The sequence below is a fragment of the Ranitomeya variabilis genome, chromosome 4 (assembly GCF_051348905.1).
Source record: "Ranitomeya variabilis isolate aRanVar5 chromosome 4, aRanVar5.hap1, whole genome shotgun sequence".
Taxonomy (NCBI): domain Eukaryota; kingdom Metazoa; phylum Chordata; class Amphibia; order Anura; family Dendrobatidae; genus Ranitomeya; species Ranitomeya variabilis.
In genome coordinates this window covers 368,857,466-369,001,644 of record NC_135235.1, presented here as the reverse complement: position 1 = coordinate 369,001,644, position 144,179 = coordinate 368,857,466, and the positions used below count along the sequence as shown (strand labels likewise).

The window sequence follows — 144,179 nt, the reverse complement described above, 5'->3', positions numbered from 1 at the left end:
ATAAAGATTGGCAAGTCTGCCTCTGTGCCATTGCTGTGTGTGGCATGTCTCTCATTGTGTGCCACCGAAAACCACTGTGTAATACTGGGCCATTCTTTTTTTTGGGGGGGTAAATTCTCCTTGTAAAAAAAAAAATAATAGTGGGAGTCTGGGAGATAAAGATTGGCAAGTCTTCCTCTGTGCCAGTCATGTGTGTGGCATCTGTCTCTCATTGTGTGCCATCGAAAACCACTGTGTAATACTGGGCCATTTTTTTTTGGGGGGGGGTAAATTCTCCCTGTAAAAAAAAAAATTAGTAGTGGGAGTCTGGGAGATAAAGATTGGCAAGTCTGCCTCTGTGCCATTGCTGTGTGTGGCATCTGTCTCTCATTGTGTGCCACCGAAAACCACTGTGTAATACTGGGCCATTCTTTTTTTTGGGGGGTAAATTCTCCCTGTAAAAAAAAAAATAATAGTGGGAGTCTGGGAGATAAAGATTGGCAAGTCTACCTCTGTGCCAGTCCTGTGTGTGGCATCTGTCTCTCATTGTGTGCCACCGAAAACCACTGTGTAATACTGGGCCATTTTTTTTTGGGGGGGGTAAATTCTCCCTGTAAAAAAAAAATAATAGTGGGAGTCTGGGAGATAAAGATTGGCAAGTCTGCCTCTGTGCCATTGCTGTGTGTGGCATCTGTCTCTCATTGTGTGCCACCGAAAACCACTGTGTAATACTGGGCCATTCTTTTTTTGGGGGGTAAATTCTCCCTGTAAAAAAAAAAATAATAGTGGGAGTCTGGGAGATAAAGATTGGCAAGTCTGCCTCTGTGCCAGTCCTGTGAGTGGCATCTGTCTCTCATTGTGTGCCACCAAAAACCACTGTGTAATACTGGGCCATTTTTTTTTCTAAATTCTCCCTGTAAAAAAAAAAAAAATTAGTGGGAGATAAAGATTGGCAAGTCTGCCTCTGTGCCATTGCTGTGTGTGGCATCTGTCTCATTGTGTGCCACCGAAAACCACTGTGTAATACTGGGCCATTCATTTTTTTTGGGGTAAATTCTCCCTGTAAAAAAAAAAAATAGTGGGAGTCTGGGAGATAAAAATTGGCAAGTCTGCCTCTGTGCCAGTCCTGTGTGTGGCATCTGTCTCTCATTGTGTGCCACCGAAAACCACTGTGTAATACTGGGCCATTCTTTTTTTGGGGGGGTAAATTCTCCCTGTAAAAAAAAAAATAATAGTGGGAATCTGGGAAATAAAGATTGGCAAGTCTGCCTCTGTGCCATTGCTGTGTGTGGCATCTGTCTCTCATTGTGTGCCACCGAAAACCACTGTGTAATACTGGGCCATTTTTTTTTTTGGGGGGGGTAAATTCTCCCTGTAAAAAAAAAAAATAATAGTGGGAGTCTGGGAGATAAAGATTGGCAAGTCTGCCTCTGTGCCATTGCTGTGTGTGGCATCTGTCTCTCATTGTGTGCCACCAAAAACCACTGTGTAATACTGGGCCATTCTTTTTTTGGGGGGTAAATTCTCCCTGTAAAAAAAAAATAATAATAGTGGGAGTCTGGGAGATAAAGATTGGCAAGTCTGCCTCTGTGCCAGTCCTGTGTGTGGCATCTGTCTCTCATTGTGTGCCACCGAAAACCACTGTGTAATACTAGGCCATTTTTTTTTTTCTAAATTCTCCCTGTAAAAAAAAAAAATTAGTGGGAGATAAAGATTGGCAAGTCTGCCTCTGTGCCATTGCTGTGTGTGGCATCAGTCTCATTGTGTGCCACCGAAAACCACTGTGTAATACTGGGCCATTCTTTTTTTGGGGGGGTAAATTCTCCCTGTAAAAAAAAAAAAAAAATAGTGGGAGTCTGGGAGATAAGGATTGGCAAGTCTGCCTCTGTGCCATTGCTGTGTGTGGCATCTGTCTCTCATTGTGTGCCACCGAAAACCACTGTGTAATACTGGGCCATTCTTTTTTTGGGGGGGTAAATTCTCCCTGTAAAAAAAAAAATAATAGTATGAGTCTGGGAGATAAAGATTGGCAAGTCTGCCTCTGTGCCAGTCCTGTGTGTGGCATCTGTCTCTCATTGTGTACCATCGAAAACCACTGTGTAATACTGGGCCATTTTTTTGGGGGGGGGTAAATTCTCCCTGTAAAAAAAAAAATTAATAGTGGGAGTCTGGGAGATAAAGATTGGCAAGTCTGCCTCTGTGCCATTGCTGTGTGTGGCATCTGTCTCTCATTGTGTGCCACCGAAAACCACTGTGTAATACTGGGCCATTCTTTTTTTGGGGGGTAAATTCTCCCTGTAAAAAAAAAAAAATAATAGTGGGAGTCTGGGAGATAAAGATTGGCAAGTATGCCTCTGTGCCAGTCCTGTGTGTGGCATCTGTCTCTCATTGTGTGCCACCGAAAACCACTGTGTAATACTGGGCCATTTTTTGGGGGGGGGGTTAATTCTCCCTGTAAAAAAAAAAATTAATAGTGGGAGTCTGGGAGATAAAGATTGGCAAGTCTGCCTCTGTGCCATTGCTGTGTGTGGCATCTGTCTCTCATTGTGTGCCACAGAAAACCACTGTGTAATACTGGGCCATTCTTTTTTTGGGGGGGTAAATTCTCCCTGTAAAAAAAAAAAATAATAGTGGGAGTCTGGGAGATAAAGATTGGCAAGCCTGCCTCTGTGCCAGTCCTGTGTGTGGCATCTGTCTCTCATTGTGTGCCATCGAAAACCACTGTGTAATACTGGGTCATTTTTTTTGGGGGGTAAATTCTCCCTGTAAAAAAAAAAATTAATAGTGGGAGTCTAGGAGATAAAGATTGGCAAGTCTGCCTCTGTGCCATTGCTGTGTGTGGCATCTGTCTCTCATTGTGTGCCACCGAAAACCACTGTGTAATACTGGGCCATTCTTTTTTTGGGGGGGTAAATTCTCCCTGTAAAAAAAAAATAAATAGTGGGAGTCTGGGAGATAAAGATTGGCAAGTCTGCCTCTGTGCCAGTCCTGTGTGTGGCATCTGTCTCTCATTGTGTGCCACCGAAAACCACTGTGTAATACTGGGCCATTTTTTTTTTCTAAATTCTCCCTGTAAAAAAAAAAAATAATTAGTGGGAGATAAAGATTGGGAAGTCTGCCTCTGTGCCATTGCTGTGTGTGGCATCAGTCTCATTGTGTGCCACCGAAAACCACTGTGTAATACTGGGCCATTCTTTTTTTAGGGGGGTAAATTCTCCCTGTAAAAAAAAATAATAATAGTGGGAGTCTGGGAGATAAAGATTGGCAAGTCTGCCTCTGTGCCAGTCCTGTGTGTGGCATCTGTCTCTCATTGTGTGCCACAGAAAACCACTGTGTAATACTGGGCAATTTTTTTTGGGGGGGTAAATTCTCCCTGTAAAAAAAAAATTAATAGTGGGAGTCTGGGAGATAAAGATTGGCAAGTCTGCCTCTGTGCCATTGCTGTGTGTGGCATCTGTCTCATTGTGTGCCACCGAAAACCACTGTGTAATACTGGGCCATTCTTTTTTTTGGGGGGTAAATTCTCCCTGTAAAAAAAAAAAAAATAGTGGGAGTCTGGGAGATAAAGATTGGCAAGTCTGCCTCTGTGCCAGTCCTGTGTGTGGCATCTGTCTCTCATTGTGTGCCACCGAAAACCACTGTGTAATACTAGGCCATTTTTTTTTTTCTAAATTCTCCCTGTAAAAAAAAAAAATTAGTGGGAGATAAAGATTGGCAAGTCTGCCTCTGTGCCATTGCTGTGTGTGGCATCAGTCTCATTGTGTGCCACCGAAAACCACTGTGTAATACTGGGCCATTCTTTTTTTGGGGGGTAAATTCTCCCTGTAAAAAAAAAAAATAATAGTGGGAGTCTGGGAGATAAGGATTGGCAAGTCTGCCTCTGTGCCAGTCCTGTGTGTGGCATCTGTCTCTCACTGTGTGCCACCGAAAACCACTGTGTAATACTAGGCCATTTTTTTTTTCTAAATTCTCCCTGTAAAAAAAAAAAAATTAGTGGGAGATAAAGATTGGCAAGTCTGCCTCTGTGCCATTGCTGTGTGTGGCATCAGTCTCATTGTGTGCCACCGAAAACCACTGTGTAATACTGGGCCATTCTTTTTTTGGGGGGGTAAATTCTCCCTGTAAAAAAAAAAATAATAGTGGGAGTCTGGGAGATAAGGATTGGCAAGTCTGCCTCTGTGCCATTGCTGTGTGTGGCATCTGTCTCTCATTGTGTGCCACCGAAAACCACTGTGTAATACTGGGCCATTCTTTTTTTTGGGGGGTAAATTCTCCCTGTAAAAAAAAAAATAATACTATGAGTCTGGGAGATAAAGATTGGCAAGTCTGCCTCTGTGCCAGTCCTGTGTGTGGCATCTGTCTCTCATTGTGTACCATCGAAAACCACTGTGTAATACTGGGCCATTCTTTTTTTGGGGGGTAAATTCTCCCTGTAAAAAAAAAAAATAATAGTGGGAGTCTGGGAGATAAAGATTTGCAAGTCTGCCTCTGTGCCAGTCCTGTGTGTGGCATCTGTCTCTCATTGTGTGCCACCGAAAACCACTGTGTAATACTGGGCCATTTTTTTTGGGGGGGGGGTAAATTCTCCCTGTAAAAAAAAAATTAATAGTGGGAGTCTGGGAGATAAAGATTGGCAAGTCTGCCTCTGTGCCATTGCTGTGTGTGGCATCTGTCTCTCATTGTGTGCCACCGAAAACCACTGTGTAATACTGGGCCATTCTTTTTTTGGGGGGTAAATTCTCCCTGTAAAAAAAAAAAAATAATAGTGGGAGTCTGGGAGATAAAGATTGGCAAGTCTGCCTCTGTGCCAGTCCTGTGTGTGGCATCTGTCTCTCATTTGTGTGCCATCGAAAACCACTGTGTAATACTGGGTCATTTTTTTGGGGGGGTAAATTCTCCCTCTAAAAAAAAAAATTAATAGTGGGAGTCTAGGAGATAAAGATTGGCAAGTCTGCCTCTGTGCCATTGCTGTGTGTGGCATCTATCTCTCATTGTGTGCCACCGAAAACCACTGTGTAATACTGGGCCATTCTTTTTTTGGGGGGGTAAATTCTCCCTGTAAAAAAAAAAAAAATAGTGGGAGTCTGGGAGATAAAGATTGGCAAGTCTGCCTCTGTGCCATTGCTGTGTGTGGCATCTGTCTCTCATTGTGTGCCACCGAAAACCACTGTGTAATACTGGGCCATTTTTTTTTTGGGGGGGGGGGTAAATTCTCCCTGTAAAAAAAAAATTAATAGTGGGAGTCTGGGAGATAAAGATTGGCAAGTCTGCCTCTGTGCCATTGCTGTGTGTGGCATCTGTCTCATTGTGTGCCACCAAAAACCACTGTGTAATACTGGGCCATTCTTTTTTTTGGGGGGTAAATTCTGCCTGTAAAAAAAAAAAATAATTGTGGGAGTCTGGGAGATAAAGATTGGCAAGTCTGCCTCTGTGCCATTGCTGTGTGTGGCATCTGTCTCTCATTGTGTGCCACCGAAAACCACTGTGTAATACTGGGCCATTCTTTTTTTGGGGGGGTAAATTCTCCCTGTAAAAAAAAAAAAAATAGTGGGAGTCTGGGAGATAAAGATTGGCAAGTCTGCCTCTGTGCCAGTCCTGTGTGTGGCATCTGTCTCTCATTGTGTGCCACCGAAAACCACTGTGTAATACTGGGCCATTTTTTTTGGGGGGGGGTAAATTCTCCCTGTAAAAAAAAAATTAATAGTGGGAGTCTGGGAGATAAAGATTGGCAAGTCTGCCTCTGTGCCATTGCTGTGTGTGGCATCTGTCTCATTGTGTGCCACCAAAAACCACTGTGTAATACTGGGCCATTCTTTTTTTGGGGGGGTAAATTCTGCCTGTAAAAAAAAAAAATAATTGTGGGAGTCTGGGAGATAAAGATTGGCAAGTCTGCCTCTGTGCCATTGCTGTGTGTGGCATGTCTCTCATTGTGTGCCACCGAAAACCACTGTGTAATACTGGGCCATTCTTTTTTTGGGGGGGTAAATTCTCCTTGTAAAAAAAAAAATTATAGTGGGAGTCTGGGAGATAAAGATTGGCAAGTCTTCCTCTGTGCCAGTCATGTGTGTGGCATCTGTCTCTCATTGTGTGCCATCGAAAACCACTGTGTAATACTGGGCCATTTTTTTTTGGGGGGGGGGTAAATTCTCCCTGTAAAAAAAAAAATTAGTAGTGGGAGTCTGGGAGATAAAGATTGGCAAGTCTGCCCCTGTGCCATTGCTGTGTGTGGTATCTGTCTCATTGTGTGCCCCCGAAAACCACTGTATAATACTGGGCCATTTTTTTTTTCTAAATTCTCCCTGTAAAAAAAAAAATAATTAGTGGGAGATAAAGATTGGCAAGTCTGCCTCTGTGCCATTGCTGTTTGTGGCATCTGTCTCATTGTGTGCCACCGAAAACCACTGTGTAATACTGGGCCATTTTTTTTTTCTAAATTCTCCCTGTAAAAAAAAAAAATAATTAGTGGGAGATAAAGATTGGGAAGTCTGCCTCTGTGCCATTGCTGTGTGTGGCATCAGTCTCATTGTGTGCCACCGAAAACCACTGTGTAATACTGGGCCATTCTTTTTTTAGGGGGGTAAATTCTCCCTGTAAAAAAAAATAATAATAGTGGGAGTCTGGGAGATAAAGATTGGCAAGTCTGCCTCTGTGCCAGTCCTGTGTGTGGCATCTGTCTCTCATTGTGTGCCACAGAAAACCACTGTGTAATACTGGGCAATTTTTTTTGGGGGGGTAAATTCTCCCTGTAAAAAAAAAATTAATAGTGGGAGTCTGGGAGATAAAGATTGGCAAGTCTGCCTCTGTGCCATTGCTGTGTGTGGCATCTGTCTCATTGTGTGCCACCGAAAACCACTGTGTAATACTGGGCCATTCTTTTTTTGGGGGGGTAAATTCTGCCTGTAAAAAAAAAAAATAATTGTGGGAGTCTGGGAGATAAAGATTGGCAAGTCTGCCTCTGTGCCATTGCTGTGTGTGGCATGTCTCTCATTGTGTGCCACCGAAAACCACTGTGTAATACTGGGCCATTCTTTTTTTGGGGGGGTAAATTCTCCTTGTAAAAAAAAAAATTATAGTGGGAGTCTGGGAGATAAAGATTGGCAAGTCTTCCTCTGTGCCAGTCATGTGTGTGGCATCTGTCTCTCATTGTGTGCCATCGAAAACCACTGTGTAATACTGGGCCATTTTTTTTTGGGGGGGGGGTAAATTCTCCCTGTAAAAAAAAAAATTAGTAGTGGGAGTCTGGGAGATAAAGATTGGCAAGTCTGCCCCTGTGCCATTGCTGTGTGTGGTATCTGTCTCATTGTGTGCCCCCGAAAACCACTGTGTAATACTGGGCCATTTTTTTTTTCTAAATTCTCCCTGTAAAAAAAAAAATAATTAGTGGGAGATAAAGATTGGCAAGTCTGCCTCTGTGCCATTGCTGTTTGTGGCATCTGTCTCATTGTGTGCCACCGAAAACCACTGTGTAATACTGGGCCATTTTTTTTTTCTAAATTCTCCCTGTAAAAAAAAAAAATAATTAGTGGGAGATAAAGATTGGGAAGTCTGCCTCTGTGCCATTGCTGTGTGTGGCATCAGTCTCATTGTGTGCCACCGAAAACCACTGTGTAATACTGGGCCATTCTTTTTTTAGGGGGGTAAATTCTCCCTGTAAAAAAAAATAATAATAGTGGGAGTCTGGGAGATAAAGATTGGCAAGTCTGCCTCTGTGCCAGTCCTGTGTGTGGCATCTGTCTCTCATTGTGTGCCACAGAAAACCACTGTGTAATACTGGGCAATTTTTTTTGGGGGGGTAAATTCTCCCTGTAAAAAAAAAATTAATAGTGGGAGTCTGGGAGATAAAGATTGGCAAGTCTGCCTCTGTGCCATTGCTGTGTGTGGCATCTGTCTCATTGTGTGCCACCGAAAACCACTGTGTAATACTGGGCCATTCTTTTTTTGGGGGGGTAAATTCTCCCTGTAAAAAAAAAAAAATAGTGGGAGTCTGGGAGATAAAGATTGGCAAGTCTGCCTCTGTGCCAGTCCTGTGTGTGGCATCTGTCTCTCATTGTGTGCCACCGAAAACCACTGTGTAATACTAGGCCATTTTTTTTTTCTAAATTCTCCCTGTAAAAAAAAAAAAATTAGTGGGAGATAAAGATTGGCAAGTCTGCCTCTGTGCCATTGCTGTGTGTGGCATCAGTCTCATTGTGTGCCACCGAAAACCACTGTGTAATACTGGGCCATTCTTTTTTTGGGGGGGTAAATTCTCCCTGTAAAAAAAAAAAATAATAGTGGGAGTCTGGGAGATAAGGATTGGCAAGTCTGCCTCTGTGCCATTGCTGTGTGTGGCATCTGTCTCTCATTGTGTGCCACCGAAAACCACTGTGTAATACTGGGCCATTCTTTTTTTTGGGGGGTAAATTCTCCCTGTAAAAAAAAAAATAATAGTATGAGTCTGGGAGATAAAGATTGGCAAGTCTGCCTCTGTGCCAGTCCTGTGTGTGGCATCTGTCTCTCATTGTGTACCATCGAAAACCACTGTGTAATACTGGGCCATTTTTTGGGGGGGGGGTTAATTCTCCCTGTAAAAAAAAAATTAATAGTGGGAGTCTGGGAGATAAAGATTGGCAAGTCTGCCTCTGTGCCATTGCTGTGTGTGGCATCTGTCTCTCATTGTGTGCCACCGAAAACCACTGTGTAATACTGGGCCATTCTTTTTTTGGGGGGTAAATTCTCCCTGTAAAAAAAAAAAATAATAGTGGGAGTCTGGGAGATAAAGATTTGCAAGTTTGCCTCTGTGCCAGTCCTGTGTGTGGCATCTGTCTCTCATTGTGTGCCACCGAAAACCACTGTGTAATACTGGGCCATTTTTTTTTGGGGGGGGGTAAATTCTCCCTGTAAAAAAAAAAATTAATAGTGGGAGTCTGGGAGATAAAGATTGGCAAGTCTGCCTCTGTGCCATTGCTGTGTGTGGCATCTGTCTATCATTGTGTGCCACCGAAAACCACTGTGTAATACTGGGCCATTCTTTTTTTGGGGGGTAAATTCTCCCTGTAAAAAAAAAAAAATAATAGTGGGAGTCTGGGAGATAAAGATTGGCAAGTCTGCCTCTGTGCCAGTCCTGTGTGTGGCATCTGTCTCTCATTGTGTGCCACCAAAAACCACTGTGTAATACTGGGCCATTTTTTTTGGGGGGGGTAAATTCTCCCTGTAAAAAAAAAAAATTAATAGTGGGAGTCTGGGAGATAAAGATTGGCAAGTCTGCCTCTGTGCCATTGCTGTGTGTGGCATCTGTCTCTCATTGTGTGCCACAGAAAACCACTGTGTAATACTGGGCCATTCTTTTTTTGGGGGGGTAAATTCTCCCTGTAAAAAAAAAAATAATAGTGGGAGTCTGGGAGATAAAGATTGGCAAGTCTGCCTCTGTGCCAGTCCTGTGTGTGGCATCTGTCTCTCATTGTGTGCCATCGAAAACCACTGTGTAATACTGGGTCATTTTTTTTGGGGGGTAAATTCTCCCTGTAAAAAAAAAAATTAATAGTGGGAGTCTAGGAGATAAAGATTGGCAAGTCTGCCTCTGTGCCATTGCTGTGTGTGGCATCTGTCTCTCATTGTGTGCCACCGAAAACCACTGTGTAATACTGGGCCATTCTTTTTTTTGGGGGGTAAATTCTCCCTGTAAAAAAAAAAAAAATAGTGGGAGTCTGGGAGATAAAGATTGGCAAGTCTGCCTCTGTGCCAGTCCTGTGTGTGGCATCTGTCTCTCATTGTGTGCCACCGAAAACCACTGTGTAATACTGGGCCATTTTTTTTTTGGGGGGGGTAAATTCTCCCTGTAAAAAAAAAATTAATAGTGGGAGTCTGGGAGATAAAGATTGGCAAGTCTGCCTCTGTGCCATTGCTGTGTGTGGCATCTGTCTCATTGTGTGCCACCAAAAACCACTGTGTAATACTGGGCCATTCTTTTTTTGGGGGGGTAAATTCTGCCTGTAAAAAAAAAAAATAATTGTGGGAGTCTGGGAGATAAAGATTGGCAAGTCTGCCTCTGTGCCATTGCTGTGTGTGGCATCTGTCTCTCATTGTGTGCCACCGAAAACCACTGTGTAATACTGGGCCATTCTTTTTTTGGGGGGGTAAATTCTCCCTGTAAAAAAAAAAAAAATAGTGGGAGTCTGGGAGATAAAGATTGGCAAGTCTGCCTCTGTGCCAGTCCTGTGTGTGGCATCTGTCTCTCATTGTGTGCCACCGAAAACCACTGTGTAATACTGGGCCATTTTTTTTTTGGGGGGGGGTAAATTCTCCCTGTAAAAAAAAAATTAATAGTGGGAGTCTGGGAGATAAAGATTGGCAAGTCTGCCTCTGTGCCATTGCTGTGTGTGGCATCTGTCTCATTGTGTGCCACCAAAAACCACTGTGTAATACTGGGCCATTCTTTTTTTGGGGGGGTAAATTCTCCCTGTAAAAAAAAAAAAAATAGTGGGAGTCTGGGAGATAAAGATTGGCAAGTCTGCCTCTGTGCCATTGCTGTGTGTGGCATCTGTCTCATTGTGTGCCACCAAAAACCACTGTGTAATACTGGGCCATTCTTTTTTTGGGGGGGTAAATTCTCCCTGTAAAAAAAAAAAAAATAGTGGGAGTCTGGGAGATAAAGATTGGCAAGTCTGCCTCTGTGCCATTGCTGTGTGTGGCATCTGTCTCATTGTGTGCCACCAAAAACCACTGTGTAATACTGGGCCATTCTTTTTTTGGGGGGGTAAATTCTGCCTGTAAAAAAAAAAAATAATTGTGGGAGTCTGGGAGATAAAGATTGGCAAGTCTGCCTCTGTGCCATTGCTGTGTGTGGCATGTCTCTCATTGTGTGCCACCGAAAACCACTGTGTAATACTGGGCCATTCTTTTTTTTGGGGGGGTAAATTCTCCTTGTAAAAAAAAAAATAATAGTGGGAGTCTGGGAGATAAAGATTGGCAAGTCTTCCTCTGTGCCAGTCATGTGTGTGGCATCTGTCTCTCATTGTGTGCCATCGAAAACCACTGTGTAATACTGGGCCATTTTTTTTTGGGGGGGGGTAAATTCTCCCTGTAAAAAAAAAAATTAGTAGTGGGAGTCTGGGAGATAAAGATTGGCAAGTCTGCCTCTGTGCCATTGCTGTGTGTGGCATCTGTCTCTCATTGTGTGCCACCGAAAACCACTGTGTAATACTGGGCCATTTTTTTTGGGGGGGGGTAAATTCTCCCTGTAAAAAAAAAATAATAGTGGGAGTCTGGGAGATAAAGATTGGCAAGTCTGCCTCTGTGCCATTGCTGTGTGTGGCATCTGTCTCATTGTGTGCCACCGAAAACCACTGTGTAATACTGGGCCATTCATTTTTTTGGGGGGTAAATTCTCCCTGTAAAAAAAAATAAATAGTGGGAGTCTGGGAGATAAAGATTGGCAAGTCTGCCTCTGTGCCAGTCCTGTGTGTGGCATCTGTCTCTCATTGTGTGCCACCGAAAAGCACTGTGTAATACTGGGCCATTCTTTTTTTTTGGGGGGTAAATTCTCCCTGTAAAAAAAAAAATAATAGTGAGAATCTGGGAGATAAAGATTGGCAAGTCTGCCTCTGTGCCATTGCTGTGTGTGGCATCTGTCTCTCATTGTGTGCCACCGAAAACCACTGTGTAATACTGGGCCATTCTTTTTTTGGGGGGTAAATTCTTCCTGTAGAAAAAAAAATAATAGTGGGAGTCTGTGAAATAAAGATTGGCAAGTCTGCCTCTGTGCCAGTCCTGTGTGTGGCATCTGTCTCTCTTTGTGTGCCACCGAAAACCACTGTGTAATACTGGGCCATTCTTTTTTTGTGGGGTAAATTCTCCCTGTAAAAAAAAAATAATAATAGTGGGAGTCTGGGAGATAAAGATTGGCAAGTCTGCCTCTGTGCCAGTCCTGTGTGTGGCATCTGTCTCTCATTGTGTGCCACCGAAAACCACTGTGTAATACTGGGCCATTTTTTTTTTCTAAATTCTCCCTGTAAAAAAAAAAAAAAATAGTGGGAGATAAAGATTGGCAAGTCTGCCTCTGTGCCATTGCTGTGTGTGGCATCTGTCTCATTGTGTGCCACCGAAAACCACTGTGTAATACTGGGCCATTCATTTTTTTGGGGGGTAAATTCTCCCTGTAAAAAAAAAAAAATAGTGGGAGTCTGGGAGATAAAGATTGGCAAGTCTGCCTCTGTGCCAGTCCTGTGTGTGGCATCTGTCTCTCATTGTGTGCCACCGAAAAGCACTGTGTAATACTGGGCCATTCTTTTTTTTGGGGGGGTAAATTCTCCCTGTAAAAAAAAAAATAATAGTGGGAATCTGGGAGATAAAGATTGGCAAGTCTGCCTCTGTGCCATTGCTGTGTGTGGCATCTGTCTCTCATTGTGTGCCACCGAAAACCACTGTGTAATACTGGGCCATTCTTTTTTTTGGGGGGGGGAAATTCTCCCTGTAAAAAAAAAATAATAGTGGGAATCTGGGAGACAAAGATTGGCAAGTCTGCCTCTGTGCCATTGCTGTGTGTGGCATCTGTCTCTCATTGTGTGCCACCGAAAACCACTGTGTAATACTGGGCCATTCTTTTTTTGGGGGTAAATTCTCCCTGTAAAAAAAAAAAAAATAGTGGGAGTCTGGGAGATAAAGATTGGCAAGTCTGCCTCTGTGCCAGTCCTGTGTGTGACATCTGTCTCTCATTGTGTGCCACCGAAAACCACTGTGTAATACTGGGCCATTTTATTGGGGGGGGGTAAATTCTCCCTGTAAAAAAAAAAATTAATAGTGGGAGTCTGGGAGATAAAGATTGGCAAGTCTGCCTTTGTGCCATTGCTGTGTGTGGCATCTGTCTCTCATTGTGTGCCACCGAAAACCACTGTGTAATACTGGGCCATTCTTTTTTGGGGGGTAAATTCTTCCTGTAGAAAAAAAAATAATAGTGGGAGTCTGTGAAATAAAGATTGGCAAGTCTGCCTCTGTGCCAGTCCTGTGTGTGGCATCTGTCTCTCTTTGTGTGCCACCGAAAACCACTGTGTAATACTGGGCCATTCTTTTTTTTGGGGGGTAAATTCTCCCTGTAAAAAAAAAAATAATAGTGGGAATCTGGGAGATAAAGATTGGCAAGTCTGCCTCTGTGCCATTGCTGTGTGTGGCATCTGTCTCTCATTGTGTGCCACCGAAAACCACTGTGTAATACTGGGCCATTCTTTTTTTGGGGGTAAATTCTCCCTGTAAAAAAAAAATAATAATAGTGGGAGTCTGGGAGATAAAGATTGGCAAGTCTGCCTTTGTGCCATTGCTGTGTGTGGCATCTGTCTCTCATTGTGTGCCACCGAAAACCACTGTGTAATACTGGGCCATTCTTTTTTGGGGGGTAAATTCTCCCTGTAAAAAAAAAAATAATAGTGGGAGTCTGGGAAATAAAGATTGGCAAGTCTGCCTCTGTGCCAGTCCTGTGTGTGGCATCTGTCTCTCATTGTGTGCCACTGAAAACCACTGTGTAATACTGGGCCATTCTTTTTTTTGGGGGGGAAATTCTGCCTGTAAAAAAAAAAATAAATAATAGTGGGAGTCTGGGAGATAAAGATTGGCAAGTCTGCCTCTGTGCCATTGCTGTGTGTGGCATGTCTCTCATTGTGTGCCACCAAAAACCACTGTGTAATACTGGGCCATTCTTTTTTTGGGGGGGTAAATTCTCCCTGTAAAAGAAAAAATAATAGTGGGAGTCTGGGAGATAAAGATTGGCAAGTCTGCCTCTGTGCCATTGCTGTGTGTGGCATGTCTCTCATTGTGTGCCACCGAAAACCACTGTGTAATACTGGGCCATTCTTTTTTTTGGGGGGTAAATTCTCCCTGTAAAAAAAAAAATAATAGTGGGAATCTGGGAGATAAAGATTGGCAAGTCTGCCTCTGTGCCATTGCTGTGTGTGGCATCTGTCTCTCATTGTGTGCCACCGAAAACCACTGTGTAATACTGGGCCATTCTTTTTTGGGGGGGTAAATTCTTCCTGTAGAAAAAAAAATAATAGTGGGAGTCTGTGAAATAAAGATTGGCAAGTCTGCCTCTGTGCCAGTCCTGTGTGTGGCATCTGTCTCTCTTTGTGTGCCACCGAAAACCACTGTGTAATACTGGGCCATTCTTTTTTTGTGGGGTAAATTCTCCCTGTAAAAAAAAAATAATAATAGTGGGAGTCTGGGAGATAAAGATTGGCAAGTCTGCCTCTGTGCCAGTCCTGTGTGTGGCATCTGTCTCTCATTGTGTGCCACCGAAAACCACTGTGTAATACTGGGCCATTTTTTTTTTCTAAATTCTCCCTGTAAAAAAAAAAAAAATTAGTGGGAGATAAAGATTGGCAAGTCTGCCTCTGTGCCATTGCTGTGTGTGGCATCTGTCTCATTGTGTGCCACCGAAAACCACTGTGTAATACTGGGCCATTCATTTTTTTGGGGGGTAAATTCTCCCTGTAAAAAAAAAAAAATAGTGGGAGTCTGGGAGATAAAGATTGGCAAGTCTGCCTCTGTGCCAGTCCTGTGTGTGGCATCTGTCTCTCATTGTGTGCCACCGAAAAGCACTGTGTAATACTGGGCCATTCTTTTTTTGGGGGGGGTAAATTCTCCCTGTAAAAATAAAATTAATAGTGGGAGTCTGGGAGATAAAGATTGGCAAGTCTGCCTTTGTGCCATTGCTGTGTGTGGCATCTGTCTCTCATTGTGTGCCACCGAAAACCACTGTGTAATACTGGGCCATTCTTTTTTGGGGGGTAAATTCTCCCTGTAAAAAAAAAAATAATAGTGGGAGTCTGGGAAATAAAGATTGGCAAGTCTGCCTCTGTGCCAGTCCTGTGTGTGGCATCTGTCTCTCATTGTGTGCCACTGAAAACCACTGTGTAATACTGGGCCATTCTTTTTTTTGGGGGGGAAATTCTGCCTGTAAAAAAAAAAATAAATAATAGTGGGAGTCTGGGAGATAAAGATTGGCAAGTCTGCCTCTGTGCCATTGCTGTGTGTGGCATGTCTCTCATTGTGTGCCACCAAAAACCACTGTGTAATACTGGGCCATTCTTTTTTTGGGGGGGTAAATTCTCCCTGTAAAAAAAAAAATAATAGTGGGAGTCTGGGAGATAAAGATTGGCAAGTCTGCCTCTGTGCCATTGCTGTGTGTGGCATGTCTCTCATTGTGTGCCACCGAAAACCACTGTGTAATACTGGGCCATTCTTTTTTTTGGGGGGTAAATTCTCCCTGTAAAAAAAAAAATAATAGTGGGAATCTGGGAGATAAAGATTGGCAAGTCTGCCTCTGTGCCATTGCTGTGTGTGGCATCTGTCTCTCATTGTGTGCCACCGAAAACCACTGTGTAATACTGGGCCATTCTTTTTTGGGGGGGTAAATTCTTCCTGTAGAAAAAAAAATAATAGTGGGAGTCTGTGAAATAAAGATTGGCAAGTCTGCCTCTGTGCCAGTCCTGTGTGTGGCATCTGTCTCTCTTTGTGTGCCACCGAAAACCACTGTGTAATACTGGGCCATTCTTTTTTTGTGGGGTAAATTCTCCCTGTAAAAAAAAAATAATAATAGTGGGAGTCTGGGAGATAAAGATTGGCAAGTCTGCCTCTGTGCCAGTCCTGTGTGTGGCATCTGTCTCTCATTGTGTGCCACCGAAAACCACTGTGTAATACTGGGCCATTTTTTTTTTCTAAATTCTCCCTGTAAAAAAAAAAAAAATTAGTGGGAGATAAAGATTGGCAAGTCTGCCTCTGTGCCATTGCTGTGTGTGGCATCTGTCTCATTGTGTGCCACCGAAAACCACTGTGTAATACTGGGCCATTCATTTTTTTGGGGGGTAAATTCTCCCTGTAAAAAAAAAAAAATAGTGGGAGTCTGGGAGATAAAGATTGGCAAGTCTGCCTCTGTGCCAGTCCTGTGTGTGGCATCTGTCTCTCATTGTGTGCCACCGAAAAGCACTGTGTAATACTGGGCCATTCTTTTTTTGGGGGGGGTAAATTCTCCCTGTAAAAAAAAAAATAATAGTGGGAATCTGGGAGATAAAGATTGGCAAGTCTGCCTCTGTGCCATTGCTGTGTGTGGCATCTGTCTCTCATTGTGTGCCACCGAAAACCACTGTGTAATACTGGGCCATTCTTTTTTTTTGGGGGGGAAATTCTCCCTGTAAAAAAAAAATAATACTGGGAATCTGGGAGACAAAGATTGGCAAGTCTGCCTCTGTGCCATTGCTGTGTGTGGCATCTGTCTCTCATTGTGTGCCACCGAAAACCACTGTGTAATACTGGGCCATTCTTTTTTTGGGGGTAAATTCTCCCTGTAAAAAAAAAAAAAAATAGTGGGAGTCTGGGAGATAAAGATTGGCAAGTCTGCCTCTGTGCCAGTCCTGTGTGTGACATCTGTCTCTCATTGTGTGCCACCGAAAACCACTGTGTAATACTGGGCCATTTTTTTTGGGGGGGGTAAATTCTCCCTGTAGAAAAAAAACATAATAGTGGGAGTCTGTGAAATAAAGATTGGCAAGTCTGCCTCTGTGCCAGTCCTGTGTGTGGCATCTGTCTCTCTTTGTGTGCCACCGAAAACCACTGTGTAATACTGGGCCATTCTTTTTTTGGGGGGGTAAATTCTCCCTGTAAAAAAAAAAATAATAGTGGGAGTCTGTGAAATAAAGATTGGCAAGTCTGCCTCTGTGCCAGTCCTGTGTGTGGCATCTGTCTCTCTTTGTGTGCCACCGAAAACCACTGTGTAATACTGGGCCATTCTTTTTTTTGGGGGGTAAATTCTCCCTGTAAAAAAAAAAATAATAGTGGGAATCTGGGAGATAAAGATTGGCAAGTCTGCCTCTGTGCCATTGCTGTGTGTGGCATCTGTCTCTCATTGTGTGCCACCGAAAACCACTGTGTAATACTGGGCCATTCTTTTTTTGGGGGTAAATTCTCCCTGTAAAAAAAAAATAATAATAGTGGGAGTCTGGGAGATAAAGATTGGCAAGTCTGCCTCTGTGCCAGTCCTGTGTGTGGCATCTGTCTCTCATTGTGTGCCACCGAAAACCACTGTGTAATACTGGGCCATTTTTTTTTGGGGGGGTAAATTCTCCCTGTAAAAATAAAATTAATAGTGGGAGTCTGGGAGATAAAGATTGGCAAGTCTGCCTTTGTGCCATTGCTGTGTGTGGCATCTGTCTCTCATTGTGTGCCACCGAAAACCACTGTGTAATACTGGGCCATTCTTTTTTGGGGGGTAAATTCTCCCTGTAAAAAAAAAAATAATAGTGGGAGTCTGGGAAATAAAGATTGGCAAGTCTGCCTCTGTGCCAGTCCTGTGTGTGGCATCTGTCTCTCATTGTGTGCCACTGAAAACCACTGTGTAATACTGGGCCATTCTTTTTTTTGGGGGGGAAATTCTGCCTGTAAAAAAAAAAAAAAATAATAGTGGGAGTCTGGGAGATAAAGATTGGCAAGTCTGCCTCTGTGCCATTGCTGTGTGTGGCATGTCTCTCATTGTGTGCCACCAAAAACCACTGTGTAATACTGGGCCATTCTTTTTTTTGGGGGGTAAATTCTCCCTGTAAAAAAAAAAATAATAGTGGGAGTCTGGGAGATAAAGATTGGCAAGTCTGCCTCTGTGCCATTGCTGTGTGTGGCATGTCTCTCATTGTGTGCCACCGAAAACCACTGTGTAATACTGGGCCATTCTTTTTTTTGGGGGGTAAATTCTCCCTGTAAAAAAAAAAATAATAGTGGGAGTCTGGGAGATAAAGATTGGCAAGTCTGCCTCTGTGCCAGTCCTGTGTGTGGCATCTGTCTCTCATTGTGTGCCACCAAAAACCACTGTGTAATACTGGGCCATTTTTTTTTTTGGGGGGGGGTAAATTCTCCCTGTAAAAAAAAATTAATAGTGGGAGTCTGTGAGATAAAGATTGGCAAGTCTGCCTCTGTGCCATTGCTGTGTGTGGCATCTGTCTCTCATTGTGTGCCACCGAAAACCACTGTGTAATACTGGGCCATTTTTTTTGGGGGGGTAAATTCTCCCTGTAAAAAAAAAAAATAATAGTGGGAGTCTGGGAGATAAAGATTGGCAAGTCTGCCTCTGTGCCAGTCCTGTGTGTGGCATATGTCTCTCATTGTGTGCCACCGAAAACCACTGTGTAATACTGGGCCATTTTTTTGGGGGGGGGTAAATTCTCCCTGTAAAAAAAAAAATTAATAGTGGGAGTCTGGGAGATAAAGATTGGCAAGTCTGCCTCTGTGCCATTGCTGTGTGTGGCATCTGTCTCTCATTGTGTGCCACCAAAAACCACTGTGTAATACTGGGCCATTCTTTTTTTGGGGGGTAAATTCTCCCTGTAAAAAAAATAAATAATAGTGGGAGTCTGGGAGATAAAGATTGGCAAGTCTGCCTCTGTGCCAGTCCTGTGTGTGGCATCTGTCTCTCATTGTGTGCCACAGAAAACCTAGTGTGTAATATTTTTTTTTTTTTTTTTTTTAATTCTCCCAGAAAAAAAAAAAATTTGTGGGAGATTAAGAATGGCATTTCTGCTTGAGTGCTGGTCCTGTGTGTGCCATCTGTCTCAAATTATTGGGGCACAGAAAACCTAGTGTGTAACATTGGGCCTGATTTTCCTTTCAGTGTCAGGCACCTATAAAGGTATTTATAAATCCAACAGAAGTTTGAGTTCACCTTATAAGTTGTTTTACAGTAACAAATACCGTTACTTTGGTTACGTTTTGCAAAGAATGAGGAAGTCTAGTGGAAGAGGTCGTGGCCGTGGGCGGTCATTGTCAGCTGGTAATGATGGTAGTGGTGGTGGAGCATCAGGTGGTCGTGGTAAAAGCAGTACAGCACCTAAGTCTCGAGTTGTTGAGCCAGGTTCGTTGTCTGGCTACACAAGGCCTCGAACGCTCTCTTTTCTGGGAGTAGGAAAACCACTTTTGAAGCCAGAGCAGGAGGAACAAGTATCGGCTTTCATTGCTGACTCTGCCTCTAGCTCTTTCGCCTCCTCCTCGGAAAGTGCCAAATGTCAGAGCAGTGCATCGTCAGTGGATGCTCCCGGTCAGGAACAAGTCGCTTCCTTGTGTCCTTCACCCAGAACAACAGAGAAGGATGCGTCAGTCGACACAACAGGTTACTCCATGGAGCTCTTTACACATACCGTTCCTGGGTTAGACAGTGAAACAGTTAACAGGCCATGCCCATTAGAAGTTGAATCGGACATGGAGTGCACAGATGCACAGCCACAGCCAGATTACTATGCTGTTCCTTTGACTCAGACCAGAACATTGCCCTCGCAGTGTACTGAGGCAGAATCAAACCCAGCGGAGACGTGCCCCGTCACGAACGCTATACCACCGGCTTACACGGTGACACAGACGAAGTTGCACATGACATAGAAGAGGAGGTCATAGATGACCCAGTTGTTGACCCCGATTTGCAGCCATTGGGGGAACAGGGTGCAGGTGGCAGTAGTTCTGAAGCGGAGGAGGAGGAGCCACAGCAGGCATCAACATCACAACAGGTTCCATCTGCCAGGCCCGTATCTGGCCAAAAACGCGTGGCAAAACCAAAACCAGTTGGAGGACAGCGTGGCCATCCGGTTAAAGAAGCTCAGTCTGCAATGCCTGAAAAGGTATCCAAGAGTAGAAAGAGTGCAGTCTGGCATTTTTTTAAACAACATCCAAATGATCAGCACAAAGTCATCTGTCAAAAATGTTCAACTACCTTAAGCAGAGGTCAGAATCTTAAAAGTCTATACAAGTTGCATGCATAGACATTTATCCACCATGCATTTGCAAGCCTGGACTAACTACCAAACGTCCCTAAAGGTTGCAGCACCCTCGGCCAATGAAGCTAGTCAGCAACGCTACATCCCTTCCCTCACTGTAAACCCACCATTTCCCGCATCACCTGCAGTATCTATGCAGCTTTCGTCGCCAGGCCAAAGCAGTTAGGGAATCACCAGGTTTGCAGTAGGAAACACTGCATGTAGGGCACCGGCAAGAATACCATCTCCAACCCTCTCTCACTCACCCATGTCCACCGGCACCACCGCTAGTTCCACGATCTCCAGCTCTCCAGTCCAGCTCACCCTACATGAGACGACTCTTGTTAGGAAAAGGAAGTACTCATCCTCGCATCCGCGTACACAGGGTTTGAACGCCCACATTGCGAGACAAATCTCATTAGAGATGATGCCCTACCGGTTAGTTGAAAGCGAAGCTTTCAAAGCGCTGATGGACTACGCTGTACCACGCTACGAGCTACCCAGTCGACACTTCTTTTCTAGAAAAGCCATCCCAGCCCTCCAACTGCATGTTAAAGACCACATTGTCCATGCACTCAGGCAGTCTGTGACTACAAAGGTGCACCTGACAACAGATGCATGGAGCAGTAGGCATGGCCAGGGACGTTATGTGTCCATCACGGCACACTGGGTGAATGTGGTGGATGCAGGGTCCACAGGGGACAGCAATATTGGGAAAGTTCTGCCTAGCCCACAGTCAAGGAAAGAGTTGGCTGTAGGCGTTCTCCCCCCCTCCTCCTCTTCCTCGTCCTCCTGCAGGAGCGAGAGCTCGTCCACAGACCGCAGTCGCACATCCACTCCATCCGCAGCTGCCACTGTTGCACACCAGGTGTGCCATTATGGGACAGCTAGTGGCAAGCGTCAGCAGGCTGTATTGGCAATGAAGTGTTTGGGCGACAACAGACACACCGCGGAAGTTCTGTCCGAGTTCTTGCAGAAAGAAACTCAGTCATGGCTGGGCACTGTACATCTTGAGGCAGGCAAGGTAGTGAGTGATAACGGAAGGAATTTCATGGCTGCCATAGCCCTTTCCCAACTGAAACACATTCCTTGCCTGGCTCACACTTTAAACCTGGTGGTGCAGTGCTTCCTGAAAAGTTATCCGGGGTTACCCGACCTGCTCCTCAAAGTGCGCAGACTTTGCTCGCATATCCGCCGTTCGCCCGTACACTCCAGCCGTATGCAGAACTATCAGCGGTCTTTGAGCCTTCCCCAGCATCGCCTAATCATCGATGTTGCAACAAGGTGGAACTCCACACTGCACATGCTTCAGAGTCTGTGCGAACAGAGGCATGCTGTTATGTTTTTGTGGGAGGATACACATACACGGGCAGGCAGTTGGATGGCAGACATGGAGTTGTCAGGTGTGCAGTGGTCGAAGCTACAAGACCTGTGTCAAGTCCTTCAGTGTTTTGAGGAATGCACACGGCTGGTTAGTGCAGACAACGCCATAATAAGCATGAGCATCCCCCTAATGCGTCTGCTGATGCAAAGTTTGACGCACATAAAGGAGCAGGCGTCTGCAGCCGAGGAAGAGGAAAGCCTTGATGACAGTCAGCCATTGTCTGGTCAGGGCCATGTAGAGGACGCGGTAGCGGGCGAAGAGGAGGAGGAGGACGAGGAGGATGATGGGGATGAGTACTTTTTTAATGAGGAAGCTTCTCCTGGGCCAACAGAAATTAGTGGCGTTGCAAGGCCGGGATCTGTTTTTTTAAGGGAGACAAGTGACGTAGATTTGCCTGTAACTGCCCCTCAAACCAGCACAACCGCAGATTTGACAACTGGAACTTTGGCCCACATGGCAGATTATGCCTTACGTATCCTCAAAAGGGACCCACGCATTATTAAAATGATGAGCGATGACGATTACTGGTTGGCCTGCATCCTTGACCCTCGCTATCAAGGCAAATTGCTAAATATTATGCCACATGAGAACCTCGAACAAATATTAGCAACCAAACAAGCTACTCTTGTAGACCGTTTGATTCAGGCATTCCCAGCACACAGCTCCGGTGATGGTTCTCACACGAGCTGCAGGGGGCTACAGGGCAGAGGTGTTAGAGGTGCACAGATCAGAAGTGGCGTTGGACAGAGGGGTTTTCTGACCAGGTTGTGGAGTGATTTCGCAATGACCGCAGACAGGACAGATACTGCAGCATCTATTCAAAGTGACAGGAGACAACATTTGTCCAGTATGGTTACTAACTATTTTTCATCCCTTATTGATGTTCTCCCTCAACCGTCATTCCCATTTGATTACTGGGCATCCAAATTAGACACCTGGCCTGAATTGGCAGAATATGCATTGCAGGAGCTTGCTTGCCCAGCAGCTAGTGTGCTATCAGAAAGAGTATTCAGTGCTGCTGGTTCAATATTAACCGAAAAAAGGACTCGTCTGGCTACCCAAAATGTGGATGATCTCACCTTCATTAAAATGAACCACTCCTGGATTTCAAATTATTTTGCCCCACCTTTCCCGGCTGACACCTAGCTTTCCTATAAAAAGGTCTTGCTTGTGGACTGGTCTTACTAAGTGTTCCAATCTCTTAATTTGCAGCAGCTGTTTGTCCAGCATACGACATGTTTACACCTCCCTCAATGGGAAAACTCCCCCCACGGGGCCGTGGTCTCGCAACTTGGCGCAAGCACCCGTTAGAGTGCCGTTTGTCTGAAGAGGTGGGTGTGCCCGCTTTTAGTCGACGGCACTGCCACTGGGTCCCTCATAGTACAATAAAGTGTCTCTGGCGGTGGTGGCGCGCACCCAACGTCAGACACACCGTTGTAACATGAGGGGCCCTGGGACGGTACCGCCGGCCACAAGAGAGTTCAGCTCAAACTGTGCTCTACCACGTGCAAAATTATCTCTCACAGCTCCACCAATGTTTAGTCTATGCGCTGACATCATTCAATGCCTGGCACTGACAATACCAATTTGTTGACATCTATGATGCTAGTTAAAGTAGCCTGGGTCAGTGTCCTATATTGACACCAGTAAATACTTACTGCCAAATTACTATGTCAGAAACTCAGCAGATGAGCCCACCCCTGTACCTAAGTATGCCCCCTTTTTTTTTTTTTTTTTTTTTTTTTTTTGGCGAGACATTAACATCTATTTATTTTTTGTGAGTACTAACTGTGTCAGACACTCCTTGCAATCGTCCTCCGCTGACCACACCAATGCTGCCTGTGTACCCCTGCGAGATAACTCTAAGTGCCTTGAGCCTATTTTTATTTATTTTAGGCCTAGTAAGCCTGTCTGCGGTCCCTCCTTGCAATCCTCCTCCGCTGACCACAATGCTGTCTGTGTATCCATGTAACCGATTTAAAACTGCCTTGAGCCTATTTTTATTTATTTTAGGCCTAGTAAGCCTGTCTGCGGTCCCTCCTTGCAATCCTCCTCCTCTGTTGACCACAATGCTGCCTGTGTATCCATGTAACCGATTTAAAACTGCCTTGAGCCTATTTTTTGTTATTTGAGGCCTTCGTTAGCCTGTCTGCGGTCCCTCCTTGCAATCCTCATCCACTGACCACAATGCTGCCTGTGTATCCATGTAACCGATTTAAAACTGCCTTGAGCCTATTTTTTGTTATTTTAGGCCTTCGTTAGCCTGTCTGTGGTCACTCCTTGCAATCCTCATCCACTGACCACAATGCTGCCTGTGTATCCATATAACCTATTTAAAACTGCCTTGAGCCTATTTTTTGTTATTTTAGGCCTTCGTTAGCCTGTCTGCGGTCCCACCTTGCAATCCTCATCCACTGACCACAATGCTGCCTGTGTATCCATATAACCGATTTAAAACTGCCTTGAGCCTATTTTAAGTTATTTTAGGCCTAGTACGCCTGTCTGCGGTCCCTCCTTGCAATCCTCATCCACTGACCATAATGCTGCCTGTGTATCCATGTAACCGATTTAAAACTGCCTTGAGCCTATTTTAAGTTATTTTAGGCCTAGTACGCCTGTCTGCGGTCCCTCCTTGCAATCCTCCTCCTCCGCTGACCACAATGCTGCCTGTGTATCCATGTAACCGATTTAAAACTGCCTTCAGCCTATTTTTTGTTATTTTAGGCCTTCGTTAGCCTGTCTGCGGTCCCTCCTTGCAATCCTCATCCACTGACCACAATGCTGCCTGTGTATCCATATAACCGATTTAAAACTGCCTTGAGCCTATTTTTTGTTATTTTTGTTGTGAATTCTGTTCTCGAGCTCCCTCCTGTGGTTATGAATGGTGCTTCGGTGAGTTCTGTTCATGGACTCCCTCTGGTGGCTGTGAGTGGAGCTGCTGGTTCTGAGATTCCTTCTCCAGCTGATCTCGTTCAGGCCTTGGCTGGCTGCTCTATTTAACTCCACTCAGATCTTTACTTGATGCCAGCTGTCAATGTCCTAGTACTGGTTCAGTTCTCTTGGATCTTTCAGATGACCTGTCTATTTCAGAAAAAGCTAAGTCCCTGCTAGCTTATTTGTTACCACTGTGTTTTTGTCCAGCTTGCTATTGTGATTTAATCTTGTTAGCTGGAAGCTCTGGGATGCAGAGTGGCACCACCGCGTCGTGAGTCGGTGCGGTGGTTTCTTTTGCACACTCTGCGTGGTTTTTTGTTAGTTTTTTATGCTGACCGCAAAGATACCTTTTCTATCCTCTGTCTGTTTAGTTAGTCTGGCCTCCTATGCTGAAATCTATTTCATTCCTGTGTTTGTGACTTCCATCTTAACTCACACTCAATATATGTGGGGGCTGCCTATTTCTTTGGGGAATTTCTCTGAGGCAAGGTAGGCTGTATTTTCTATCTTTAGGGGTAGTTAGCTCTTAGGCTGTGAAGAGGCGTCTAGGCAGAGTCAGGAACGCTCCTCGGCTATTTCTAGTTGTTGTGATAGGATTAGGGGTTGCGGTCAGCAGAGCTCCCACTTCCCAGAGCTCGTCCCGTATTGCTAGTTTGCTCATCTGGTCATTTCTAGTGCTCCTAACCACCAGCCAAACATAACAGTACAGCTGGCCAGCAAAGTGTTAATGCATCTCAATAGAGGGATAAGAGAAGTTCTGAGACCATTTTTTTTTCTCTGCAGTGTGTTTTGTATTTCTTTTCCCCTTAACCTCTGGGTGGTTCAGGACACAGGTGTAGATATGGACATTCAAGGTCTGTCCTCTTGTGTGGATCAACTCACTGCAAGGGTACAAAGCATTCAAGATTATGTAGTTCAGAACCCGATGTTAAAACCCAGAATTCCAATTCCTGATTTGTTTTCTGGGGATAGATCTAAGTTCCTGAATTTCAAAAATAATTGTAGACTGTTTTTTGCTTTGAAACCCCGCTCCTCTGGTGACCCCAAATCATTATTTCTTTGCTACGTGGCGACCCTCAAGACTGGGCATTTTCCCTTGCGCCAGGAGATCCTGCATTGCGTAATGTAGATGCGTTTTTTCTGGCGCTTGGATTGCTTTATGATGAACCAGATTCAGTGGATCAGGCAGAGAAAATTTTGCTGGCTTTGTGTCAGGGTCAGGATGAAGCAGAGGTATATTGTCAGAAGTTCAGAAAGTGGTCTGTGCTTACTCAGTGGAATGAGTGTGCCCTGGCGGCAATTTTCAGAAAGGGTCTTTCTGAAGCCCTTAAGGATGTTATGGTGGGATTCCCCATGCCTGCTGGTCTGAATGAGTCTATGTCCTTGGCCATTCAGATCGATTGACGCTTACGTGAGCGCAAAAATGTGCACCATTTGGCGGTGTTTTCTGAGCAGAAGCTTGAGCCTATGCAATGTGATAGGACCTTGACCAGAGCTGAACGGCAAGAATACAGACGTCAGAATGGGCTGTGTTTTTACTGTGGTGACTCCACTCATGCTATCTCTGATTGTCCTAAGCGCACTAAACGGTTCGCTAGGTCTGCCACCATTGGTACTGTACAGCCAAAATTTATTTTGTCCGTTACTCTGATTTGCTCTTTGTCGTCCTATTCTGTTATGGCATTTGTGGATTCAGGCGCTGCCCTGAATTTGATGGACTTGGAGTTTGCCAGGCGCTGTGGTTTTTTCTTGGAGCCCTTGCAGTATCCTATTCCATTGAGAGGAATTGATGCTACACCTTTGGCCAAGAATAAGCCTCAGTACTGGACTCAATTGACCATGTGCATGGCTCCTGCACATCAGGAGGATATTCGCTTTTTGGTGTTGCATAATTTGCATGATGTGGTCGTTTTGGGTTTGCCATGGCTACAGGTCCATAATCCTGTATTGGATTGGAAATCAATGTCTGTATCCAGTTTGGGTTGTCAAGGGGTACATGGGGATGTCCCATTGTTGTCTATTTCGTCTTCCCATCCTTCTGAAGTCCCTGAGTTCTTGTCAGATTACCGGGATGTATTTGATGAGCCCAAATCCAGTGCCCTACCTCCTCATAGGGATTGCGATTGTGCTATTAATTTGATTCCTGGTAGTAAGTTTCCGAAGGGCCGACTGTTCAATTTATCTGTGCCAGAACACGCTGCAATGCGGAGTTATATAAAGGAGTCCTTGGAGAAAGGGCATATTCGCCCGTCGTCGTCACCGTTGGGAGCAGGGTTCTTTTTTGTGGCCAAGAAGGATGGTTCTCTGAGACCTTGTATAGATTACCGCCTTCTTAATAAAATCACCGTCAAATTTCAGTACCCTTTGCCGCTACTGTCTGATTTGTTTGCTCGGATTAAGGGGGCTAGCTGGTTCACCAAGATAGATCTTCGAGGGGCGTATAACCTTGTGCGTATTAAACAGGGCGATGAATGGAAAACAGCATTTAATACGCCCGAGGGCCATTTTGAGTACTTGGTGATGCCATTCGGGCTTTCTAATGCTCCATCTGTGTTTCAGTCCTTTATGCATGACATCTTCCGAAAGTACCTGGATAGATTCATGATTGTATATTTGGATGGTATTTTGGTCTTTTCGGACGATTGGGAGTCTCATGTGAAGCAGGTCAGAATGGTGTTCCAGGTCCTTCGTGCTCATTCCTTGTTTGTGAAGGGGTCTAAATGTCTCTTTGGAGTTCAGAAGGTTTCATTTTTGGGCTTCATTTTTTCCCCTTCTACTATCGAGATGGACCCTGTTAAAGTTCAGGCCATTTATGATTGGACTCAGCCTACTTCTGTGAAGAGCCTTCAGAAATTTCTGGGCTTTGCTAATTTTTACCGTCGCTTCATCGCTAATTTTTCTAGTGTTGTTAAACCATTGACTGATTTGACCAAGAAAGGTGCTGATGTGGTCAATTGGTCCTCTGCGGCCATTGAGGCTTTCCAGGAGCTGAAGCGTCGTTTTTCTTCTGCTCCTGTGTTGTGTCAGCCAGATGTTTCGCTCCCGTTTCAGGTCGAGGTGGATGCTTCTGAGATTGGAGCAGGGGCTGTTTTGTCTCAAAGAGGTTTTGATGGCTCTGTGATGAAACCATGTGCTTTCTTTTCTAGAAAGTTTTCGCCTGCTGAGCACAATTATGATGTGGGTAATCGAGAGTTGTTGGCTATGAAGTGGGCGTTTGAGGAGTGGCGACATTGGCTTGAAGGAGCCAAACATCGCGTGGTGGTCTTGACGGATCACAAGAATCTGACTTATCTCGAGTCTGCCAAGCGGTTGAATCCTAGACAGGCTCGATGGTCGCTGTTTTTCTCCCACTTCAATTTTGTGGTTTCGTACCTTCCGGGTTCTAAGAATGTGAAGGCTGATGCCCTTTCAAGGAGTTTTGTGCCTGATTCTCCGGGAGTTCCTGAGCCGGCTGGTATTCTCAAAGAGGGGGTAATTTTGTCTGCCATCTCCCCTGATTTGCGGCGGGTGCTGCAGGAGTTTCAGGCTGATAGACCTGACCGTTGCCCAGCGGAGAAGCTGTTTGTCCCTGATAGATGGACTAGTAGAGTTATCTCTGAGGTTCATTGTTCGGTGTTGGCTGGTCATCCTGGAATCTTTGGTACCAGAGATTTGGTGGCTAGATCCTTTTGGTGGCCTTCCTTGTCACGAGATGTGCGTTTTTTTGTGCAGTCCTGTGGGACTTGTGCTCGAGCTAAGTCCTGCTGTTCTCGTGCCAGTGGGTTGCTTTTGCCCTTGCCGGTCCCAAAAAGGCCCTGGACCCATATTTCCATGGATTTTATTTCGGATCTCCCTGTCTCTCAGAGGATGTCAGTTATCTGGGTGGTTTGTGATCGCTTCTCTAAGATGGTCCATTTGGTACCTTTGCCTAAATTGCCTTCCTCCTCTGATTTGGTTCCATTGTTTTTCCAGCATGTGGTTCGTTTACATGGCATTCCGGAGAACATCGTGTCGGACAGAGGTTCCCAGTTTGTTTCAAGATTTTGGCGGTCCTTTTGTGCTAAGATGGGCATTGATTTGTCTTTTTCTTCAGCTTTCCATCCTCAGACAAATGGCCAAACCGAACGAACCAATCAGACTTTGGAAACATATCTGAGATGCTTTGTTTCTGCTGATCAGGATGGTTGGGTGTCCTTCTTGCCTTTGGCTGAGTTCGCCCTTAATAATCGGGCCAGCTCGGCCACTTTGGTTTCGCCTTTTTTCTGTAATTCTGGTTTCCACCCTCGTTTTTCTTCAGGGCAGGTTGAGCCTTCAGACTGTCCTGGTGTGGATTCCGTGGTGGACAGGTTGCAGCAAATTTGGACTCACGTAGTGGACAATTTGACATTGTCCCAGGAGAAGGCTCAACGTTTCGCTAACTGCCGTCGCTGTGTTGGTCCCCGACTTCGTGTTGGGGATTTGATTTGGTTGTCATCTCATTTTGTTCCTATGAAGGTTTCGTCTCCTAAGTTTAAGCCTCGTTTCATTGGTCCTTATAAGATTTCTGAAATTATTAATCCTGTGTCATTTCGTTTGGACCTTCCAGCTTCTTTCGCCATCCATAATGTGTTCCATAGGTCGTTGTTGCGGAGATATGTGGCTCCTATGGTTCCCTCCATTGATCCTCCTGCCCCGGTGTTGGTTGAGGGGGAGTTGGAGTATGTGGTGGAGAAGATTTTGGATTCTCGTATTTCGAGACGGAAACTTCAGTACCTAGTCAAGTGGAAAGGTTATGGTCAGGAGGATAATTCCTGGGTAGTTGCCTCTGATGTTCATGCTGCCGATCTTGTTCGTGCCTTTCATTTGGCTCGTCCGGAGCGGCCTGGAGGCTCTGGTGAGGGTTCGGTGACCCCTCCTCAAGGGGGGGTACTGTTGTGAATTCTGTTCTCGAGCTCCCTCCTGTGGTTATGAATGGTACTTCGGTGAGTTCTGTTCATGGACTCCCTCTGGTGGCTGTGGTTGGAGCTGTTGGTTCTGAGATTCCTTCTCTAGCTGATCTCATTCAGGCCTTGGCTGGCTGCTCTATTTAACTCCACTCAGATCTTTACTTGATGCCAGCTGTCAATGTCCTAGTACTGGTTCAGTTCTCTTGGATCTTTCAGATGACCTGTTTAGCAAAAGCTAAGTCCCTGCTAGCTTATTTGTTACCACTGTGTTTTTGTCCAGCTTGCTATTATGATTTAATCTTGTTAGCTGGAAGCTCTGGGATGCAGAGTGGCACCACCGCGTCGTGAGTCGGTGCGGTGGTTTCTTTTGCACACTCTGCGTGGTTTTTTGTTAGTTTTTTATGCTGACCGCAAAGATACCTTTTCTATCCTCTGTCTGTTTAGTTAGTCTGGCCTCCTATGCTGAAATCTATTTCATTCCTGTGTTTGTGACTTCCATCTTAACTCACACTCAATATATGTGGGGGCTGCCTATTTCTTTGGGGAATTTCTCTGAGGCAAGGTAGGCTGTATTTTCTATCTTTAGGGGTAGTTAGCTCTTAGGCTGTGAAGAGGCGTCTAGGCAGAGTCAGGAACGCTCCTCGGCTATTTCTAGTTGTTGTGATAGGATTAGGGGTTGCGGTCAGCAGAGCTCCCACTTCCCAGAGCTCGTCCCGTATTGCTAGTTTGCTCATCTGGTCATTTCTAGTGCTCCTAACCACCAGCCAAACATAACATATTTTAGGCCTTTGTTAGCCTGTCTGCAGTCCCTCCTTGCAATCCTCATCCACTGACCACAATGCTGCCTGTGTATCCATGTAACCGATTTAAAACTGCCTTGAGCCTATTTTAAGTTATTTTAGGCCTAGTACGCCTGTCTGCGGTCCCTCCTTGCAATCCTCCTCCTCCGCTGACCACAATGATGCCTTTGTATCCATATAACCGATTTAAAACTGCCTTGAGCCTATTTTTTGTTATTTGAGGCCTTCGTTAGCCTGTCTGCGGTCCCTCCTTGCAATCCTCATCCACTGACCACAATGCTGCCTGTGTATCCATGTAACCGATTTAAAACTGCCTTGAGCCTATTTTTTGTTATTTTAGGCCTTCGTTAGCCTGTCTGCGGTCCCTCCTTGCAATCCTCATCCACTGACCACAATGCTGCCTGTGTATCCATATAACCGATTTAAAACTGCCTTGAGCCTATTTTAAGTTATTTTAGGCCTAGTACGCCTGTCTGTGGTCCCTCCTTGCAATCCTCATCCACTGACCACAATGCTGCCTGTGTATCCATATAACCGATTTAAAACTGCCTTGAGCCTATTTTAAGTTATTTTAGGCCTAGTACGCCTGTCTGCGGTCCCTCCTTGCAATCCTCCTCCTCCGCTGACCACAATGCTGCCTGTGTATCCATGTAACCGATTTAAAACTGCCTTGAGCCTATTTTTATTTATTTTAGGCCTAGTAAGCCTGTCTGCGGTCCCTCCTTGCAATCCTCCTCCTCCGCTGACCACACCAATGCTGCCTGTGTACCCCTGGAACCTATATTAAAGTGCATAGAGCCTATTTCTTTATTTTATATAATATTAAAAAAGCCATGATGGACTACGCTGTCCCACGCTACGAGCTACCCAGTCGACACTTCTTTTGCAAGAAAAGCCATCCCAGCCCTCCACCAGCACCACCTCCATTGTCCATGCACTCTGGCAATCTGTGAGTACAAAGGTGCACCTGACAACAGACGCATGGACCTGTAGGCATGGCCACGGAAGGTTACGTGGCCATTACGGCGCAATGGGTTAATGTGGTGGATGCATGGTCCACAGGGGACAGCCTACTAAGTCTGTCTGCAGTCCCTAATTCAAATTTTCCTCCACTGTCTAAATCTGAGCTTCAACCTTCTGGCTTTCATTAAGTGCTTTTTTAAAAAAAATTGGTGGTTGGGGCCTAATAACTCTGTTTGCCGCTCCCTGGTGTTGTCCTCAACTGAATAAATCTGAGCTTCAACCTTCTGGCTCTCATTAAGTGCTTTTTAAAAAAAAATTGGTGGTTGGGGCCTAATAACTCTGTTTGCCGCTCCCTGGTGTTGTCCTCAACTGAATAAATCTGAGCTTCAACCTTCTGGCTCTCATTAAGTGCTGTTTTTAAAAAAAGTTGGTAGTTACGGCCTACTAACGGTGTCTGCCACTCCCTGTTGTTGTCCTCAACTGAATAAAGCTGAGCTTCAGTCTTTAGTCTTTCGGCCTATAGTATCAGATATTAAACTGCATTTGGCCTTCAACTTTGGTTACGGCCTACTAACGGTGTCTGCCGCTCCCTGGTGTTGTCCTCAACTGTATAAATCTGAGCTTCAACCTTCTGGCTCTCATTAAGTGTTTTTTTTTTTTTTTAAATGGTGGTTAGGGACTACTAACGGTGTCTGCCGCTCCCTGGTGTCGTCCTCAAGTGAATAAATCTGAGCTTCAACCTTCTGGCTCTCATTAAGTGCTTTTTTTAAAAAAAATTGGTGGTTGGGGCCTAATAACTCTGTTTGCCGCTCCCTGGTGTTGTCCTCAACTGTATAAAGCTGAGCTTCAGTCTTTAGGCTTTCGGCCTAAAGTATCAGATATTAAACTGCATTTGGCCTTCAACTTTGGTTACGGCCTACTAACGGTGTCTGCCGCTCCCTGGTGTTGTCCTCAACTGTATAAAGCTGAACTTCAACCTTCTGGCTGTCATTAAGTGCTTTTTTAAACAAAACTTGGTGGTTACGGCCTACTAACGGTGTCTGCCGCTCCCTGGTATTGTCCTCAACTGAATAAAGCTGAGCTTCAGTCTTTAGGCTTTCGGCCTATAGTATCAGATATTAAACTGCATTTGGCCTTCAACTTTGGTTATGGCCTACTAACGGTGTCTGCCGCTCCCTGGTGTTGTCCTCAACTGTATAAATCTGAGCTTCAACCTTCTGGCTCTCATTAAGTGTTTTTTTTTTTTTAAATGGTGGTTAGGGACTACTAACGGTGTCTGCCGCTCCCTGGTGTCGTCCTCAAGTGAATAAATCTGAGCTTCAACCTTCTGGCTCTCATTAAGTGCTTTTTTTAAAAAAAAATTGGTGGTTGGGGCCTAATAACTCTGTTTGCCGCTCCCTGGTGTTGTCCTCAACTGTATAAAGCTGAGCTTCAGTCTTTAGGCTTTCGGCCTAAAGTATCAGATATTAAACTGCATTTGGCCTTCAACTTTGGTTACGGCCTACTAACGGTGTCTGCCGCTCCCTGGTGTTGTCCTCAACTGTATAAAGCTGAACTTCAACCTTCTGGCTGTCATTAAGTGCTTTTTTAAACAAAAATTGGTGGTTACGGCCTACTAACGGTGTCTGCCGCTCCCTGGTGTTGTCCTCCACTGTATAAAGCTGAGCTTCAGTCTTTTGGCCTATAGTAGCAGATATTAAACTGCATTTGGCCTACTTTTGTGGTTGGGCCCTTAAAACAGTGTTTGCTGCTCCTGGGTTTGCTACTCCACTGAACAAAGCAATGCCGCCTGTTTAGTCCTGTTACCAATTTTGAACTGTATTTAGCCTACTTTATTCTTTGGCCCTATATCTGTTTCCTCCTCATCCTGCCCATTGCCCAGCCACTGCTAGATGAGTCTGCTGGTACATTGACCTAGACCACTACATTCCCCTTGCACTCTACACAGCCAGAATCTGACCCTGCTGAAAGTAAGGTTCCCCTTCCCGCATGTTATACCACCTTACACAGGGACAAAGAGGAAGGTGCAGATGAAAGTGCAGGTTCCTTCATCAGGTGGGGGGGGGGCATACACGTTGGCGACGTCACTGGCACAGGGCCCCTCAGAGTACGCAAAAGTGTCGCTGCTGGTGGGAGGCGACCCCGCCGTGCAAACACACCGCTGTACTTTGAGGGGCCCTGTGCCAATGCCAATGCCAACGAGTGGGCCCCCCCTGCTTGCTTAGGATCACAGCACTTGCAAACTTGACATACTTACCTCTCACTGCTCCACCGCCGTGATGTAGTCCACGTTTCCTGGGCCCACTAAAACCTTGAACCAGCCCTACCCCCCACAACTTTTGCCAAATGACCCCCAATTTCCAATGCCCAACTATTATTATAAAGATAATTAAGATTGACAAGCTTCAGAAACAAGAATGGATGTTTTTGGCATTAAAATGGGCACTGTAGGTGTTTTCCTGGCCTCCACTCACTGCCGACTATGCTTCCCCATTGACTTGCATTGGGTTTCGTGTTTCGGTCGATCCCCGACTTTTAGCGATAATCGGCCGAATGCACTCAACTCGACTCTGGACAAAGTCGGGTTTCACAAAACCCGACTCGATCTTAAAAAAATGAAAGTCGCTCAACCCTAGTGTATATGTATTAAAAAAAAGGAAAAATCGTGTCTGTGCTGATCTCGAATACGCTGCCTACCTTCACCTGTGTGAGTATTTTAATGCTTTCTAGCAACCAGGTGCGCTGCCTGCATTAGATAGAATCTGTTCACGGAACCCTCACGTGTCACAATTGGCCCTTGGCCATGGTCTGGAACCCTCACATGTCACAATGGGCTGGAGCCCTCACGTGTCACAAAGGGTCCTTGGCCTATAAAAAGCAGCGCGGTGGCAGTCGTCTTCAGTCTCTGTACCCGGCATCTGGAGAGCTAAGGGAAGACAGCTGCTCGCTTGTTTGTTTTTTTAATTTCCCTCTCGCACACCTCCTCCTGAGGGCACATAGGAACAAAGAGGGGTAGGAGGGTTACAATAGGTGGGGTTATGCAGATTAAAAACGAGGGGCTCACAGCTTGAACAAACAGCAGAACGGCCATTGTGAAGGCGTCCGGTTTGCTAAAATGTCCTCCTCAGGGCAATCTTTTGCTCCATCTCCCTAAAGGGTATCAGTGTTAGGCCTTGGTGCGGCACAAGTGCAAAACGAGTTCTGGTTATTGCTTCTTGGCCTTCTGGCTAGGATGAAGGATCAGTGTCAGGCCTCAAGGCGGCACAAGTACAAAACCATTTTTGGTTATCGCTTCTCGGGCCTTTTGGCTATGATCGTCGTCGTCGCCGCCGCCCAAGATCAATTGTAGTATCTGTTCTTATCAGTTTAATATCTGATACGTCTCCTAATTGGGGACCATTTATTAAATGGATTTTTAGAACAGGGAGATGGGAAAAGAACTTGCTCTGTCCACTCACGCATTGACCCGTTATTGCAGTATCTCCGGGAACAGTGCACTCCTTCTCTGATCCGGTTTCCAAAAACAGATTGAATTGAAATCAGCGCAAGTTGTGTTTTAACCCACGATGTGAATTCTTTTCAGGGTCAAAGAAGCACATTTCAGATGCCAAGTGTAGCATTTTGCTCGCTTTCGCTTGACCTTTTGCAACATTTTGTGTGTGTGCCTTGCCTTGCTTTCGCCTATGTATTTCAAGCATTATATTGCATTCAAAATGCAATCAATCAATCAACTTGTCTTTACTGGTTGCATCAGGTGTGTTAAGATGTAGGCCTGTATTAGGCCTTTGTTACCGTGTTGCATATATACTGTACCATCCATCTACAAAGTTAGGCCCCCCTGCTGTCAGTACTTGGCGTTTAAATTGAAGTATCCAATGAGTAGTTCTGCCATACATACCACATTTGTGACCGCATGAATTCTTTTGTAAAACCTTGTTTCCCTCTTGTGGACCACTGACTTTTAAATTTGGTGTATATGTATTAAAAAAAAGGAAAAATCGTGTCTGTGCTGATCTCGAATACGCTGCCTATCTCCACCTGTGTGAGTATTCTAATGCTTTCTAGCAACCAGGTGCGCTGCCTGCATTAGATAGCATCTGTTCACGGAACCCTCATGTGTCACAATTGGCCCTTGGCCATGGTCTGGAACCCTCACATGTCACAATGGGCTGGAGCCCTCACGTGTCACAAAGGGTCCTTGGCCTATAAAAAGCAGCGCGGTGGCAGTCGTCTTCAGTCGGATAACACAACAGCGCAGACTCCGGTACACAAACAAACAACGTTCAGGAGGCTGCGCCCGGCGCCAAAGGGGTATGAATGACAGCTGCGCTGCGTCTCATTAAGAAGGAATGTCCCGCCTCCGGGACGGTTTCACTGTATGAGGGGCCAAATTTTATAAGTGTTTCGTTCAGCGTGTGCAAGGAGCATAATTAAAAGAGCCACCTTTTCCTTGTGTAGCATTACTGCTGCACAAGGTGGCTCTTCTAGCTGCTAATGCCTTGGGGGGTTAAAGGTTCCATTTCAACTTGCTCCAATTAGGCCTCAGCCTACACTCTGTTTGTCATGTAATCCCTGGGCTCCAACACTGCCAGTTGCCCAGTCTGGTTCCAGCACGCCAGCTGTTTCCGGGTAGTGTCAAGGTCACTTTGCCTCCAATACGTTGTTCTGTCGTGTTGCGGTCGGGTTAGCCGACTCTATGGTGTATGCAGTTTAGGTGCTTCCTATGTGGGCTGCAGGAACTGGCAATCAAGGCTGGTTCCGTAGTGCCAATAGGACAAGCTCCCCCTGTAGGACTGTGGATTTTCAGTAACTACGGCCGGTTCGTGGCCTAGCAACTTTTGTTTTCTCTGTGGACATTCTGCTGCCTATCTGAGTTCCAGCACCATTAGCTGGTTCTTAGGAAGACAATCTTGAATAGGTCCCCCTGGTTCCAGTACCGTCAGCTGGTTCCGGGCACAGCCTTTGGCTTAGGTGCCTCCTACTGGGTATCCAAGTTCCACCAATGTCAGGTGGTTCTTGGTAGTGCTTTCTGGCACGGGTACCTCCTGCTTAGTAACCGGGTTCCAGTACCATCAGCTGGTCCTCGGTAATTCCATTGGCTCATGGACCTTCGGGTAGCCATCCGGGTTCCAGTACTGTCAGCTGGTTCTCGGCATTTCCTCAGCCTTCTTGTACCTTCTGCTACATTTCCAAGTTCAAGACCCTAAAGACGACGACCCTGAAGACCACCTCTAAGACGACGACGACCCCAGAGACGACGACCCCTGAGACGACGACCCTAGAGACAATGACCCTGAAGACCACCCCGAAGACGACGACCCCGGAGATGACAACCCTGGAGACGACGACCCTGGAGACGACGACCCTGAAGACCGAGAAGCAGAAGAACAAGAAGCTGCAGAACAAAGAGCAGAAGAACATTAAGCATAAGACTAAAAATCTGAGCAAAAGATATTACCTAAATTATAAGCAGAAGAAGACTAAGCAGTGTATGGGGGTGAGTCCGTTCCTCCTCGTGGTGCCCCTGGAAAAAGCCTGCTGCTGCAGGCCAAACTGGACGCAGCCAAATCCTGTTGTAACTCTTTTGTGACAGGCAGAACGGAAGGTGTAATCTTCAAACTTTTATAGATAACAACTGCAGGAATGCCTGTCACAAATAAGAATATGATGAAGAAGTAGAATATGAAGAAGAATAATAGTTTAATAAAAAGAATATGAAGAATGTAACAAAAAAGAATAATAGGAAGAAGGTGAAGAAGAAGATGAATAAGGTGAAGAAGTTGATGTAAAAATGCTGCTGCTGAGGATGATGAAGAAGAAAGTGTCGGAGAAGTAAAAAAGAAGGTGAAGAGCATGGAATTAGTGAAACATCAATATCTGACAAAATATAAAAAATCTTAACATAGTTAATATCTTTGTAACTCCGAACATCTTAAAAAAAAAAAAAAATTAATTCCTGCTATTCCATTTGATTGGGCTAAACCTCTATGCCTTTAATGTCTCCTTCACCTCCCTCAATACATTTTACATTATTCTTAGTTGTTTTCCTTCTTGTAGAATGAGCCCACAAGGAAAGAAAGGGTTTATTTTAATGCCGATATTTTGGTCCCATTGACTTGCATTGGTATCGGGTATCAGTATCGGCGATATCCGATATTTTTTGAATATCGGCCGATCCAATCCGATACCGATACTTTTGAATATCGGAAGGTATCGCTCAACACTACTCAGGAGGCCAAGTCTTCATACTTATTCCCACAGAGTAAGTTCTTGGCTGAATGGCAAAGTCCCTATGAGGTAGTGGCAAAGCTTGGTAAAGTGAACTACAAGGTTCATCAAAAAGGAAGATGTAAACCGTACCAAGTGTACCACGTCAATCTCATCAAACCAGGGCAAGACCAGGGCCTTTTCTAATCAAGCTAGAAGCAGATATTGAAAAAGTAACAATAGATGAGATGCTATTAAAGGCCTCAAAACAGCAATGTCTGGAATTTCTGAAGCTGATTAGGGACCTGTATTCAGATTTGCAGGGGTATACCAAGGTCACCCGCAACCAATATGTGGTAGAATTTGAAGCCCTATCGAATTCCCGAGCCCGAGAGAGAGCTGATCACCAAAGAAGTAAGGCATATGTTGAATCATCAAAGTCATTGAGGAATCCAAGAGCAGGTGGATTAGCCTGATTATCCTGGTTACAAAACCCAATAGCGAGTGGAGGTTCTGTAACAACTATAGGAAGCTGAATGAAGTCTCCCAAAGTCTGCTCATATCCAATGCTGCATTTCGATGAGCTGATAAAGAGTCTTGGACCGGCAAGGTATATAACCACCTTGGATTTAACGAAGTGATAGTGACAGACCCCCATGACAGAATAAGCCAAGGAGAAGACAACTTTATGTATGCCAGACGGATGTTTTCAATATGTACCGGATGCCGTTTGTACTACAGGAAGCTACAGCCACCTTTCAGTGGGCCATGAACTGGATCCTAGCCCCTCAGAAGAACAAGGCAGCAGCTTACCTGGAAAATATTATGATCTTCACCCCAGATTGGGGTAATAATGTGTAGCAGGTCCAAGGCACAAGTAGGCAGAAGTACTCAATGCACTGAGGAAGGTGGCGTTTACCATAGACCCAAAGAAATGTGCCATGGGAATCTCACCTTCCCTGCACTTGTAAAAGATGTGCGTCCTCTTGTGAAGCCATTAGCTGACTTCAGCATGTGACGAAAGCGCATGATGTCACTGCCATTCACCTTTGTCACATGCACACCGCAGTCAGGTGTTGGCCTCTGATTGGCCAACAGCATGGGTCTGTGCGGTGAAATACACTTCAGCTGTACGAGGACGCACATGCAGTGAAACTTCCTGCTGGCATCGGCGGGCCCTTTAGCCGCCGGTCACGGGTGCAGCCGCAACCGCAGTCATTATGCCACGGATGACTCGAATTCATGTATACCTATAGTTAGTTACAGCTACTGTATATAAGAAATATATAAGAAAAGATTAGTGTTCATGAATAGGGTTGAGCGACCTTGACCTTTTTAGGGTCAAGTCATGTTTTGCGAAACCCAACTTTTTGAAAAGTCGAGTCGGGCGAAATCGGCCGATTACTGCGAAAAGTCGAGGATCGGCCGGAACACGAAACCCTATGCACGTCAATGGGGATTTTTTTTTTTTCTCTCTCTCTCTCTCTCTCTCTCTCTCTCTCTCTAGCACAAGCGCTAAAATGATCATAGGCGTGAACGCCCCTAACCCCTATGTCATCACTCTGCCCACACTCCTTCATTGGCTGAAAAAATGGCGCTAAACGCGTCATACGAAATGCGACTTTGGCGCCAAGATCGCGTACCGCATGGCTGACCCCACACAGGGATCGGGTCGGGTTTCATGAGACGCCGACTTTGCCAAAAGTCGGCGACTTATGAAAATGAACGATCCGTTTCGCTCAACCCTATTCATGAACACATGTACTTTTTTATTTGGGTTTGTAAGCCAAAGGTTATCCGCAAAAGATTGATCTTGGGATAAGGTTTGATGCTGGATATAAAAACATACAGCCTAATCTATAATTGCTGTCACCAGGTGTATTCTTGCAAAACAGTATCTAAAGTTTAGAAAGTTTTCTGAGGGCAGAAAATTCTCATCTAAAAGATAAACCATTGTTTTTCTTGCAGTTATGTATGGATCTTGGTTTGAACATGTGAAAGGCTGGATGAAAATGAAAGATGACAGCAGATTCTTCTATGTTACATATGAGGAGTTCTTAAAGGTAGTAATACTGTAGAGGGTGGCATAAAAGTTTCAGTTGAGTTTCTGGTTAGAACTCGCTGCCCGATCGTATTTCTCTGTCATCTATACCCTGGATGACATGGGCATGGTATAATGTGGGTAGTGGCCATAGTGAGCATCATCATTGCTCCGCCACACTACAGGAAAGTGGGGATCCTGGCTGGGTGTGTGTTTCTATTTGATATAGATCACTTTATTGATTTGTGAGGACCTCACTGGCTCAGAAACATTGGTACAACTACTCACTACTACTTTCAGGATCCATTTGACGAGGGCCACACACTCCTTGCTGTGCCACTGCATCTGCAGCTCTTTACAGAGAACTTATGTGCCAGTTCAGCTACACTCTTGCCCTTCTTCTCTTCTATTGATAATGATTTGATTAAGACACAGTTTCTTTCTGCTTAGTCCTTTTTAGGCCTCCTGACCTGCTGCTCATTTGAGCAAATTTCTGTATCTTTAATTAGGCTTTATGGCTTGCTGCTTACCTCATCAATATTCTGTTACTTTAAATAGGCTGCTCCAGACCTGAGATGAGGACCACATCATCCTCTAATTCTTCACTACGCCTTCTGCCTGAGACTTGAAAACACAAAAAAGCACAGTAAAACCAAAACCACTCTGTTGCAAAAAAATCACAGTGGACAGCAAGTGCTAGTAAAAAGATGGAAAAAACAGGGTATTTGGTTGATACGTTTTTTGCAAAAAATGTATATTAAGCCGCTGTACCAATCGCCAAGGTATACCCATATCACAGCAGTCCTAACTAATGTATGTAATCCCTATCTGATGTATTTAAAACCTGGTCATATGTACAATACCTGTATGAGCAGGATTCAGAAAAGGAATGTCCATGTGGACACGTTGGACAGAACGGCTCCTGTGCGCACAGCTCAAAAAAAGAGGGGTGGAGGCCTCCCCAGTCTTGTAGAAACAAGAAAACAATTATGTAGTTCTGTCCAACGTGTCCACATGGACATTCCTTTTCTGAATCCTGCTCATACAGGTATTGTACATATGACCAGGTTTTAAATACATCAGATAGGGATTACATACAAACGAGCCAAGAAACAACGCTTTATTATCATACTGCCAAACAAAAAGTGGAATAACACGCGATTAAAAAGACGGATATAAACAACCATGGTACCGCTGAAAACGACATCTTGTCCCGCAAAAAACAAGCCACCACACAGCATCATAAGCAAAAAAATAAAAGAGTTATAGTCCTCAGAGTAAAGCGATGCCAAAATAATTATTTTTTCTATAAAATAGCTTTTATCGTATAAAAGCGCCAAAACATAAAAAAAAGATATAAATGAGGTATCGCTGTAATCGTACTGACCCGAAGAATAAAACTGCTTCATCAATTTTACCAAACGTGGAACGGTATAAACGCCACACCCAAAAGAAATTCATGAATAGCTGGTTTTTGGTCATTCTGCCTCACAATAATTGGAATAAAAAGCGATCAAAAACTGTCACGTGTCTGAAAATGTTACCAATAAAAATGTCAACTCGTCCCGCAAAAAACAAGACCTCACATGACTCTGTGGACCAAAATATGGAAAAATTATAGGTCTCAAAATGTGGAGACACAAAAACTTTTTTGCTATAAAAAGCGTCTTTTAGTGTGTGACAGCTGCCAATCATAAAAATCCGATATAAAAAAACACTATAAAAGTAAATCAAACCCCCCTTCATCACCGCCTTAGTTAGGGAAGAATAATAAATTTTAAAAAATGTATTTATTTCTATTTTCCCATTAGGGCTAGGGTTAGGGTTAGAGCTAGGGTTAGGGATAGGGCTAGGGTTGGGGCTAGGGTTGGAGGTAAAGTTAGGGTTAGGGTTAGGGCTAGGGTTAGGGCTAGGGTTAGGGTTGGGGCTAGAGTTGGAGGTAAAGTTAGGGTTAGGGTTGGGGCTAAAGATAGGGTTAGGGTTGGGGCTAAAGTTAGGGTTAGGGTTTGGATTGCATTTACGGTTGGGATTAGGGTTGGGATTAGAATTATGGGTGTGTCAGGGTTAGGGGTGTGGTTAGGGTTACTGTTGGGATTAGGGTTAGGGGTGTGTTTGGATTAGGGTTTCAGGTAGAATTGGGGAGTTTCCACTGTTCAGGCACATCAGGGGCTCTCCAAACGCGACATGGCGTCCGATCTCAATTCCAGCCAATTCTGCGTTGATAAAATAAAACAGTGCTCCTTCCCTTCCGAGCTCTCCCGTGCGCCCAAACAGGGGTTTACCCCAACATATGGGGTATCAGCGTACTCGGGACAAATTGGACAACAACTTTTGGGGTCCAAGTTCTCTTGTTATCCTTGGGAAAATAAAAATTTTGGGGGCTAAAAATCATTTTTGTGAAAAAAAAAGAATTTTTATTTTCACGGCTCTGCGTTATAAACTGTGATGAAACACTTGGGGGTTCAAAGTTCTCACAACACATCTAGATAAGTTCCTTGTGAGGTCTAGTTTCCAATATGGGGTCACTTGTGGGGGGTTTGTACTGTTTGGGTACATCAGGGGCTCTGCAAATGCAACGTGACGCCTGCAGACCAATCCATTTAAGTCTGCATTCCAAATGGCGCTCCTTCCCTTCCGAGCTCTGTCATGCACCCAAACAGTGGTTCCCCCCCACATATGGGGTATCAGCGTACTCAGGACAAGTTGGACAACAACGTTTGGGGTCCAATTTATTCTGTTACCCTTGTAAAAATACAAATCTGGGGGCTAAAAAATCATTTTTGTGAAAAAAAAAATATTTTTTATTTTCACGGCTCTGCGTTATAAACTGTAGTGAAACACTTGGGGGTTCAAAGCTCTCAAAACACATCTAGATAAGTTCCTTAGGGGGTCTACTTTCCAAAATGGTGTCACTTGTGGGGGGTTTTAATGTTTAGGCACATCAGGGGCTCTCCAAACGCAACATGGCGTCCCATCTTAATTCCAGTCAATTTTGCATTGAAAAGTAAAATAGCGCTCCTTCCCTTCCGAGCTCTGCTATGCGCCCAAACAGTGGTTTACCCCTACATATAGGGTATAGTCGCACTCAGGACAAATTGCACAACAACTTTTGTGGTCTAATTTCTTCTCTTACCCTTGGGAAAATAAAAAATTGGGGGCGAAAATATCATTTTTGTGAAAAAATATGATTTTTTATTTTTACGGCTCTGCATTATAAACTTCTGTGAAGCACTTGTTCGGTCAAAGTGCTCAACACACATCTAGATAAGTTCCTTAAGGGGTCTACTTTCCAAAATGGTGTCACTTGTGGGGGGGTTTCAATGTTTAGGCACATCAGGGGCTCTCCAAACGCAACATGGCGTCCCATCTCAATTCCAGTCAATTTTGCATTGAAAAGTCAAATGGCGCTCCTTCCCTTCCGAGCTCTGCCATGTGCCCAAACAATGGTTTACACCCACATATGGGGTATCAGCGTACTCAGGACAAATTGCACAACAATTTTTGAGGTCCAATTTCTTCTCTTACCCTTGGGAAAATAAAAAATTGGGGGCGAAAAGATAATTTTTGTGAAAAAATATGATTTTTAATTTTTACGGCTCTCCATTATAAACTTCTGTGAAGCACTCGCGGGGTCAAAGTGCTCACCACACATCTAGATAAGTTCCTTAGGGGGTCTACTTTCCAAAATGGTGTCACTTGTGGGGGGTTTCAATGTTTAGGCACATCAGGGGCTCTCCAAATGCAACATGGCGTCCCATCTCAATTCCAGTCAATTTTGCATTGAAAAGTCAAATGGCGCTCCTTTCCTTCCGAGCTCTGCCATGCGTCCAAACTGTGGTTTACCCCCACATATGGGGTATCAGCGTACTCAGGACAAATTGTACAACAACTTTTGTTGTCCATTTTCTCCTGTTACCCTTGGTAAAATAAAACAAATTGGAGCTGAAATAAATTTTGTGTGAAAAAAAGTTAAATGCTCATTTTTATTTAAACATTCCAAAAATTCCTGTGAAACACCTGAAGGGTTAATAAACTTCTTGAATGTGGTTTTAAGCACCTTAAGGGGTGCAGTTTTTAGAATGGTGTCACACTTGGGTATTTTCTATCATATAGACCCCTCAAAATGACTTCAAATGAGATGTTGTCCCTAAAAATAAATGGTGGTGTAAAAATGAGAAATTTCTGGTCAACTTTTAACCATTATAACTCCCTAACAAAAAAAAATTTTGGTTCCAAAATTGTGCTGATGTAAAGTAGACATGTGGGAAATGTTACTTATTAAGTATTTTGCGTGACATATCTCTGTGATTTAAGGGCATAAAAATTCAAAGTTGGAAAATTGCGAAATTTTCAAAATTTTCGCCAAATATCTGTTTTTTTCACAAATAAACGCAAGTTATATAGAAGAAATTTTACCATTGTCATGAAGTACCATATGTCACGAGAAAACAATGTCAGAATCGCCAAGATCCATTGAAGCGTTCCAGAGTTATAACCTCATAAAGGGACAGTGGTCAGAATTGTAAAAATTGGCCCGGTCATGAACGTGCAAACCACCCTTGGGGGTGAAGGGGTTAAGGGGGGTCAAAAAGCTTGCCAAGCAGCTCAAATAAGGGACAGACACCAGGAAAATTGACATAAATTGACCCAGAGTACAAATAGTATAATTGTGCAGCATGGATGCATGGGATAAAGACAAGTCTTAGACCAGGATTTCTAGCTGAAACATTGATCAGTAATAGGTGGTTGAGTGACATGTATAGGTCTGGTGCTCTGAGAGACCTGCGAAATTCAGACAACAATCATGAAGTAGACCCAACTTGGAGTCCAAACATTTCCAAAAATTATGGGCAGACACCAGGGAGGGTGGCATCTTTTGACCCACAGTTGAACATTTTATAATGGCACAGAAGCAGTCAGCCATTGGCCACGCATGAAGTATCAGGATCTGGCCAGCATTTACAGCTTTGAATTGAAGTTTAAATTAAGACAAAGTGGATGAGAGACTGCTGTAAGCCTACTATGCTGGGAGCCCTGATACCTCATGCAACAACTTAATCTGGATTATTGTTCAGCCACACTTAGGAGCCACAAACATCAGTTTCATAGACTACTATTGGTAGAAAAATGTGAGGATACTAACACAGGTAGTTGACTGATCAATTCACCCACAGTAGAAATGTGATAATTGCACAGCAGCAGTCAGCCACTGGACATGCATGAGGCATCAGGGTCTGCTCCAGGATTTAGAGCTTTGAATTGAAGTTTAAATTAACAAGAGATGGATGAGGGACTACTGTAAGCCTGCTTTGTTGGGAGCCCTGATACCTCATGCAACAGCTCAAACTGGATTATTGCTCAGCCACACTTAGGTGCCACAAACATCAGTTTAGTAGAATACTATTGGTAGAAAAATGTAGGATAGTAACACAAGTAGTTGACTGATGATGATCAATTCACCCACAGTAGCAATTTAATACTGGCACAGCAGCAGTCAGCCGTAGGCCATGCATAAGGCATCAGGATGTGCTCCAGCATTCAGAGTTTTTAAATCAAGTTTCAATTAAAACAAGATGGGTGAGGGACCAGTGTAAGCCTGCTTTGCTGAGAGCCCTGATACATCATGTAACAGCTTAAACTGGATTATTGCTCAGCCACACTTAGGTACCATAAATGTCAGTTTCATAGACTACTATTGGTAGAAAAATGTAAGGATAGTAACACAGGTAGTCGACTGATGATAATTTCACCCACAATAGAAATTATATGATGGCAAAGCAGAATTAAGCCCTGGGCCATGCATGAGGTATCAGGGTCTGGGCCACCATTTAGAGCTCTGAATTGAAGTTTCAATTAAGGCGAGGTGGGTGAGGGAATGGTGTAAGCCTACTTTGCTGGGAGCCATGATACTTCATGCAACAGCTGAAACTGGATTTTTGCTCAGCCACACTCAGTTGCCACAAACATCAGTTTCATAGACTATTATTGGTAGAAAAATGTAAGGATGCTAACACAGGTAGGTGACTGATGATCATTTCACCCACACTAGAAATTTTACAATGGCACAGCAGCAGTCAGACATGGGTCATGCATGAAGGGACTGTGCCAGCATTTAGAGATTTGAACGGAAGTTTAAATTAAGATACTGTGGGTTATTACCCAGTGTAAGCCTGCTTTGCTGGAAGCCCTGATACCTCATGAAACAGCCAAAACTTCCTTTTTGCACAGCAACTCTTAGGTGGCCCAAATATTAGTTGGTAGATTACTAATGTTAGAAAAATGTAAGGATAGTAACACAGGTAGTTGACTGAAAGTAAGTGCAGGCCTTCCGGTCTGGGAGCCCTACTGCTACAGGCAACACACATGAAGGAGACACAACTTGGAGTACAAACATTTCAGAGAATTAATTTCACTCACCAAAAAAGTGGCATCAATTTCCTTAGAGTACAAATAGTATAATGGGCCTCTGACACCCCTTCCACTACAGGCAACCCACCAGATGGAGACCAAAAGTTATTGTCACACACCACAAAGTGGCATCAATTTCACCAGAGTAGAAATAGCATAATTGTACTATGAGATCCCTTACACTAACAGCAACCCACCAGATGGAGACCCAACTTGGAGTCTTCACATTTCAATTTTTTTTTTTATAACAACAGGAGTAATAGCAACAGAAAGCACAGAAGCCATGACAAAGGTTTCATAGACATCAATAACACGAGATCAATGGATCACACTAAAAGCACAATCGCCTAGTCTACCCAGTCTGAGACTGAGGTAAAAGTCATTGGAGATCCATGACTTGTTCATCTTGATGAAAGTTAGGCGGTCTACAGTTTCAGGGGACAGCCGAATGTGCTCATCTGTCAGGACACCACCAGCAGCGCTGAAGACACGGTCTGAGTAGAGTTGAGTGAATTATTCCAAATTCGGTTCTGATTATGGCGGCGAATATTGTTTTTGAAATATTCGCCGAACACAGCCAAAAGTCATTACAGTCAATGGGAGTAGAACAAAATTGATTATGTTCAGCACCGATCATCAAGCATAAATTTCGGCACAAATAAGGTACCGATATGGCACAAATATGGCAAAATTCAGATTCAGCAACCGATTCCGAATATATTCTCTCAACTCTAGTTCGGAGAGAACTCTGGCTGCCGGGCAATCTAAAACCTCCAAGGCGTGACAAACGAGCTCAAACTACACTTCCATTTTTGAAGATCAAGATGCAAAAGGATCCAAATTCTCCCTGATAGCATTGATATTGAACTCGAGATACTCCTGCAATATCCTCTCCAGTTGTTCACAATGTGTCAGACTTGTATTCTGTTTTGCTGATGCACATGCTGGTTTAAAAAATGTGTGAAACGACTCACAGAAATTGCTTATGACACTTACCCTGCTGCTGCAAATGTTTTTGCATTGACGACTCAACATTCCCGAGGTTGAACGTCTATAATTGCAATGCACACTGTGTGCCTCACTGCTGTCTTGGGGAAAAGCACTATTAAGGTTGACTACATTTGTGTTTTTGGTTCATGTCCGTTGGAACCTCTATTGGTTCCTCTGTCCATGAGGGTATGAGAGAAACATGTTTCGTTTTGCTTGCACATACCGTTTGGTGGCCTAGGGTAAAGGTTTTTACCAATATTGATTATAAAATGAGGCAGCAGTACTAAATGATTTTTCAGTTTGGCTGATCAGAATCTGCGCCTCATATATGATAGAGACGGCGCGCACGTCCATGATAGAAGCGGCGATACTAATACAATGTCCGCAAACCGGATCTGACGTTACGTCATGGTGGATGAGCATCATGGTTGCCGGGGGTGATGTGCGCGTCATTGTATGGTGTACGCGCTCTAACAAACCGGAAGTCCAGGGAGGGACTTCCGGTAGCACGAGGCCGGTCACATGCTTGCGCGCCACCACAAGGTGAGCGCGCTCCGGCAGACCGGAAGTTTGACTTTCGGCGTCCGGAAGCATGTGGCTTTGAATGCCGGTTGATACCGGATATAAAGCGGATGAGATGTAGGTATGCCAGCGTTTGCTCATTTGCACAGAACACATGCCATAATCCCCTGATGAGTCTATACAGGATGAAACGTGTTGGGAGGCATTTTCTGATGAGATAGGACCAGAGAGAGAATATGCGGAGCTTGCTGAAAGCCGTGAGATGGTCCAGGTAAACTCAGCCTGCACTAAGACTGGGAAAGTAACCAGAAAGAGCAGATGAGTATAAAATGATTTAACCTATTAGTAATCCTATACAACAGCCGTTGTGAACTTATACCAGAAAGTTTTTCCTGTATGGGAAACGGTATAGGTGTATTCTAGCTGTGTAAATGGGAATCTTTGTCACTTCAGGATGTGTATATTGAAGATCCTGCATTTTTGTTGCATATAGCATATCGCTTAACTATACTGCCACCAGTTTTAAGATCTCTAATAACCACACTTCAAACAGGGAGGTTTTGTAAAGGATACCCTCCAAAATTGCGTGGTATGGTTTGAATGGTGTATGGCTCCCTCTGGTTGGAGGTAAAAGCCCCACCGCAATTTTTGTGGATACGGAGTCAACCTGTTTAACCAGTTACTTGGGGGGACCCCCTTGTTTTCTTGGGTATGGTAGACCCTTCAGGAACAATATTTGTGAATAGAGTCAACCTGTTTAACCAGTTACCTGGGGGGATCCCCGTGTTTTCTAGGGTACGGTGGACCCTTCTGGAACAATATTTTCTTGTTTTGATCTGACAAAATAGAGACCAGAATTGGCTCTGCTTTAGAAAAATTGGGGCAGTGAGTTTTTTATTGGCTATTAGTGTTGAGCATTCCGATACCGCAAGTATCGGGTATCGGCCGATACTTGCGGGTATCGGAATTCCGATACCGAGATCCGATACTTTTGTGGTATCGGGTATCGGTATCGAAACAACATTAATGTAAAAATGTGTAAAATAAAGAATTAAAATAAAAAAATAGGGATATACTCACCCTCTGACGCGCCCTGGACTTTACCGCCGTAACCGGGAGCCTTCTTTGCTTCAAATGCACGCGTTTTCTTCATTCCGTGACGTCACGGCTTGTGATTGGTCGCCTGCCGCCCATGTGGCGGCGGCGCGACCAATCACAGCAAGCCGTGACGTAATTTTAGGTCCTTCAGTATTTTAAAATTACGTTCCGGCGTTGTGATTGGTCGCGACGCGAAGCGACCAATCACAAGCCGTGACGTCACGGGAGGCAGGACAAGCGCGCATTTTAAAATGCGCGCGTGTCCAGCCTCCCGTGACGTCACGGCTTGTGATTGGTCGCATCGCGGCGCGACCAATCACAGCAAGCCGTGACGTAATTTTAGGTCCTTCAGTATTTTAAAATTACGTTCCGGCGTTGTGATTGGTCGCGACGCGAAGCGACCAATCACAAGCCGTGACGTCACGGGAGGCAGGACAAGCGCGCATTTTAAAATGCGCGCTTGTCCTGCCTCCCGTGACGTCACGGCTTGTGATTGGTCGCTTCGCGTCGCGACCAATCACAACGCCGGAACGTAATTTTAAAATACTGAAGGACCTAAAATTACGTCACGGCTTGCTGTGATTGGTCGCGCCGCGATGCGACCAATCACAAGCCGTGACGTCACGGGAGGCTGGACACGCGCGCATTTTAAAATGTGCGCTTGTCCTGCCTCCCGTGACGTCACGGCTTGTGATTGGTCGCTTCGCGTCGCGACCAATCACAACGCCGGAACGTAATTTTAAAATACTGAAGGACCTAAAATTACGTCACGGCTTGCTGTGATTGGTCGTGCCGCCGCCACATGGGCGGCAGGCGACCAATCACAAGCCGTGACGTCACGGAATGAAGAAAACGCGCGCATTTGAAGCAAAGAAGGCTCCCGGTTACGGCGGTAAAGTCCAGGGCGCGTCAGAGGGTGAGTATATCCCTATTTTTTTATTTTAATTCTTTATTTTACACATTTATATGGATCCCAGGGCCTGAAGGAGAGTTTCCTCTCCTTCAGACCCTGGGAACCATCAGGGATACCGTCCGATACATGAGTCCCATTGACTTGTATTGGTATCGGGTATCGGTATCGGATTGGATCCGATACTTTGCCGGTATCGGCCGATACTTTCCGATACCGATACTTTCAAGTATCGGACGGTATCGCTCAACACTATTGGCTATCTGTCTTTTGTGTTTCGTTAGTGTCTGCACCAGCACTTTGTTTTTGCACTATTTGTTTGCACTTTTTTTAAATTATGGTAGTAAAAGTTATGTTTTTTATATACATTGATGATCCAAAAACCTGCTATTGCATACATTGATTTATTTTGTTTTTTGACTAAAATTCTTTAAACCAGGCTGATTCAGAATAGCCCCACATGCCCACAAAATCACCAGAGTCACCTAGTGCCAAGTCAGCGAAATGTAGTGCCCTTGTTCATGTTCACTCATCCAGGTGTCAGTGGTGAAATGCACCCTAAAAGACATAGATTTTTTTCAGGGAACAGGTAATGTTATCTATGACATGCAGGCACAATTTTCTTAGAGAAGTAATGGTGACTAGGCTACTGGTACTGGGGGACTGCTATGGCCGTCAGCTTTCGGAAAGTATCTGTATTCACCAGGCGGAAAGGCAGCATTTCCATGGCCAACAGATTGGAGATGGTGGAGTTCAAGCTCTTAGCTTTGGCATGTGTAGGAGGAAACATTCTTTTACATGAAAACAACTGTAGGACCAAGGGCTGGCTGCTGTGCTGAGAGGGGGGAGTAGGGTGAACATGACAAACTGCTGGACTGTGAGTAAGGTGTAGGCGGAGACTTTATCGTGGATTGAGAAAGATGTGGTGTGCACGGCAAAACAAAAACAGCAGGCATCTAAACTTCTGTAACAACTGAAGGGCTCTTATAAGGCTGGGTTACGCTGCCATAACCCCTATTATCGGTGCCATAATGGTCATGTGCTAGCGATGTGCCGTCATTCTGTGACGGACCCTCGGATGCGGGCTGCAGCATTTCCAGGTCCGTCACCGCTAGCACAGATAGCTCCCTGATGAAGCCCTATCAGTGAGGGCGATACGCGTGTGGCTGCATTGGTCTTGGTCCATTTCACCTCTCGTCCTGGGGACTTTTATGCTGTACACTGGGTAATCTAACCTTATGGTCTCCTGGGACTCTAGCTGCTTTCATTGTTATATTATTTATCTCTTGCCATATTTGATTTTTTTTTGTGATAACAATCTAGGAAATGATTTATGTTGCCATTTCGGTTGGCTACTAAGCATGTTATCATTAGCCCCATGAGCCAATAGGTATAGAGGTTGGTGTTCAGGCATTATATCTCATATATATATATATATAGGTGTCAATATGTACAATATTGGATATGACAAGGTTTTTTGTGCTGTTTTTAAATATGTTTTAAATTGTGTGGTGTGCCACTAAAAACCTCTTTTTCCATATATGGTCTAGTGGAATATATATATTTTTGTGGTGTGCATAATTGGAGTGGTGCTGTTCTTGTGCTTGCCCGCTAGCGCAGATAGAGCATCTGCTGGCTCTATCTGCGCTAGCATTTCGTCACTTGCGTTAAAGCAGTCCGTTTAACGCATCCGTTGAATGGGCTGCCATAATGCAATGTGAACCCAGCCTTAATTACTCCTACTGTAGGGGGTAAACAAGTGGAAGTTCTTCAACCAGAGACCTGTGTGAGAAACACGGTGTTGGAGGAGGAAGAGGCAGCAGATGCGTTTGATGAGACGGACGGTGGTTGGTGAGGCCCACCAGTCTGCATTTTAGCGAAGAGAGATTCCCACACTAAGGCATGTTGATTGCTCATGTGTGAATTCAGACATTTAGTAGTCTAATTATTGCAATTTTTGTCTCCACTAAGTCATTTTTTTGCAAAGTTGGCCAAAAAGGTGAGTTGGATCAAACTTTGCGTTCTCAAAAAAGGCCTAGGTTAGGTAACTCTTGCTGCACCTGCAAACTGCAAAATCATGACCGCTGCTAGCCACAGCCAGAGTTGTGGCAGAGGATGCAGTGCTTATCGTGGTTGCATCACTCCATGTCTATGTGGCAAGCCGCAATGTCACCGCCTCGTCTTCCTCCTCCTTCACCTCCACTGCTGAGCTACTCAGCTGCGTGCCTCTGGGTTCACGAACCACAACCTCATCGCCATCTTCTGTGTTATACCACTACTTGCCCTATGAGTCACCCTTCTCCTCTTCCTGCCATGACAGTACAGTACAGTTCGCATGCGCCTCAGGTATCTGAGTCTCCTCAGGATCACCACTGCCCCCGGAAGTTAATACCTTGTGATGAGGGTCTGGATTCTGCTCGGATCCTACTTCTTCTGGCCCCGGATCCAACAGGAAAACATTTTGGGAATTGGTGCAGATGCTTTCCTCCTCTAGATGCTGTGAATCTTTGGCACATACCTCTAATGCCCATGTAATAGCATGTGTGAATAGCTGTGGAAACTCACTCATCTGTGGTTCCCCATAGTCAGTTGGGCAGTTGGAAAGCTGTGACACAAGGGGAAACAAGGGTAATTGAGGTGCCAACTTTGAGGATTGTACTGTGTGCAAGGTGGAGGAAAAGGAGGAGAGACCATTTGATGCAGCGCTTGTCATCCACTGGAGCACATGTTCTTTCTGGCCCTCATCTACAAGGCGTACCACTTTTCAGCTGCCAAACAAAGTGAGTCGAGTAGCCTATCCAATAACAGATATTGTCAGTAGTTCTTGGATAGGATGAGCCATTGTTTGTTCAGTAGAGTTTTCAGTAACATTACCACCTATCACACGTACACGTCGAACAACAGGCCTATTCCCCCTTCTACCACGATCTCACTACTTCCCACTCATGTTGGACGTACCCTTCCCCTCTTTTAACCAGCCGTTTCACAAACATAGGCCACCTGTCACTAAATCAAAAATCAGTATTTATTTTCAGAGATAGTGTGTCTGCACAACATCATTAGCCCAACGATTTTACTTATTAAATGTAGACTGGTGCCTGCTAGTGTTGAGCGATACCTTCCGACATCGGAAAGTATCGGTATCGGAAAGTATCGGCCGATACCGGCAAAATATCGGATCTCGCCGATACCGATACCCGATACCAAGGCAAGTCAATGGGATGAAAATATCGGAATTAAAATAAACCCTTTCTTTCCTTGTAGGTTCATTCTACATGAAGGAAAACAACTAAGAATAATGTAGGATGTATTGGGGGGAGGTGGCGGTGACATTAAAGGCATAGAGGTTTAGCCCAATCAAATAGAATAGCAGGAATTTTTTTTTTTTTAAGACGTTCGAGTTACAAAGATATTGACTATGTTAAGATTTTTTTTATTTTGTCAGATATTGATGTTTCACTACTTCCACGCCCTTCACCCTCTTTTTTACTTCTCCCACACTTTCTTCTTCATCATCATCAGCATCTTTGACATCAAGTTCTTCTTCACCTTATTCATCTTCTTCTTCATCTTCTACCTATAATTTTTTTTTGTTACATTGTTCATATTCTTTTTATTTAACTATTATTCTTCTTCATATTCAACTTCTTCATCATATTCTTATTTGTGACAGGCATTCCCGTAGTTGTTATCTATAAAAGTTTGAAGATTACACCTTCCGTTCTGCCTGTCACAAAAGAGTTAGATTTGTCCGCGTTCAGTTTGGCCTGCAGCATCAGGCTTTATCCAGGGGCACCACGAGGAGGAACGGACTCACCCCCATACACTGCTTAGTCTTCTTCTGCTTATAATTTAGATAATATCTTTTGCTCTGATATTTAGTGTTATGCTTAATGTTCTTCTGCTCTTTGTTCTGCAGCCTCTTGTTCTTCTGCTTCTCGGTCTCCCATGTCGTCGTCGTCTCCAGGGTCGTCGTCATCTCAGTGGTTGTCGTCTCTGGTGTCGTCGTCATCTTAGGGGTGGTCTTCCGGGTCATCGTCTTTAGGGTCTTGAACTTGGAAATGTAGCAGAAGGTACAAGAAGGCTGAGAAAATGCCGAGAAACAGCTGATGGAACTGGAACTCGGATGGCTACCCGAAGGTCCAAGAGCCAATTGAACTACCGAGGACCAGCTGACGTTACTGGAACCCGGTTACTAAGCAGGAGGTACCCATGCCTGAAAGCACTACCAAGGACCACTTGACGTTGGTGGAACTCGGATACCCAGAGGGAGGCACCTAAGCCAAAGGCTCTGCCCGGAACTAGCTGACGGTACTGGAACCAGGATGGGGAGCAGAAGGTGCAAGAGCAAAAGACACTGCCGAGAACCAGCTGACGGTACTGGAACCCGGATGGGTAGCCGAAGGTCCAAGAGCCAATGGAACTACCGAGGACCAGCTGACGTTACTGGAACCCGGTTACTAAGCAGGAGGTACCCGTGCCTGAAAGCACTACCAAGGACCACCTGATGTTGGTGGAACTCGGATACCCAGAGGGAGGCACCTAAGCCAAAGGCTGTGCCCGGAACCAGCTGACGGTACTGGAACCAGGATGGGGACCTATTCAAGCTTGTCTTCTTACAGCTCCAACTAGTGGGGTTGGAGCAAAGGGTCAGCAGGGGGAGCAGAGTGTAGGCCGAAGCCTGCACTGGAGGCATTTGGAGGTCTGTTGTGTCTGCGTGGCATTTGCAGGACACGATGCTGGCTACACAGCAGGGGAACAGCTGGCGTTGCTGAACCCCACTGACACATTGGCGGGTGTTTTTCTCTGTGCAGCTAGCACTTCCGGGCACCAACTGGCGGTGTTAGAGCCCAGGCTCTGCGGGAGGAGCAGAGTGTAGGCCGAAGCCTAATTGAACCAATTTTAAAGGTAACCTTTAACCCCCCCTCAGGTGTTGCAAACTAGAAGAGCCATGCCTTGGGCAGCAGTAATGCTGCCCAAGTCAAAGGTTTCTCTTTTAATTTTGTTCCTTGCACACGCTGAATGAAACACGTACAACATTTAGGCCCTTATACAGTCAAACTGTCTTGGAGGCGTGACTTTCCTTCTTAATGAGATGCAACACAGCTGTCAAATATGCCACCTTGGTGCTGGGCGCAGCCTCCAGAGCCTCGTTATTTGCTGTACAGGAGTCTGCGCTGTTGTGTTATCCCTTGGCCATGCGCTGTTAGCGCTGCCCGTCTTCTGACATCATTTAATGTCGGCTGGTGCGGTTCGCGATGCCCATGAATACCAGCCCCGCAGTGTCTTTTCCTTAATTCACACTGCGGGGCTGGGATTCATGGCCTTGCGCAGTCAATATGTTTGCCTCTCACACTCGTGTCCTTACACCTGCTTCAGACTGTGCGGCGTCAGCTGATCCCTTATCGCATGCCATGGCCATGAAGCCGTACAGTCTGAAGAAGGCGGAAGGAGATGAGTGACAACAGGCGAAGACATTCACTGCTCATGCCCGTCAATCACACCCTCGCAGTCTAAAGAAATTAGACACCGAGGGGCGTTGTGTCGGGCAGGGCTGCCGCAGAGGCACAGCCAGCCAAACAATGATGTGAGAAGACGGGCAGCGCTACCAACGGGGTTGCTGCGTGTCATTACAAAGGAAAGTCACACCTGAGGGACGTTTTAATGGTCTCAGGGGACACATTTTAGACGTGTTCAGTTCCACATGTGCAAGGAGAATAAGTTTATGAGCCACCTTGCACAAATTCAGCATGACTGCTGTACAAGGTGGCTGTAAGACATACAAATGCCTGGGGGGGGGACAGGTTCCCTTCAATTTCAGTTCTTGTGTCTGCGTGGCTTTTGCAGGACACGTTGCCGGCTACACAGCAGGGGAACAGCTTGCGTTACTGAACCCCACTGACACATTGGCTGGTGTTTTTCTCTGTGCAGCTAGCACTTCCGGGCGCCAACTGGCGGTGTTAGAGCCCAGGGTCAGCAGGAGGAGCAGAGGGAGCAGAGTGTAGGCCGAAGCCTGCACTGGCGGCAGCTTTGTGTCTGCGTGGCTTTTTCAGGACACGTTGCCAGCTACACAGCAGGGGAACAGCTGGCGGTGCTGAACCCCACTGACAGAGTGGTGGGTGTCTTTCTCTGTGCAGCTAGCACTTCCGGGCGCCAACTGGCGGTGTTAGAGCCCAGGGTCAGCAGGAGGAGCAGAGTGTAGGCCGAAGCCTGCACTGGAGCAAGTTGAAAGGGAACCTTTAACCCCCACCCCAGGCGTTTGTTGCTGAAAGAGCCATCTTGTACAGCACTAATGATGCAAAAGAAAAAGGTGGCTCTTTTAATTATGCTCCTTTCAAAGGCTGAACTAGACACTTATGAAATGTGTCCCCTCACACCGTTAAACCGTCCCGGAGGTGGGACTTTCCTTTGTAATGTGACGCAGCCCAGCCGTCATTCCTACCCCCTTGGCGCCGTGCGCCGCCTCCTCAGCGTTGTTTGATTCTGTCCCGGAGCCGGCGCTGTTATGTTATCCCTTGGCCAGGCACACTTAGCGCTGCCCATCTTCTGACATCATTTGGAGTCAGGCTGGCTGCGCCTGTGCGGCCGCGCTGGCCGAGATCCTGCCTCAGTGTCGTCTAATGTAATCCCACCGCGGGCCTGGGATCCGTGGCCATGCGCAGTGCATATCCTGGCCTCTCACTCCCCTTCCTCCGGCTTCTTCAGCCGTGGCATGCTATTAGGGATCAGCTGACGGCGCACAGTCTGAAGAAGGTGGAGGGAGATGAGTGAGAGGCGGAGGTGAAGATATGCACTGCGCATGCCCATGGATCCCAGGCCCGCAGTGTGATTAAATCAGAAGACACTGCAAGGCGGGATCTCGTCCAGCGCGGCTGCACAGGCGCAGCCAGCCTGACACCAAATGATGTCAGAAGACGGGCAGCGCTAAGTGTGCCTGGCCAAGGGATAACATAACAGCGCAGGCTCCGGGACAGAATCAAACAACGCTGAGGAGGCGGCGCACGGCGCCAAGGGGGTAGGAATGACGGCTGGGCCGCGTCACATTACAAAGGAAATTCCCACCTCCGGGATGGTTAAACGGTGTGAGGAGACACATTTCATAAGTGTGTAGTTCAGCCTTTGAAAGGAGCATAATTAAAAGAGCCACCTTTTCCTTCTGCAGCATTACTGCTGCACAAGGTGTCTCTTTCAGTAACAAACGCCTGGGGGGGTGGGGAGGTTCCCTTAAATTTGAGTTGTGCCAGCGTGGCGGTCGCATGACACGTTGCCGGATACACAGCAGCGGAGCAGCTGACGTTACTGAACCCCACTAACACATTGGCGAGGTGTTTGACTCTGTGCAAACAGCACTTCTAGGCACCAACTGGCGGTGTTAGAGCCCAGGGACAGCAGGAGGAGCAGATAGGTGGTATTGCAGCACACACAGCAGGGGAGCAGCTGACGTTACTGAACCCCAATAACAGAGGAGCGACTGTTGACTGTGCGGACAGCACTTCCAGGCACCAACTAGCGGTGTTAGAGCCCAGGGACAGCAGGAGGAGCAGATAGGAGGTATTGCAGCACACACAGCAGGGGAGCAGCTGACGTTACTGAAACCCAAAAACACGGCAGCAAGTGTTAACTGTGCATCCAGCACTTCCAGGCACCAACTGCGGTGTTAGAGCCCAGGGACAGCAGTAGGAGCAGATAGGAGGTATTGCAGCACACACAGCAGGGGAGCAGCTGACGTTACTGAACCCCAATAACAGAGGAGCGACTGTTGACTGTGCGGACAGCACTTCCAGGCACCAACTAGCGGTGTTAGAGCCCAGGGACAGCAGGAGGAGCAGATAGGAGGTATTGCAGCACACACAGCAGGGGAGCAGCTGACATTACTGAACGCCAATAACACGGCAGCAAGTGTTAACTGTGCATTCAGCACTTCCAGGCACCAACTGGCAGTGTTAGAGCCCAGGGACAGCAGGAGGAGCAGATAGGTGGTATTGCAGCACACACAGCAGGGGAGCAGCTGACATTACTGAACCCCAATAACAGAGGAGCGACTGTTGACTGTGCGCACAGCACTTCCAGGCACCAACTAGCGGTGTTAGAGCCCAGGGACAGCAGGAGGAGCAGATAGGAGGTATTGCAGCACACACAGCAGGGGAGCAGCTGATGTTACTGAACCCCAATAACACGGCAGCAAGTGTTAACTGTGCATCCAGCACTTCCAGGCACCAACTGGCGGTGTTAGAGCCCAGGGACAGCAGGAGGAGCAGATAGGAGGTATTGCAGCACACACAGCAGGGGAGCAGCTGATGTTACTGAACCCCAATAACAGAGGAGCGACTGTTGACTGTGCGGACAGCACTTCCAGGCACCAAATAGCGGTGTTAGAGCCCAGGGACAGCAGGAGGAGCAGATAGGAGGTATTGTAGCACACACAGCAGGGGAGCAGCTGACGTTACTGAACCCCAATAACACGAGATAAACGAGGTGGAGGGCACCATTGTCATATCACTAACTGGGATCCACCCGGAGTATGTCATATACAGAACATATCAAAAAAGAGAAAAGGAGACATACACAAAACCAGGGATCACCGAAAAAATCAATATAATTAATTACAAATTTTATTATAGTCACACAAGACACATCAAACAATTAAAAACACTTAAAAACCAAAAAATTTGGTGCATACCCCAACAAGGGGATGCCCCCCAAGACCACATAAAGGCTTATTCCACAATGTATACGCATATAAGGTACAAAGATATAATCAAATGACAGTATATAACCTATATGAACGTGGAAAATATATAGCTGCTCCAAAATGTTTATAAATATTCTCTAGGCGTATAGTCGCTATGACCATTCTAATACTGAATAGGTATAGAGGCGTATAGTCACTATCTCCTTATAGTGCTAAATGGACCAAATACACTAAAAGATGATACAAAAAATAGAACGTGTGTAGCCCAGCACCTGTAATGAGCCCAGATGCAGTACAAGATATCAAAAATACTGACACATCTGATAATGATCTAAATGCCAGAGATGCCTGGCACAGTACAAAAAGTAAATAAATAAATAAACAATATATACACCCATGAATACTCCCATCCGCAAATGTTGCAGTATAGAGGTACAAGACAATGCCTAACAACACTTTCAATGCACGAGGAAAGTATGAGTGTGTGAAAAAAAAAAAAAAAATTACCATACCAGGCCGGCCTGCGGAGACTGGCTCAGCTGAGCCATGATGCAAAGGAAAAAGGCATGAAATGTCAAAGAACGCCCTGTATGGTCTGCCTAGAGCAGGAGACAGCACCCGTGGGGTGTAAAGCCGGTCAAAGAGGGGGGCACAGGAGCCCAATAACATGGCAGCAAGTGTTAACTGTGCATCCAGCACTTCCAGGCACCAACTGGCGGTGTTAGAGCCCAGGGACAGCAGGAGGAGCAGATAGGTGGTATTGCAGCACACACAGCAGGGGAGCAGCTGACGTTACTGAACCCCAATAACAGAGGAGCGACTGTTGACTGTGCGGACAGCACTTCCAGGCACCAACTAGCGGTGTTAGAGCCCAGGGACAGCAGGAGGAGCTGATAGGTGTTATTGCAGCACACACAGCAGGAGAGCAGCTGACGTTACTGAACCCCAATAACAGAGGAGCGACTGTTGACTGTGCGGACAGCACTTCCAGGCACCAACTAGCGGTGTTGGAGCCCAGGGACAGCAGGAGGTGCAGAGGAACACCATTTAGGCCGAAGCCTGATTGGAGCAAGTCGAAAGGGAACCTTTAACCCCCCCAAAAGGCGTTTGTAGCTGAAAGAGCCAGCTTTTGCATCACAAAGGATGCCAAAGGAAAAGGTGGCTCTTTTCATTATGCTCCTTGCAAACACAGAACTAAACACTTTTAAAGTGTGTCCACTGATACCGTAAAACCATCCCGGAGGTGGGACTTTCCTTTGTAATGTGACGCAGCCCAGCCGTCATTCCTACCCCCTTGGTGCCATGCGCCGCCTCCTCAGCGTTGTTTGCTTCCGTCCCGGAGCCTGTGCTGTTATGTAATCCCTTGGCCAGGCGCACTTTGCGGTGCCAGTCTTCTGACATCATTTGGAGTCAGGCTGGCTGCACCTGTGCGGCCGCGCTGGCCGAGATCCCGCCTCGCAGTGTCGTCTAATGTAATCCCACCGCGGGCCTAGGATCCATGGCCATGCGCAGTGCATATCCTCGCCTCTCACTCCCCTCCCTCCGGCTTCTTCAGACGGTGTCACGGCCGTGGCATGCTATTAGGGATCAGCTGACGGCGCACAGTCTGAAGAAGGTGGAGGGAGATGAGTGAGAGGCGGAGGTGAAGATATGCACTGCGCATGCCCATGGATCCCAGGCCCGCAGTGTGATTAAATCAGAAGACATTGCGAGGCGGGATCTCATCCAGCGCGGCTGCACAGGCGCAGCCAGCCTGACACCAAATGATGTCAGAAGACGGGCACCGCAAAGTGTGCCTGGCCAAGGGATAACATAACAGCGCTGGCTCTGGGACAGAATTAAACAACGCGGAGGAGGCGGCGCACGTCGCCAAGGGGGTAGGAATGACGGCTGGGCCGCGTCACATTACAAAGGAAAGTCCCACCTCCGGGATGGTTAAACGGTGTGAGGAGACACATTTCATAAGTGTATAGTTCAGCCTTTGAAAGGAGCATAATTAAAAGAGCCACCTTTTCCTTTACTTTACGGTATCAGTGGACACACTTTAAAAGTCTTAAGTTCTGCGTGTGCAAGGAGCTAAACAAAAATAGTTACCTTTTCCTTGTGCAGCATAACTGCTGCACAAGGTGGCTATTTCAGTAACAAATGCCTGGGGGGGGGACAGGTTCCCTTACATTTCAGTTGTTGTGTCAGCGTGGCGGTCGCAGGACACATTGACGGCTACACAGCTGGGGATCAGCTGACGTTACTGACACTCAATAACACTGGGTCGTATGTTTTGACTGTGCAGACGGCACTTATGAGCCTCAACTGGCGGTGTTGGAGCCCAGGAATTACAGTTCAGGTGGTAGAAAGATGAACACAACAGGAGACCTGGATACTGTAGACAGTCACCCAATTATTTAATCAGGAAGAAGAGTGGCAAATTCCTGTGAGATCCAGGCCTGGTTCATTTTCAGGAAAGTAAGCCGGTCAACATTATCGGAGGATAGTCGCATGCAAGCGTTTCGATAATACACTAGCCGCAGGGCAAGCCATCACCTCCAATGCATACTGGCTTAGCTCTGGCCATGTATCCAGCTTAGAGACCCAAAGCTTGAAAGGGGAAGAGCCGTCTGGGAGTACAGCAAGAGGGCAAGACATGTAGTCTGTCACCATCTGACGGAACCGTTGCCTCCTGCTGACTGGAGCCGTCTGTGATGGTGTAGACATTTGTGGCGGGCACACAAAACTGTGCCACAGTTGGGCCATACTGGTCTTGCCTTGGGCAGAGGCACTGCTTCTGCTCCCTCTTTGTGCAGAGCCTCCTCCACTGCCTGGACGCACTGAGCTGCTTTGTAAAGCACTAGTAGCACTTCTCTCAGTTGGACTGGAGAAGATGATGGAATTCACCAGTATGTCTTGGTACTCCCGCATTTTACGCTCCCGGTTCAACAGTGTGATGAGGCTTTGTACGTTGTCCCGGTAGTGAGGATCGAGGAGGGTGAACACCCAATAATCAGACATGTTGAGAATGTGGGCTATGCGGCGGTCGTTTCTCAGGCACTGCAGCATGTAATCAACCATGTGCTGCAGACTGCCAACTGGCCACGAAACGCTGTCCCCTGCTTGAGGCGTGATCTCTGCCCGCTCGTCATCACCCCACCCTCGCTGTACACACTGACTACTGGACAATTGTGTAACTTCCTCCTCTGAATGGATGTCTTCCTCCTCCATTGACTCCTTTTCATCCTCCTCACAAAGTGTCCCCTGCCTACGCGTTTGTGAGGAACCACGTGGCGCTGACTGTCCAGAAGATGATGGAAATAGTGAATCCTCATCCTCCACCTCTTCCACAACATCATCCCTTAGCGCTTGCAGTGATTTTTCAAGCAGGCAGATAAGGGGGACAGTCATGCTGACTAGTGCATCATCTGCACTCGCCATCCGCGTGGAATAATCGAAGGGACGCAAAACCTGGCAGACGTCCTTCATAGTGGCCCACTCTGTGGTTGTGAAGTCTGAACGGCGCGGAGTGCGACTTCTTTGCGCCTGATGCAGCTGGTACTCCACTACTGCTTGCTGCTGCTCACACAACCGCTCCAACATATGTAACGTGGAATTCCACCTGGTAGGTAGGTCACATATGATGCGATGTTCCGGAAGGCGGAATCGGCGCTGCAGAGCCGCAATGCGCGATTTTGCCGTGCTGGAACGCTGCAAGTGAGCACACTCTAGGCGGACCTTGTGCAGCAGTGCATCAAGATCCGGATAGTCCCTCAAAAAACTCTGCACGACCAAATTGAGCACATGTGCCAGACATGGGATGTGAGTGAGGTTGCCGAGGCCCAGAGCTGCCACCAGATTTCGGCCATTATCACACACTACCATGCCTGGCTGGAGATTCGCTGCCACAAACCACACATCGCTCTCCTGCTTGATGGCATTCCAGAGCTTCTGTGCTGTGTGGCTTCGATTCCCCAAAGAAATTAATTTCAAGATGGCCTGTTGACGTTTGGCCACGGCTGTGCTCATGTCGGTCATAACAGGTAAACGTTCACGGGTCCATGTGGAGGTGGACTGTGACGGCTCCTGCAGCGATGATTCTGAGGAACTTGTGTAAGAGGAGGAGTCAATGCATACAGACTGGATTCCTGCAATCCTTGGAGTGGGGGGCTTTTACTTCTACACCTGTCCCAGGACCCTCTAACCCCTGCTAGCGGTAAGTGACTGCCTACTCCCTATGAAGCATTTACCCTCCCACTGCGGTGCTGGATAGGGTTTTTGTTTGGCAGGACACTTACTGTTTTGTGCCCTTATACTATGCATATGCACTTTATATAGAATGATCTGCACCGAGTCACTGCCAATTCCTCATTAACTAATTATCTTCCCACTGTGGCGTTAGGTAGGTTTTTATTTGGCAGGACATTTATTCTCTTGTGCCCTTATACGATGCATATGCACTTTATAGATGGATTGTTAGGCTTCAAGTGATTTGGGTTGTTGGAGGGCTTTCGGTGACCTTCATGTACTATCTTTGCACATGTACCATTGCACTTTATTCATGTCTAATGTTCAGTTTATGTTATGTGTACTTTGAATAAAATTTGAACCTTTTTTCACTTTACCTATACCTAGTTTAACTCTTTGTTCTCCAGTTATAGTATGTTGCTGTGAGTGGGTATATTCCTTTTGTTAGATGGGCTAACTATAGCCTTCGCTTCTGACCTAAATATGTCAGAGAGGTTTTTGTGGCTACTAATCCTTGGAGTGGGCAGGACACGTCCTGCGCCACTCGCGCGATCTGTACCCGGCTCAACAACATTAACCCAATGGGCAGTGAGGGAAAGGTATCGCCCCTGTCCATGTTGACTGGTCCCCGCATCGGTGGTGAGGTGGACCTTGCTACTGACGGCGTTCAGTAGCGCGTGTTTTATGTGTCCCTCCACATGCTTGTGCAGGGCACGGTCGGCTTGCCTGCTGAAATAAAAGAGGCTGGGCACATTGTACTGTGGGACTGCCAATGACATCAAGTCACGGAAGCTGTCAGTCTCCACCAGCCTGAATGACAGCATTTCCAGTGACAGAAGTTTGGCAATGCCTGCAGTCAGAGCCTGTGCTCGTGGGAGGTTTGCCGAGAAAGGCCGCCTTTTCTCCCATGCCTGTACTACCGATGGCTGTAGACTGGGCTGGGAGTGTGAGGATGACTGGGAACATGGTGCTACGGGTGGAATTACAGTGGGTCTCTGGACAACAGTGCCAGAGGTTCTTCCATGGCGATCCTGGGAGGAAGCCGAACCAGCTGTGTGTGAGCTGGAGGAAGAGGCAACACGAGCTGAAGAGGTGGTAGCTGCCACTGTTGGTTGGCCTAGCTCTTCAGTGTGTTTTTGTAACTCCGCCGCGTGCCTGGTCCGCACATGTTTCCACATTTTGGAGGTATTGAGGTTGCTGACATTTCTCCCTCTTTTGACTTTGTGATGACACACCTTGCATTTGACATAGCAAATGTCATCTGCAACTGTGAAAAAAGGACCAGGCACTGCAAGTCTTGGGAGCGCCCTTTTTGGCTTTTGGAAGAGACATGCTCCTAATGGGTGCCAAAGTGGAGGCTACAGGATCCGCAGTCTTCCCCCTCCCTCTCCCTCTTTGGCCCATTCAGGGAATCTCTTCCTCAGAGCTGCTCCCACCACCTTCCTGTCCCTCACGCCACGATGGGTCAAGGACCTCATCATCTACACTACCCTCTGCCACCAACTGCTCCTCCTGGGTAGTCTCAGCAGCAGAGCACGCACCAGAAAGTGGCACCTGAGTGTCATCAGAGGATGCGTTCTGCGGTGTGGTGACAGGAGGCACTGGCCCACCCGCCTCTTCAGACTCAGAGAGAAAAAGCTGTTGGGCATCACTGCACACTGCCTCTTCTTCCATTTCTCCAATGCTGCTTGGCTGGCCCCCTGTTTCCAAGCCAAGAGATTCAGAGAACAGAAGTAGGGACGGCTCCTGTCCTGGGCTCTCTGTCTGCCTGGGCAATTTGGCAGGTGGTGAAGAGACAGATGGGTGCTCTCCAGTGCTTTGTGTCTGAGAGGATGTGGCACTAATTGAAGTCGATGCGTTAGCTGCCATCCATCTGACAACGGCTTCAATTTGGTCCACGCAGCAGCGGTGTACGGCGCTCTCCGACAAAGCTGCGCATGAAGGACTGTTCCCTGCTGAAACTGGGTGATGATGAGTCACCGGTGCCCGCAGCAGACACAGAATCCCCACGTCCTCTCCCTGCTCCGCGTCCACGCCCACGTGCCTTACTCCCTGCCTTCTTCATCTTGGTTGACTGATAAAGATAAGCAGAAAAGTACTAACGGCTTAGTGTGCTTATTCCTGAACAGCTCCAGTCCTAACAGGTATAAGAAACACTAATTTTCTAAAGTGTGGACTAGACTTTAAAGTTGTGTAGGCCACATTAGCTCATATTAAAGTGGTGTGTTTGGTGAACTTTATTATTTATTTATTTTTGGGGGGCTGAACTGACAACAGGGAGAGCTGCACTCACACGGAGACCGTGCAGACAGCCGTAAACGGCGCTGCAAGGCCCCAAAAACCTCCTCTACGTTATCCTATGTAGTGTTTTTCCACAATTTAGCTGGATACGGGTGGAAAGCCACTAATAGGAATTATTTGAAAAAATGTGCAGCGGGCTGCACTATTTGCAAAAAAGGACAATGGAATGGATAGAACTGTATGAGTCAGTGAACCACCCTGAGCTGAATACAACCGGCTGTGGCTGCACACAGACTACAGGGCGAGCTGCACTTACACGGAGACCATGCAGACACCCGTAAATGGCGCTGCAAGGCCCCAAAAACCTCCTCTACGTTATCCTATGTAGTGTTTTTCCACAATTTAGCTGGATACGGGTGGAAAGCCACTAATAGGAATTATTTGAAAAAATGTGCAGCGGGCTGCACTATTTGCAAAAAAGGACAATGGAATGGATAGAACTGTATGAGTCAGTGAACCACCCTGAGCTGGATACAACCGGCTGTGGCTGCACACAGACTACAGGGTGAGCTGCACTCACATGGAGACCGTGCAGACAGCCGTAAACGGCGCTGCAAGGCCCCAAAAACCTCCTCTACGTTATCCTATGTAGTGTTTTTCCACAATTTAGCTGGATACGGGTGGAAAGCCACTAATAGGAATTATTTGAAAAAATGTGCAGCGGGCTGCACTATTTGCAAAAAGGACAATGGAATGGATAGAACTGTATGAGTCAGTGAACCACCCTGAGCTGGATACAACCGGCTGTGGCTGCACACAGACTACAGGGCGAGCTGCACTGACACGGAGACCGTGCAGACAGCCGTAAACGGCGCTGCAAGGCCCCAAAAACCTTCTCTACGTTATCCTATGTAGTGTTTTTCCACAATTTAACTGGATACGGGTGGAAAGTCACTGATAGGAATTATTTGAAAAAAATGTGCAGCAGCCTGCACTACTTGCAAAAAAGGACAATGGAATGGATAGAACAGTATGAGGCAGTGAACCACCCTGACCTGAATACAACCAGCTATGGCTGCACACAGACTAGAGAGTGGGCTGCACTCACACACACACACACACACAGAGAGACCTTGCAGATCGCTGTGAAAACAGCGCTGCAAGGCAAAACCAAGGTGAACACACAGCGGTTGCTAAATTAGCCTGGGAAAAGCACAAAGAAGCAAATCGCTATCTCAACTGGCCCTCAGTCAGAACACAGCGTCCTGTCACTAACTGAATTCACAGCAGAGTGAGCCCAAAATGGCGCCAGCGACTTTTAAACTGCAGCATGACATCATTTCAGCAGCCAATCACAGCCTTGCCAGTAGTTTCATGCCCACCATGCTGAGCAGGATGTGCCCACACTTGTAATCATTCCTCATTGGCTGAATTCGTGCTGTTTGAATTGAGAACTTCCGATTCCGGTATCCGATATGCGGCAAGTATCGGATCTCGGTATCGGAATTCCGATACCACAAATATCGGCCGATACCCGATGCTTGCGGTATCGGAATGCTCAACACTAGTGCTTGCACAACATTAGCTCAAATGATATTGGAGCGCTTTATGGGACCGTGGGGTACTCAGTACCGGGTCCGATGGCACTTAAAGGGGTGGTCACAGTGGCAGTGACCCTGTCCATGGCCCTGGACATCCAAGTTAAAGGGGAAGTCTTTAAAGGGGAAGATTTGTAGAAAAATGAAAAATGTCCGTGACTCCACCTGTGGTACACGGCAATAAAGGTGTTGGCCGACGCTGCTGTACAGCCCTCTGGGGTAGATAAGGCAGCTGAATTGTTATAGCTCTCCACAGATAGAGCTTCGTCCCCAGGGCAGTTAGTGATGTGGGTGGCAATGTTACTAGCGACAGGTGGAGGTACAGAGTGGATGATGACGGAAAGAAATACCGTATTTTTCGGACTATAAGACGCACTGGACCATAAGACGCACCCCAAATTTGCAGAAAAAAAGATTTTTTTATAAGATGGGAGTCCGTCTTATTGCCCGAATTTACAGTATCTTAACTGAGGGCTGGTGGCAGAGCAGGGTCACAGGAGGCATGTGTCAGCAGAGGTGGGGTGATGCGGTACCGTATGCACCTGAGCAGGGTCCCTTCCTGCTTAGGTGGGCGATGCCACGGCCTGGTGTCCATGGGAGGGTTGCAGCAGTGGTGTGGCGACAGCAGAGGTGCGGGGATAATGAGCGGTATGGCGTGCGCAAGGTCCATTCCACAGGTGAGGTGATGCAGCGGAGCCGGGTTAATACAGGTGTCATGGTTCCCAATGGCAAGGAAACGTAAGAAACATATAAATAACGAACGAGCTCTCGGGTGATGGAAACTCGAGTTGACCGTGAGCTAAATCTACCACACAACTAATAGTAGCCAGGGAGCATACCTACGGCTTCCTATATGCCACGCGCCAGCCGGAGGACTAACTACGCCTGGTAGATGAAGAAACAGACCTGGCTTACCTCTAGGGAAATACCCCAAAAGATGATAGCAGCCCCCCACATGTAATAACGGTGAATTAAGAGGAAAAGACATACACAGTATGAAAGTAGATTTAGCAAAGAGAGGTCCACTTACTAGATAGCAGAAGGATACAAAAGAGGACTTCATGGTCAACTGAAAACCCTTTCAAAAACCATCCTGAAATTACTTTAAGACTCCTGTGTCAACTCATGACACAGGAGTGGCAATTTCAGCCCGCAAGAGCTTCCAGCTACAGAGAATTACAAAAACTGCAAACTGGACAAAAGGTACAAAACAAAAGGACAAAGTCCACTTAGCTGATCAGCAGACTAGTAGCAGGAACATGCAACCGAAGGCTCTGGTTACAATGATGACCGGCAAGGAAATGACTGGAGAGCAAGGCTAAATAGGAAACTCCCAAACGCTGATGGAAGCAGGTGAACAGAAGCAGCAAAGTGCAAACAAGTCACCAATACCACCAGCAACCACCAGGGGAGCCCAAAAAGCGGATACACAACAGTACCCTCCCCTTAAGGAGGGGGCACCGAACCCTCACAAGAACCGCCAGGGCGATCTGGATGAGCCCTATGAAAGGCACGAACCAAATCCGAGGCATGAACATCAGAGGCAGTTACCCAAGAATTATCTTCCTGACCATAGCCCTTCCATTTAACCAGATATTGAAGTCTCCGTCTGGAAATACGGGAGTCCAAGATCTTTTCTACCACGTACTCCAATTCACCCTCCACCAGCACAGGAGCAGGAGGTTCAGTAGAAGGAACCACCGGTACCTCATATCTCCGCAACAACGACCGATGGAACACATTATGGATAGCGAAAGATGCCGGGAGGTCCAAACGAAAGGAAACAGGGTTAAGAATCTCCAAAATCCTATAAGGACCGATGAACCGAGGCTTAAATTTAGGAGAAGAAACCCTCATAGGGACAAAACGGGAAGACAACCACACCAAGTCCCCAACACGAAGGTGGGGGCCAACACGACGACGGCGGTTAGCAAACTGCTGAGTCCTCTCCTGGGACAATTCCAAATTATCCACCACTTGTCCCCAAATCTGATGCAACCGATCCACTACCGCATCCACTCCAGGACAATCCGAAGATTCAACCTGACCAGATGAAAAACGCGGATGAAACCCTGAATTGCAAAAGAAAGGAGAAACCAAAGTGGCAGAACTAGCCCGATTATTAAGAGCAAACTCCGCCAACGGCAGAAAGGCAACCCAATCATCAACCCACTAGCCCTAGAACAACAAGGCTTGGCCCGAGCACACACATCGCAAGACTGCACAAAAACACGCACATCTCGAGACAAGGAAGGCCACCAGAAGGATCTAGCCACCAAATCTGTGGTGCCAAAAATTCCCGGATGACCTGCCAGAGTAGAAGAATGAACTTCCGAGATGACTCTAGTGGTCCACTCGTCAGGAACAAACAGTCTACCAGACGGACAACGATCAGGTCTATCCGCCTGAAATTCTTGCAAAGCACGTCGCAAATCTGGAGAGACAGCAGACAAAACCACTCCATCCTTAAGGACACCAGCAGGTTCAGAATTCCCAGGAGAGTCAGGCTCAAAACTCCTAGAAAGAGCATCTGCCTTCACATTCCTAGAACCCGGTAAGTACGAGACCACAAAATTAAACCGGGAAAAGAACAACGACCAAGGATTCAGGCGCCTGGCAGACTCCAAATAAATTAAATTCTTGTGATCAGTCAAAACCACCACCTGATGTCTGGCACCCTCAAGCCAATGACGCCACTCCTCAAATGCCCACTTCATGGCCAAAAGCTCCCGATTACCAACATCATAGTTTCGCTCGGCGGCCGAAAATGTTCTCGAAAAGAACGCACAAGGTCTCATCACCGAGCAGTCGGAACTTTTCTGCGACAAAACCGCCCCCGCTCCGATCTCGGAAGCATCGACCTCAACCTGAAAGGGAAGAGAAACATCAGGCTGGCGCAACACAGGGGCAGACAAAAAGCGGTGCTTAAGCTCCCGAAAGGCCTCCATGGCAGCAGGGGACCAATTGGCAACATCAGCACCCTTTTTAGTCAAATCCGTCAGAGGTTTAGCAACGCCAGAAAAACCAGCTATAAATCGACGATAAAAATTAGCAAAGCCCAAGAATTTCTGGAGACTCTTCAGAGAAGTAGGCTGTGTCCAGTCGTAAATAGCCCGAACCTTGACACGGTCCATCTCAATAGAAGAAGGGGAAAAAATGTACCCCAAAAAGGAAATTTTTTGAACCCCAAAAACACACTTTGAACCCTTTACACACAAAGAATTCTCCCGCAAAACCTGAAAAACCCTCCTGACCTGCTGAACATGAGACTCCCAGTCATCAGAAAAAATCAAAATATCATCCAAGTAAACAATCAAAAATTTATCCAAATATTCACGGAAAATATCATGCATTAAGGACTGAAAGACCGAAGGAGCATTAGAAAGGCCGAAAGGCATTACCAAATACTCAAAATGGCCCTCAGGCGTATTAAATGTGGTTTTCCACTCATCCCCCTGCTTAATTCGCACCAAATTATACGCCCCACGAAGATCAATCTTAGAGAACCACTTAGCCCCCCTTATGCGAGCAAACAAATCAGTCAGCAAAGGCAATGGATACTGATATTTGACTGTAATTTTATTCAGGAGTCGATAATCAATACAAGGCCTCAGAGAGCCATCCTTTTTAGAGACAAAGAAAAAACCGGCTCCTAAAGGTGATGAAGAAGGACGAATATGTCCCTTTTCCAGGGACTCCTTAATATACTCGCGCATAGCAGCATGTTCAGGTACAGATAGGTTAAACAAACGACCCTTTGGAAATTTACTGCCAGGAATCAGATCTATGGCGCAATCACAATCCCTGTGAGGAGGGAGTGAACCAATCTTAGGCTCTTCAAAAATATCACGATAATCAGACAAAAATGCCGGAATCTCAGATGGAATAGATGACGAAATGGACACCATAGGAGTGTCCCCATGAGCCCCCCGACATCCCCAGCTTAACACAGACATAGCTTTCCAGTCAAGGACTGGGTTATGAGACTGTAGCCATGGTAATCCAAGCACCAAAACATCATGTAAATTGTACAACACAAGGAAGCGAATCACCTCCTGATGGTCTGGAGTCATACGCATAGTCACTTGCGTCCAGAACTGTGGTTTATTACAAGCCAAAGGTGTAGAATCAATACCCTTCAGAGGTATAGGGACTTCCAGAGGCTCTAAATCAAACCCACAGCGCCTGGCAAAGGACCAGTCCATAAGACTCAGAGCGGCGCCAGAGTCCACATAGGCATCCACGGTAATAACTGATAATGAACAAATCAAGGTTACAGACAAAATAAATTTGGACTGTAAAGTGCCAATTGAAATGGACTTGTCAACCTTCCTAGTACGTTTAGAGCATGCCGATATAACATGAGCAGAATCACCACAATAGAAGCATAACCCATTTTTACGCCTATAATTCTGCCGCTCGCTTCTGGACATAACTCTGTCACATTGCATTTTCTCTGGCGTCTCTTCAGAAGATACCGCCAAATGGTGCACGGGTTTGCGCTCCCGCAAACGCCGATCAATCTGAATTGCCATTGTCATGGACTCATTCAGACCTGTAGGCGCAGGGAACCCGACCATAACATCTTTAACGGCATCAGAAAGACCCTCTCTGAAATTTGCCGCTAAGGCGCACTCATTCCACTGAGTAAGCACAGACCATTTACGAAATTTTTGGCAGTATATCTCCGCTTCATCTTGCCCTTGAGATAGGGCTATCAAAGCTTTTTCAGCTTGAATCTCCAAATTAGGTTCCTCATAAAGCAACCCTAAAGCCAGGAAAAACGCATCCACATTGAGCAACGCAGGATCCCCTGGTGCCAATGAAAATGCCCAATCTTGAGGGTCACCTCGCAGCAAAGAGATTACAATCTTAACCTGCTGGACAGGATCTCCTGAGGAGTGAGGTCTGAGAGAAAGGAATAATTTACAATTATATTTGAAATTCAAAAACTGAGATCTATCTCCGGAAAACACCTCTGGTGTAGGGATTTTAGGTTCAGAAATAGGAGCATGTATAACAAAATCTTGTAAATTTTGAACCTTCGTAGCAAGATTATTTAAACCTGCAGCCAAACTCTGAGGATCCATCTTTAAACAGGTGAGCTCAGAGCCATTCAAGGATTATAAGGAGAGAAAGGCAAAGGCTGTAATTAGAGCTGAAATACAACTGATCCAACTATGGAGAAAGCATAGGGGAAAAAGAGAAAAAAAAAAAAAAAAATTTACAGACTTCTTTTTTCTCTCCTTTCTTCTGCCAATAAGTTTAACACAGGCCGGTCATACTGTCATGGTTCCCAATGGCAAGGAAACGTAAGAAACATATAAATAACGAACGAGCTCTCGGGTGATGGAAACTCGAGTTGACCGTGAGCTAAATCTACCACACAACTAATAGTAGCCAGGGAGCATACCTACGGCTTCCTATATGCCACGCGCCAGCCGGAGGACTAACTACGCCTGGTAGAGGAAGAAACAGACCTGGCTTACCTCTAGGGAAATACCCCAAAAGATGATAGCAGCCCCCCACATGTAATAACGGTGAATTAAGAGGAAAAGACATACACAGTATGAAAGTAGATTTAGCAAAGAGAGGTCCACTTACTAGATAGCAGAAGGATACAAAAGAGGACTTCACGGTCAACTGAAAACCCTTTCAAAAACCATCCTGAAATTACTTTAAGACTCCTGTGTCAACTCATGACACAGGAGTGGCAATTTCAGCCCGCAAGAGCTTCCAGCTACAGAGAATTACAAAAACTGCAAACTGGACAAAAGGTACAAAACAAAAGGACAAAGTCCACTTAGCTGATCAGCAGACTAGTAGCAGGAACATGCAACCGAAGGCTCTGGTTACAATGATGACCGGCAAGGAAATGACTGGAGAGCAAGGCTAAATAGGAAACTCCCAAACGCTGATGGAAGCAGGTGAACAGAAGCAGCAAAGTGCAAACAAGTCACCAATACCACCAGCAACCACCAGGGGAGCCCAAAAAGCGGATACACAACATACAGGCTTACCGGCAGTGGTGTGGTGGCGGTAGAGGTGCGGCGGCGGCAGAGGTGCGGGGATTAGGAGGCGCAGTGAGCGGTATGGCGTGAGCCAGGTCCCTTTCACAGGTGAGGTGATGCAGCAGCCCGGTAAGCAGCAGAGCCGGGTGAATCATGTTGTTATCGGTGGTGGCGGCCATCTTCCTGAGGCCGCGTGTGTGCAGATGGAGTGCTCTGCTTCCCGGGGCTTCAGGAAAATGGCCACGGGAGGCCGCGCGTGCGCAGATGGAGATCGCGATGGCCATTTTCCTGAAACCGAGATCTAAATCTGTGAACTCGGCTTCAGGAAAATGGCCACCGCGATCTCGATCTGCACATGCGCGGCCTCCCGCGGCCATTTTCCTGAAGCCCCGGGAAGCAGAGCACTCCATCTGCGCACGCGCGGCCTCAGGAAGATGGCCGCCACCACCAATAACAACATGATTTACCCGGCTCTGCTGCTTACCGGGCTGCTGCATCACCTAACCTGTGAAAGGGACCCCACTCACGCCATACCGCTCACTGCGCTGCCTCCATCCCTGCACCTCTGCCGCCGCCGCACCACTGCCGGTAAGCCTGTATTTCAGCTATAAGATGCACCCCCCCATTTTCCCCTTTTTTGGGGGGGAAAAGTGCATCTTATAGTCGGAAAAATATGGTAGAAGGACACAGTTTTTTGCAGTTCTCACGGTTGTACTCACAGTTCAGATTCCCCAGCCAGGGTGCTGTGTCCTCCAGGTATGAAGTCCAGGAAACTCTCCGGCAAGTTGGGCACCTGTCCAGAACTCCTCTTATATATGTGCCTCTCCTGGCCCTCTTTCTGCATTGGCTATTGCCTCTCCTACCCTACGCTTGTCACCCAGTGTCCCAAGCTAGTGAACGCGGGTCTTGTCTGGCGACGTACTCTCTGTCCCTTGGACCCTATGTGTCCACCTTTTCTGCAAGTAGGTGCAAATGTGGCTGCTGCACCTGCACCTGCAATCACAGCAGCCTCGGGATTCTTAGCTAGGGCCTGAAGTTTTCCCACTAATTCATGGGCCGGAACCCCTACTGCGGCCTGGTTTCTCCACTTCTGGATATGGGCCCCACGGGGGGCCTCCACACTACCCATGTCCCTTGAGCCCCTTCTTTCTGGGAGCTTCTTATCCTCCCATTCCATTCTCTTGCTCCTTCTCTGTCTCTCAGGAGCTGCAGACACCCACATCTGCTCAGCTCCACTTCCTTGTGCAGTCTCCTCTCACACACTTCTTCCCTCCTGATTAGCTCCCCCTTTTTCCTACCTTCTCTACCCACTCTTCAACACCCTTTCCTATCTAGACTGGAATGAGGACATCCTCCCTAAGGGTTCACCCAGATGCACCAACAAAACTGGTGTCTCTTGGGTGTGAGTGTTAGAGTTCTGTACAATGTTCCCTTCTAACCAGAGAGTTGGGATACAACACCTCTGGCTGAGATGCAGTACCTCTGTGGCATCTGGACCTTCAGGGGCACCACAATATTAATTAGGAATGGTGGCCTTGTGCCTGCACAACAATATCAGCCTGTAATAATTATAGGGGATAACTCAGGAGACTCTTTGCGTGGAACAAGACAACTACAGGACACAGTTTTATAAGTGGTAAAGTCTATATTATCACACGGTGATTCAAACAGGTGCAGAGCGAAGCTCAAGTCCACAACACTTGGTGCAAATATCAAATGCAGCTCAGCAGTCTATAGGAAACTTCAGAGGAAAATGCAATCATGCAGAAAGTCTATGAAGCACAATTATTCTTGAGGATACTTGACATGAATAAGTCCTTGCTTAGTCCACAACACAGATAGATATGCTTATAAGGCAGTTCAAATAATATCTTAGCTCAACCAGGGAGGTCTGGGTAATAGTCTCAGGTTCTTGCAGAGCAGAAACAGCTTACATGTCCAGCAAATGCAGATGGAAGCAAACACAAGCAGCAGATGAAGGAGGATTATTGGAACTGGTGTATGCAGCAGGAACTCAGAGCAGAGTAGCTGGATAACCCCACAGGTTCACAGGAGCAGGTATATAGCCAGGGAGTCACCAGAGGTCAGGAGCTGGATGCAAGGCAGAATGTTGTAGCACAGACTGAAGGCTGGGGTGGAGTTTTATAGCAGGAAGACACAGTGCACATGAGACCAAAGACGCCATCTTGGAAAAGGGCAGTAATGCACAAAAAGGTAATAAAAAATGTTCAGAGTCCTGACATTACTCCCTCCTTAGAAGCAGCCTCAGGATTATCCTGGACCTGGTTTCTTAGGGAATCTCTGATGAAAACAAGAAATCTTCTGTTGGGCATTGATGTTTTCCACAGGTTCCCAAGAGTTTTCCTCAGGGGGATATCTGTGCCATATTATCAAATATTGGAGCCGATTCCTGCGAATCCTGGAATCAACAATTTCCTCCACCACAAATTGTTCTTGCCCATCAATCACCACAGGCTGCGGAGGTGGCACAACTAGTGTTGAGCATTCCGATACCGCAAGTATCGGGTATCGGCCGATATTTGCTGTATCGGAATTCCGATACCGAGATCCGATACTTTTGTGGTATCGGGTATCGGTATCGAAACAACATTAATGTGTAAAATACAACATTAATGTGTAAAATAAAGAATTAAAATAAAAAATATTGCTATACTCACCTCTCTGACGCAGCCTGGACCTCACCGAGGGAACCGGCAGCGTTCTTTGCTTAAAATGCGCGCTTTTCCTTCCTTCCGTGACGTCACGGCTTCTGATTGGTCGCATGCCGCCCATGTGGCCACGACGCGACCAATCACAGCAAGCCGTGACGTAATTTTCAGGTCCTTCTAGGCATTCAGTATTTTAAAATTACGTTCCGGCTTTGTGATTGGTCGCGTCGCGGTCACATGGGCGACGCGACCAATCACAAGCCGTGACGTCACGGGAGGCAGGAAACGTGCGCATTTTTAAAATTACGTCGCGGCTTGTGATTGGTTGCGTGCCGCCCATGTGACCGCGAGGCGACCAATCACAGCAAGCCGTGACGTAATTTCAGGTCCTGAATGCAGAAATAGGCATCAGGACCTGAAATTATGTCACGGCTTGCTGTGATTGGTCGCGTCGCGGTCACATGGGCGGCACGCAACCAATCACAAGCCGTGACGTAATTTTAAAAATGCGCGCGTCTCCTGCCGTCCGTGACGTCACGGCTTGTGATTGGTCGGGTCGCCCATGTGACCGCGACGCGACCAATCACAAAGCCGGAACGTAATTTTAAAATACTGAATGCCTAGAAGGACCTGAAAATTACGTCACGACTTGCTGTGATTGGTCGCGTCGCGGCCACATGGGCGGCACGCGACCAATCAGAAGCCGTGACGTCACAGAAGGAAGGAAAAGCGCGCATTTTAAGCAAAGAACGCTGCCGGTTCCCTCGGTGAGGTCCAGGCTGCGTCGGAGAGGTGAGTATAGCAATATTTTTTATTTTAATTCTTTATTTTACACATTAATATGGTTCCCAGGGCCTGAAGGAGAGTTTCCTCTCCTTCAGACCCTGGGAACCATCAGGAATACCGTCCGATACATGAGTCCCATTGACTTGTATTGGTATCGGGTATTGGTATCGGATTAGATCCGATACTTTGCCGGTATCGGCCGATACTTTCCGATACCGATACTTTCAAGTATCGGACGGTATCGCTCAACACTAGGCACAACACGTCCCTGGAAGGTATTAGGAGATACAGGCTTTAGTAAAGATACATGAAAAACTGGGTGTACCTTCATAGTCCTAGGCAGCTTCAGCCGGCAGGCCACAGAGCTCACAATACCGTTGATCTTGAAAGGGCCAATGAATTTCTGTCCAAGTTTTTGTGAAGGAACGTTTAACTTCAGATTCTTAGTTGCTAACCACATGGAATCTCCTACCTTGAACATGGGTGCAGGTTTATGGAATCTATCAGCCGATCTCTTATAAAGTTCTTGAGCTGTGGTCAGGGATTCCTTCAGAACCTCTAGATTTTGCCTCATCACAGTCAGCCTTTCCTCCACTGCCGGAACCGGAGAATTAGTTGGAGACCTAGGTAAGATACACGAATGATAACCCAGATTGGCAAAGAAAGGTGTAAATTTAGTGGAGGCGCTCTGAGCATTGTTATATGAAAATTCGGCTAACGGCAGCAACTCCAACCAATCATCCTGGAGATGGCTGACATAGCATCTTAGATATTGTTCCAGCGTCTGGTTGGTACGCTCAGTCTGACCATTTGTCTGGGGATGGTAAGCAGAAGAGAGACAGACATTAATATTGAGTGCAGAGCAAAACCCCTTCCAGAATCTTCAAGTGAACTGCACTCCACGGTCAGAGATGATCTCATCCGGAACCCCATGCAACCGAAAGACATTCTGTATAACCAAGTTCACTGTATCTTTAGCTGAGGGGAGGCTGGTGCACGGAACAAAATGAGCAGCTTTAGTCAGGCGATCAACTACCACCATGATTGTATTCATGCCCCCCGATGTAGGCAGCTCCACAATAAAGTCCATTGATATAGACACCCAAGGGCGGGACGGAACAGGTATTGGTTGTAGAAGAACTGTAGGTGCCACATGAGGAGTCTTGTAACGAGCACATACTTCAGGCAAGTTGGCCACCAGAAGAATCGGCTAAGGAACTCTTGTGTCTTCTGTAACCCCCTGTGACCAGCCAACTTGGAGTCATGTACCAACTTGAGGATCTGCAGACGGACGACCTCAGGAACATAGATACGTCAATCTCTGAACCACATGCCACCCTTAAAGACAAGACTAATATCCACAGGTGGGTTGGCCAGAAATACATCACCGTCATAGGCCTCCCTGCACTCCTTCCACAAGTCCTGATCGTGGATAACTCCGATGAAATTGGCATCAGATAGAATGGTCTTGGACGGGGCTCCAGGTACGGAATCCACAGCATGGATTCGGGATAAAGCATCAGCCTTCCCATTACGAGATCCTGAACGGTACGAGATAACAAAGTTAAATTGATTTAAAAATAAGTTCCAACGAGCCTGACGAGGAGAAAGACATCTAGCGGATCTAAGGAACTCTAAATTGCGATGGTCAGTTAGCACTATGATCTGTTGTGCAGTTCCTTGCAGATGATGCCTTCATTCTTTGAAAGCTGCAATAATAGCCAGCAATTCCTTGTCTCCCATGTCGTAATTCTTCTCTGCTGAGGTTATTCTACGGGAACAGAAAGCACAAGGATGTAGCAGACCCTTCTCTTCAGTTCTTTGGGAGAGAATAGCCCCCAAAGCATTATCAGAAGCGTCCACCTCCACAATGAAAGAAAATGTTGGATCTGGGTGTATCAACAGCGGTTCTGATGTGAAACAGGTCTAAAGCTGATCAAAAGCTTCTTGAGCCTGTGATGACCACTTAAAGGGCTTTTCCTTCTTTGTCAAGGAAGTAATGGGACGGACAATATCAGAAAAATTTCGAATGAAGCGTCTGTAGAAATTTGCAAAACCAATAAAACGTTGGACCTCCTTAACGTTCTTGGGTACCGGCCAGTCAAGGATAGCCTGAATCTTACCAGATTCCATGTTCAGCCCCTGGGGAGAGATGATATAACCTAAGAACTGTATCTCAGAACGATGGAACTCGCATTTCTCCGGCTTAATATACAGATGGCTCTCTTTCAGACGTCTTAAAACAGTTTTGACATGTTCTTCATGTTCCTGTAAAGAGTCAGAAAAGATTAGTATATCGTCCAAATAGATCACTACAAACTGGTCCAACAAATTTCTGAATATGTCATTAGCAAGGTGTTGAAACGTTGCAGGGGCGTTACAAAGCCCGAAGGGCATCACAAGAGGTTCAAAGTGTCCATACCGGCATCTGAATGCTGTCTTCCACTCATCCCCTAGACGCACCAAATTATAAGCCCCACGAAGATCCAGTTTAGAGAACACCTTAGCATGGCGGACTCTTTCCAGTAATTCGGGAATCAGAGACAAAGGGTAACGGTTTCGTACGGTTACCTTAATGAGTTCCCGATAGTCAACACAGGGTCTTAGCGTCCCATCCTTCTTCTTTACAAAAAATATAGGTGCCCCTGCTGGTGAGGAAGAAGGACGTATGAAGCCTTTGACCAGATTTTCATCAATATACTCCTTTAAGGCTTGAAGCTCAGGTGCCGCCAAAGGGTATACGTTACCAAAAGGAATAGCTGCCCCAGGAAGCAACTCAATGGGACAGTCATAATGCCTGTGAGGAGGAAGCTGATCTGCATTCTTCTTGTCACAGATGTCAGAGAACTCTTTATATGCTGGAGGTAAAGAAAATACCTGTACATGTGGTTCCGTAGCCGTGGACCCAGGGACAGCTTCTGTTAACGCTGAGTTGCTCCTTGTTGGAAAGATAATCTCCTTGGTCTCCCAGTTGATAATTGGGTTCTGAGAACACAACCAAGGAATGCCTAAAATCACAGGAAAATGAGGAGAAGAAATTAGCAAGAAGGAAAGTTGCTCCTGATGATTAGGCTCCAACAAAATTTCAAGGGGTACGGTCTCCTGATCCACAGGCCCAGAGATTAAAGGTGACCCATCCACTGTTCCCATGGTGATTGGAGAGGCTCTTTGCTGAATTTCAATACCATGTTCCTTGGCAAATGCGATATCCATGAAATTGCCACCTGCACCAGAGTCAATCATAGCTGCACTGGAAAACCACTGTCCTGAACACAGGATCTTAATAGGGAGAGAACAGTGAGAGTTCTTTTCCTTAAGCTCCTTGGGAGGTGAAGTCATAGAAAGTGAATAGAATACAATGTTTAAAGGCAGGCTACATTCAGAGATGTCAGATTCATCATCACAGTTGTCATACTCCCAGAAAGAAACATAGACTTTCACGAAGGCGATGCTCCTGGCGCTCATTGATCTCGCGCCTCTGAATGGAATCAATTTGCATGGGCACCTCCTCCACTTCCCGAGATGTTTTACCTGCAGGCTCTTTGGAAGGAAGGGAAAAGTTAGAAATACGGTTATATGCAGCAAACTTCTCCTGCCTACGCTCAGTAAGGCGAATGTCAATGCGCACACAATGCTGTATAAATGTCTTTAGCTCTTGTGGTGACTCAGAGAGAGCTAGTTAATCTTTTACAATACTAGACAGACCCCTTTTAAAAATAGGCAATTGTGCATAACTGTCCGAATTGGTATCTACCGCTAATCTCCTGAATTCAGTTGCATACTCAATAACAGAACGTTTTGCCTGGCGTAAAGACAATAAAGCAGATTCAGAGTTTGCACGGCGATTAGGATCATCAAACATTAATGCCATAGTGGCCAAGAAATCATCCAAGTTATTTAACCGTGGGTCACGAGACTCAATCATCGGATTCGCCCAGGCGAGCGCTCGTGCGGTCAGCAGCATTATTACACACAATACTTTGGATCTATCATTAGGAAAATGGTCAGCATGCACATCAAAATATAGCATACATTGATTCACAAAGCCACGAAATTTGTCGCGATCACCATTAAATCTGAATGGGGGCAACTTAGGTGGGCTAGCTGGTGGCGGTTGCCCAGAGGGAAAAGTCGCTTGTGCAGCTATTTGCATGCTTATGTCCTGAAAAGCCCATCCATACTGGGACTCTATGCCAGCCAGTTTGTTTTCCTGGGCTGCCATGCGGGTGCTTAAGTCCTGCAAAGTCTGTCCAAACACTTGTTGATTGAGTTCAAAGCTTCCAAACTTCTTTTGCAGACCTTCCACATCTTTCTGCTGTGATCTAATTATGGAAAACACCTGCTCTAGTCTGCTTTCTGCAGTCATTGTTCCAGCAGTCTCCTTTTTTTTTTAGGCTAGAGTATCCTGTAATAGTTATAGGGGATAACTCAGGAGACTCTTTGCGTGGAACAAGACAACTACAGGACACAGTTTTATAAGTGGTAAAGTCTATATTATCACACGGTGATTCAAACAGGTGCAGAGAGAAACTCAAGTCCACAACACTTGGTGCAAATATCAAATGCAGCTCAGCAGTCTATAGGAAACTTCAGAGGAAAATGCAATCACGCAGAAAGTCTATGAAGCACAATTATTCTTGAGGATACTTGACACGAATAAGTCCTTGCTTAGTCCACAACACAGATAGATATGCTTATAAGGCAGTTCAAATAATATCTTAGCTCAGCCAGGGAGGCCTGGGTAATAGTCTCAGGTTCTTGCAGAGCAGAAACAGCTTACATGTCCAGCATATGCAGATGGAAGCAAACACGAGCAGCAGATGAAGAAGGATTACTGGAACTGGTGTATGCAGCAGGAACTCAGAGCAGAGTAGCAGGATAACCCCACAGGTTCACAGGAGCAGGTATATAGCCAGGGAGTCACCAGAGGTCAGGAGCTGGATGCAAGGCAGAATACTCTAGCACAGACTGAAGGCTGGGGTGGAGTTCTATAGCAGGAAGACACAGTGCACATGAGACCAAAGACGCCATCTTGGAAAAGGGCAGTAATGCACAAAAAGGTAATAAAAAATGTTCAGAGTCCTGACACAGCCCAAAGATTTTGATTAGGAAATGGGGCCTTCTGCCTGCACCCCAAAATTAGCCCAAACAATTGTATTTAGGCAATGGGGCCTCCTGCCTGCACTCCAATATTATCCCAAATGATTTTTATTAGGAAATAGGGCCTCCTGCCTGCATGCCAATATTAGCCCAAACAATTTTGATTAGGAATTGGGTTCTGTGGGGGTCCTGTGGTTGGATCACAGCAATCGGGTATAACGTCCAAACTTGATACTACCACTTTAAGGGAATTATAATTGTACAGTTTAAATATTAAACATACACACGTGGCCAAAATTGTTGGTTCTCCTCATTTAATGACAGAAAAACCCACAATGGTCACAGAAATAACTGGATTCTGACAAAAATAGGAATAAATAAATAGAAAATCTACTCTGCATCATTAAACGAGGTGTACCAACAATTTTGACCACGTGTGTAGTCTCTTAAACCATCTCTTAAACCATCTGTGACAAAAAAGAAAGTTTGCTTATTACTTGTATGAAGAGTGAGTACTGTAATGTGAATGATATACTATATATGGGTGCAAATAAATGTCATTTCTTCAGGATCGCCATGGCTGTGTCATGAGAATCTGTAAATTCTTAGGATGGAATTTAGATGATGCACAGATTGACTTGGTTGTCGAACATTCAACCTTGAAAGCCATGCAGAAAAATCTAATGTCAAATTGGAGTGAACTTCCATCTGAAATGCTAAAATCAAAAGGATCCCTCATGCGTAAAGGTAACTTTTATTCTTCTAACACTTTGCAATCAATGGGGGCCATTCATGACAGTGTTTTGCGAAATGAAGAGTTGCGCAAAAATGTTGCTACTTTTTGTTTTTATTATGCCAATTTGAAGCAGCTCCACCAAAATGGGCAGAGACGAGCTGGGACGGGTCCTGGCTACACCCATCAAGTTTTAATACCAAAAAGAGCGGAAGTAAATACAACCTACAAAATAAAAATACATGAAACTCTAGGAGCTGATATAAGAGGTAAAAAACAACCATTCATGAATTTACAAATATCAATTCAACATAAAATTTTCAATAATTCAGACATTAGTCTATGATTCTGGCCTACAGAATTTACATTTGGCACAATTAATAAATGCATTGTCGTCACAAAGAAAAATATTTAGACCTGATAGTCCTCAGTGGTTGATACCTTTTAATGGCTAACTGAAAAGATGGTAACAAATTGCAAGCTTTCGAGACTACGCAGCTCCCTTCATCAGTCAAGACTAATGCTAATTCTGAAGAATCACATACTTATAGACAACACAGCACAGAGAGAAAGACGGCAATAGATAAGACAAGTGACGTGAAGCAGAATTATTATTATGTGAGAGGCATAGACATAGATATTGGAACAGTTCATAAATAAGGAAGTCTTAATGTTTTATGGTCATCTGAATGGGTCTGGTTCTGTATTATGATGACCTCAGAAGGTCAGAAGAGCAAATTCATTAATTGATGTAAAAAGACATAAATCCATACGAAACATTTATTCCTGCACTGAGTGTGTCAAAGGTCATCATGAGTTTATACTCACAGATTCTTCTGTCTTTCTGAGATTTGAAATTACATTTTAAAACAAGTAATTTCATGTCCATGATGCTATGACTGGAGATACAGAAATGTTTTGCTACCGGTAGGTCCATTCTTTTTCTCTTATTGTGTGGCAATGAGAATTCATCCTTGTTCTAAGTGTTTGCCCTGTCTCCCCCACATACAGACCCCCAGTTGGACATTTAGTACAAATAATTAAATCCACCACATTAGATGTGATGCAGCTGAAAGTACCTGGGATCTTGTAGTCCTGATGTGAGTTGGGGATCTTTATCTTGTCGGTGGTCATAATAAATGGACAAGTGTTACCGTTTTTCTGGTTGCAAGGAAGGGTTCCTGCAGCTGTTTGAGACGACAGGGAACTTCTGACTAGGGTTGAGCGAAACGGGTCGATCATTTTCAAAAGTCGCCGACTTTTGGCTAAGTTGGCGTCTCATGAAACCCGATCCGACCCCTGTGCTTGTCGGCCATGCGGTACGCGACTTTCGCGCCAAAGTCGCGTTTCAATGACGCGAAAAGCGCCATTTCTCAGCCAATGAAGGTGAACGCAGAGTGTGGGCAGCGTGATGACATAGATCCTGGTCCCCACCATCTTAGAGAAGGGCATTGCAGTGATTGGCTTGCTGTCTGCGGCGTCACAGGGGCTATAAAGGGGCGTTCCCGCCGACCGCCATCTTACTGCTGCTGATCTGAGCTTAGGGACAGGTTGCTGCCGCTTCGTCAGAAGCAGGGAGAGCGTTAGGCAGGGTCCACTAACCACCAAACCGCTTGTGCTGCAGCGATTTCCACTGTCCAACACCACCTTCGGTGTGCAGGGACTGTGGAAGCTATTTTTTTTTTTTTTTCCCCTCAGCGCTGTAGCTCATTGGGCTGCCCTAGAAGGCTCCGTGATAGCTGTATTGCTGTGTGTACGCCACTGTGGATACCAACTGCTTTTTTCAAAGCACATATCCTCTTGTTCCTTCCTTTCTGCACAGCTATCTTTTTTGTTTGTCCACACTTTTTATTTAATTTGTGCATCAGTCCACTCCTATTGCTGCCTGCCATACCTGGCTTACATTACTGCAGGGAGATAGTAATTGTAGGACAGTTTTTTTTTTTTTTTTGTTTTTTTTTTGTGGGAGATTAAGATTGGCATTTCTGCTACAGTGCCATCCCTGTGTGTGCCATCTCTCACTGAGTGGGCCATAGAAAGCCTATTTATTTTTTCCGTGATTTGTGTTCTAAAATCTACCTCAACACAAAAACACTACATCAATCAGTGGGAGAAAAATATTGGCCTCAGTCAGGGCTTGTGTGCCACTGCTGTGTGTGCTATCTCTCATTCAGTGGGCTATAGCAAGCCTATTTTTTTTTTTTTTTTTTAATATTATTTGGTTTCTAAAGTCTCCCTGAAAAAAAAAAAAAACCTAAAAAAACAGTGGGAGAGTAATATTGCCCTTTCAGCTTGTGTGCCAGTCTTGACTCCTGGGTGTGCCACCTCTCTCCCTCTCATTCAGTGGGCCATAGAAAGCCTATTTATTTTTTTTTTTTAATATTATTTGGTTTCTAATTCTCCCTGAAAAAAAAAAAAAAAACCTAAAAAAACAGTGGGAGAATAATATTGCCCTTTCAGCTTGTGTGCCAGTCTTGACTCCTGGGTGTGCCACCTCTCTCCCTCTCATTCAGTGGGCCATAGAAAGCCTATTTATTTTTTTTTTTAAATATTATTGGGTTTCTAAAGTCTCCCTGAAAAAACAAAAAATACATAAAAAAACAGTGGGAGAGTAATATTGCCCTTTCAGCTTGTGTGCCAGTCTTGACTCCTGGGTGTGCCACCTCTCTCCCTTTCATTCAGTGGGCCATAGAAAGCCTATTTATTTTTTCCGTGATTTGTGTTCTAAATTCTACCTCAACACAAAAACACTACATCAATCAGTGGGAGAAAAATATTGGCCTCAGTCAGGGCTTGTGTGCCACTGCTGTGTGTGCTATCTCTCATTCAGTGGGCTATAGCAAGCCTATTTTTTTTTTTTTTTTTTTAATATTATTTGGTTTCTAAAGTCTCCCTGAAAAAAAAAAAAAAACCTAAAAAAACAGTGGGAGAGTAATATTGCCCTTTCAGCTTGTGTGCCAGTCTTGACTCCTGGGTGTGCCACCTCTCTCCCTCTCATTCAGTGGGCCATAGAAAGCCTATTTATTTATTTTTTTTAATATTATTTGGTTTCTAATTCTCCCTGAAAAAAAAAAAAAAAAACCTAAAAAAACAGTGGGAGAATAATATTGCCCTTTCAGCTTGTGTGCCAGTCTTGACTCCTGGGTGTGCCACCTCTCTCCCTCTCATTCAGTGGGCCATAGAAAGCCTATTTATTTTTTTTTTTAAATATTATTGGGTTTCTAAAGTCTCCCTGAAAAAACAAAAAATACATAAAAAAACAGTGGGAGAGTAATATTGCCCTTTCAGCTTGTGTGCCAGTCTTGACTCCTGGGTGTGCCACCTCTCTCCCTTTCATTCAGTGGGCCATAGAAAGCCTATTTATTTTTTCCGTGATTTGTGTTCTAAATTCTACCTCAACACAAAAACACTACATCAATCAGTGGGAGAAAAATATTGGCCTCAGTCAGGGCTTGTGTGCCACTGCTGTGTGTGCTATCTCTCATTCAGTGGGCTATAGCAAGCCTATTTTTTTTTTTTTTTTTTTTAATATTATTTGGTTTCTAAAGTCTCCCTGAAAAAAAAAAAAAACCTAAAAAAACAGTGGGAGAGTAATATTGCCCTTTCAGCTTGTGTGCCAGTCTTGACTCCTGGGTGTGCCACCTCTCTCCCTCTCATTCAGTGGGCCATAGAAAGCCTATTTATTTTTTTTTTTTAATATTATTTGGTTTCTAATTCTCCCTGAAAAAAAAAAAAAAAACCTAAAAAAACAGTGGGAGAATAATATTGCCCTTTCAGCTTGTGTGCCAGTCTTGACTCCTGGGTGTGCCACCTCTCTCCCTCTCATTCAGTGGGCCATAGAAAGCCTATTTATTTTTTTTTTTAAATATTATTGGGTTTCTAAAGTCTCCCTGAAAAAACAAAAAATACATAAAAAAACAGTGGGAGAGTAATATTGCCCTTTCAGCTTGTGTGCCAGTCTTGACTCCTGGGTGTGCCACCTCTCTCCCTTTCATTCAGTGGGCCATAGAAAGCCTATTTATTTTTTCCGTGATTTGTGTTCTAAATTCTACCTCAACACAAAAACACTACATCAATCAGTGGGAGAAAAATATTGGCCTCAGTCAGGGCTTGTGTGCCACTGCTGTGTGTGCTATCTCTCATTCAGTGGGCTATAGCAAGCCTATTTTTTTTTTTTTTTTTTTTTAATATTATTTGGTTTCTAAAGTCTCCCTGAAAAAAAAAAAAAAACCTAAAAAAACAGTGGGAGAGTAATATTGCCCTTTCAGCTTGTGTGCCAGTCTTGACTCCTGGGTGTGCCACCTCTCTCCCTCTCATTCAGTGGGCCATAGAAAGCCTATTTATTTTTTTTTTTTAATATTATTTGGTTTCTAATTCTCCCTGAAAAAAAAAAAAAAAACCTAAAAAAACAGTGGGAGAATAATATTGCCCTTTCAGCTTGTGTGCCAGTCTTGACTCCTGGGTGTGCCACCTCTCTCCCTCTCATTCAGTGGGCCATAGAAAGCCTATTTATTTTTTTTTTAAAATATTATTGGGTTTCTAAAGTCTCCCTGAAAAAACAAAAAATACATAAAAAAACAGTGGGAGAGTAATATTGCCCTTTCAGCTTGTGTGCCAGTCTTGACTCCTGGGTGTGCCACCTCTCTCCCTTTCATTCAGTGGGCCATAGAAAGCCTATTTATTTTTTCCGTGATTTGTGTTCTAAATTCTACCTCAACACAAAAACACTACATCAATCAGTGGGAGAAAAATATTGGCCTCAGTCAGGGCTTGTGTGCCACTGCTGTGTGTGCTATCTCTCATTCAGTGGGCTATAGCAAGCCTATTTTTTTTTTTTTTTTTTAATATTATTTGGTTTCTAAAGTCTCCCTGAAAAAAAAAAAAAACCTAAAAAAACAGTGGGAGAGTAATATTGCCCTTTCAGCTTGTGTGCCAGTCTTGACTCCTGGGTGTGCCACCTCTCTCCCTCTCATTCAGTGGGCCATAGAAAGCCTATTTATTTATTTTTTTTAATATTATTTGGTTTCTAATTCTCCCTGAAAAAAAAAAAAAAAACCTAAAAAAACAGTGGGAGAATAATATTGCCCTTTCAGCTTGTGTGCCAGTCTTGACTCCTGGGTGTGCCACCTCTCTCCCTCTCATTCAGTGGGCCATAGAAAGCCTATTTATTTTTTTTTAAAAATATTATTGGGTTTCTAAAGTCTCCCTGAAAAAACAAAAAATACATAAAAAAACAGTGGGAGAGTAATATTGCCCTTTCAGCTTGTGTGCCAGTCTTGACTCCTGGGTGTGCCACCTCTCTCCCTTTCATTCAGTGGGCCATAGAAAGCCTATTTATTTTTTCCGTGATTTGTGTTCTAAATTCTACCTCAACACAAAAACACTACATCAATCAGTGGGAGAAAAATATTGGCCTCAGTCAGGGCTTGTGTGCCACTGCTGTGTGTGCTATCTCTCATTCAGTGGGCTATAGCAAGCCTATTTTTTTTTTTTTTTTTTTTTTTTTTAATATTATTTGGTTTCTAAAGTCTCCCTGAAAAAAAAAAAAAAACCTAAAAAAACAGTGGGAGAGTAATATTGCCCTTTCAGCTTGTGTGCCAGTCTTGACTCCTGGGTGTGCCACCTCTCTCCCTCTCATTCAGTGGGCCATAGAAAGCCTATTTATTTTTTTTTTTTAATATTATTTGGTTTCTAATTCTCCCTGAAAAAAAAAAAAAAAACTAAAAAAACAGTGGGAGAATAATATTGCCCTTTCAGCTTGTGTGCCAGTCTTGACTCCTGGGTGTGCCACCTCTCTCCCTCTCATTCAGTGGGCCATAGAAAGCCTATTTATTTTTTTTTTTAAATATTATTGGGTTTCTAAAGTCTCCCTGAAAAAACAAAAAATACATAAAAAAAACAGTGGGAGAGTAATATTGCCCTTTCAGCTTGTGTGCCAGTCTTGACTCCTGGGTGTGCCACCTCTCTCCCTTTCATTCAGTGGGCCATAGAAAGCCTATTTATTTTTTCCGTGATTTGTGTTCTAAATTCTACCTCAACACAAAAACACTACATCAATCAGTGGGAGAAAAATATTGGCCTCAGTCAGGGCTTGTGTGCCACTGCTGTGTGTGCTATCTCTCATTCAGTGGGCTATAGCAAGCCTATTTTTTTTTTTTTTTTTTTTTTTAATATTATTTGGTTTCTAAAGTCTCCCTGAAAAAAAAAAAAAAAAAAATTAGGTGGGAGATTAATATTGACATTAGTGCTTGAGTGACAGTCCTGCGTGTGTGTCATCTCTGTGATTTTGTGCCACAGAAAACAGAGTGTGTAACATTGTGCCTGATTTTCCTTGTGGTCTCACCAACCTGTTAAGGGATATTGAAATCATACTGAAGTTATAGCTCACCGTGTAAGTTGTTTGACAGCAACAAATAAAGTTACTTTGGTTAAGATTTTAAAACAATGAGGAAGTCTGGTGCAAGAGGTCGTCGTGGGCGTTCATTGTCAGCTGGTAATGATGGTAGTGGTAGTGGAGCATCAGGTGGTCGTGGGGATAAAAATATTCCACCTAAGTCTGGAGCTGTGGAGCCAGTTTCGTCGTCAGGCTACACAAGGCCTCGAACGCTCTCTTTTCTGGGAGTAGGAAAACCGCTTTTAAAGGCGGAGCAGCAACAGCAAGTTTTGGCTTACATTGCAGACTCAGCCTCTAGCTCTTTTGCCTCCTCTTCCGAAACTGGTAAATGTAAAAGCAGCGCGTCGCTTGTGGATGTTCACGGTCAGGGACAAGTCGCTTCCTTGTCCTCCTCAGCAAAAACTACAACAAGAGAGAAGGATGCAGCAGGCGACACAACGGGTCACTCCATGGAGCTCTTTACACATACCGTCCCTGGCTTAGAAAGTGAAACATTTAACAGGCCATGCCCATTACAAGTATATTCTGACATGGAGTGCACTGATGCACAGCCACAGCCAGAGTACTATGCTGCTCCTTTGACTCAGACCACCACATTGCCCTCTCAGGGTACAGATCCACAATCAGACCCTGATGAGACTATGTTGCCCCGCCACGAACGCTATACCACCGACCGACACAGTGACACAGACGAAGTTGCACACGAGCTCGAAGAGGAGGTAATAGATGACCCAGTTATTGACCCCGATTGGCAGCCATTGGGGGAACAGGGTGCAGGCGGCAGTAGTTCAGAAGCGGAGGTGGAGGAGGGGCCGCAGCAGGCATCAACATCGCAACAGGTTCCATCTGCCGGGCCCGTATCTGGACCAAAACGCGTGTCAAAGCCAAAACCTGTTGGAGCACAGCGTTGCCATCCGGTTAAAGCTCAGTCTGCAATCCCTGAAAAGGGATCCGAGTCTAGGAAGAGTGCAGTCTGGCATTTTTTTAAACAACATCCAACTGATCAGCGCAAAGTCATCTGTCAAAAATGTTCAACTAGCTTAAGCAGAGGTCAGAATCTGAAAAGTCTAAATACTAGTTGCATGCATAGACACTTAACCACCATGCATTTTCAAGCCTGGACTAACTACCAAACGTCCCTCAAGGTTGTAGCACCCTCGGCCAATGAAGCTAGTCAGCAACGCAACATCCCTTCCGTCACTGTAAGGCCACCATTTTCCGCACCACCGGCAGTATCTGTGCAGGTTTCTTTGCCAGCCAAAAGCAGTCAGGGTCAGGGAATCACCAGTTTTGTAGGAGGAAATATTGCATCTAGGGCACCGGCGGAAACAATACCGTCTCCAACCGTCTCTCAGTCTGCCATGTACACCGGCACACCCGAAAGTTCCACGATCTCCAGCTCTCCAGTCCAGCTCACCCTACATGAGACTCTGGTTAGAAAAAGGAAGTACTTATCCTCGCATCCGCGTACACAGGGTTTTAACGCCCACATAGCTAGACTAATCTCGTTAGAGATGATGCCCTACCGGTTAGTTGAAAGCGAAGCTTTCAAAGCCCTGATGGAGTACGCTGAACCACGATACGAGCTACCCAGTCGACACTTTTTTTCCAGAAAAGCCATCCCAGCCCTGCACCAGCATGTTAAACAGCGCATCGTCCATGCACTCAGGCAATCTGTGAGTACAAAGGTGCACCTGACTACAGATGCATGGACCAGTAGGCATGGCCAGGGACGTTATGTGTCCATCACGGCACACTGGGTGAATGTGGTGGATGCAGGGTCCACAGGCGACATCAATTTAGGGACAGTTGTGCCTAGCCCACGGTCTAGGAAACAGTTGGCTGTAGGCGTTCGCACCCCCTCCTCCTCCTCCTCCTCGTCCTCCTGCAGAAGCTACAGCTCTTCCACAGAACGCAGTCTGCCAACCACTCCATCGGCAGATGACACTGTTGCACACCAGTTGTCCCATTATGGGCCAGCTACTGCCAAGCGTCAGCAGGCTGTATTGGCTATGAAGTGCTTGGGCGACAATAGACACACCGCGGAAGTTCTGTCCGAGTTCTTGCAACAAGAAACGCAGTCGTGGCTGGGCACAGTAGATCTTGAGGCAGGCAAGGTAGTGAGTGATAACGGAAGGAATTTCATGGCTGCCATCTCCCTTTCCCAACTGAAACACATTCCTTGCCTGGCTCACACCTTAAACCTGGTGGTGCAGTGCTTATTGAAAACTTATCCTGGGTTCTCCGACCTGCTCCTCAAAGTGCGTGCACTTTGCTCACATATCCGACGTTCGCCTGTACACGCCAGCCGTATGCAGACCTATCAGCGGTCTTTGAACCTTCCCCAGCATCGCCTAATCATAGACGTTGCAACAAGGTGGAACTCAACACTGCACATGCTTCAGAGACTGTGCGAACAGAGGCGTGCTGTTATTTATTTGTGGGAGGATACACGGGCAGGCAGTAGGATGGCAGACATGGAGTTGTCAGGTGTGCAGTGGTCTAAGATACAAGACATGTGTCAAGTCCTTCAGTGCTTTGAGGAATGCACACGGCTGGTTAGTGCAGACAACGCCGTAATAAGCATGAGCATCCCCCTAATGCGTCTGCTGATGCAAAGTTTGACGCACATAAAGGAGCAGGCGTCTGCACCAGAGGAAGAGGAAAGCCTTGATGACAGTCAGCCATTGTCTGGTCAGGGCAGTGTACAGGACGAGGTAGCGGGCGAAGAGGAGGTGGAGGACGAGGAGGATGATGGGGATGAGTATATTTTTAATGCCGAACCTTTCCCGGGGGCACAGGAATTTGGTTGCGTGTCACGGCCGGGTTCTGGTTTTTTGAGGGACACAAGTGACGTAGATTTGCCTGCAACTGCCCCTCAACCAATCACAACCGGAGATTTGACAACTGGAACTTTGGCCCACATGGCGGATTATGCCTTACGTATCCTAAAAAGGGACACACGCATTACGAAAATGATGAACGATGACGATTACTGGTTGGCCTGCCTCCTTGATCCACGCTATAAAGGCAAATTGCAAAATATTATGCCACATGAGAACTTGGAACTAATATTAGCAACCAAACAATCAACTCTTGTTGACCGTTTGCTTCAGGCATTCCCAGCACACAGCGCACGTGATCGTTCTCACACGAGCTCCAGGGGGCAGCAGACTAGGAGTGTTAGGGGTGCACACATCAGAAGTGGCGTTGGACAGAGGGGTTTTCTGACCAGGTTGTGGAGTGATTTTGCTATGACCGCAGACAGGACAGGTACTGCTGCATCAATTGAAAGTGACAGGAGACAACATTTGTCCAGTATGGTTACTAACTATTTTTCATCCCTTATCGATGTTCTCCCTCAACCGTCATTCCCATTTGATTACTGGGCCTCCAAATTAGACACCTGGCCAGAATTGGCAGAATATGCATTGCAGGAGCTTGCTTGCCCGGCAGCAAGTGTCCTATCAGAAAGAGTATTCAGTGCTGCAGGTTCAATATTAACCGAAAAAAGGACTCGTCTGGCTACCCAAAATGTTGACGATCTAACATTCATTAAAATGAACCACAACTGGATTTCGAAATCTTTTGCCCCACCTTGCCCGGCCGACACCTAGCTTTCCTATGAAAAGCTCTTGCCTGTGAATTACTTTTCTAATGTCTAATTTGCTGCAGCTGATTGTACAGCATACGACATGTTTACACCTCCCTAAATGGCAAAACTCCCCACACGGGGCCGTGGTATCGCGACTTGGCGCAAGCACCCGTGAGACTGCTGTTTGTCTGAAGAGGTGGGTGTGCTCGCTTTTGGTTGACGGCATTGCTACTGGGTCCCTCATAGTACAATGTAGTGTCTCTGGCGGTGGTGGTGCGCACCCAACGTCAGACACACCGTTGTAACATGAGGGGCCCTGGGGCGGTCCCGCCGGCCTCAAGAGAGTTCCCCCCTACCCCAGCTCAAAATGTGCTCTACCACGTGCAAAATTATGTCGCACAGCTCCACCAATCTTTAGTCTATTCGCTGACATCATTCAATGTCTGGCACTGACAATACAAATTTGTAGACATCTATGATGCAACTTAAAGTAGTCTGTGTCTGTGTCCTATATTGGCACCATTAAATAGTTACTGCCAAATTACTATGTCAGAAACTCAGTAGATGAGCCCACCCCTGTACCTAAGTATGCCACCTTTTTTTTTTGTTTTGGTTGTTTTGCGAGACATTAACATCTATTTATATTTTGGGAGTACTGGGACAGACACTCCTTGCACTACTCCTCCACTCACCACCAAGCTGCCTGTGTATCCATGTAACCGCTGTAAAACTGCCATGAGCCTATTGTTTGTTATTTTAGGCCTTTGATAGCCTGTCTGCGGTCCCTACTTTAAATACTCCTCCACTGACCACCAAGCTGCCTGCCCGTGTATCCATGTAACCGCTGTAAAACTGCCATGAGCCTATTGTTTGTTATTTTAGGCCTTTGATAGCCTGTCTGCGGCCCCTACTTGCAATACTCCTCCACTGACCACCAAGCTGCCTGCCCGTGTATCCATGTAACCGCTGTAAAACTGCCATGAGCCTATTGTTTGTTATTTTAGGCCTTTGATAGCCTGTCTGCGGTCCCTACTTTAAATACTCCTCCACTGACCACCAAGCTGCCTGCCCGTGTATCCATGTAACCGCTGTGAAACTGCCATGAGCCTATTGTTTGTTATGTTAGGCCTTTGATAGCCTGTCTGCGGTCCCTACTTTAAATACTCCTCCACTGACCAGACCACTGCTGCCCGTGTACCCCTGGAACCAATTATAAAGTGCCTACAGCCAGCCCATTTTCTTATGTTAGGCCTTTGAAGCCTGTCTGCGGTCCCTACTTTAAATACTCCTCCACTGACCACCAAGCTGCCTGCCCGTGTATCCATGTAACCGCTGTAAAACTGCCATGAGCCTATTGTTTGTTATTTTAGGCCTTTGATAGCCTGTCTGCGGTCCCTACTTTAAATACTCCTCCACTGACCACCAAGCTGCCTGCCCGTGTATCCATGTAACCGCTGTAAAACTGCCATGAGCCTATTGTTTGTTATTTTAGGCCTTTGATAGCCTGTCTGCGGCCCCTACTTGCAATACTCCTCCACTGACCACAATGCTGCCTGGAGTGCCTGCCTGTGTATCCATGTAACCGATGTAAAACTGCCATGACTGCCTACTGTTTGTTATTTTAGGCCTTTGATAGCCTGTCTGCAGCCCCTACTTGCAATACTCCTCCACTGACCACACCAATGCTGCCGGTGTACCCCTGGAACCTATTTAAAAGTTCATAGAGCCTAGTTATATATTTTATTTACTATTAATAAGGCCATGATGGACTACGCTGTACCACGCTACAAGCTAACCAGTCGACACTTCTTTTGCGAGAAAAGCCATCCCAACCCTCCACCAGCATGTAGAAGACCGCATTGTCCATGCACTCTGGCAATCTGTGAGTACAAAGGTGCACCTGACAACAGACGCATGGACCTGTAGGCATGGCCACGGAAGATTACGTGTCCATTACGGCGCAATGGGTTAATGTGGTGGATGCATGGTCCACAGGGGACAGCCTACTAAGTCTGTCTGCAGTCCCTAATTCAAATTGTCCTCCACTGTCTAAATCGGAACTTCCACCTTCTGGCTTTCGGCCTATAGTATCAGAAATTAAACTGCATTTGGCCTTCAACTTTGGTTAGGGCCTACTAACGGCTTCTGCCCCTCCCTGGTGTTGCCCTCAACTAAATAAAGCTGAGCTTCAACCTTCTGCTCCAAATTACCATTTTGAAAAATGCAATAGGCTTTTCAGGCCTACTAAAGGTGTCTGTCTGTGTGCCCCTGCCTGGTGTTGTCCTCAACTAAATAAAGCTGAGCTTCAACCTTCCGGCTCTCATTAAGTGGTTTTAAAAAAAAAAAATGGTGGTTAGGGCCTACTAACGGCTTCTGCCCCTCCCTGGTGTTGCCCTCAACTAAATAAAGCTGAGCTTCAACCTTCTGCTCCAAATTACCATTTTGAAAAATGCAATAGGCTTTTCAGGCCTACTAAAGGTGTCTGTCTGTGTGCCCCTCCCTGGTGTTGTCCTCAACTAAATAAAGCTGAGCTTCAACCTTCCGGCTCTCATTATGTGGTTTTAAAAAAAAAAATGGTGGTTAGGGCCTACTAACGGCTTCTGCCCCTCCCTGGTGTTGTCCTCAACTAAATAAAGCTGAGCTTCAACCTTCCGGCTCTCATTAAGTGGTTTTAAAAAAAAAAAATGGTGGTTAGGGCCTACTAACGGCTTCTGCCCCTGCCTGGTGTTGCCCTCAACTAAATAAAGCTGAGCTTCAACCTTCTGCTCCAAATTACCATTTTGAAAAATGCAATAGGCTTTTCAGGCCTACTAAAGGTGTCTGTCTGTGTGCCCCTGCCTGGTGTTGTCCTCAACTAAATAAAGCTGAGCTTCAACCTTCCGGCTCTCATTAAGTGGTTTTAAAAAAAAAAAATGGTGGTTAGGGCCTACTAACGGCTTCTGCCCCTCCCTGGTGTTGCCCTCAACTAAATAAAGCTGAGCTTCAACCTTCTGCTCCAAATTACCATTTTGAAAAATGCAATAGGCTTTTCAGGCCTACTAAAGGTGTCTGTCTGTGTGCCCCTCCCTGGTGTTGTCCTCAACTAAATAAAGCTGAGCTTCAACCTTCCGGCTCTCATTATGTGGTTTTAAAAAAAAAAATGGTGGTTAGGGCCTACTAACGGCTTCTGCCCCTCACTGGTGTTGCCCTCAACTAAATAAAGCTGAGCTTCAACCTTCCGGCTCTCATTATGTGGTTTTAAAAAAAAAAATGGTGGTTAGGGCCTACTAACGGCTTCTGCCCCTCCCTGGTGTTGCCCTCAACTAAATAAAGCTGAGCTTCAACCTTCTGCTCCAAATTACCATTTTGAAAAATGCAATAGGCTTTTCAGGCCTACTAAAGGTGTCTGTCTGTGTGCCCCTCCCTGGTGTTGTCCTCAACTAAATAAAGCTGAGCTTCAACCTTCCGGCTCTCATTATGTGGTTTTAAAAAAAAAAATGGTGGTTAGGGCCTACTAACGGCTTCTGCCCCTCCCTGGTGTTGCCCTCAACTAAATAAAGCTGAGCTTCAACCTTCCGGCTCTCATTATGTGGTTTTAAAAAAAAAAATGGTGGTTAGGGCCTACTAACGGCTTCTGCCCCTCCCTGGTGTTGCCCTCAACTAAATAAAGCTGAGCTTCAACCTTCTGCTCCAAATTACCATTTTGAAAAATGCAATAGGCTTTTCAGGCCTACTAAAGGTGTCTGTCTGTGTGCCCCTCCCTGGTGTTGTCCTCAACTAAATAAAGCTGAGCTTCAACCTTCCGGCTCTCATTATGTGGTTTTAAAAAAAAAAATGGTGGTTAGGGCCTACTAACGGCTTCTGCCCCTCCCTGGTGTTGTCCTCAACTAAATAAAGCTGAGCTTCAACCTTCCGGCTCTCATTATGTGGTTTTAAAAAAAAAAATGGTGGTTAGGGCCTACTAACGGCTTCTGCCCCTCCCTGGTGTTGTCCTCAACTAAATAAAGCTGAGCTTCAACCTTCCGGCTCTCATTAAGTGGTTTTAAAAAAAAAAAATGGTGGTTAGGGCCTACTAACGGCTTCTGCCCCTCCCTGGTGTTGCCCTCAACTAAATAAAGCTGAGCTACAACCTTCTGCTCCAAATTACCATTTTGAAAAATGCAATAGGCTTTTCCGGCCTACTAAAGGTGTCTGTCTGTGTGCCCCTGCCTGGTGTTGCCCTCAACTAAATAAAGCTGAGCTTCAACCTTCTGCTCCAAATTACCATTTTAAAAAATGCAATAGGCTTTTCCGGCCTACTAAAGGTGTCTGCCCCTCCCTGGTGTTGTCCTCAACTGAACAAAGCTGAGCTTCCACATTCTGGCTTTCGCCCTATACTATCAGATATTAAACTGCATTTGGCCTACTAGTGTGGTTAGGCCCTTGAAACAGTGTCTGCTGCTCTTGGGTTTGCTACTCCACTGAACAAAGCAATGCCGCCTGTTTAGTCCTGTTACCAATTTTGAACTGCATGTAGCCTACTTTATTCTTTGGCCCTATATCTGTTTCCTCCTCATCCTGCCCATTGCCCAGCCACTGCTAAATGAGTCTGCTGGTACATTGACCTAGACCACTACATTCCCCTTGTACTCTACACAGCCAGAATCTGTCCCTGCTGAAAGTAAGGTTCCCCTTCCCGCATGTTATACCACCTTACACAGGGACAAAGAGGAAGGTGCAGATGAAAGTGCAGGTTCCTTCATCAGGTGGGGGGGCATACTCGTTGGCGACGTCACTGGCACAGGGCCCCTCAGAGTACGCAAAAGTGTCGCTGCTGGTGGGAGGCGCCCCCGCCATGCAAACACACCGCCGTACTTTGAGGGGCCCTGTGCCAGTGGCAATGCGAACGAGTGGGCCCCCCCCCTGCTTGCTCAGGATCACAGCACTTGCAACTTTTAAATACTTACCTTTCCCTGCAACACCGCCGTGACGTAGTCCGCATTTCCTGGGCCCACGAAAAACTTGAGCCAGCCCTACTCCCCCCACAACTTTCCCCCAATTCCCTATGCCCAACTATTATTATACAGTTAATTAAGATTGGCAAGCTTCAGAAACAAGAATGGATGTTTTTGGCATTAAAATGGGCACTGTAGGTGTTTTCCTGGCCTCCACTCACTGCCGACTATGCTTCCCCATTGACTTGCATTGGGTTTCGTGTTTCGGTCGATCCCCGACTTTTAGCGATAATCGGCCGACTGCACTCGACTCGACTCTGGACAAAATCGGGTTTCCCAAAACCCTACTCGATCTTAAAAAAATGAAAGTCGATCAACCCTACTTCTGACAATGATGATTCTTAAATTTGGGGGCTGCCTAAAACACAGTAGTGGGGGTCTGGAAAAATGGATTGTAATCGGACATCTTTTTGTCCTCATGTCCCATCAGGCCTCTGGCCTACTACCGCTACATTGCTGATATTTTAATTATCTGGACGGAGTCAGAGCAACAGCTAAAGACGTTCCACGAACAGTTTAATCAATTTCATCCCACCATCAACTTGATACTCAACTACTCCAGCACTGAAATGAACTTTTTGGACACCATCATTAATCTAAAGAACAATGAAATAGAGACATCCCTGTATCAGAAGCCAATTGACTGTCTAACATACCTTAAATGGGACTGTTTCCATCCATAACACATAAAAAACTCTATTGTCTACAGCCAAGCCATCAGATACAATTGTATATGTTTCAACCCCATGGATAGAGACAAACCCCTTGGTCGCCTCAAAAAGACTTTTTTGAATCAGGGCTACCATGCAAGAACAATTGAAAACCAAATTACACGAGCCACTAGAATATCAAGGAATCACCTGCTACATTCCAAAGCTAAAGAATATAATAATCGGGTGCCTCTAGTAGTCACCTACAATCCAAATCTGGAGGTTCTAAGGGGAGCTGCATGGAAATTACAACCTTTAATTCAAAAAGATGCCAGATTACAATCCATTTTTCCAGACCCCCACTACTGTGTTTTAGTCAACCCCCAAATTTAAGAAGCATCATTGTCAGAAGCTCCCTGTCCTCTCAAACAGCTGCAGGAACTCTTCCTTGCAACCAGAAAAAATGTAAAACTTGTCCTTTTATAATGACCACGGACAAGATAAAGATCCCCAACTCACATCAGGACTACAAGATCCCAGGTACAAAAGATTGGACCTACCGGTAGCAAAACATTTCTGTATCTCCAGTCATAGCATCACGAACATGAAATTACTTCTTTTAAAACATAATTTCAAATCTCAGAAAGACAGAAGAGTCTGTGAGTATAAACTCATGAGGACCTTTGACACACTCAATGCAGGAATGAATTTTTTGCATGGATTTATAGACCTTCTGTGGTCATCATAGCACAGAACCAGACCCTTTCAGAGGACCATAAAACATTAAGACTTCCTTATCTATGAACTGTTCCAATATCTATGTCTATTCCTCTCACATAATGATAATTCTGCTTCACATCAATTATATTTTCTATTGCCTTCTTTCTCTCTGTGCTGTGTTGTGTATAAGTATGTGATTCTTCAGAATTTGCATTAGTCTTTGCCTGATGAAGAGATGTGCGTAGTCTCGAAAGCTTGCAATTTGTTAACATCTTTTCAGTTAGCCATTAAAAGCTATCAACCACTGAGGACTCTCACATCTAAATATTTTTCTATCTACTGGCTAACACGGTACAAAGATATATATCTTTCTTGTCATCACAGCGAACTATGCACTAAAGATGTGCATGTTCAAAGCAAGCGCATATGAAGCAGATGAGTAGATATCAGAAATAAACGCATTCTAAGTCAAATGAAACTGTAAGGGTAAAGTGCAATTGCTGAAAAGATGCAAAAGAAAGCAAAAGCATATGAGGTAGATAATATCAGAAGTGAAAGCCCTATAAGTAATATGCAACTGAAAAGAGAAATGAGTCAGTCTGGCACAATTCTGAGATGACTATTTACATAACTGCTACTAGTTCTAAAGTTGTTCTGTAAGATACAAATAAAGACATGTGGATGGGATACCTTTGTGGAAGTGTGGATACGCAGGTAGGAACCTTGACACACGTTTCGCTGATGCTTCTTCCCTGGGCGTGTAGGTAGGGAGAAGTATCGTGGTCCTTATATGTACCTCACGGATGTTCAGGTGTAAGTGCCGCTTGCCACGGTCGAGCATGAACCAGAAGAGGCCGGTTCGGCATTCCATACCATCAATCCTTGCCCACCGGCGATGTGTCAGGAGGCGAGTGGAGAGAGTGATGCTGGAGGGACGAGTTATCGGAAATGGATGGCAGAGGCAAGCGCACACCACCTGACAATGGTGGAGGAGACGCCGCACTAAAATCTGCAAATAAATAAACAAGGTGATACGCAAGAGCCTCTGTGAAAATTATGAGATCACACAAAGTGCTAAAAAAGCTTATGAATAAAAAAGATATGTCAAATAAATTATAATACATAGAGACGCAAAAACATATGATAGATAAAATATTAATTGTTAAAAAGGCACCGCATGAATATATATTCTCAAAAGGAGAATACAGTTCAAGAGATGCAAATTATTTCACAAGGAGAATTGAATGAGAAAGAATAAGATGAGCGATCCTTCTTCCTCTTCAAGAGGGGGAGGGGGACACTTTTAAGTTCCAAGATGGAGACACAAGCATAGAGCAAAATACCAACCTAAGGGAAGGAAAGGAAAAAAAGAAAATTGCACATTAAAACCACAAAAACAAGATACAGTTGCTGATAATAAAAAGCTAAAGGTCTGAAATCACTATTCAATTTAGTTTGAACAAATCACAAAAAAGGAGCAAAACTGAGTACTTTGTTTAATTCTCCAGGTTGAGCAGAACCAATCTTTATCATTAAAGGGAACCTGAGGATTTCATGGAATGAAGATTGGAGGCGCTGTACTGGACCTGAGACACCAATTGGAGCGGGACCGCCCCTGGGTGAGTATAAGCTAACGTCTTTTTCTCCTCTTTCAGGTAACATCGGCGGCTTATCTACAGCATTATAGAATGCTGTAGATAAGTCCCTGATGACGGTGAGCTTACCTCACCATCAATTTTGGGGGTGACAGGTTCCCTTTAACTTTGTTTTGACTTGAATATATATCTGACAGAGATAAAGGCAGACAGCACCGCCAATTTGTCCGAGTAATGGTGCAAAACACACCTGGTTTCAATTGAAGATTGCCTTCGGATTTCGGGTGCTTTAACCGAAGGTAACAGAAATGCAATCCATATCCATAGAAAAATAGTAGTAGCACTCACCGATCCTTTAATATGGGTAATCCTTTATTCAAACACTGTAAAAACCTTCATGGTTCGGGTGTGTGCAGGGAAGAGAGTGTGCAGGTTCCGACGACGGCCGTTTCACACCTGGTATGACGCTTCTATGGGTCAGTGATCAAAGGGATGTGACATGGGAAGAAAAACATGCGTGAACATTAACTCCTCCCACTACCAAACCCCTTACAACCACCATTTGAAATACATAAAAACAATTAGAATAAAAAAGCATTTATATGCTGATTGAATAAATGAATGAACTTAACATACGGCACCAACATAATTTCATTACTTTATATGGATATTTGGGGAAGAGATCTCTACTCGGGAGCAGCTACAACTCTGTCTATGCACTTCCAACTGCGGGTATGGCTATAATTTTCGAACGTCACTTATACTTCACCAGAAGATATTCATCTATAAAAACGGGGAGCGCAATGGGCTAGAGTGTCCTTTTACAGGAAAATTGACATGTCAATCCTGTCATTAAATCCTGCCAGGCCCATCATGCGCGCCCGCATAATCCACCTAGCTTCCCGTTTCAATAGAAGGTTATGTAAGTCTCCTCCCCTTGTGGGCAACATCACCTTTTCAATCCCCGCAAATGTCATGACGCTCGGGTTTTCCCCGTGTTTCTCTCGAATATGGTTGATCAGTCTTGGTACTCCCTTTCCTGAGGAAATTGATTTATAGTGTTCCCTAAACCGCACCTACAAGTGGCGTATGGTTTTACCTATGTAATAATTCTTGCAAGGGCAAAACACCACATACACTACATAGTCAGTCTTGCATGATATAAACTCGGCGAAGGTATGGCTAATTGGACCTATGCTCATAGCTCAATCTGTAATATGATATTTACAATATGGGCAATGTTCGCAAAGGTAATTTCCTTTCGGATCTCCCTGTTCTAGCCAATTCGTGTTTTGCTTAATGATACGATTACGTACTAGCACATACCTCAACCGTGTACAACGTCTGTTTGAAATCAGTGGACCACCAGCTGCCATCCCTACTAAGTCCTTGTCTCTTTCAAGTATGTGCCAATTCCTCCTGATAGCCGCTCTGTTATGACCCCAATGGCGAGGGTCTCAGAGGAACGTGGAAGTCTGCAGAATACAAAAAACCAGCTCATAGGGCAGTGGTAACTGGGTTGACCATATATCTACTCCTAACGCCAACACTAGAAGTAGCCGGGGATCATTCCTACGATGATTCTAGATGACACGCTCCAGCCGGAGAATCTAACTACCCCTAGTAGAGGAAAAACAAAGACCTTTCTTGCCTCCAGAGAAGGGGACCCCAAAGCTGGATAGAAGCCCCCCACAAATAGTAACGGTGAGGTAAGAGGAAATGACAAACACAGAAATGAACCAGGTTTAGCACAGAGAGGCCCGCTTACTGATAGCAGAATAAAGAAAGGTAACTTATATGGTCAACAAAAACCCTATCAAAATCCACACTGGAAATTCAAGAACCCCCGAACTGTCTAACGGTCCGGGGGGAGAACACCAGCCCCTTAGAGCTTCCAGCAAAGATCAGGATATAGATTTGGAACAAGCTGGACAAAAATACAAAACCAAAACAAATAGCAAAAAGCAAAAAGGCAGACTTAGCTGATATAACTGGAACCAGGATCAGTAGACAAGAGCACAGCAGACTAGCTCTGATAACTACGTTGCCAGGCATAGAACTGAAGGTCCAGGGAGCTTATATAGCAACACCCCTAACTAACGACCCAGGTGCGGATAAAAGGAATGACAGAAAAACCAGAGTCAAAAAACTAGTAACCACTAGAGGGAGCAAAAAGCGAATTCACAACAGTACCCCCCCCTTAGTGAGGGGTCACCGAACCCTCACCACGACCACCAGGGCGATCAGGATGAGCGGCATGAAAGGCACGAACTAAATCGGCTGCATGAACATCAGAGGCGACCACCCAGGAATTATCCTCCTGACCATAGCCCTTCCACTTGACCAGGTACTGAAGCCTCCGCCTGGAGAGGCGAGAATCCAAGATCTTCTCCACCACGTACTCCAACTCGCCCTCAACCAACACCGGAGCAGGAGGCTCAGCAGAAGGAACTACAGGCACAATGTACCGCCGCAACAAGGACCTATGAAATACATTGTGAATAGCAAACGACACAGGAAGATCCAGACGAAAAGATACAGGATTAAGGATTTCCAATATCTTGTAAGGTCCAATAAAACGAGGTTTAAATTTGGGAGAGGAGACCTTCATAGGAACAAAGCGGGAAGAAAGCCATACCAAATCCCCAACGCGTAGTCGGGGACCCACACCGCGGCGGCGGTTGGCAAAGCGCTGAGCCCTCTCCTGTGACAACTTCAAGTTGTCCACCACATGATTCCAGATCCGCTGCAACCTATCCACCACAGAATCCACCCCAGGACAGTCAGAAGGCTCCACATGACCTGAAGAAAAGCGAGGATGGAAACCAGAGTTGCAGAAAAAAGGCGAAACCAAGGTGGCGGAACTAGCCCGATTATTAAGGGCAAACTCAGCCAACGGCAAGAATGTCACCCAATCGTCCTGATCAGCAGAGACAAAACACCTCAAATAAGCCTCCAAAGTCTGATTGGTTCGCTCCGTCTGTCCATTAGTCTGAGGATGGAAAGCAGACGAAAACGACAAATCAATGCCCATCCTACTACAAAAGGATCGCCAGAACCTGGAAACGAACTGGGATCCTCTGTCTGACACAATATTCTCAGGGATGCCGTGCAAACGAACCACGTTCTGGAAAAACACAGGAACCAGATCGGAAGAGGAAGGCAGCTTAGGCAAAGGAACCAAATGGACCATCTTGGAGAAGCGATCACATATCACCCAGATAACAGACATGCCCTGAGATAGCGGAAGATCAGAAATGAAATCCATGGAGATATGTGTCCAAGGTCTCTTCGGGACAGGCAAGGGCAAGAGCAAACCGCTGGCACGAGAACAGCAAGGCTTAGCTCGAGCACAAGTCCCACAGGACTGCACAAATGACCGCACATCCCTTGACAAAGAAGGCCACCAAAAGGACCTGGCCACCAGATCTCTGGTGCCAAAAATTCCCGGGTGACCTGCCAACACCGAGGAATGAACCTCGGAAATGACTCTGCTGGTCCACTTATCCGGGACAAACAGTCTGTCAGGTGGACAAGACTCAGGCCTATCCGCCTGAAATCTCTGCAACACACGTCGCAGATCCGGAGAAATAGCTGACAAGATAACTCCATCTTTAAGAATACCAACAGGATCAGCGACTTCAGGAGCATCAGGCACAAAGCTCCTAGAAAGAGCATCGGCCTTCACATTCTTTGAACCTGGTAAATACGAGACAACAAAATCAAAGCGGGAGAAAAACAATGACCAGCGGGCCTGTCTCGGATTAAGGCGTTTAGCAGACTCGAGATACATCAGATTTTTGTGATCAGTCAAGACCACCACACGATGCTTAGCACCCTCGAGCCAATGACGCCACTCCTCAAATGCCCATTTCATGGCCAACAACTCCCGATTGCCCACATCATAATTTCGCTCGGCAGGCGAAAACTTCCTAGAGAAAAAGGCACAAGGTTTCATAACAGAGCAACCAGGGCCTCTCTGCGACAAAACGGCCCCCGCTCCAATCTCTGAAGCATCCACCTCAACCTGAAAGGGAAGTGAGACATCGGGCTGGCACAAAACAGGCGCCGAAGTAAACCAGCGTTTCAACTCCTGGAAAGCCTCCACGGCAGCAGGAGCCCAGTTGGCTACATCGGAGCCCTTCTTGGTCATATCCGTCAAAGGTTTCACAATGCTAGAAAAATTAGCGATAAAACGACGGTAGAAGTTAGCGAAACCCAAGAATTTCTGAAGACTCTTAACTGACGAGGGCTGAGTCCAATCAAGAATAGCTCGGACCTTGACTGGGTCCATCTCCACAGCAGAAGGGGAAAAAATGAACCCCAAAAAGGGAACCTTCTGTACACCAAAGAGACACTTTGAGCCCTTGACAAACAAAGAATTTTCACGCAAAATTTTAAAGACCAACCTGACCTGCTCCACATGTGAATCCCACTTATCAGAAAAAACCAAAATATCATCCAGATAAACAATCAAAAATTTATCCAGATACTTCCGGAAGATGTCATGCATAAAGGACTGAAAAACTGAAGGCGCATTGGAGAGCCCAAAAGGCATCACCAAGTACTCAAAATGACCTTCGGGCGTATTGAATGCGGTTTTCCATTCATCACCTTGCTTAATGCGCACAAGGTTGTACGCACCACGAAGGTCTATCTTGGTGAACCACTTGGCACCCTTAATCCGGGCAAACAAGTCAGACAACAGCGGTAAAGGATACTGAAATTTGACAGTGATCTTATTTAAAAGCCGATAATCAATACAAGGCCTCAAAGATCCGTCCTTTTTTGCCACAAAAAAGAATCCCGCACCAAGAGGGGAAGAAGACGGACGAATATGTCCTTTCTCCAGAGACTCCTTGATATATGAACGCATAGCGGTATGTTCGGGTACCGACAGATTAAACAGTCTTCCCTTAGGAAATTTACTGCCAGGGATCAAATCTATAGCACAGTCACAGTCCCTATGAGGAGGCAGTGCACTGGACTCAGACTCACTGAAGACATCCTGATAATCAGACAAATACTCAGGAACTTCCGAAGGCGTAGAAGAAGCAATAGACACAGGCAGGGAATCCCCATGAATACCACGACAGCCCCAACTTGAGACTGACATAGCCTTCCAGTCCAGGGCTGGATTATGGGTCTGTAACCATGGCAGCCCTAAAACAACCAAATCATGCATTTTATGTAAAACCAGGAAACGTATCACCTCGCGGTGTTCAGGAGTCATGCACATGGTAACTTGTGTCCAATACTGCGGTTTATTTGCTGCCAATGGCGTAGCATCAATACCCCTAAGAGGAATAGGATTTTCCAATGGTTCAAGAGTAAAACCACAGCGCTTAGCAAATGACAGATCCATAAGACTCAGGGCAGCACCTGAATCTACAAACGCCATGACAGGATAAGACGACAGTGAGCAAATCAAAGTTACAGACAGAATAAATTTAGGTTGCAAATTACCAACGGTGACAGGACTAACAACCTTAGCTATACGTTTAGAGCATGCTGAGATAACATGTGTAGAATCGCCACAGTAGTAGCACAAGCCATTCTGGCGTCTATGAATTTTCCGCTCATTTCTAGTCAGGATTCTATCACATTGCATTAAATCAGGTGTCTGTTCAGACAACACCATGAGGGAATTTGCGGTTTTTCTATCATATTGCACCGAATTAGGTGTCTGTTCAGACAACACCATGAGGGAATTTGCGGTTTTGCGCTCCCGCAACCGCCGGTCAATTTGAATAGCCAGTGCCATAGTATCATTCAGACCTGTGGGAATGGGAAAACCCACCATAACATTCTTAATGGCTTCAGAAAGGCCATTTCTAAAATTAGCGGCCAGAGCACACTCGTTCCAATGTGTCAGCACGGACCATTTCCGAAATTTTTGGCAATACACTTCAGCCTCGTCCTGTCCCTGAGACATAGCCAGCAAGGCCTTTTCTGCCTGAATCTCAAGATTGGGTTCCTCATAGAGTAAACCGAGCGCCAGAAAAAACGCATCAATATCAGCCAATGCCGGATCTCCTGGCGCCAGCGAAAAAGCCCAATCCTGAGGGTCGCCCCGTAAGAACGAAATAATAATTTTTACTTGCTGAGCAAAGTCTCCAGATGAACAGGGTCTCAGGGACAAAAACAATTTACAATTATTCACGAAATTCCTAAACTTAAACCTGTCTCCGGAAAACAGTTCAGGAATCGGTATTTTAGGTTCTGACCTAGGATTTCTGATAACATAGTCTTGTATGCCCTGCACACGAGTAGCCAGCTGATCCACACTTGTAATCAAGGTCTGGACATTCATGTCTGCAGCAAGCATAGCCACTCTGAGGTAAAGGGGAAGAAGAAAAAAAAAAAAAAAACTCAGAATCTTCTTTCTTATAATCCCTCTTCTGCAATGCATTAAACATTTAATACTGGCCTGGCAAACTGTTATGACCCCAATGGCGAGGGTCTCAGAGGAACGTGGAAGTCTGCAGAATACAAAAAACCAGCTCATAGGGCAGTGGTAACTGGGTTGACCATATATCTACTCCTAACGCCAACACTAGAAGTAGCCGGGGATCATTCCTACGATGATTCTAGATGACACGCTCCAGCCGGAGAATCTAACTACCCCTAGTAGAGGAAAAACAAAGACCTTTCTTGCCTCCAGAGAAGGGGACCCCAAAGCTGGATAGAAGCCCCCCACAAATAGTAACGGTGAGGTAAGAGGAAATGACAAACACAGAAATGAACCAGGTTTAGCACAGAGAGGCCCGCTTACTGATAGCAGAATAAAGAAAGGTAACTTATATGGTCAACAAAAACCCTATCAAAATCCACACTGGAAATTCAAGAACCCCCGAACCGTCTAACGGTCCGGGGGGAGAACACCAGCCCCTTAGAGCTTCCAGCAAAGATCAGGATATAGATTTGGAACAAGCTGGACAAAAATACAAAACCAAAACAAATAGCAAAAAGCAAAAAGGCAGACTTAGCTGATATAACTGGAACCAGGATCAGTAGACAAGAGCACAGCAGACTAGCTCTGATAACTACGTTGCCAGGCATAGAACTGAAGGTCCAGGGAGCTTATATAGCAACACCCCTAACTAACGACCCAGGTGCGGATAAAAGGAATGACAGAAAAACCAGAGTCAAAAAACTAGTAACCACTAGAGGGAGCAAAAAGCGAATTCACAACACGCTCGTACCTGTCGGTCCATGGAACTATACTGGAAACAGAAGGTGAACTTTTTCCCCATTACATTTTCGGACCTCTCTTCTCTATCCGATGCAGCCCCATTTATCTTATCCACCGCTGTTTGTAGCAATGTCCCCGGGTAACCTCAATTTCTGAGTCTCCGGCACAATTCCGTTGCCTGCATTTCAAAGCCCTCCTGCGTATTGTTTGCCCTTCGCACGCTCAGAAGCTGGCTGTATGGTAACGATTGTTTTGTGTGTGCTGGGTGGAAACTTTTATAATGCATTACCAAATTGGTCGCTATCGGTTTACGATATAGAGATGTACGGACCATCCCTTCCTTTATGTCGACAGAACCATCCAAAAACTCCAAATGTGACCCCCCAAAATTAGATGTAAAGGACATGTCCTAATACAGCTGTTAATCCTACACTAATGGCAGCTAAGAGCAGTATTAGAGAATAGAATCAATTTAAATTTGCCATAAAAAGGGCTGTTGGTTTAATGTTGCTAAAGCAGCTAAATAAACGTTATAGAACACACTGTCTGTTCTGTAGCAGTTCACTCCCTACAGTATGTGCAGATACAAAGTGCAAAAGATGGCATCTCCGGGTCTTTTATAGACCCGATAACGATATGCGGCTGGCCAATCACGGTAATGCCTATAGCTAACATGGCAGGCGATCCCGCATTGTTTAGTGGCTGAAAATCAGGTGCCAAACATGTGGGGGGCAACTGAACATAACAAGCGATTGACCTGATACTTGTTCGAATGCCTGGATCCTCGAGTATAGTGATGCTCAAATGAGCACCAAACAGTGCCCGGCATGCTCGTCACAGAGTTTACCATGTGTCTCTATGATTCCCATTGATGTTTTTATGATTGACTCCTCTCAGCTTCCAAAGGCAGCAGGATTCCTAGACTGTCGGAGGATCCTCTAGACTTTATTTTCTGCACTATCCCCCTTCTCACTGCCTGCAGTGGTCTCCTCAGTGGATGTACTGAATTCAAGCATACTGAGAACCTAATCAAATCTCGATACTCTCATACTTGTCCTATATAGAAATCCTCATTAGGATCCGGCTAGTTGTACACTGTATCCACTATATTAAAATACAATTTATATGAATGTTATTTGCATAAACTTTACCTAGATTCTGTATTTTGTATGTATGTATTTATTGATGTATTCAGGGGCAGACATATATCACTGAGTTTTGGAGGTAAGAGAGTCCATTATCACCTCCCAAGCAGGTAGAATTGTGTATAATAATGAGTTTTTGGACTGCAAATAGCCCATGTCCTGTTCTTGCACAGGGGCCCTCTTCTATCTATATCCGCCATTGGATGTATTATTTTATAATGATTCATAACACTGAATCCAGTGACACTGCTGCAATTTGCTTTGGTGTCCAATTCATGCATTTTCTTTGAAAAACACTTTTGCTTGAGCTTATTTAAAAGTTTAGATATATAGAGGCATAATGGAGCTCCAAAAAGTCTATGGATGCCCTGACGTGGCTTTGTGCTTGGAAAATTATGAAGCCCAGGTCATATTAGAGCAATCTGGAATAAATATTACTCTTTAAAAACTAACTTGAAAATAAAGACAAGTAGTTTTATACTGCAACTGACAGAAATTACTATTATGTTTACAATTAATGTAATGTTCCTATAATTGTACTCTTTTATTATAGGTATAGCTGGTGATTGGAAGAACCATTTTACAGTAGCTCAGAGTGAATATTTCAATAAAATCTACAAAGAGAAGATGAAGGATGTCAATGTGACATTTCTCTGGGAGGAATCTTCATAAAGTCATCACTTCATTCTGTATATGAAGCAAGAAGTGTTTTCAGATTTGGGCGATGTGGCTTACTCAGGATTGTCAATGTCCATAAAGGCACAGTCTATAAAAATAACGGGCCATTGTAATAACCAATAAATGTATCTGGGGTTTTTCTTTAATTGCCTGAATGTGGTCTGTGGGGTTGTCGTGATTGTTATTATTGCCCTAACGTATAGAAATTTACCACTTATAGCCTTCAGGTTTCTAAATATAACTCTAGGCCATTGTGGGGCAAATTAGCCAAAAAATAAATAAAAAGGAAGGTTGATTTTCCTTGCTTTCGTTTTAACTCTCACATGACATAAAATAAATAAAATGTTTTAACCTGTATTTTAATTAAATGTAGAATATTTTACATACTAAAACACTTGATAACATAAATGTGAACTTTTAATGCTTGTTATTAGAAAATGGGGGCCAAGATGGAGGACATTATGAAAGAAAAGACCTAGGATGGGGACATTATTACATGAAGGAATCCAGGATATTGGACATTAGTACAGGAAAAGGGCCAAGAAAGAGGTCATTATTATAGATGAGCGAACCTTTCAAGCTTCGGATTCGATGAGCGGACCGCCGAACGGTTCGACAAATGCACCTGATCCCCATTAGACTCAAGGGTAGGCAAAACCAAACACATAGACAGCACCTTAAGGGGTGACAAAAGCTTCTCAAACAGCTAAAACTACAGCTTGTAATTTAAGTTTCAATGAGGACCTGGTGGTTAAGGAAGCAGTCTAAGACTTCTTAGCTGGGAGACCTCACACCTCATGCAACACCTCAAATTTTTTTTTAATTCCAGCCACACTCAGATGGCACAAACATCAGTTTCATAGACTACTATTGGTAGAAAAATGAAGAATAGTAACACAGGTAGTTGACTGAGCAATTGACCTTCAGTAGAACCTTTCATAATGGCACAGAAACAGACTGCCATGGGCTATGCATGAGGTATCAGGATATGGCCAGCATTTACAGTTTTGAATTGAAGTTTCAGTTAAGACGAGGTGGTTGAGGAACCAGTGTAAGCCTGCTGTGCTGGAAGCCCTGATACCTCATTCAACATCTTAAATGTGATTTTTGATTAGCCACAATTAGGTGGCACAAATATCAGATTGGTATACCACAAATGGTATAAAAATTTAAGATTAGTAACACAGCTAATAGACTGAAAGTAATTGCAGGCTAGCCGGTTTGGGAACCCTACTGCTACATGCAACACACATGAACGTGACCCAACTTGGAGTGCAAACATTTCCCCAAATTATTGACATATAGCACTAAAGGGTCATCAATTTCACAGAGTAAAGGTACCGTCACACTCAGCAACTTTGCAAAGAGAACGACAACAATCCGTGACGTTGCAGCATTCTGGATAGCGATCTCGTTGTGTTTGACACGCAGCAGCGATCTGGATCCCGCTGTGCTGGTTGGAGCTAGAAGTCCAGAACTTTATTTCGTCGCCAGGTCGGCGTGTATCGTCATGTTTGACATCAAAAGCAACGACGCCAGCAACGAGAATAGGGGGCGTCGCAGCGTCTCCTTCTAGCCAGGTAGGCGTGTTACATTACAAAAGGAGATGCCCTCAGCCGCGACGACCTGAGAGGGAACTTGCAGCAGGAACAATGGTTGTTAGCTGGGCGGAAATGAGTGGCTGTGACGCCGTCTCCCTGTGAACGCTGATAGACCACAGCGGGATCATCTGTAGCTGCGTTCCGGCTTATAAACCGTGACTCTACTCAGTCTTTCCTTTGCGATCACTTGCCTATCTTTCTACGCTGCAACACCCCTAGATGAGTGTCGGGTCGGTACACTCCGGCTGTTTGACATGGAGCTAACAACCAGCGAGAACGAGAAGTGAGTCGCCGTTACGTCACTGGATCGCTCCTGCATCGTTCTGGAGTTGCTGTGTTTGACGTCTCTACAGCGACCTAAACAGCGACGCTCCAGCGATCGTTGTCTATATCGCTGCAGCGTCGCTGAGTGTGACGGTACCTTTAAGATATCAAAATTGCACCGTAAGCTTCAGTTACTGTACGGTCTATTGGACTTCCTTTCTTTGGCAGTTGCACAGCGGTATTATTATTATTACTTATTGTTATAGCGGCATTTATGTAAAAAGGGTATATTATAATAAAAACAAAATAAAAACAAGTACAATAATCTTAAACAATACCTATCATTGACTGCTACTGGAGGAGAGAGGACCCTGCCTGTTTGGGATCACGGCCTACAAAGGTTAGGTGAGGAAACAAGAGGTGAGGGCAGAGCTGCTTGCGCAAAGGTATGATGGAGCGATGGTAAGTGTAGGTTGTAGGCTTTTCAGAAGAGGTAGTTCTTCAAGTTCCCATGGTAGGCGAGAGCATGATATGTTGAGGGACACAGTTCCATAGTAGAGGGGATCTACTGGAAAAATCTAGCATGCGATTGTGTGAAGAAGAGATAAAATTGGGGAGTAGAGAAGGAGATCTTGTGACGATAGGAGGTTGCATGCAGGTAAGCACCAGGAGACTAAGTCACAGATGTAAGGAGGAGATAGGTTTTGAATCTCTTTGTATGCCAAACTTAGGGTTCAGAACTGGAGTCTTTGGGCAATGGGATACCAGTGCAGGGATAGACAGAGGGAAAAAGCTGGGAAATAGTGGGGTAACAGGTGGATTAGTCAGACGGATAGTGTGGCGAGCACTCTTGCTGAGATTCGAGTTGCTGGTGAAGTGGGATGGCAATCCCCTTATTAGAGTATTGTTCAATCACAGCACACTCTTGATGCTTGTGAGACTGTTGGCAATGTTCACTGAATGGTATAAAGGATACTCTGCTTGCAAAAGGACACCTGGGTCCAGGGTAGGTGTTATGGACCTGGTGGAATGACCTGATGGTTAAACTAGAAGACAGGACGAGCTCTGGGAAGTGGGAACTCTGCTGACCGCAAATCCTAATCCTATAACACACACACTAGAAATAGCTGTGGAGCGTACCTAACTCTCCCTAGACGCCTCTTCACAGCCTAAGAGCTAACTACCCCTAAAGATAGGAAAATAAGCCTTACCTTGCCTCAGAGAATATTCCCCAAAGGTAAAGGCAGCCCCCCACATATATTAACTGTGAGTTAAGAGGAAAGTCACAAACACAGGGATGAAACAGGTTTCAGCAAAGGAGGCCAGACTTACTAGATAGACTGAGGATAGGAAAGGGATCTATGCGGTCAGCACAAAAAACTATAAAAAGCCACGCAGAGTGTGCAAAAAGACCCCCGGACCGACTCACGGATCGGAGGTGCCACTCTGCAACCCAGAGCTTCCAGCTAGCAAGGCAATATCATGTTAGCAAGCTGGACTAGAACTTTAGCAAGTACTAAGAAATATATTCAGTACACAATGAACAACAAATGAACTTAGCAGGGACTTAGCTTCTGCTGGAGTAGACAGGTCATCAGAAAGATCCGAGAGAGATCTGAACCAGTGCTAATACATTGACAGCTGGCATGGAGTAATGATCTGAGTGGAGTTAAATAGAGAAGCCAACCCAGCCGCAAACGAGGGCAGCTGAGGAAGCAACCTCAGAACCAGCAGTTCCACTCACAGCCACCAGAGGGAGTCCATGGACAGAACTCGCCGAAGTATCATTCATGACCACAGGAGGGAGTTCAAGAACGGAATTCACAACAGGTAGGTAAGGCGTACCTGCACCTAGGATTGTAGGCTGCAATCTGCAGTGAACCTTGCCAGCAACGACTATATGAATAAGACCCTATGAGGGTCAAAATGTTAATGCTCTTGTCGCCTTACCATTTTCTCTATCCCTGCACCAATTCCTTATTCATGAATTGTGTTATTGATGCATCTATATCTGAACAATAAAGTCCTCACAAGCATCTATCAAAAGTGTGAGGTGGATTAGTTAGGCAGCAGAGTTTAGGATAGATTGGATGGGTGCAATAATATTAGAAGGTAGGCCACAGAGCAGGAAGTTGCAGTAGTGGAGGAGATGATGAGGACATGCACTAGTGTTTTTGCAGATTCATGGTTGAAGAATCTGCGGATTTGGGAGATATTTTTGAGTTGGGGTTGGTAGGAAGGGGAAAGGGCTTGGATCTTAGATTTGAAGGAGAAATCATACTCAGCCATTGATTTTGATGGACAGGTCAGTTGAGGGGGTTGAATGAGATGGTGGAAAGATGATTAATCCAGTTTTATCCATGTTAAGTTTTAGAAACCTAGCAGAGAAGAAAGATGAAATAGTGGACTGCCAGTAATAGAAAGGACGTGATATCAGGTCCAGAGAGTTAGATCTTTGTCATCAGCATAGAGGTGATGCTGAAAGCCGTGAGACTCTATGAGCTGTCTCGGGCCAAAGGTGTAGCTGGAGTGGAGGAGGGGTCCTAAAACTGAACCTTTGGGGACACTGACAGGAGGTGAGATGAGGAGGTGGTGTGTGAGTGGGAGACACAATGTTCTGTCTGTTAGGTATGAGAAGATCCAAGATAGGGCCAAGTCTGTGATGCCAAGAGAAAAGAGAGTTTGTATTGAGTGGGAATAGTCCACTGTGTCAAAGGCAGATGACAGGTCCAGGAGAAGGAGGACAAAGTAATGTGGCTTGGCTTTGTCAGTTAGTAGGTCGTTGTTGACTTGAGTCAGGGCAATTTCAGTAGAATGGTGCGGTTGGAAGCCAGGTTGTAAGCGGTCAAATATGGAGGAGGGGATAGATTTGAGGACATTTCAAAATAGATGTGTTGTTCCACAAGTTTTGAGGCATAGGGGAGAAGTGATATGGGGCAATAGCTATACAGAAAGGATGGGTCCAGGGAGGACTTTTTGAGGATGGGTGTGATCAAGGTATGTCTGAAGCATGAGGGGAAGACAACAGTTGTTAGTGACAGGTTGAAGTGGTGGGTTGGTTTAGGATGAAGACATTTGTAAGGTTTGGATTGAGGTGTGATGGGATTGGGTCAAGTTTACAGGTGGTGAGAAGTGATTTGGAGTGTAAAGAGGAAAATTGATCTTCCATGACGGTGAAGTTGGTTATGGAGGAAGAGAGTTGTGTAGTTTTGAGGAAGGACTGTAGGGATGGTAGGCAAAAGCTTTGCCTAACGTTGTCAATTTTCTGCTTAAAGAATGAGTGGGGGAGCTGGGGATGAGGAGAGAATTGAAAGTACTGAATAGCTGTTCAATGTTATGAGGCAGGGATGATTTGAGAGATGAGAAGTAGGTTTGTTTTGCTGCAGTGACGATTTGTACAGTATTTTCACAACTTCTGTTACTGGACGGGCTACTCAACTCCCTTTCTTTGGAAACTGCACATGGGTATGCCTTGTAGATGAGGGCCAGAATGTCCTCCACTGGATGCAAACTCTGCATCAAGTGACCTCTCCTCTTCTTCCTCCACGTTAACATCACACACAGTACAGTCCTCATACTGTAAGTGGCACCCCAATTACCCTTATTTCCCTCTGCAAGACAACTCTCCACTTGTCCTACTGACTGTGGGGAACCACAGATGGACTAGTCTTCATAGATTTTTTTTACATTCTATTCCATGGGCATCACAGTTCTGTGCCAAAGATTCACAGACTCAAAAGGAGGAAAGCATCTGCACCGGTGTGCAATTTTTTTTTAAGTTTGATCCGGGGCTGGACGAAGTAGGGTCCCAGCAGAATTCAGATCCTCGTCACCAGACGTTAACCCCCTGGGGTGTAGGTGATCGTGATGCAACTCAGATACCTGAGGTGCAGGTGGATTTTACTGTGCTATCAGAGCAGAAAGAGGAGTATGGTGATTCTCAGGGCGAGGAATGGGAGAACAGAGAGGATGATGATTAGGTTGTAGATCCCACTTGGTGTGAAACCCAGATGCACGCAGCTGAGTAGCTCATCAGAGGAGGTGGCAGAGGAGGAAGTTGAGTAGGTTACGTTGCAGCTTCCCACACAGACAGTGAGTGATGCAACCATGACAACCACTGCATCCTCAGTCACAACTCTGGCTGTGGCAAACAACGGTCATGGCTCTAAAGATCGCAGGGGCGGCAAGGGTTGGCTAGCCTGGCCCTTTTTTGATACCACAAAGGATTACACAACTCACGTTATCCGTTAACTTTGTAAAAAACTACTGAGTAGAGCCTAAAAATGCAATAATTTACCTACTACATGCATGAACTGGAACATGCGCAATCAACGTGCATCAGTCTTGGAATCTCACTGCTCTACAATGCGGACTAGTGAGCATCACCAACCACCGGCCGGCCCATTAACCACATCTGCTGCTTCTTTCTCCTCCATCATTGTGGCAGGTGTTCTCACACAGTTCTTCATCCACAGAATCTCCACTTGTTTACCTGCTACAGTTGTGGTGAGTGACAGCCCATCAGCTGTTATGGAAGTGGACATGCATGCTGTTTTTTTACCTATCTCAGACACCAAGCACATCACATCTTTCTCAATCCACCATGTCATACATGCCAGCACCTCACTTACAATCAAGCACTTTGTCGTGTTCATCCTACTCCAACCTCTGTCAGCATAGCAGCCAGCCATATTTTGTGCAATTGTGGTCACAAAAAAAATTGTTTCCTCCTACACATGGCAAATCTAAGAGCTTGAATTTCACTATCTTCAATCTACTAATAATAGTAAACTTTATTTATATAGAGCAAACATATTCCGCAGAGCATTACAAGTCAGCAGTTCATATAAAACAGTCATAATTAACAAAGTTAACGATAATCAAACAATTAAAGCAAAAATAATGAAGACCCTGCTTTTCAGAGCTTACAATCTACAATGAGGTGGGGTGACACAAAGTACAGGTTCTTATTTAAAATGATCGTCCAGCCATCTTACGAAAATAGGGGGTAGATAAAGGCTGCCTGAGCCTTTTGAATACTGTCGAGTTTGATGGCAAATTATGTTCAAAGAAGTAGAGAATAGGCTGTATATAAAAAGAACTTTGATTAGGGAAGGTAATAGGCTACCCTAAATGGATGTGGTTTTAGAAAGTGCCTAAAAATATGTGAGTTGTGGTTAGTCCTAATTTCATGGGGTAGAAAGGGTAAGTAAGAGGTGAGTTATCTAGGTAGGATATTGAACAACGCCAGACAAAGACCAGATCAGAGGTTTTACCATCTTTATGTGTCTCAGAGGTTGAAAGTTGTGAGAGGCCATGAGAAGTGGGTAGAGATAGAAGCTGGGATGTAGTTGGGAAGGTGGGGCTGTTGAAGTCTCCCAGGAAAAGGGTTGGCAATACTGAGGACGAGGTGTGGCAGCAAGGCAGAAAAGTGGTCAAGAAAGTGTGTGGGTGAGCCTATGGGATGGTATATGACTGCTACTCTGAGGGAGAGGGGATGGAACTGGAGCACCCCCATGGGGCAGTGGGGTACTCGGTACCGGGTCCTTCGGTTCACAGGGGGATTGCACAGTGGCTGACCCAGTCCGTGGCCCTGGGATGTCCGTGTAAAAGGGAAAGGTCTTTAAGGGGAATGTTCGTGACGCCACCTGTGGTATTCGGTCAGGGTGACCGACGCTGCTTTAAGGGTTCCACTGGGGTGATGTTATGGCAGCTAGATGGTATACCTTCCCACAGGTGAAGTGTATCCCCAGGGCTTCCCAGTGTTTAGATGGTGGATGGTGAGGGGCGCAGAGAAGAACGAGGACACAAGGTTGCAGTCTAATCTGTTGGCCATGGAAATGCAGCCTTTCCACTTTGTGGATACAGATGGTTTCCAAAAGCTGATAACCATTGCAGTCACTCATTACCAGTTGCCCAGTTGCCATTATGCATCGCCTGCCTGGGCCATGGGGTACTCGGTATCGGGTCCGGTCGCACTTAAAGGGAATGTCACAGTGGCTGCGACCCGGTCCGTGACCCTGGGCGCCCAAGTAAAATGGGAAGGGCTTTTAAAAGGATATGTATGAAAGTTTGTGTTCGTGACACCACCTTTGGTTCTCGGTCAGAGGGGACCAATGCTGCTTAAAGTGGTCCTCTTGGGCAATGTTAATGCAGCAAAGATGGTGACGCTTCCCACAGGTGAAGCGGGGTCCCCAGGGCTCCCGGTGTGCTGGGCAGGGATGATGTACGCCGGCAAATAAATGGAGGGACACAGAGTTGTAATGTCTTTACCTGGTTTACTAGTTGTAAGCAGCCGCAGTCCAGGGTACCAGAAACAGATGGTGATATGGTTCGGCCAGCCTGAAGGCAATGGTGCATCCCTCTCCCAGGTGAGGTCCAAAAGCCTACCTACTCATGCTCGTATGCAAGGCCTCTGCTGCCTGTAGCTTGCTGGCAAAGTCCTCTCTCTCTCCTGTCCTAGGACAGTTACCCGTATGGTGGGTAGTGCGAGCCTTTTTATAGGATCTCTATCACGACCTGAACTCCTAGAATACTGCTGCACCTTCAGGTGTGGGTGCGGGAAAATTACTTAAAGTCCTACGCCCTCCAGTTCTGCCGTGCAACCTGGAGTACAACACAGCCTTGAGCTCCCGGTGCCCGGTTCCTGCTCTTCGGCTCAGAGGGTGCCCGGTCACAGTTCCCCTCCAAGCCTTTTCCTTCTCCTGTGCTTCTTTCCTCTGATGCTCACTAACATGCAACCCTTCAGGTTATCTTCCTTTCCTGGAGCTGCAGCACACACATGGCTGCACAGCCCCACTGTCTGTTCTCAGACCCTCCTTTCTCTTCCACTGTCTGTGAACAACTGGCTGACTCCTTCAGACCAGAATACTTAAAGCTGGGGAAGCTCCCCTGAATCCGGGTTCAGAACTCCCCCTTCTGGCCTGGATTCAGAATGTGTTGAATGTAGGTGCTTTACCTGATAAAGAGAATCCTCTTTGCCTCCAAGTATGATATCGCCCTCCCCCAAAAGGAAGGCAACATCACTCTAACAACCGGTTACCTGGGGTGTAACAATTACTTCTCTAAGAAAGATGTGCCTGCGCTACAACTCGATTTCACAGACATCACCCATTCCTTGTATAAAATCGAGGTGCATTTCAACACTGTCACCTGGATGAGCAAGCATGAACAGCGGCATTACATCTCGCTGACTGGGCACTGGGTGACTCTGGTGGCTGTGGGGGGTAGGCGGTGAAGGGGCTGCTCCACAAGTCGTGCAATCCCCAAGACATGCAGGGCGCTTGGAGTTGGAGAACTAAACCACTACACACCATAAGAAGGAGAACTAAATTACTAGACAACATGGCTTGGAGAAATAAACTACTAAATACCTAAAGTTAGAAAACTAAACCACTATACACCAGAAGATGGAGAACTAGACAACAGGGCTTTGAGAAATAAAGTACTAAACAACTAAAGTGGAATAACTAAAACAATACACACCAGAAGATGAAGACCTAAACTACTAGACAAAAGGCATTGGAGAACTAAACAACTAAACACGTAGTTTTGGAGAACTAAACCACTACACAATAAGGGATTGTAAACTAAAACACTAGACACCAAGGCTTGCGGGACAAACCTCTGTATGTAACCCTTCGTCCATTGCTTCTGCCTCCTCCACCTCTTGTAGGTACTCCACCTGTGCCCTCAACCTCTCCCTTAATGAGACATACTTTCTGGGGGCAGTGCTGGACACACTGGGGGCAGTGCTGGACACTGGGGCAGATTGCTGGACACACTGGGGGCAGTGCTGGACACTGGGGCAGATTGCTGGATACACTGGGGCAGATTGCTGGACAAACTGGGGCAATGCTGGACATACTGGGGCAGATTGCTGGACACACTGGGGCAATGCTGGACACTGGGGCAGATTGCTGGACACACTGGGGGCAATGCTGGACACTGGGGCAGTGCTGGACATCCTGGGGCAGATTGCTGGACACACTGGGGGCAGTTCTGGACACTGGGGGCAGTGCTGGACACACTGGGGGCAGTGCTGGACACTGGGGCAGATTGCTGGACACAATGGGGGCAGTGCTGGACACTGGGGCAGATTGCTGGACACACTGGGGGCAGTGCTGGACACTGGGGCAGATTGCTGGACACACTGGGGCAATGCTGGACACTGGGGCAGATTGCTGGACACACTGGGGGCAGTGCTGGACACTGGGGCAGATTGCTGGACACACTAGGGGCAGTGCTGGACACTGGGGCAGATTGCTGGACACACTGGGGGCAGTGCTGGACACTGGGGCAGATTGCTGGACATACTGGGGCAGATTGCTGGACACACTGGGGGCAGTGCTGGACATACTGGGGCAGATTGCTGGACACACTGGGGGCAGTGCTGGACACTGGGGCAGATTGCTGGACTCACTGGGGGCAGTGCTGGACACACTGGGGGCAGTGCTGGACACACTGGGGGCAGTGCTGGACACTGGGGCAGATTGCTGGACACACTGGGGCAATGCTGGACACTGGGGCAGATTGCTGGACACACTGGGGGCAGTGCTGGACACTGGGGCAGATTGCTGGACACACTAGGGGCAGTGCTGGACACTGGGGCAGATTGCTGGACACACTGGGGGCAGTGCTGGACACTGGGGCAGATTGCTGGACATACTGGGGCAGATTGCTGGACACACTGGGGGCAGTGCTGGACATAATGGGGCAGATTGCTGGACACACTGGGGGCAGTGCTGGACACTGGGGCAGATTGCTGGACTCACTGGAGGCAGTGCTGGACACACTGGGGGCAGTGCTGGACACTGGGGCAGATTGCTGGACATACTGGGGGCAGTGCTGCACACTGGGGCAGATTGCTGGACATACTGGGGCAGATTGCTGGACACACTGGGGGCAGTGCTGGACATACTGGGGAAGATTGCTGGACACACTGTCTGGGGGCAATGCTGGACATACTGGGGCAGATTGCTGGACACACTGGGGGAAATGCGGGACACACTGGGGCAATATGCTTGACATACTGGGAAAGATTGCTGGACACACTGTCTGGGGGCAATGCTGGACTTACTGGGGCAGATTGCTGGACACACTGGGGCAGATTGCTGGACACACTGGGGCAATGCTGGACATACTGGGGCAGATTGCTGGACACACTGGGGCAATGCTGGACACTGGGGCAGATATCTGGACACACTGGGGCAAGGCTGGACACTGAGGCAGATTGCTGGACACACTGGGGGCAATGCTGGACACTGGGGCAGTGCTGGACATATTGGGGCAGATTGCTGGACACACTGGGGGCAGTTCTGGACACTGGGGGCAGTGCTGGACACACTGGGGGCAGTGCTGGACACTGGGGCAGATTGCTGGACACAATGGGGGCAGTGCTGGACACTAAGGCAGATTGCTGGACACACTGGGGGCAGTGATGGACACTGGGGCAGATTGCTGGGCACGCTGGGGCAATGCTGGACACTGGGGCAGATTGCTGGACACACTGGGGGCAGTGCTGGACACTGGGGCAGATTGCTGGACACACTAGGGGCAGTGCTGGACACTGGGGCAGATTGCTGGACACACTGGGGGCAGTGCTGGACACTGGGGCAGATTGCTGGACATACTGGGGCAGATTGCTGGACACACTGGGGGCAGTGCTGGACATACTGGGGCAGATTGCTGGACACACTGGGGGCAGTGCTGGACACTGGGGCAGATTGCTGGACTCACTGGGGGCAGTGCTGGACACACTGGGGGCAGTGCTGGACACTGGGGAAGATTGCTGGACACACTGGGGGCAGTGCTGGACACTGGGGCAGATTGCTGGACATACTGGGGCAGATTGCTGGACACACTGGGGGCAGTGCTGGACATACTGGGGAAGATTGCTGGACACACTGTCTGGGGGCAATGCTGGAATACTGGGGCAGATTGCTGGACACACTGGGGGAAATGTGGGACACACTGGGGCAATATGCTTGACATACTGGGGAAGATTGCTGGACACACTGTCTGGGGGCAATGCTGGACTTACTGGGGCAGATTGCTGGACACACTGGGGGTAATATGCTGGACACACTGGGGCAGATTGCCGGACACACTGGGGCAGATTGCTGGACACACTGTCCGGGGGCAATACTGGACACACTGGGGCAATATGCTTGACACACTGGGGCAGATTGCTGGACACACTGGGGTAGATTGCTGGACACACTGGGGCAGATTGCCGGACATACTGGGGCAGATTCCTGGACACACTGTCCGGGGGCAATGCTGGAAATACTGGGGCAGATTGCTGGACATACTGGGGGTAATATGCTGGACACACTGGGGGTAATATGCTGGACACACTGGTGCAGATTGCTGGACATACTGGGGGCAGGACTGGAGGCATGGGCAGAATGTAGATACGGGGCATGATTGGAGACACGGGGCAGAATGAAAGACATGGGGCAGGATTGGATCATGGGGCAGGATGGATACGATGGAGACAGATGGGGCAGGATGGGGAGATCATATGGGGTAGAATGGATGCTCATGAGGGCAGGATGCGAGAACATATGGCTGGAGCCAGGAATGAGATAAACGGGGCCAGGGTGGGGAATATTATTACCATAGGGGCTAATTAAGGGATATTATTACTGCAGTGATGCATTTATTTTATTTTTTGAGGACACTGTTTTAAATGGGGGGGGGGGCGGTCCTGTTAGTGTGCAGAGTGACACTATATCGCCTTTTTTTCTTCATGTGGTGTAATGTAGAAGTTGTGAAAAATTAAGTAATGTGTTCTGCAAGTGGAGCCTGAGATAACTGTGTTATTTCCTGCAGAGATGAGCCCTGGCTGGAAGAAGTGATGGCGGTCTGTGCTGGATGAAAGATGAAGGACTTCACCTAGAGACGTCAATGGTGAGTCAGTGTTACCTATACACTGACACTATACACCGTATACTATATACAGCGGTCCTGTGTACAATGTCACCAGTGATCACTGTATTACCTATACATTATATACAGAGCTCCTGTGTATAATACCACCAGTGATCTCTGTATTACCTCTACACAGACACTGCATACTAAGTACAGATCTCCTGTGTATAATGTCACTTAGGCTGCCGTCACACATTCAGTATTTGGTCTGTAATTTACATCAGTATTTGTAAGCCAAAACCAGGAGTGGGTGATAAATACAGAAGTGGTGCATATGTTTCTATTATACTTTTCCTCTAATTGTTCCACTCCTGGTTTTGGCTTACAAATACTGATGTAAAATACTGACCAAATACTGCTAGTGTGACGGCAGCCTTATGGTGATAGTATTGTGTTTTTTTTTTTTTATTACTGATCAGTATTGTAGTATTCAGTCACTATGTGGTGGTAATATGTGGTCTGGAAATGGTGTTGTGGTATTTGTCCCTTGTATGTGCTATTTGGTCACCAAGTGGTGGTAATATGTGGTCTTGACATGGTGCGGTGGTATTTGTCCCTTGTATGTAGTATTATTCGGTCACTATGTGGTCTGGTCATGGTGTGGTGGTATTTCTTCCTGTATGTGGTATTATTGGTCTTGGAATAGTGGATTGTGTTGTGTATGGCGGTCATTTGTTCTCTCTGATATTAATTAGGAAATGATTCTTTATTTCCATTAGAGTTTTAATGCTTTGTACACAGCGGCGGAGATGCACTTACAGGGGGTTTCCTGTGGAAAAAAGTAATCACCTCTCTACAGGATAAGTGATAACGTATTGATTGGTGGGGGTCTGACTGCTTGGACCCACTCAGCAAAATGTGGAACTTTTTATCCCCATTAGACTGGAGTGGCATGTCCGACTAGATCACCGATCCATTCATTCCCTCAGTGGCTGCACTTGTTTTTTTCTGGAAGCCCCAAAGAGAATGAATGGAGCTGCGGTCAGAAATCCCACCTGCTGCTGCATTTTAAAATAGTGATAAAAGTGTCCTGTCAGGGATAAAACTTCCCAATTCTTCCGATCGGTGCAGTTTCTAATGGTCGGATCTAAGCGATCACCAATCCTGTGGAGCCCATGGATCAGTGATAACTTGTTTTAACCAAGAACCCCATTAATGTAAACTACCGTAATTATACATCCCAGTTATTGGGGCACACAGTAGATGTGCAGCAGCCGCCGGTGTTTTACAGCTGATGGTCCACTATAATGACAGATATTTGCATATAGCTGTAGGCTGGGCCCCTAGAGTCCATTCCTCTGGTGGGCCCCAGACACCCCAGTCCGACGCTGGATACAAGAGTAAATTTTGCCAGATGCTTCACCCACTCAAAAGGGACGTGCGCATGCTGGAGTATCGAAACACAATTGTAGACAATCTTAAGAGTGATTTTTCGCAAGACAGCAGTGAGGCACACAGTGTGCATTGCAGTATAGACTTCTAACCCCAGTTACATTGAGTTGTCAATGCAAAAACATTAGCAGCAGCAGTGTAAGTGGCAGATGCAGCACGGTGGCTTTGTGGTTAGCACTGCAGCCTTGCAGAACTGGGATCCTGGGTTAAAACCCCACCAAGGACAACATCTGCAAGGAGTTTGTATGTTCTCTTCATGTTTGCATGGGTTTTCTCTGGTTATTCTATATTTCTTCCACACTCCAAAGGTATACTGATAGGAAATTTAAATTGTGAGCCCCAATGGGAACAGTGTTCACACACCGTGTAGTTAATGGTGCTATATAATTGAGTAAAATAACTAAAAATGAAAATAAGCAAGTTTTGAGAGTTGTTTAACACATTTTTTAGACCAGCCAGTGCACCAGCAGAACAGAGTACAAGTCTGACACGTAATGAACAACTGAAGAAGATGGTGCAGGAGTATTTTGAGCTCAATATCAATGCTATAGGGGGTGCATATTAGTCTTCGAAAAATGGAAGAGTGGCCTGAGTTTGCCTTACAGGTTTTGTCATGACCGGCAGACAGCATTCTCTCAGAAAGGGTTTTCATCGCTGCTGGTAATGTCCTGATGGATAAGCACATCCACCTGTCCCCTGAAAGTGTAGACCACCTAACTATCATCAAGATGAATGAGTCATGGACCTCCAATGACTTTTGCACCCCAGTCACAGACTGGGTAGACTAGGCAATGGTGAAGTTTTTAGTGTGCTGCATTGATCTCATTTTATTGCAGTCTGTGACACCTTTGTTGTGGTTTATGTGTCTGCTGTTGCTACTGTTGCTGATGCTACAAACAATTTTAACAAATGTGGAAACTCTAAGTTGGGTCTCAGTCTAGTGGGCTGCTTGTACTGGAAGGGGTGTCAGATCCCCTTTATACTATTTCTATTCTGGGGAAATTGATAATGTTTGTTAAGCGCTGTGGAATTAATGATGCTGTATAAGTGAGTAAAATAAACTAGATGGGTATTTCCTGAAGGAACTACAGATAGTGCTTTGGAATGGTACCCAGGCTGCCCCTGCAAGAGTTTTACACTTGCATGCCCCTCAGGACCGATTTGGTGGGTGGGGCACCTCAGGTGCTGATTTGGTGGGCGGGGAACCTCAGGTGCCGATCTGGTGGGCGCGGCCCCTTAGGGGCCGATTTGGTGAGCGGGGCCCCTCAGGGGCCGATTTGGTGGGCGGGGCCCCTCAGGAGCCGATTTGGTGGGCGGAGCCCCTTAGGGGCCAATTTGGTGGGCGAGGCCACTCTGGGTCCGATTTGGTGGGCGGGGAACCTCAGGGGCCGATTTGGTGGGCGGGGCCCCTCAGGGGCCGATTTGGTGGGCGGGGCCCCTCAGGGGCCGATTTGGTGGGCGGAGCCCCTCAGGGGCCGATTTGGTGGGCGGGGCCCCTCAGGTGCTGATTTGGTGGGCGGGGCCACTCTGGGTCCGATTTGGTGGGCGGGGCACCTCTGGGTCCGATTTAGTGGGCGGATCCACTCTTGGTCCGATTTGGTGGGCGGGGCCACTCTGGGTCTGATTTGGTGGGCGGGGCCCCTCAGGGGCCGATTTGGTGGGCGGAGCCCCTCAGGGGCCGATTTGGTGGGCGGAGCCCCTCAGTGGCCGATTTGGTGGGCGGGACACCTCAGGTGCCGATTTGGTGGGCGGGGCCCCTCAGGGGCCAAATTGGTGGGCGGGGCCCCTCAGGGGCCAAATTGGTGGGCGGGGCCCCTCAAGGGCCGATTTGGTTGGGCGTGGCCCCTCAGGGGCCGATTTGGTGGGCGGGGCCCCTCAGGGTCCGATTTGGTGGGCGGAGCCCCTCAGGGGCCGATTTGGTGGGCGGGGCCCCTCAGGGGCCGATTTGGTGGGCGGGGCCCCTCAGGGGCCGATTTGGTGAGCGGGGCCACTCTGGGGCCGATTTGGTGGGCGGGGCACCTCAGAGGCCGATTTGGTGGGCGGGGCCCCTCAGGGGCCGATTTGGTGGGCGGGTCCCCTCAGGGGCCGATTTGGTGGGTGGGGCAACTCTCTGTCCGATATGGTGGGCGGGGCCCCTCAGAGTCCGATTTGATGGGCGGGGCCCCTCAGGGGCCGATTTGGTGGGCGGGACCACTCTGGGTCCGATTTGGTGGGCGGGGCCACTCTGGGTCCGATTTGGAGGGCGGGGCCCCTCAGGGGCCGATTTGGTGGGCGGAGCCAGTCAGGGATAGATTTGGTGGGCGGGGTCACTGTGGGTCCGATTTGGTGGGCAGAGCACCTCAGGGACCGATTTGGTGGGCGGGGTCACGCTGGGTCCAATTTGGTGGGCGGGGTCACGCTGGGTCCGATTTGGTGGGCGGGGTCACGCTGGGTCCGATTTGGTGGGCGGGGCCACTCGGGGTCCGATTTGTTGGGCTGGGCACTTCAGGTGCCAATTTGGTGGGCGGGTCACTTTAAGAGCTGATATTATCTGGCAAAACTGTGCCTTGGTGTAGTCATGTACAGTTCATAGGCGTTGGCATAGTAACTGTAGCAGGGGCTCTGCGCTGTATACTGCGGGGCTCTGCGCTGTATACTGCGGGGCTCTGCGCTGTATACTGCGCGGCTCTGCGCTGTGTACTGCGCGGCTCTGCGCTGTATACTGCGCGGCTCTGCTCTGTATACTGCGCGGCTCTGCGCTGTATACTGCACGGCTCTGCGCTGTATACTGCACGGCTCTGCGCTGTATGCTGCGGGGCTCTGCACTGTATACTGCGTTGCTCTGCGCTGTATACTGCGCGGCTCTGCGCTGTATACTGCGCGGCTCTGCGCTGTATACTGTGCAGCTCTGCACTGTATACTGCGCGGCTCTGCGCTGTATACTGCGTGGCTTTGCGCTGTATACTGCGCGGCTCTGCGCTGTATACTACGTGGCTGTGCAATATACTACGTGGACATACATATTCTAGAATACCCGATGCGTTAGAATCAGGCCACCATCTAGTAATAATAATAATAAGACTACAGATAGTGCTTTGGAATTGTGCTGTGCTGTCACTTTAAGAGCTGATATTATCTGACAAAACTTTTGTGCTGGTGGGCTCATGTACAGTTCATAGGCGTTGGCATAATAACTGTGTCTGACTGCGCATATCAATGAGCTAATCAGCCAGGTGGCAGTTGGCAGTTATTTTTAGAAATTGCCTCAGAAATCAGGCCCATTATAAACGTATGGGAAAATTTCCCTATTGAAATGCATTGAGACACTTTTTTCAAACGCAAGTTGCGCCAAAACTACAAATCCGATCGACACGAAAAATACTTAGCACACCTCTTGGGGACGCTGGCTTCGAAATGACACCTCACTGGAGTCTGTGAGTGCTGCGGTTCGGGCCGCATTAACTGCGGACTGAATAATAATAATAAGAACTAGATGGGTATTTCCTGAAGGAACTACAGATAGTGCTTTGGAATGGTGCCCGGGCTGCCCCTGCAAGACGTTCACACTTGGGTGCCTGTTGTGAACTATACTTCTTGGCTCCCTCTTGTGGTCACTAGTGATTTGGCACTTGGATTGTCTTTTACCAGGTTGGTACTCACCTGCTTCGTTAGGCCTGGGGTGTTGCTATTTAAACTTCCTGGATTCTCAGTCCAGTGCCTGGCATCGTTGTTATCAGTTCATTTCTGTTTGCTCCTGTCTTCAGGTCCTGGTTCTTTGCAAGATAAGCTAAGTCCTGCTTTCTTATTTTTTGTTATTTTGCTTTGTTCATATTTTTGTCCAGCTTGTACAAAATGTGATTCCTGATATTGCTGGAAGCTCTAGGGGGCTGATATTCTCCCCCCTCACCGTTAGTCGGTTTGGGGGTTCTTGGATATTCAGCGTGGATATTTTGCAGGGTTTTTTGCTGACCATATAAGTCATCTTACTATTTTCTGCTATTAGTCAGTGGGCCTCTCTTTGCTAAAATCTAGTTCATTCTTACGTTTGTCTTTTCTTCTTACCTCACCGTTATTATTTGTTGGGGGCTTGTATTACTTTGGGGTCTATTCTCTGGAGGCAAGAGAGGTCTTATTTTCCCTGATAGGGTTAGTTAGTTCTCCGGCTGGCGCGAGACGTCTAGGATCAACGTAGGCACGTTCCCCGGCTACTGTTAGTGTTTGTGCTAGGATCAGCTATATGGTCAGCCTAGTTACCACGTCCCTATGAGCTGGTATTTATGTTTGCAGACTTTGCTGTAATCTCTGAGATCCTTGCCATTGAGATCATAACAGTATGCCAGGCCCTGAGAGATAGCCAGTAGAGCTTTTTCTGCCTGAATTTCAAGATTAGGCTCCTCATAAAGCAATCCGAGCGCCAGAAAAAACGCATCAACATCCGCCAATGCCGGATCTCCTGGCGCTAACGAGAAAGCCCAATCCTGAGGGTCGCCACGCAAAAAGGAGATAACAATTTTAACTTGCTGAGCTGAATCTCCAGACGAACGAGGTTTCAAAGATAGAAACAATTTACAATTATTCCTAAAATTCCTAAATTTAAATCGATCTTCAGAGAACAGCTCAGGAATAGGTATCTTAGGCTCAGACATAGGACTGCTAACAACAAAATCCTGAATGCTCTGCACTCGTGCAGCAAGCTGATCCACACTACTAATCAAGGTCTGAACATTCATGTCTGCAGCAAAGCTTACAGCCACTATTGTCAGACTTGTTTGCTCGGATTAAGGGTGCCAAGTGGTTCACCAAGATAGATCTTCGTGGTGCGTACAACCTTGTGCGCATTAGGCAGGGAGATGAATGGAAAACTGCATTCAATATGCCCGAAGGTCATTTTGAATACTTGGTGATGCCCTTTGGGCTCTCTAATGCTCCTTCAGTGTTTCAGTCCTTTATGCATGATATCTTCCGGAAGTATCTGGATAAATTTATGATTGTTTATCTGGATGATATTCTGGTTTTCTCGGATGATTGGGATTCTCATGTAAAGCAGGTCAGGATGGTGTTTCAGGTTTTGCGTGATAATGCTTTGTTTGTGAAGGGCTCAAAGTGTCTTTTTGGAGTGCAGAAGGTTTCCTTTTTGGGTTTTATTTTCTCCCCTTCTGCTGTGGAGATGGACCCAGTCAAGGTCCGAGCTATTCATGATTGGACTCAGCCCACGTCTGTTAAGAGTCTTCAGAAGTTCTTGGGGTTTGCTAATTTCAACCGTCGCTTTATCGCTAATTTTTCTAGCATTGTTAAACCTTTGACGGATATGACCAAGAAAGGTTCTGATGTGGCTAATTGGGCCCCTGCAGCCGTGGAGGCCTTCCAGGAGCTGAAGCGCCGGTTTACTTCGGCGCCTGTTTTGTGCCAGCCTGATGTCTCACTTCCCTTTCAGGTTGAAGTGGATGCTTCTGAGATCGGTGCGGGGGCTGTTTTGTCGCAGAGAGGCTCTGGTTGCTCTGTGATGAGACCATGTGCTTTTTCTCTAGGAAGTTTTCGCCTGCTGAGCGGAACTATGATGTTGGTAATCGGGAGTTGTTGGCCATGAAGTGGGCATTTGAGGAGTGGCGTCATTGGCTCGAGGGTGCTAAGCATCGTGTGGTGGTCTTGACTGATCACAAAAATCTGATGTATCTCGAGTCTGCTAAGCGCCTGAATCCTAGACAGGCTCGTTGGTCATTGTTTTTCTCTCGTTTTGACTTTGTGGTCTCGTACCTGCCTGGTTCGAAGAATGTTAAGGCTGATGCTCTTTCTAGGAGCTTTGTGCCTGACTCTCCTGGAGTCTCGGAGCCAGCTGGTATTCTTAAAGAGGGAGTAATCGTGTCAGCCATATCTCCTGATTTGCGACGTGTGTTGCAGAGATTTCAGGCTGGTAGACCTGACTCTTGTCCACCCGACAGACTTTTTGTTCCTGATAAATGGACCAGCAAAGTCATTTCCGAGGTTCATTCCTCGGTGTTGGCAGGGCATCCGGGAATTTTTGGTACCCGAGATTTGGTGGCTAGGTCCTTTTGGTGGCCTTCCTTGTCACGGGATGTGCGGTCATTTGTGCAGTCCTGTGGGACTTGTGCTCGGGCTAAGCCTTGTTGTTCTCGTGCTAGCGGGTTGCTTCTGCCCTTGCCCGTCCCGAAGAGGCCTTGGACACACATTTCCATGGATTTCATTTCTGATCTTCCGGTGTCTCAAGGAATGTCTGTCATCTGGGTGGTGTGTGATCGTTTTTCCAAGATGGTCCATTTGGTACCCTTGCCTAAGTTGCCTTCCTCTTCCGATCTGGTTCCTTTGTTTTTTCAGAGTGTGGTTCGTTTACACGGCATTCCGGAGAATATCGTGTCCGACAGAGGATCCCAGTTTGTGTCCAGATTCTGGCGATCTTTTTGTGCTAAAATGGGCATTGATTTGTCGTTTTCATCTGCCTTCCATCCCCAGACTAATGGTCAAACGGAGCGAACTAATCAGACACTGGAGGCTTTTTTGAGATGTTTTGTTTCTGTGGACCAGGATGATTGGGTGACCTTCTTGCCATTGGCGGAGTTTGCCCTTAATAATCGGGCTAGTTCCGCTACTTTGGTTTCGCCATTCTTCTGCAACTCTGGTTTTCATCCTCGTTTCTCCTCGGGTCATGTTGAGTTTTCTGACTGTCCTGGGGTGGATTCCGTGGTGGATAGGTTGCAGCGGATTTGGAATCATGTGGTGGACAACTTGAAGTTGTCACAGGAGAAGGCTCAGCGTTTTGCCAACCGCCGCCGCGGTGTGGGCCCCCGACTTCGTGTTGGGGATTTGGTTTGGTTGTCTTCTCGGTATGTCCCTCTGAAGGTTTCCTCTCCTAAGTTTAAGCCTTGCTTTATTGGTCCTTATAAAATTTTGGAAGTTCTTAACCCGGTTTCTTTTCATTTGGATCTTCCGGTGTCGTTTGCCATTCACAACGTGTTCCATAGGTCTTTGTTGCGGCGGTACGTTGTGCCTGTGGTTCCTGCTGTTGAGCCTCCTGCTCCGGTGTTGGTTGAGGGCGAGTTGGAGTACGTGGTAGAGAAGATCTTGGATTCTCGTCTCTCTAGACGGAGGCTTCAGTATTTGGTCAAATGGAAGGGCTATGGTCAGGAGGATAATTCCTGGGTGGCCGCCTCTGATGTTCATGCGGCCGATTTGGTTCGTGCCTTCCACGCTGCTCATCCTGGTCGCCCTGGTGGTCTTGGTGAGGGTTCAGTGACCCCTCCTTAAAGGGGGGTACTGTTGTGAACTATACTTCTTGGCTCCCTCTTGTTATCACTAGTGATTTGGCACTTGGATTGTCTTTTACCAGGTTGGTACTCACCTGCTTCGTTAGGCCTGGGGTGTTGCTATTTAAACTTCCTGGATTCTCAGTCCAGTGCCTGGCATCGTTGTAATCAGTTCATTTCTGTTTGCTCCTGTCTTCAGGTCCTGGTTCTTTGCAAGATAAGCTAAGTCCTGCTTTCTTATTTTTTGTTATTTTGCTTTGTTCATATTTTTGTCCAGCTTGTACAAAATGTGATTCCTGATATTGCTGGAAGCTCTAGGGGGCTGATATTCTCCCCCCTCACCGTTAGTCGGGTTGGGGGTTCTTGGATATTCAGCGTGGATATTTTGCAGGGTTTTTTGCTGACCATATAAGTCATCTTACTATTTTCTGCTATTAGTCAGTGGGCCTCTCTTTGCTAAAATCTAGTTCATTCTTACGTTTGTCTTTTCTTCTTACCTCACCGTTATTATTTGTTGGGGGCTTGTATTACTTTGGGGTCTTTTCTCTGGAGGCAAGGTCTTATTTTCCCTGATAGGGTTAGTTAGTTCTCCGGCTGGCGCGAGACGTCTAGGATCAACGTAGGCACGTTCCCCGGCTACTGTTAGTGTTTGTGCTAGGATCAGCTATATGGTCAGCCTAGTTACCACGTCCCTATGAGCTGGTATTTATGTTTGCAGACTTTGCTGTAATCTCTGAGATCCTTGCCATTGAGATCATAACAGGTGCCCCTCAGGCGCTGGTTTGGTAGTTGTAGCCCCTCAGGGTTGAGGCCACTCTGGGTCTGATTTGGTGGGCGGGGTCACCCTGGGTCCGATTTGGTGGGCGGGGTAACTCTGGGACCAATTTGGTGGGCGGAGCCACTCTGGGTCCGATTTGGTGGGCGGGGCACCTCAGGGACCGATTTGGTGGATGGGGTCACTCAGGGTCTGATTTGGTGGACGGGGTCACTCAGGGTCCGATTTGGTGGACGGGGTCACTCAGGGTCCGATATGGTGGATGGGGTCACTCAGGGTCCGATTTGGTGAATGGGGTCTCTCAGGGTCCGATTTAGTGGGCCGGGTCACTGGGTCTGATGTGGTGGGTGGGGTCAATCTGGGTCCGATTTGGTGGGCGGGGTCATTTTGGGACCGATTTCATGGGCGGGGTCACTCTGGGACCGATTTGGTTGGCGGGGTCACTCTGGGTCCAATTTGGTGGGCGGGGTCACTCTGGGTCCAATTTGGTGGGCGGGGTCACTCTGGGTCCGATTTGGTGGGCGGGGCACCTCTGGGTCCGATTTGGTGGGCGGGGCACCTCTGGGTCCGATTTGGTGGGCGGGGCACCTCAGGGACCGATTAGGTGGGCGGGGCACCTCAGGCTCCGATTTGGTGGGTGGGGTCACTCTGGGTCCGATTTGGTGGGTGGAGCCACTCTGGGTTTGATTTGGTGGGCGGGGCACCTCAGGGTCCGATTTGGTGGGCGGGGTCACTCTGGGTCCGATTTGGTGGGTGGAGCCACTCTGGGTCCGATTTTGTGGGCGGGGTCACTCTTGGACCAATTTGGTGGGCGGAGCCACTCTGGGTCCGATTTGGTGGGTGGGTCACTCAGGGTCCGATTTGGTGGACGGGGTCACTCAGGGTCCGATTTGGTGGGCGGGGTCACTCAGGGTCCGATTTGGTGGGCGGAGTCACTCAGGGTTCGATTTGGTTGGCCGGGTCACTCTGGGTTCGATTTGGTGGGCCGGGTCACTCTGGGTCCGATTTGGTGGGCAGGGTCACTCTGGGTCCGATTTGGTGGGCGGGGTCACTCTGGGACCGATTTGGTGGGCGGGTCACTCTGGGTCCGATTTGGTGGTCGGGGCACCTCAGGGTCCGATTTGGTGGGCGGGGCACCTCTGGGTCCGATTTGGTGGGCGGGGTCACTCTGGGTCCGATTAGGTGGGCGGGGTCACTCTGGGTCCGATTAGGTGGTCGGGGTCACTCTGGGCCCGATTTGGTGGGCGGGGTCACTCTGGGCCCGATATGGTGGGTGGGGTCACTCTGGGTCCGATTTGGTGGGAGGGGCCACTCTGGGTTCGATTTGGTGGGCGGGGCCCCTCAGGGGCTGATTTGGTGGGTGGGGCCCCTCAGGGTCCGATTTGGTGGGCGGGGCCCCTCAGGGTCCGATTTGGTGGGCGGGGCCCCTCAGGGGCCGATTTGGTGGGCGGGACCACTCTGGGTCCAATTTGGTGGGCGGGGCCCCTCTGGGTCCGATTTGGTTGGCGGGGCCCCTCAGGGATAGATTTGGTGGGCGGGGTCACTCAGGGTCCGATTTGGTGAGCGGGGTCACTCTGGGTCCGATTTGGTGGGCGGAGCACCTCAGGGACCGATTTGGTGGGCGGGGTCACTCTGGGTCCGATTTGGTGGGCGGGGTCACGCTGGGTCCGATTTGGTGGGCGGGGTCAAGCTGGGTCCGATTTGGTGGGCGGTGCCACTCGGGGTCCGATTTGTTGGGCTGGGCACCTCAGGTGCCAATTTAGTGGGCGGGTCACTTTAAGAGCTGATATTATCTGCCAAAACTTGTGTCCTAGTGGGGTCATGAAGAGTTCGTAGGCGTTGGCATAGTAACTGGGTCTGACTGCACATATCAATGAGCTAATCAGCCAGGTGGCAGTTGGCAGTTATTTTGAAATTGCCTCAGAAATCAGGCTATTTATAACCTTATGGGAAAATTTCCCTATTGAAACACATTGAGACAATATTTTCAAACGCAAATTGCGCCAAAACTACAAATCCGATTGGCACGAAAAATACTTAGCACACCTCTCAGGAACACTGGCTTCGAAATGACACCTCACTGGAGTCTGTGAGTGCTGCGGTTCGGGCCGCATTAATTGCAGACTGAATAATAAGAACTAGATGGGTATTTCCTGAAGGAACTACAGATAGTGCTTTGGAATGGTGCCCGGGCTGCCCCTGCAAGACTTTCACACTTGGGTGCCCCTCAGGCGCTGGTTTGGTAGTTGTAGCCCCTCAGGGTTGAGGCCACGATTTGGTGGGCGGGGCCCCTCAGGGGCTGATTTGGTGGGTGGGGCCTCTCTGGGTCCGATTTGGTGTGCGGGGCCCCTCAGGGGCCGATTTGGTGGGCGGGGCCCTTCAGGGGCCGATTTGGTGGGTGGGGCCACTCTGGGTCCGATTTGGTGTGCGGGGTCACTCTGGGTCCGATTTGGTGGGCTGGGCCACTCTGGGTCCGATTTGGTGGGCGGGGCCCCTCAGGGTCCGATTTGGTGGGCGGGGCCCCTCAGGGGCCGATTTGGTGGGCGGGGCCACTCTGGGTCCGATTTGGTGGGCAGGGCCCCTCATGGGCCAATTTGGTGGGCGGGGCCCCTCAGGGGCCGATTTGGTGGGCGGGGCCACTCTGGGTCCGATTTGGTGGGCGGGGCCACTCTGGGTCCAATTTGGTGGGTGGGGCCACACTGGGTCCAATTTGGTGGGCGGGGCCCCTCAGGGGCCGATTTGGTGGGCGCGGCCACTCTGGGTCCGATTTGGTGGGCGGGGCCACCCTGGGTCCGATTTGGTGGGCGGGGCCCCTCAGGTGCCGATTTGGTGGGCGGGGCCCCTCAGGGGCCGATTTGGTGGGCGGGACCACTCTGGGTCTGATTTGGCGGGCGGCGCCACTCTGGGTCCGATTTGGCGGGCGGCGCCACTCTGGGTCTGATTTGGCGGGCGGCGCCACTCTGGGTCCGATTTGGCGGGCGGCGCCACTCTGGGTCCGATTTGGCAGGCGGCGCTACCCTGGGTCCGATTTGGCGGGCGGCGCCACCCTGGGTCTGATTTGGCGGGCGGCGCCACCCTGGGTCCGATTTGGCGGGCGGCGCCACCCTGGGTCCGATTTGGCGGCCGGCGCCACTCTGGGTCCGATTTGGCGGGCGGCCTAGTGCTTTGGAATTGTGCTGTGCTATCACTTTAAGAGCTGATATTATCTGGCAAAACTGTGCTGGTGTGGTCATGTACAGTTCGCAGGCGTTGGCATAGTAACTGGGCCTAACTGCGCATATCAATGAGCTAATCAGCCAGGTGGCAGGTACATTTCAAATTGCCTCAGAAACCCGGCCATTATAACCTATGGGAAAATTTCCCCATTGAAATGCATTACAATGAGGGGAAAAAAAATTTTCAAACGCAAATTGCGCCAAAACTACAAATCTGATTGACACGATAAATACTTAGCACACCTCTTGGGGATGCTGGCTTCGAAATGACACCTCACTGGAGTCTGTGAGTGAAGCGGTTCGGGCCGCATTACGTGCGGACTGAATAATAATAAGAAGAAGTTATCCACGTTGGAATAACAGTATAGTGCTTTGTTCCAAAGCACTATAACTAGATGGGTATTTCCTGAAGGAACTACAGATAGTGCTTTGGAATGGTGCCCGGGTTGCCCCAGCAAGACTTTCACACTTGGGTGCCCCTCAGGCGCTGGTTTGGTAGTTGTAGCCACTCTGGGTCCGATTTGGCGGGCGGCGCCACTCTGGGTCTGATTTGGCGGGCGGTGCCACTCTGGGTCCGATTTGGCGGGCAGCGCCACTCTGGGTCCGATTTGGTGGGCGGCGCCACTCTGGGTCTGATTTGGCGGGCGGCGCCACTCTGGGTCCGATTTGGTGGGTGGGGCCACTCTGGGTCCGATTTGGCGGGCGGGGCCACTCTGGGTCCGATTTGGCGGGCAGCGCCACTCTCGGTCCGATTTGGTGGGCGGCGCCACTCTGGGTTCGATTTGGCGGGCGGCGCCACTCCGGGTCCGATTTGGCGGGCGGCGCCACTCCGGGTCCGATTTGGCAGGCGGCGCCACTCCGGGTCCGATTTGGCGGGCGGCGCCACTCCGGGTCCGATTTGGCGGGCGGCGCTACTCCGGGTCCGATTTGGCGGGCAGCGCCACTCCGGGTCCGATTTGGCGGGCGGTGCCACTCCGGGTCCGATTTGGCGGGCGGGGCCACTCTGGGTCCGATTTGGTGGGCGGGGCCACTCTGGGTCCGATTTGGCGGGCGGGGCCACTCTGGGTCCGATTTGGCGGGCGGTGCCACTCCGGGTCCGATTTGGCGGGCGGCGCTACTCCGGGTCCGATTTGGCGGGCGGTGCCACTCCGGGTCCGATTTGGCGGGCGGTGCCACTCCGGGTCCGATTTGGCGGGCAGCGCCACTCCGGGTCCGATTTGGTGGGCGGGGCCACTCTGGGTCCGATTTGGCGGGCGGGGCCACTCTGGGTCCGATTTGGCGGGCAGCGCCACTCTCGGTCCGATTTGGTGGGCGGCGCCACTCTGGGTCCGATTTGGCGGGCGGCGCCACTCCGGGTCCGATTTGGCGGGCGGCGCCACTCCGGGTCCGATTTGGCAGGCGGCGCCACTCCGGGTCCGATTTGGCGGGCGGCGCCACTCCGGGTCCGATTTGGCGGGCGGCGCTACTCCGGGTCCGATTTGGCGGGCAGCGCCACTCCGGGTCCGATTTGGCGGGCGGTGCCACTCCGGGTCCGATTTGGCGGGCGGCGCCACCCTGGGTCCGATTTGGCGGGCGGCGCCACCCTGGGTCCGATTTGGCGGGCGGCGCCACCCTGGGTCCGATTTGGCGGGCGGCGCCACTCTGGGTCCGATTTGGCATGCGGCGCCACTCTGTGTCCGATTTGGCGGGCGGCGCCACTCTGGGTCCAATTTGGCGGGCGGCGCCACTCTGGGTCCGATTTGGCGGGCGGCGTCACTCTGGGTCCGATTTGGCGGGCGGCGCCACTCCGGGTCCGATTTGGCGGGCGGCGCCTGTTATGATCCCTAGTGGCGGAGGATCACAAATAGATCAGCAAGTGATTAAACTAAGGACGAGCTCTAGGGAGATGGTAACTGGACTGATCGCAAATCTGAACCTATCCAAAACAACTAGAGGTAGCTGGTGAACGTGCCTAAAAAATTCTTAGACGTCTCGAGCCAGCCTGAGGAACTAGCTACCCCTAAAGAGAAAGAAAGACCTCGCTTGCCTCCAGAGAAATAATCCCCAAAGATATAGAAGCCCCCAACAAATATTAACGGTGAAGTAAGAAGAAGGCACATACATAGGGATGAAATCAGATTCAGCAAAAGAGGCCCACTAGTACTAGAAAGCAGAAAATAGAGCAGGGGTCTATGCGATCAATAAAAAACCCTTACAAAATATCCATCCTGAGATTACAAGAACCCACGCACCAACTAACGGTGTGTGGGGAGAAACTCAGCCCACTAGAGCAACCAGCAAGCGAGGGAATTACATTTTAGAAAGCTGGAACAGAAAACATGATAAACACTGCTGATCAAAAAATGAGCAAACAAAACTTAGCTTATCCTGGATGGACTGGGAGCAAGGTAGTCAGAAGGAATCTGAGTAGCACTGATTACATCGACAGCCGGCAACAAGAGGAAGTAAAACAGAGCTATATAGGAACCTCCCAGAGGATAACGAACCAGCTGATAGCCAGAGACCAGCAGGATAACAAACAAAGCCACCAGGGGGAGCCCAAAGCAAAAGTCACACCATACCACCAGTGACCACAAGAGGGAGCCCGAAAACAGAGTTCACAACAGTACCCCCCCCCCTTAAGGAGGGGTCACCGAACCCTCATGAAAACCCCCAGGGCGATCAGGATGAGCCACATGGAAGGAACGAACCAAATCGGCCGCATGAACATCAGAGGCGACAACCCAAGAATTATCCTCCTGACCATAGCCCTTCCACTTGACCAAATACTGGAGCCTCCATCTAGAAACACGAGAATCCAAGATCTTCTCCACCACGTATTCCAATTCTCCCTCAACCAGCACCGGGGCAGGAGGCTCAACCGGAGGAACCACAGGTACCACATACCTCCGCAACAACGAGCGATGGAACACATTATGAATAGCAAATGATGCCGGGAGGTCCAGACGGAATGACACAGGGCCAAGGACTTCCAGAATCTTATAAGGACCGATAAACCGAGGCTTGAACTTAGGATAGGAGACCTTCATAGGAACGAAGCGAGAAGACAACCACACCAAGACAATAGCTGTTCCTTGAAAAAGTAAGTGTTTACTGATTTATTTGCTCCCTGATATTATCATTGTCTGTAACGTGTATATTTGTAACATAGTTATAAACTGAATCTTTGCAATGTCTAGTTAGTTATATATATTTTTTTTTATTATAATTCATATATAGTATATATTTGTGATAGTTATACACTGAGTCTTTGCTAATTCATATATAGTATATATTTGTGATAGTTATACACTGAGTCTCTGCTAATTCATATATAGTATATATTTGTGATAGTTATACACTGAGTCTTTGCTAATTCATATATAGTATATATTTGTGATAGTTATACACTGAGTCTTTGCTAATTCATATATAGTATATATTTGTGATAGTTATACACTGAGTCTCTGCTAATTCATATATAGTATATATTTGTGATAGTTATACACTGAGTCTCTGCTAATTCATATATAGTATATATTTGTGATAGTTATACACTGAGTCTCTGCTAATTCATATATAGTATATATTTGTGATAGTTATACACTGAGTCTTTTTGCTAATTCATATATAGTATATATTTGTGATAGTTATACACTGAGTCTTTGCTAATTCATATATAGTATATATTTGTGATAGTTATACACTGAGTCTTTGCTAATTCATATATAGTATATATTTGTGATAGTTATACACTGAGTCTCTGCTAATTCATATATAGTATATATTTGTGATAGTTAAACACTGAGTCTTTGCTAATTCATATATAGTATATATTTGTGATAGTTATACACTGAGTCTTTGCTTGTTCATATATAGTACACTGTGTTCCAAATTATTATGCACATAGAGTTTAGGAGTGATAAGGTTAGAATTTTTTTGTTTGTAATTTAAACTCATTGATGGTGATGTGTGTCAGGGCTCTTTATATCACTGAAAGCAATTGCAGATACTAGGGTTGAGCGAAACGGATCGTTCATTTTCATAAGTCGCCGACTTTTGGCAAAGTCGGCGTCTCATGAAACCCGACCCGATCCCTGTGTGGGGTCGGCCATGCGGTACGCGACTTTCGCGCCAAAGTCGCGTTTCAATGATGCTAAAAGCGCCATTTCTCAGCCAATGAAGGTGGACGCAGAGTGTGGGCAGCGTGATGACATAGATCTCAGTCCCCACCATCTTAGAGAAGGGCATCGCAGTGATTGGCTTGCTTTCTGCGGCGTCACAGGGGCTATAAAGGGGCGTTCCCGCCGACCGCCATCTTACTGCTGCTGATCTGAGCGTAGGGAGAGGTGCCGCTTCGTCAGAAGCAGGGATAGTGTTTTGCAGGGTACATTCACCCCCAAACTGCTTGTGCTGTAGCGATTTCCACTGTCCAACACCACCTTTTGTTTGCAGGGACAGTGGAAGCTACATTTTTTTTCCTCAGCGCTGTAGCTCATTGGGCTGCCCTAGAAGGCTCCCTGATAGCTGCGTTGCTGTATGTGTATGCCGCTGTGCAAACCAACTGCTTTTTTCAAAGCAGTTCACTGGGTGAATGTGGTGGATGCAGGGTCCACAGGGGCCAGCAATATTGGGACAGTTCTGCCTAGCCCACGGTCAAGGAAAGAGTTGGCTGTAGGCGTTCGCCCCCCCTCCTCCTCTTCCTCCTCCTTCTCCTGCAGAAGCGAGAGCTCGTCCACAGACCGCAGTCGCACATCCACTCCATCCGCAGCTGCCACTGTTGCACACCAGGTGTGCCATTATGGGACAGCTAGTGGCAAGCGTCAGCAGGCTGTATTGGCAATGAAGTGTTTGGGCGACAACAGACACACTGCGGAAGTTCTGTCCGAGTTCTTCCAGAAAGAAACTCAGTCATGGCTGGGCACTGTAGATCTTGAGGCAGGCAAGGTAGTGAGTGATAACGGAAGGAATTTCATGGCTGCCATAGCCCTTTCCCAACTGAAACACATTCCTTGCCTGGCTCACACCTTAAACCTGGTGGTGCAGTGCTTCCTGAAAAGTTATCCGGGGTTACCCGACCTGCTCCTCAAAGTGCGCAGACTTTGCTCGCATATCCGCCGTTCGCCCGTACACTCCAGCCGTATGCAGAACTATCAGCGTCTTTGAACCTTCCCCAGCATCGCCTAATCATCGACGTTTCAACAAGGTGGAACTCCACACTGCACATGCTTCAGAGACTGTGCGAACAGAGGCGTGCTGTTATGTATTTGTGGGAGGATACACGGGCAGGCAGTTGGATGGCAGACATGGAGTTGTCAGGTGTGCAGTGGTCGAAGCTACAAGACCTGTGTCAAGTCCTTCAGTGTTTTGAGGAATGCACACGGCTGGTTAGTGCAGACAACGCCATAATGAGCATGAGCATCCCCCTAATGCGTCTGCTGATGCAAAGTTTGACGCACATAAAGGAGCAGGCGTCTGCAGCCGAGGAAGAGGAAAGCCTTGATGACAGTCAGCCATTGTCTGGTCAGGGCCGTGTAGAGGACGCGGTAGCGGGCGAAGAGGATGAGGAGGATGAGGAGGATGATGGGGATGAGTACTTTTTTAATGAGGAAGCTTCTCCTGGGCCAACAGAAATTAGTGGCGTTGCAAGGCCGGGTTCTGTTTTTTTAAGGGAGACAAGTGACGTAGATTTGCCTGTAACTGCCCCTCAAACCAGCACAACCGCAGATTTGACAACTGGAACTTTGGCCCACATTGCGGATTATGCCTTACGTATCCTCAAAAGGGACCCACGCATTATTAAAATGATGAGCGATGATGATTACTGGTTGGCCTGCATCCTTGACCCTCGCTATAAAGGCAAATTGCAAAATATTATGCCACATGAGAACCTCGAACAAATATTAGCAACCAAACAAGCTACTCTTGTAGACCGTTTGATTCAGGCATTCCCAGCACACAGCGCCGGTGATGGTTCTCACACGAGCTGCAGGGGGCTACAGGGCAGAGGTGTTAGAGGTGCACAAATCAGAAGTGGCGTTGGACAGAGGGGTTTTCTGACCAGGTTGTGGAGTGATTTCGCAATGACCGCAGACAGGACAGGTACTGCAGCATTTATTCAAAGTGACAGGAGACAACATTTGTCCAGTATGGTTACTAACTATTTTTCATCCCTTATCGATGTTCTCCCTCAACCGTCATTCCCATTTGATTACTGGGCATCCAAATTAGACACCTGGCCTGAATTGGCAGAATATGCATTGCAGGAGCTTGCTTGCCCAGCAGCTAGTGTGCTATCAGAAAGAGTATTCAGTGCTGCTGGTTCAATATTAACCGAAAAAAGGACTCGTCTGGCTACCCAAAATGTGGATGATCTAACCTTCATTAAAATGAACCACTCCTGGATTTCAAATTATTTTGCCCCACCTTTCCCGGCTGACACCTAGCTTTCCTATAAAAAGGTCTTGCTTGTGGACTGGTCTTACTGAGTGTTCCAATCTCCTAATTTGCAGCAGCTGTTTGTCCAGCATACGACATGTTTACACCTCCCTCAATGGGAAAACTCCCCCCACGGGGCCGTGGTCTCGCCACTTGGCGCAAGCAACCGTTAGAGTGCCATTTGTCTGAAGAGGGGGGTGTGCCCGCTTTTGGTCGACGGCACTGCCACTGGGTCCCTCATAGTACAATAAAGTGTCTCTGGCGGTGGTGGCGCGCACCTAACGTCAGACACACCGTTGTAACATGAGGGGCCCTGGGACGGTACCGCCGGCCACAAGAGAGTTAACCCCCCCCCAGCTCAAACTGTGCTCTACCACGTGCAAAATTTTCTCTCACAGCTCCACCAATGTTTAGTCTATGCGCTGACTTCATTCAATCCCTGGCACTGACAATACCAATTTGTTGACATCTATGATGCTAGTTAAAGTAGTCTGGGTCAGTGTCCTATATTGACACCAGTAAATACTTACTGCCAAATTACTATGTCAGAAACTCAGCAGATGAGCCCACCCCTGTACCTAAGTATGCCACACTTTTTTTGTTGTTGTTGTTGTTTTGCGAGACATTAACATCTATTTATTTTTTGTGAGTACTAACTGTGTCAGACACTCCTTGCAATCGTCCTCCGCTGACCACACCAATGCTGCCTGTGTACCCCTGTGAGATAACTCTAAGTGCCTTGAGCCTATTTTTATTTATTTTAGGCCTAGTAAGCCTGTCTGCGGTCCCTCCTTGCAATCCTCCTCCACAGACCACAACAATGCTGCCTGTGTACCCCTGCGAGATAACTCTAAGTGCCTTGAGCCTATTTTTATTTATTTTAGGCCTAGTAAGCCTGTCTGTGGTCCCTCCTTGCAATCCTCCTCCACTGACCACAACAATGCTGCCTGTGTACCCATGTAACCTATTTAAAACTGCATAGAGCCTATTTTTATTTATTTTAGGCCTAGTAAGCCTGTCTGCGGTCCCTCCTTGCAATCCTCCTCCACTGACCACAACAATGCTGCCTGTGTACCCCTGCGAGATAACTCTAAGTGCCTTGAGCCTATTTTTATTTATTTTAGGCCTAGTAAGCCTGTCTGCGGTCCCTCCTTGCAATCCTCCTCCACTGACCACAACAATGCTGCCTGTGAACACATGTAACCTATTTAAAACTGCATAGAGCCTATTTTTATTTATTTTAGGCCTAGTAAGCCTGTCTGCGGTCCCTCCTTGCAATCCTCATCCACTGACCACAACAATGCTGCCTGTGTACCCCTGCGAGATAACTCTAAGTGCCTTGAGCCTATTTTTATTTATTTTAGGCCTAGGAAGCCTGTCTGCGGTCCCTCCTTGCAATCCTCCTCCACTGACCATAACAATGCTGCCTGTGTACCCATGTAACCTATTTAAAACTGCATAGAGCCTATTTTTATTTATTTTAGGCCTAGCAAGCCTGTCTGCGGTCCCTCATTGCAATCCTCCTCCACTGACTACAACAATGCTGCCCGTGTACCCCTGGAACCTATTTAAAAGTTCATAGAGCCTATTTATATATTTTATTTAATATTAATAAAGCCATGATGGACTACGCTGTACCACGCTACAAGCTAACCAGTCGACACTTCTTTTGCGAGAAAAGCCATCCCAACCCTCCACCAGCATGTAAAAGACCGCATTGTCCATGCACTCTGGCAATCTGTGAGTACAAAGGTGCACCTGACAACAGACGCATGGACCTGTAGGCATGGCCACGGAAGGTTACGTGTCCATTACGGCGCAATGGGTTAATGTGGTGGATGCATGGTCCACAGGGGACAGCCTACTAAGTCTGTCTGCAGTCCCTAATTCAAATTGTCCTCCACTGTATAAATCTGAGTTTCAACCTTCTGGCTCTCATTAAGTGCTTTTTTTTAAAAAAAATTGGTGGTTACGGCCTACTAACGGTGTCTGCCGCTCCTGGGTGTTGTCCTCCTCCTGAGTGTTCTCCTCCTCCTTGGTGTTCTCCTCCAGGTTGCCTTGTCTGAGCTTCAACCTTCTGGCTCTCATTAAGTGCTTTTTTAACAAAAAATTGGTAGTTACGGCCTACTAACGGTGTCTGCCGCTCCCTGGTGTTGTCCTCCACTGTCTAAATCTGAGCTTCAACCTTCTGGCTCTCATTAAGTGCTGTTTTTAAAAAAATTGGTGGTTAGGGCCTACTAACGGTGTCTGCCGCTCCCTGGTGTTGTCCTCCACTGTCTAAATCTGAGCTTCAACCTTCTGGCTCTCATTAAGGGCTGTTTTTTAAAAAATTGGTGGTTAGGGCCTACTAACAGTGTCTGCCGCTTCCTGGTGTTGTCCTCCACTGTCTAAATCTGAGCTTCAACCTTCTGGCTCTCATTAAGTGCATTCTTTAAATAAATTGCTGGTTAGGGCCTACTAACGGTGTCTGCCGCTCCTGGGTGTTGTCCTCCACTGTCTAAATCTGAGCTTCAACCTTCTGGCTCTCATTAAGTGCTGTTTTTTAAAAAATTGGTGGTTAGGGTCTTCTAACGGTGTCTGCCGCTCCCTGGTGTTGTTCTCCACTGTCTAAATCTGAGCTTCAACCTTCTGGCTCTCATTAAGTGCTTTCTTTAAATAAATTGGTGGTTAGGGCCTACTAACGGTGTCTGCCGCTCCTGGGTGTTGTCCTCCTCCTGAGTGTTCTCCTCCTCCTTGGTGTTCTCCTCCAGGTTGCCTTGTCTGAGCTTCAACCTTCTGGCTCTCATTAGGTGCTTTTTTAACAAAGAATTTGTGGTTACGGCCTACTAACGGTGTCTGCCGCTCCCTGGTGTTGTCCTCCACTGTCTAAATCTGAGCTTCAACCTTCTGGCTCTCATTAAGTGCATTCTTTAAATAAATTGGTGGTTAGGGCCTACCAACGGTGTCTGCCGCTCCTGGGTGTTGTCCTCCTCCTGAGTGTTCTCCTCCTCCTTGGTGATGTCCTCCAGGTTTCCTTGTCTGAGCTTCAACCTTCTGGCTCTCATTAAGTGCTTTTTTAACAAAAAGTTGGTGGTTACGGCCTACTAACGGTGTCTGCCGCTCCCTGGTGTTGTCCTCCACTGTCTAAATCCGAGCTTCAACCTTCTGGCTCTCATTAAGTGCTTTCTTTATATAAATTGGTGGTTAGGGCCTACTAACGGTGTCTGCCGCTCCCTTGTGTTGTCCTCCACTGTCTAAATCTGAGCTTCAACCTTCTGGCTCTCATTAAGTGCTGTTTTTTAAAAAATTGGTGGTTAGGGCCTACTAACGGTGTCTGCCGCTCCCTGGTGTTGTCCTCCAGTGTCTAAATCTGAGCTTCAACCTTCTGGCTCTCATTATGTGCTGTTTTTTAAAAAATTGGTGGTTAGGGCCTACTAACGGTGTCTGCCGCTCCCTTGTGTTGTCCCCCACTGTCTAAATCTGAGCTTCAACCTTCTGGCTCTCATTAAGTGCTGTTTTTTAAAAAATTGGTGGTTAGGGCCTACTAACGGTGTCTGCCGCTCCCTGGTGTTGTCCTCCACTGTCTAAATCTGAGCTTCAACCTTCTGGCTCTCATTAAGTGCTGTTTTTAAAAAAATTGGTGGCTAGGGCCTACTAATGGTGTCTGCCGCTCCTGGGTGTTGTCCTCCTCCTGAGTGTTCTCCTCCTCCTTGGTGTTCTCTTCCAGGTTGCCTTGTCTGAGCTTCAACCTTCTGGCTCTCATTAAGTGCTTTTTTAACAAAAAATTGGTGGTTACGGCCTACTAACGGTGTCTGCCGCTCCCTGGTGTTGTTCTCCACTGTATAAAGCTGAGCTTCAACCTTCTGGCTCTCATTAAGTGCTGTTTTTTTAAAAATTGGTGGTTACGGCCTATCATCGGTGTCTGCTGCTCCCTGGTGTTGTCCTCCACTGTCTAAATCCGAGCTTCAGCCTTCTGGCTCTCATTAAGTGCTTTCTTTAAATAAATTGGTGGTTTGGGCCTTCTAACGGTGTCTGCCGCTCCCAGGTGTTTTCCTCCACTGTCTAAATCTGAGCTTCAACCTTCTGGCTCTCATTAAGTGCTGTTTTTTAAAAAATTGGTGGTTAGGGCCTACTAACGGTGTCTGCCGCTCCCTGGTGTTGTCCTCCACTGTCTAAATCTGAGCTTCAACATTCTGGCTCTCATTAAGTGCTGTTTTTTATAAAATTGGTGGTTACAGCCTACTAACGGTGTCTGCCGCTCCCTGGTGTTGTCCTCCACTGTCTAAATCTGAGCTTCAACCTTCTGGCTCTCATTAAGTGCTGTTTTTTAAAAAATTGGTGGTTACCAGCCTACTAACAGTGTCTGCCGCTCCCTGGTGTTGTCCTCCACTTTCTAAATCTGAGCTTCAACGTTCTGGCTCTCATTAAGTGCTTTCTTTAAATAAATTGTTGGTTAGGGCCTAC

General features: G+C 46.7%; 1 protein-coding gene and 1 pseudogene across 1 annotated transcript; both read left to right on the top strand.

Annotated features, from left to right (window-relative positions):
• The first annotated feature begins 34,002 nt into the window (after positions 1-34,002).
• LOC143771161 (U2 spliceosomal RNA) lies at positions 34,003-34,218 on the top strand (annotated as a pseudogene).
• A 3,427-nt stretch (positions 34,219-37,645) lies between these two features.
• LOC143767880 (sulfotransferase 2B1-like) lies at positions 37,646-108,026 on the top strand. The gene is made up of 4 exons (XM_077256402.1): positions 37,646-37,769; positions 38,891-38,985; positions 80,791-80,968; positions 107,775-108,026. Exons 1-4 carry the CDS (start codon positions 37,646-37,648, stop codon positions 107,891-107,893), a joined length of 516 nt encoding a protein of 171 aa, XP_077112517.1. The 3' UTR covers positions 107,894-108,026.
• Positions 108,027-144,179: the final 36,153 nt, after the last annotated feature.

What these genes read in the sequence shown, in the direction of transcription:
- LOC143767880 (XM_077256402.1), top strand. Translation starts at nt 37,646, where the DNA reads ATGCCGTTTGTACTACAGGAAGCTACAGCCACCTTTCAGTGGGCCATG. An exon ending in GATCTTCACCCCAGATTGGG is followed by an intron (nt 37,770 to 38,890) that starts GTAATAATGTGT and finishes TTTTTCTTGCAG; the next exon opens with TTATGTATGGATCTTGGTTT. An exon ending in AGGATCCCTCATGCGTAAAG is followed by an intron (nt 80,969 to 107,774) that starts GTAACTTTTATT and finishes CTTTTATTATAG; the next exon opens with GTATAGCTGGTGATTGGAAG.